The 121,437-nt window shown below is 44.0% G+C and overlaps 3 protein-coding genes across 9 annotated transcripts; all 3 read right to left on the reverse strand.

Annotated features, from left to right (window-relative positions):
• Positions 1–14,512: 14,512 nt before the first annotated feature.
• LOC144720451 (uncharacterized) lies at positions 14,513–43,884 on the reverse strand. Its single transcript, XM_078597253.1, has 43 exons — positions 43,770–43,884; positions 43,029–43,148; positions 42,586–42,702; positions 42,288–42,410; positions 41,753–41,875; positions 41,084–41,200; positions 40,774–40,896; positions 40,109–40,339; positions 39,284–39,415; positions 37,939–38,058; positions 37,435–37,551; positions 37,114–37,239; positions 36,376–36,501; positions 35,762–35,887; positions 35,288–35,470; positions 34,733–34,963; positions 34,261–34,377; positions 34,018–34,137; positions 33,549–33,704; positions 32,736–32,852; positions 32,222–32,371; positions 31,669–31,782; positions 30,962–31,243; positions 30,137–30,322; positions 29,842–29,940; positions 29,302–29,499; positions 28,408–28,506; positions 27,893–28,186; positions 27,120–27,407; positions 26,597–26,788; positions 26,045–26,143; positions 24,887–25,147; positions 24,373–24,488; positions 23,442–23,628; positions 22,413–22,589; positions 21,552–21,801; positions 21,307–21,383; positions 20,803–20,935; positions 19,356–19,526; positions 18,684–18,767; positions 17,717–17,953; positions 16,852–16,949; positions 14,513–16,406 (listed from the first exon to the last, which is right to left on the reverse strand). The coding sequence occupies exons 1-42, from the start codon at positions 43,876–43,878 to the stop codon at positions 16,877–16,879; spliced, it is 6,501 nt and encodes a 2,166-aa protein (XP_078453379.1). The 5' UTR covers positions 43,879–43,884; the 3' UTR covers positions 14,513–16,406; positions 16,852–16,876.
• A 717-nt stretch (positions 43,885–44,601) lies between these two features.
• Positions 44,602–49,474, reverse strand: LOC144720452 (oncoprotein-induced transcript 3 protein-like). The gene is made up of 6 exons (XM_078597254.1): positions 49,328–49,474; positions 48,235–48,645; positions 46,728–46,880; positions 46,202–46,321; positions 44,783–44,908; positions 44,602–44,627 (listed from the first exon to the last, which is right to left on the reverse strand). Exons 1-6 carry the CDS (start codon positions 49,407–49,409, stop codon positions 44,602–44,604), a joined length of 918 nt encoding a protein of 305 aa, XP_078453380.1. The 5' UTR covers positions 49,410–49,474.
• A 6,001-nt stretch (positions 49,475–55,475) lies between these two features.
• SVOPL (SVOP like) lies at positions 55,476–114,211 on the reverse strand. Of its 7 annotated transcripts, none has more exons than XM_078596879.1 (16): positions 113,937–114,146; positions 107,399–107,501; positions 104,891–104,994; positions 96,784–96,882; positions 92,013–92,084; positions 80,679–80,803; positions 80,231–80,294; positions 78,911–79,036; positions 77,313–77,441; positions 74,941–75,014; positions 74,588–74,790; positions 67,315–67,426; positions 66,008–66,089; positions 59,748–59,837; positions 56,645–56,758; positions 55,476–56,039 (listed from the first exon to the last, which is right to left on the reverse strand). In XM_078596879.1, the coding sequence occupies exons 2-16, from the start codon at positions 107,475–107,477 to the stop codon at positions 56,022–56,024; spliced, it is 1,491 nt and encodes a 496-aa protein (XP_078453005.1). In that variant the 5' UTR covers positions 107,478–107,501; positions 113,937–114,146; the 3' UTR covers positions 55,476–56,021. The 7 variants fall into 7 exon arrangements, with proteins under 7 accessions (XP_078453005.1, XP_078453004.1, XP_078453003.1 ...); XM_078596878.1 differs by having other exon boundaries at positions 55,898–56,039; positions 114,111–114,211; XM_078596877.1 differs by having other exon boundaries at positions 55,898–56,039; positions 104,891–104,997; positions 114,111–114,211.
• Between the last annotated feature and the right edge of the window lie 7,226 nt (positions 114,212–121,437).

Genomic DNA, 121,437 nt, shown 5'->3' on the forward strand with positions numbered 1-121,437 from the left:
CATGGTCTACTTCTGCTTCCAGCACTTGTTGTGAATGTCAATTTTCCTTATCATGAGCAACGTATGTCATTGGTAAAAATACAACTTTTTGTCATCTTCAATGAATCATCTGTATTTAATTACTAGAGATGGAAATAGATTTTCTGAAAATGTCGTATACGACAGAATCGAAATTTGAAATGTATTCCTCTATTAATATGTCAAAATACAACTGCAAATGAAATACAAAAATTGGGTTTAATAATTGAACCCATGAGCATGTTATGTTTGCTTAACAGACCACATTAGATTTTTTTACAAGATGTATTAAGTTAATTTGAGACAATTAATTATTCAAATCAAAATTACAACTGATATAATTATAACTGTGTTCTGTTTTCCTTTGATCTCGAAGCATGTCTTAAAAGTAATATATTCCCTGGCCTACACCACAGCATGCACATGAAGAGCCCATTGTGAATCCACTCCTGGATAAGGGCCTCCCCACGCTGTGCAGATCATTGAAATTATCTGAGCAGACTTTGCCACGCTGGTCAGTAGGGGTCGGCAAAGGTGGGGAGCATGGATGTTAGGAATATAGAAGTACAAAACAATTGATTGTGCTGCCCTGCGCTCTGCTTGCCAATAACGCAGCCCTGCTCTAAGTATATAATTACTAGCTAAATAAAAACACTGCACAGACAGGAATGTAAGATACATGGCTTACCCAGCAAGAGCTTCGGGAAGTTGGACGTCTCGATGTTGTGGTAATAGACGATGGAGGCCAAGCCAGCGATGAACCCCATCATGGGTGGCATGTAGAGGTGGAGGTGGCTCGTTGGCAGGAAGCTGCAATAAAATCCAGAAGAGTGCAATATCGGGTTTGTGCATGTGGTGGTGGTGGTGTGTGTGTTTCGGTAACGAGGCTTACTCACGTGAGGCATTCATTTGGCTTTAATCAGAATCAGAAAGGGTTTTATTCGCCATGAAAGTTTGCACAAACAAGGAATTTACTATGGCAGGAAGGTGCATACATTCAACATGTAGGAATCTTAAAACTTAAATAAGTGGTATACAGTCTAACTATACTAAAATTACAAAGTCTAACTAATACTCAGGGGCTAAAGTATGTAAAATTTTGAAAAAGTATACAATATAAAATGTAAACTAGCCGTAATATACAATCCTAAAATACAAAAATACAAATAGGGTAACATAATTTGGTGATCAAGGGAAATGTCCCAAGTTCAATATGTTTTCATTCGACGGGTACGAATGAACATGCAACTTCTGACTGCAGAAAATGTGGCAATCTGTGCAGCGTGAGTGTTTCTGAATAGCTTGTAAAAAGCTAATTAAATCCTAATGACACTGAGAAAGAAGACAGCGCACCAGTGATGCTTTCATAACCAAAATATTGCACAGACTGCCAGCATCAATTTTTGTTAAGTAATCAGTTTTGAAAACTGTGAAGGCAAATAAAAAAAATGATTCAATTAATTTGAAGTATCATTTCCAAAAATAATACTGTAACGTAATCCATCCACTCATTAGAGCCTTGGCATATAACAGGTGCTTGTTGGCACCTACTCCAACAGGCATCATGTGTGTGTGTAGAAAACAGTGCGTAAACACCAGCACTGAGGAGACAAAGGTCACCTCACCACCGAGTGTGGTGCTGTAGACACCATGCTGGCGTGCACTGTGCTGGCCTTAACTGGTGCTCGCTCACAGGGCATGGCTCAATATCCTATGTTGGCGAAGCCGAAGATCTCTTCGCGTGGATATAGTGGTTCAGTGGTTATCCCTTTCAATTGCGCACGTGAGTTTCATACCCGGCCACGGTTAACATAAGTGGTCAATAGTATACTTTCAGAACCTGTCTGTTCTTGGGCATCCATCCTGTGGATTAATTCAGTTCTAGATTTGAAGCTTTCGTGACTGCAAGGATTCATATTCTTGGGTTGTTTCGGTAAAGTCACGTAGGTAAAACATTAAAATTAATAAAAGTAAAAAAAAATAAAAATCACGACGATTAATTCAGCCTTAAATGCCAAGTGTGACCATCAGCACAGGGGGAGACAAAGGTGGCTGTGCGTGGTGTTGGCCACCTTTACTCTTGTGTGCGTCAGACCAGCTGATATGGGTGTCTCGCGAACAGCACTTACAGTCGATTTGGCTGTCGGGGGTGTGTGAGTCTTTGTTTTGCCTGAATTGGTGGCAGACTTTTGTTAACAACACGCAGGAGGTGGAGCAATGATGGAAGAGGTCGTCAGGTGGTTCAAAGATAAATCTGGCAGCAGGTGGCACATATTGTATATTCGGTATCATTACAATCCATACGGCGTTCTGTATGTATGCTGAACTTCTTTCACATCGTGCATAGCCAGCCGTGCTAATCCGAGGTGTCTGCTCGTGTTCTATTAGTGAGCATTCAATCCACTGCTGGATGAAGGCCTCTCAATAGCTTTACTTCGCAACGGGGGTTATTTGACCATACTTCACCATGCTGGTCAGTGCGGGTCGTTGCAGGGCAGGCAGAAAGCAAGCGTAGACGGAGCATAGGGCAGTACCCTGGATTCTGCCGCACTGCCCTCTGTTGACAGCACAACCCCGGCAACAGCCTACAACTGTCCGACCGAATCGCGTGGGGGATGTGATTGATCGCGTCCCATCTCAGAAGCCAACCAAGTAGGTTTGGACACTCTTTGGATGGGTGACCACCAGGAAAAAGGACACCGCTCCTCTTATGTATGTTGAACTTCTTTTGTACCGTACGTAGACAACCGTGCTGATTGAAGGTGCGGGGAAGGACAACAAATTAAACACAAAAAGTGGTTTTAAAGAAATTAGTTTGCAATCTAGACTGAAAAGTGCATTGCTCCAGTGGCTTGCTAATATCGGAAGGAAGAGCGTTCCAGACGGCCGCAGAAGCGTATCTGAATGCGCGCGATGCAGTGACGTCTTAGTTCGATGGCCAGTCAAAATCCGCTGCGAGGATGACCGGAATTCGCGTGATGGTGTATGCACCTTGGCGAGATCAGCGAGGTATTGTGCTTGATTTGTGGCAAAGCATTTTGTGTGCAACGAGTGCGACCTTGTAACTTATTCGTTCGGCAAAACCGTAAGCCGATGCAGCTCGGCGAGCACTGGACAAACACGGTCGGATCTCGCAGTACCTGTCGAGGAAACGCTGCTCACCTGTCCGAGACCATGCCCTCGGCAATCTCGCAGAAGCCCACAAAGAAGAGGGTGAACGTGAGGACCCAGCGCAGGCTGTGCCCCGGGAAGTGTAGCCACGTGCTGTGGTGGATCTGCACCTTGGAGCTCTGGCTGCCCCAGCCTGCACCGCAGTCAATGGACAACAACAACAAAGAGCGTAGTCCAGCACTGTCACATGAGCCAGTGTCGCAATGGGAAATGCAACTTAATCCCAAAACATATTCTTGGTTCTTTCGGTAAAATCACGTAGAAGGGAAATAATAAAATAATAAAAATATAAAACAATTACATTCTCACGACGTTGCGACTGCAACACAAGCAATCATCATCTGGTGTGAAATCCACAGCAAGAAAATGTATTATTTTATTATTTCCCTTCTATGTGACTTTACCGAAATAACCAAGAATATGAATCCCTGCAGTCACGAAAGCTTTAAATCAAAACTTAATCCCAAAACCTTTACACATGTAGACACTCATCTGAAGCAGTTTTACCTGTGACTCCCATTATCTGTGGACCAAATCAGACCCCAAAGAATATATCCGCAGATTCAATCTTTCCATTACATTATCCTCGTTTTTCTCCCAGAACATACACATTTACACAGACTCACACTGAGGTCATGAACCGGGTATGATCATGGCACACACAATAAATCTTGCGCTTAGGAGACAAGTGTTGGTGAATCACGCAGGTATTTGAGTCTCTCCCACACGCTGCTGTCAGGTGGCTAGAAAATGGCAGTACGGCAATTGTGATCATGAACCCGTCTGTGTGAGCCTTTGAGCGTTATCCTCTAGCGTGTATTGGACTTCTTTGGGTCCACAGGTTTCTTCTCACATACAAAATAGTCTTGAGACCTCGATAAATAAATGGCATCAGTTTTATTTTTAATGAATGGACATTTAGTCCTTGGGTCACATCAGTAGTCAGTGTTACCTCAAGTGGCAAAACTAGTGGTACTGATGTCTTTATGTGACCAATTAAAGTGAATAACTAAAATGCGATTGCTAATTAACATGTTTTATTGGTCCATATCAAGAAATTAAATGTATATTCATGAAACATTAGTTCCTCAAGCGGTAGCGATAAACAAAACCTGCACAGTTGGGCCTCTAAACTAACAGTAGGCATGTAGTGTTATATACATTGATTTATTACAAAGGATGCTTACACTCGCAAAACAGGAATCGAATTGTGCACATGAGAATCGTTTGCATATCGACTAAATATCATGTGTTGATTTGACATCTGCAGCCACTAGCGGTGTTGCATTCACCTACGTATTTTAACAACATCATCACCCTAAATCATGACAATAATTACCCAACAGATCACTTTGTAATAAAAGCATGACTCATTTTGCTTGTTGGTTGCTCATAAAATTCTGTCATTTAATTTGATTAAAAAAAATTGGAGCAGAAATGTGTGCACGAGATACTGTATTAACTTAATGCACACATAAAAAAAACGTTTTTATTTAATTGTACATTTATAATAATGCTTTACTCAATAAAGCTCAATATGACAGTAGCATGACAGTGACTCAGTGTCCTCTGGCCCCTGCTCTGAGTGCACTGAAACTGACACGCACAAATTCGCAAAGGCATTCGAGCACTGCTAATATTTTCCCGAGCAAATCTTTCACCGGCCAATGGGCCTTCGGTCTGACGGGTTTTTCCACAGATGGCCCTGAGATTCCCGCAAGATTAGTCTTCTCTGTCACAACAGTCACGCACCAGGACAATGCCAATGAATACTCACCGAATGCTTGTGCCTGTGCCCAATGGGGATGTGCAACTTACTGATATTTGCAGAGTCGTTTAAGCACCAGGACATTGCCAATGAATACTCACCGAATGTTTGTGATTGTGCCCAATGGGGATGTGCAACATACTGATATTTGCAGAGTCGTTCAGCGTTGCCAAAACAATGTCCTATTACCGATTCTACAGTGTATCTTAGAAATGACATCAGCAGACATACTATATCTCCCATATAATTGTAGGCACATTGGGAGACCCTGGCATTGTCTTTATTGGGGAAAATATGACACAGTGCAAAAGCTGAATAAGAAATGCTGACTTGCATTTAGCTGTGTATACAAACTGCACATTAACGTCACGGGCCAGGCATTGTAATTTATATGCATACATTACCCCCCTGGCCTTCGTTCCTGAGTGACGACATCACATTTGTCCCTCTATTTAAGAACGAAACAGGAGGATTTCTCCACAAACCTGGCTGTCGTCTGGTGATATTAGTGTAATTACTGGCGAAACGTTGTACTCAGATTGTAAATGCTGTGGTTTTACTCTCAAACACACCGGTGTGCTGTACTAGTAACGAGTTGCCATGTTTTGTTTCGCGTGACAAACCTTACTAATTGGCTGTGTCGGGTGGTGGCAGGTTTAACGACACATTTATATTAACGCGATTTAACCCAAAAAACCTCTATAATGGTTAATATCGGCTCGCTAAAGCCTACGTGTTAAACAGGGAGTCCCAGTTTAATTCTATCCTGTAACGACAGCGTATGATTGTTCATTCAAGAATGGGCTGTGATGTTCAGTGGTGTCTGAAATGTCTGTCTTTACATTTTAAATCGTTTGTAAAGATGTATTCTATATAGATAGACAATATCGATATAACATGACATTCTATAAATGAACTAAATAAGTCTTCCTGAAAATAACAAGAGTTTTTTTTGTTCAAGGAAACGAACACACTAAGGGCCACTCCACACCTGAATTAGCCCGTCAATTCTAAGACCCACTGTAACAAGGTGAAGCAGAGTGGCAGATCGCAGTGCCTGGCGTGGTATGAACACCATCGGTGATGTCATCTCTTGCCTATGAAGAGGATGGGGCACGTGATGAAGAGCAGGAAGACGTGAGGCACCAGGTTGAGAGCATCCACAAAGCAGGCATTTTTGAGGACGCCCTTTTCCACGCTGTAAGCGGAGCTGTTGTCACTTCCGCAGAAGGAAAGAGGCATCCTTCACCCCAGGCAGCTTCAAATGGCAGGTGCTGCCAATTTCTCCTAAAGTTCACCTGTTTATTGATGCAAAATAGTTGCTGTACCTGTATCGGTAATTAAAAAAACACACACACACACAGCGGGAATTTTAAGAATTTCGAGCTGGCAAATAAAAAGTACATATCTAGTACCAATGACGTGTATTATTGTAGTTTTTATTCAATAAACTTCAGACACGCCTTTGGGTTTTAGCACCACCTTGCTACCATGGCTACTGTGTATTTAGTTCAATGGATGGATGATAAATGGCATACAATGCCCACTCTCCAGCTTTGCCTTTTCCAAACATGCACCGGCATAGTCTCTGGTGTTTCCTCAATATCCATTGCTTTGTGATTCGCAGATTGCAGTCCGTTGGTCTTTTGCAAACTGTGATCTCAAAACAAAAAAAAACGTGCATTTTGTAAAGAGGGTTTTTTTTATGTATGCGGATGTTTGTGTATTCATTATTATCCACGTACTACTCTTGGTTTTCAAGTTCTAAACCACGTTTCTAAAAAGGAAACATCTTTACATGACTCAATATCAGTAGGGTCATGGTTTATATTGCATTGCATTGACTTGCGGGACTTATATAAGCCCTGTTCCATACCATTTGACGAGGTAACATATCCCTTGCCGTAATTATGTTCTCGGGGACATTGAGAGATTACTGCTCTTGAAAACTAAGCTGCTTCGCCGCAGTTGTGCAGACTTTTATTAACGCTTTGAGATGTGGCAATGGAGGGAAGGTGGCGGTGACAGGAGTTCGAACAAACGACGTTAACACAAGCACCATTCACGATGACGAGCTGGAGTATTATGCAATCGCTGATGTAATTTATCACACGAAAAAGACATGACCGTTTGGCACCAGTACACATTGACGCACAGGACGACATTTACTCATTGCCAACCCTTAAGCACTCGCTCATTAACATATGTGGCTACTCGCAATGAACGAAACACGTGCCGCTTAAATACATGCGCTCCGACCCAGCCTCGTATCTCTACGCACTCTCTCGCCCTCTTCCAATGGCACTCACAGAGGCTGACCGACAAAGTTCACTCAACTCTCAGTGGACACTCACGACAACGGTTTACCTTCAAATTCACAACGGGCGACGGGGAAAATAAGAGCGGCTGACGTTCAACCGCCCAATAGTTTTGCCGACTGCGGGGCCCGCATGCGAAAGAGGGAAGCCGAGGGGTGAGCCAGTCGCCACTGCTCGGGTTATTTTTAGGAAAAGAGAGAGTGGAGTGGTGGTGGGGGGGTGGTGATGGCACTGGGAACTGAGAAGGGATGGGCGAGTTGGGGCTCGGGTGATTATTTGGGCTTGGTGTGAGTAATGGGGCGAGTGAGGATGTTCAAGTCAGGAGGTACACACCACCCACCCCGCCCCTGTTCAGCTGCTTGGAGTTTTAATTTTCATTTCAGCGCAGCTGCTCAAGAGGATCACGGCGAATCACAGAGAAGGGAGGGCATTGCACAGGATACAAGTCATCCCCGCAGGAAACGCAACGGATTAAATAAGCGTTATCCTCCAATCTAACCAACCACACTTCCCGCACTTTAACGGGCACGCTGTGTTCACCGTCAATCTGCTCGGTTTACATTCGGGGACTTGCACTGCAGTTTACTCGATGCGCCACATTCATTTCATCGCCGGGATGTTTAAGCACAGCGTACGTGGCAGCAGAATATGCGATGAAGAGTGGCATTCGGGTGTTTTGTTAATCACTGACCATACACATCCAGCGCATGTGTGCTCCCTATGGTCACTGAGATACAGGGGTCAATGTGACCTCATGTATAGTCTTACACCTACACCGCTCGACTCACTGTGAATTAAATACTATTTACGCTGAATTAAGCCATTTGCTTTGGCGAGCTTTAAAAAATACGAACCCTTTGTAAAATATGTTTGACAAAGGGGTTATCTTCTTGGTTCTTTCGGTAAAGTCACGTAGAAGGGAAGTAATAAACTAATAAAAATAAAACATAAAATAATTCTCACGACGTTTCGGCTACAACGCAAGCAGCCGTATTCAGGTGAAGAATGAGACACTACCAAGCTAGGAGCTTATATATAAGCTGGGTTGGAGGTGGAAGAACGCCTTAACAAAAAGAATGTGCATATGAAGAGGAGGGTTTATGTTATGAGATGTCTTTTACCAGTGGCAAAATATAGTAGTAGGTTTTTACCCTTTTAAACTGGTACAAAACTGACACCTTTATTCAAGGCATCATGTTTGCAATAACCACAACACAAGTAGTCAAAAAAGCAAACAAAAAGAAGCAACTCTGATAATGATAATAATATGCACTGTCCTTGAAGTTGATTGGTCCACACCCGAGACGGCTTTCTTTTAAAGGGTAAAAACCTACTACTATATTTTGCCACTGGTAAAAGAGATCTCATAGTGTAAATGCTTACCCCGAGCTCTCAATACTCTGATATTGCACTGTGTTTGAGTTGTACGCCTTCTGGTGTCATCTGGTCCAACACCAATGGGGACTAGGCTCTAAAGAAAGCCGTCTCGGGTGTGGACCAATCAACTTCAAGGACACTGCATATTATTATCATTATCAGAGTTGCTTCTTTTTGTTTGCTTTTTTGACTACTTGTGTTGTGGTTATTGCAAACATGATGCCTTGAATAAAGGTGTCAGTTTTGTACCAGTTTAAAAGGGTAAAAACCTACTACTAAAGGATTTATGTCTTTTGACATTTCCCAGGAGCAGCAGTAAAGGTTCCAGTTTATTTCCCATGAAAATGTGCAACGCCTATTTACCAAGCTCGGGCACACTAAATCACCACAATGAGATCATGCATGATACAAACTTGTGACTTCCACATTTTATTTGTTTTTTTGTGATTTACACTAAACCGATATGCGTTAACTTCCATGAAAACATAATCACACATTTTCTTCTGCCAACTCTAAATTTGATGTTGAACATCACTTGCCATATGGAAAAATATTCATCATATGATGCCAATGGCATACACTGTACCAAATCCATGAATCCACCACTAACAATATCAATCTGCTCACCTTAAGTAAACCAATTATTCTTAATCTTTACTCCAGCCTTGCACTCCTTTGGTTCTCAATCGTTAAACAATGTATAATGTTATATTCTTTTTATCTTTCGGTAAAGATAGGTTCAAATAAAATAAAAACTACGACGTTTCGATCGCAACACAAGCGCTCGTCATCAGGAAAAGGCAAACTGTTAATAAAAGTTTGAAATGGGCATAGCCCAAATGTCAGCAGCATGAGCAGGGCAGGTAATGTTAATGTAAGTGGTGGGCAGCGACCGTGATGGTGGTTGGTTTTCCACCAATTATAGGGCTGCCAGGAAAAAATTTGCATGTTAATGTAAGATCGGTGAGCGGCCTCCACTGCGAGCGTGCTGAGGTGGCTATGTTGAAACAACGAAGTTGTACTTACGTGCCCGTGCTTAATTTGTGCTTCAATGATTTACCTTCTAAAAAAAACTGGTATGTCTCCCACCCCCAGAAAGGTAATCTTGTACCCCAGGTTAAGGACCACTGCTTGAAATTATTACCAGTACTGTAACCAGTTTTACCTCTATGCTCAAGAGACAATTTATCTTATTGGGTTCTCAATTGATGAATGGATTGTTTGGCTGGTTCCACCAGTGCGTATCTCGAGACAGCATCACGTGATGTATTCCTAAACCATGATGCTCCTTGGCTGATAAAGAAAAGTGTAAATATTTGCAGGGTGTGGATGCCAAGGATGTAAATATATTACACATACTAGAAATGTTCATTCATTTTTCAGAAATTATTTATTGCTGTTGTGGATGCATTAAATATTTGAAATGCATTAAACACACAATTATCAATAATATTTGGTAAACTAAGACCTCAGCAAGGCTTGGGGCATGTTACCAACTCTTGTGATTTTTTTATGATTTGGATAGTACAGACAGAACCGGCCCTAGACCTTTGGGGGCCCTAAGAAAAATTTGGTTGGAGGCCCCTTTGATGTATGATTTTTTTCACCCACTAGCTAGCAGTGACTCTAGGGGGCCCTCTGCTGGCCACGGGACCCTTTGCAATTGCAAGGGTCGCTTAGTGGCTGGACCGGCTCTGAGTACAGATACAGGCCTTGAAGGTCTCCTCACACCAAATTGGTCATGGGGGATTATTGTTTAAACTATTACACTATTTTAAAACTAAACTAACTTGTTATTTAATCAGGTAAGGCCCACTGAGCTATACAGCTCGTTTTCAGAAGCGAACTGGCCACAAATGATCGCTCAACGAAGTGGCTTATATGGAACTGTATAGCAGCCAAATAATCTAAACACATGTTTCTAAATAGAGAGGTAAAATACCGGAGGACTTGGAGAAAAATCCACGCGACCACGGCGTCAGGGTCAGGATCAAACCCATGATCTCCTGCATATCAGGTGAGAAAGTTAAAATCTCGCCACCATGCCAATTATACTTCACCACACTGGTTTGTGCTGTTTGGTGAAGAGAGGCCCCATTTCACTCATCGTTAATGCTGATGCCTCATTCACCAACTCTATCCTTAATGTCATTTCCACTACACACCCGTCTATCTGTGATCAGTGCAGACACTCATTTATTTAGAACTGCGTTTTGTGTTTAGTTTGTTGTCCTTCCCCCGCACCTACGATTAGCATGGCTGACTATGTGCAGTGCGAAAGAAGTTCAACATATGGTACATACATACGAACTCACCAGTTCTACTCGTTATACACGTTGATAGTTTCCACTATTCAGATTACTGTACCAAATAATCGTAACCTTATCGTGGTGGTGGGGTTTGTGTGTTCCAATGACCCTCAGAGTTATGTCGCCTAGAGTCTTGTACTCCTGGTAGGGTCTCCCTTGCCAAACATGTCTAGGGGGAGATTCCAGACAAATAACGGTCCAAACAAAAGCCCCTCATGAATGGTTCTGAAATATCAAAATCAGAGAACCTCTCTGATTTCTGAGAACTTCTGGCAGAAGACCCAGTGCAGAAAGACTTCAACTTCTCGTACACTCCATGGGAGGTTATGTACATTGAGTCCGAGTGGATGATGTTCAGCACCTCGATTGTCAATGCAGCTCTGAAAAGCTGTGGCCTGAAGGCAGTTGGTGCCTGTCATGGCGGCAACCCTAGGACCTGCTGGTGGACACCGGTGGTGAGGGAATCTGTCAATTTGAAGAAGGAGGTTTTCCGAGCTATGCTCGGAAAAAGGTCTCCCGACTCAATTGAGAGGTACCGGCTTGCCAAGGGGGCAGCAGTGGTAGCAGTTGCTGAAGCGAAAGCCCAGGCATGTGAGGAGTTTGGAGAGGGACGACCAGGCAGCCTCAGAGATATTCTGGTAAACCATCTGACGCCTTAGGAGGGGTCAACAGGACGTCGCCCAGGCTGTTCCCAGTAAGGGTGGCGTAACATTGAACTCAACTCAGGAGATAGTCGAGAGATGGAACGAACGCTTTGAGGAGCTACTCAACCCGGTGGATATGCCCTCCACTCAGGAGGCAGCCCTGGAAACAGCGGGGGGGGGGGGGGGTCCATCATGGCTGCTGAAGTCGCTGCGGTAGTCGAGGGCCTTCGTAGCGGAAAAGCTGCTGGGGTAGTTGAGATTCACCCAGAGTTGTTGAAAGTTCTGGACAGTGTAGGAGTGTCGTGGTTAACACGCCTCTTCAATGTTGCATGAAAGGCGGGTACAGTACCTCTAGATTGGCAAACTGGAAACCAGAGGGTGTGCTCCAACTACAGAGGGACCACACTCCTCAGCATCCCAGGTAAAGACTATGCCAGAGTGCTGGAGAGGAGGCTGCGCCCGGTGGTTGAGCCTCAGATTCAGGATAAATAATGTGGATTCTGTCAGGGCCGTTGAACAATGGACCAGCTCTTTTCCCTCTCACAGATATTTGAGGGGTCATGGGAGTATGCCTCTCCAGTCTACCTCTGCTTTGTAGGCATATGACCATGTTCCCCAGAATGTCTTGTCGGAGGTGCCGCTTTTGTGTGCTATCCAGTCCCTCTATTCAGTCCCTCCATATTCTTGGTGTCAAATCAAAGTCGTTCACTGTGGGTGTTGGACTCTGCTAAGGGTGCGTCTTGTCTCCACTCCTGTTTGTGATTTTCATGGACAGGATATCAAGGCGCAGCCGAAGTATGGAGAGTACCCCGTGTTGGGGCATGGAGGTGGCGTATCTGCTTTTTGCAGTCTGTGATCTCCAGCATGCACTTGAACGGTTTGATGCGGAGTGTAAAGCGGCTCGGATGAAGATCAGCACCTCCAAAGCTGAGGTCATAATTCACTCCCAGGAGATGGTGGAGTCTGCTCTCCAGGTGAGGGGGGAATAGCTGTCCTTAGTGGAGGAGTTTAAGTAGCTCGGGGTGATGGTAAGTGGGAACAGGAGATTGGCCAGTGGATCGTTGCGGTGTCTGCAGTGATATGGGTGCTGTACCATTCCGTGGTAGTGAAGCGGGAGCTGAGTTGTCGAATAAAGCTCTTGGTTAACAGGTCGAGCTTAGGGTGATGACCGAAAGAATAAGATTGTGGGTACAAAGGGCCAAAATGAGGTTTCTCCGCAGGGTTGCCAGACTCACTCTTCGTGATCGGGTGAGGAGCTCGGTTATCCGGGAGAGCGCCAGAGTCAAACTGCTGCTCCTCCGGATCGAGAGGAGCCAGATAAGGTGGTTCGGGCACCTGGTAAGGATGCCCCCCGGTAGACTGCCCTTCGAACTCTACCGGGCATGTCTCACTGGGCGAAGACCCCAAGGCCTGCCCAAGACACGCTGATGGGACTATGTCGCTCAGCTGGCCTGGGATCCTGGGAATTCAGCAGTAAGAGTTAAGAGTCCATCGCCAGGGAAAGGGAAGTCTGGACCGCCCTACTCAACATGCTACCGCTGCGACCCTCACCAGGACACGCGGATTGAGGAACAAACGAACTAACAGATTACTGCACCCCACCACTTACATTGCTCTCATGTCAATGTACAATTACTAGTAGACATTTATAAATCGTTATTGTTGCCAGAGGATTTCATCACATGTTATATAATGGCGATGAGAATTGCCTATCAAGAGCTCTGTGTACATTTGCTCAACCTCAAGTTTAGCCCCGAGCGTGTTGCTGATCAACGCACCAATGAGCAACTTGACGCGAAATGTACAAATCCCAGTGAACAAAAACAGGCGTTCACAACTCTTTTGTGTTGCCCTAGGCGTTGTGTTTCAACTTGTGCGATGCCGAATCTCTTTCGTGTCAATCATAATGGGCAATTAAACTGTCGTATATAGAGTGGTTAGAATACACTTTGTTGGAAGTGGAGCGGTGGTGTAATGGTTAGTGCACTGTTGTATGCGCTCAATAACCTGAGTTCGATTCTTACACATGGCTGACATCAGTGGCGAGTGATACTAGTTTTGGACTCCCCAGCCCCTTTACCAACCCGCAATGACTCGCATGGTGAAGTGTGGTCAACAACCATACTTCACATGGGGAGGCGTTCATTCAAGTGAATTAGGGGGATACATTTATATACATTTTAGATAGGGTAGTGAGGCCACCTTCTTATTGCAATGCCTTGTGAGAAGGAATATTCGCATAGTTAATTGCAAATATTTTATCACATATAGCACGAGTTTTTTTTTTATATATAAAATATTTTTATTCCACATCCTCACATCATACATTGCAACATCCTGAAATTCTGGACGGCATTACCAGTTGCATTGACGGTATCAGGCACATCGGACTCGTCAGAGCAGGCGGGGGAGGGGGTTGGCCAGGTTATTGCCGTTCAGGGCTTAGGTACTTAAGACTGTTCTAAGGTTTAGGAATGGACGCCATAATACGTGTGTATTCTTATTCCTGGTCTTAGCGCGAGCTTTCAAATCATGTTGCCATTAACAAATACTAAGGAAGGCAATGATGAATCATGAATACAATGAGTCATTACAAAAATAGTCAATTAAAGAAAATGACAATTATTTCCTCAGGAAAGCCTTAATTAAGTCTCAATACACTTTTTCAGGAGAGTCCTGCAATGGGATGGTTGGCAAATAGCATTCATGAGTGTGGCTTTAATGTGGGGGAAAAAACAGAGTCCCTGGCAAGTTCTGGAGGTCCCTTATTCAAGTAGTTACCAGGCTAAACATTGCATAGCTTTCAAAATTTGACATGATCAGGTGCATTTTAGAGTTATTTGAAGCAAAATAGGCACAATGCAGAAATGTGTGACGATCATTATTGATACCCATCACAAGGTTACAAGTAGGTACACATTCCTATATTTATTTTAAATACATTTTAAAGAACATTACAGACATGGTGCATCCATAGGAGAAAGGCTTTAGACAAGATGTAAACATTGATGTTTAATCCATTGAGTGCTGCATTATAGGATTTCAATAAACGAAAGACACAGAACCCATAGAAAACATACATGTATCCGGTAAACAACAAAGAATGAACAACACTTAAATTTCATGGACAGTTTGATAGTGTAAGTACCCTCGATTACAGAGTAATCGTAACTACCGCACATACTTCATATTATTGGTGAATCATGTTCACACATTACACACTACCTTCCAGAGTTTTGTACAGACACACGTGAGAATTTGCGATAATTACATTATTTTGTCCATTTATTTAAAGTGCTTCCAAATAACATCCCAGATCCCAAGGTCCAACAAAAGGTTTAGAATTACATTTCAGAAACAACGTAGAGTCTAGTTGAGTATATACATTAGCTGGAAAAGTTGGGGGGAGCACAGTGGGAGACCTGGTGACTTGAGTGTGAATCCCAACCGCAACTAACATCAGCAAGTGATATTTGAACCGTCCTTGGTTTCCCTTCACCATGCTGTACTGACCAGTATGGTGAAGTATGGTCAAACAACCCCCATGACTGACAGCATGGGAAAGCCTTGTTTATCCAGCAGTGGATTAGGAAATCGCTGCAAATTATGTTTTGACTGGAAAAGTTCCTTTTGTTCACAAATATTTGTTTTAAACCATATTTACATATTTCCAGAGGTTGTCCAAGAGGTATAATTAATAGACAAAGGCTTGTTTCGTAATTGTAAAAAAAAACAGCTGAATGGTATGAGACGTGAACGCCAATTTCAAATGTTGGATATGTGTTTCATTTTCAGCATGTGATTTTGTGCAACATGCGACAATAACGTAAATGGATTAGGTAAACACGAATTCTGGTAAAATGCTTACATAATGCTGTTACGTGCTTGTGTAGGTGTAAAATAATTGGACAATGACAATCGGAATAACTGTGAAGTTAAGGAGCCACGTTAGAGACACGCCATTCCACATTTGAGTGATTCGGAGTTTCCAGAAGCAGCCACCAGGTAGCACTGCACGTCCGAATGGTACTCAAAGTTGCTTTCCATCCGTAATGACGCCAGTTATTTTTCAACGACAAATGTGCATGGGAACCCATGTAGGAAGAGCGATAGATGGGGTATATGAAAAAGACGAATTCCGACCACAAAGTAAATATTTGTTGCATTTATAACATTACCCATGCAAAATGAGGGCAAGTACATGCTGCTTGCCCTTGAAATTTGGTTGATTAAACCAATAATTTACTCTATATAAATTCTAATTAATTGATTTCTAGGAATCTGTATGGGAGTTTATTCAATGAAGATTTGACATTTTATAATAAAACTATATATATTTGACTATTATGTTTTGCATCTTGGTGGATTATAATAATTGAGATCCTGACAATACCATCATCTTTCCTTTTTTTGTATAACATCATATCAAAAGTATCACTATAATCAGTGCCAGGACTAATGCCAATGTTATAATTAATAAAACATAACTGCACTTGATATTGTTAGTTTCCATCAAAAGATGATTTAGTGCACACCCAAATAAGCAGTACATTTGGATAACTATCGTTTGTGTAAAAAGTATTCAACCAACCAGCGTGGTGAGGTATGTGAAACACCGCCATGATCAACACAACATGTTGAGGTCTTCATCCAGGAGTGGATTGACAAAGGCATGTAACCTACTATTAATATTATTTATTATGAAGATAAGTGTATGCTGTGAACCACGTGCTGAAGGCTATAGAATGATCAGTGTTGTGAAGGTGGGTGATTTCTTCCAGCGCCACAATGTTCAGGTTTTCTAAAAAAAAACATGAAAAAGATTAATTAAAATACGATTTTTTTCGTGTAAAAATTCCACAAGTAGGATTCACACGTGCATCACAATTTTTAGTGATAAGCGTGCACCATTATTATTTCTTAAGTTATATCATGATTTATTACACTGTTTATGTCCTTTATTAAAATAATATATTCTGATGCAAAGCCCTCCTTTGTCTTTCTGGTTGTACCGCACATTGTCCAACGTTTCTGAAGCTCCCACCACATGGAGCGAAACGTCGGGCGTCATGCCGAACAAACGCACGAGACAACCAGGAAATACATCGGATAGCCCATACAGCCTCTCCTTCGAAAACCTAAGCAAATATCACTCTGATGCAAATTGAAGTTAATTTGAATATTTAAAAAATGTGCACGTGCAGTTTTAAATGAATGCATCAAAACATAGCGTGAATGAGACTCACTCTGTCGCTGTAGCAGGTCCAGGGCTTATTTGGTTGGGTAGTCTGGTGAGATGTATGGAGGGAGATCGCCTTCAGAAGACTGCTGATTTTGCAGAGTCCTGCATATGGCACAGAGAGGAGTTCATGCCATGAAGGACACGATAAAAAAATGGGTTCACCACTGGGAGAGGTCAAGCAAGTCCAGTGGCATCCATAAGATTCCCCGCTTCAAGAAATGATGGATTTTGTACATGTTTGTCTGCTAGGACTACACACAGAACCACTCATTATAATTGGGATCTGTGACGTTTTATAATAGCTGTAAAGGATTCCTCTGTTTAAAATGGGCTGAGAAGCCACCTGGCATGGCATTTTGACATTCACATCAAATATACAAGATTCCTTTACATTATATGTTTAAGCGTATAGCGACATATGTGTCTGTAAGTTTACAGTTTAATAAATAGGTTACAATTCTAAAGCTTATAACACCATATGAATCACTTAAACGTCATTCAAAAGTCAAACATTTTCAAAGGAATATTATATTCAAGACCACAGCCTCGAATGTAAAATGACAAAACAATACAGGATGATATTCATAGGTTTTTTTCGGTAAAGTCACGTAGGTAAAAAATTAAAATTAATAAAATAAAAATAATAATAATTTTATATTTATTTTATTTTTATTAATTTTAATTTTAATTTTTTACCTACGTGACTTTACCGAAAAAAACCTATGAATATGAATCCTTGCAGTCACGAAAGCTTCAAATCTAGAATAAATACAGGATGACTGAACACTGAGTAATAAAGATGGGTTCTCTGTGTATTGTACGGAAGATATGGAGATGCAGAGTTTGTCCTGGGTGCTCTGTGAACTCACGGCTCAGCGGTCCTGGTGGGGCGCTGCTGCACGATGGAGTAGAGGGATTCCTCTTGAGGCTGGCCGAGTACGTAGGTGACGCCAACAGGTCCCTGCTGGACGTCTTTGGGCTGCTGGTTCACCACGTTCGATTTCATGCTGGTGACGTTGGGGGCTGACGGAAGCACTTCGTGGGGCTGCTGGACCACGTAGGTTTGGGGCCTCATGGTGTTGGGCGGCGTATGTGCGCCCGGCAAGCTGCCCATGAGAAACGGACGCAGAGAAAACCTCACAATTAGGCACGCATTGATTTTGTAAATGTTGTAGTTGTAATACGATATGTCTGGCTTGTATTGTTTTTTGTTTGGTGTCTCGCTTGTGCAGGCATGTTCACACCATTGGCATGAATATAAAAAGATGTATATATAATTAGCATTTTGTATGCATACATCGCATTACCTATTCCCACATGCACAATTTTAATGCACGTATCATGAGTGCAAGAATCGGTTTGAATCGATGAATCAATGCGTCATTACATGCCTACTCACAATAAACAAAACAAAATTACAAAAATAATTATTTGTGACTATACTAATGCTCAATCTACCAAATATATATATTTTTCAAAAATGAAAATAGATGTTTAATATAATCTAATAGCTATTCAGACTGCAACAATTTAAGAAAAATGTGCAATAATAATTTGTAAACATTGCGAGTGCAGCTGTAAATAAAATTATCTAATGCACACGATAGTTAACTTGGAAGTATGACGAGTGGGATGCATATTCTTAGGTTTTTTCGGTAAAGTCACGTAGGTAAAAAACATTAAAAAGTAAAATAAAAAATGTTTTTTACCTACGTGACTTTACCGAAAAAACCTAAGAATATGAATCCTTGCAGTCACGAAAGCTTCAAATCTAGAGTGGGATGCAGTGTCCGAGGGGTACACGTGGCTTTCATTGCTGCCTGGTGCTGTACTCACAACTCTCCCCCCATTAGGGCCGACTTGTCTCCTCCGTACGCCCCCTCCAGACGGTTGGTGCCATCAGTGATGATACGGTTAAACCTGCCGAGCAAAAGTGTCGTGAAGAATATTAAACAAAGCAGTGAGCAGCATTTGCCATTTACCAGTGTCACTCCGCAGACCATTGTTTGATGGTCTCGCATTGGCACGGGTCAAAATACACAACCACCCCCTGCCAACTGCCTTCACCATTGTCTCCAAGGACTGACCACTGTCTATTTGTACCCTCTCATCTCTACTCCCTTTCATATGTCCTCTGCTCCAACAGCAAGGGCCTTCATCAAACCCCTCAGGCTACCTTCAGTGAAGGGGAGGGTGGTGCTGCTCTTGTGCTCTCTCTCAGCCCTCTCCTCTTTGATAATAGGTATGGGAGAGGAATACGAGAAGGCAGCCGCACAAGGCATTGGCTTTACATAGTTGTTATCAGAGCATTTGAAAAAGAGCTTCATAGCTCATCGGATTCCTTATTCTGATTTACTCATCAGTAACTGACCCGAGCACTATCAAAGCCTACAGAAATCAACTTTATACTAAAACCTAATAGCTGTACAGCATCGTTAGATGTGGTCAGATTTACACACATGATGAAGCCACAACACAGTGTAGAGCGAAGCTTTGCATGGGACTCACATGAACGCCTTGTTGGGATCGCCGGCGACTGGTTTGCTCAGGTCCTGGGGGTGCAGCTCGTTGACTTGCGCTGGGACGGGCCCCTCGTGGTACAGGGTGCTCCCTTGGCTCACCTTGCTGCCGAAGTGCGGGTTGTAGGTCTTCAGAGAGGGCAGGGTCTTCTCCCGGCGCCTGCAGAGGTAACATAGGCTGGCTGCTCACGCACAATTCTGCACTCAACTCTGGAAAGACTCGCAGCTGCGGCTGGAGTGGTTTTCTTCTTCTATGAAATCTAAAGTAGCGAAGAGATTTAGCCTACGTAGGTTTTATTCTGCCACTCGTAACCATAGTGTGGACTCCTGGATTGGCTGCGCTTTGAGCTTTTCTTCTTTCATGCTTACTCGACGCACCACGTACGGGCATCTTCATCGACTGCGGCATCCTCACCTCAACACCTGAAAGATGCCCGCAAGTAGTGCGCGACAAGAGCTTCGGAGAAGATAAGTCCAGCACCGTGGCCAAACCCGTCAGGGCACACCATTGTCACAGAGATGTGTGGATGTGTGCGTTTGTGTGTGTTATGCTTTTAAGTGTGGTATGCGCTTAGTCTGCTGTGGATGTAGCGGCACATCAGGCACTTGCTGCTGTACAGGAGGGCCTTCCCTATGCTGGCGTTGCCTAAATTTAAGCACCTGGTGCGTTGTGCCAAAATCAGCGCTGAGAATGCAAAGGTCGCCATATGTGTATGATTTCCGGCTACCACCACCCATATGCATAGCAAAGTGGGCAATATAACCCTCTCATATATCATGTCCACGGCAGTGGACTGCTAGTATATATACAAAAAACTGCTGTGAAATAATCAAAAATGTTCACATTCTAGAGTTCGTTTGAGTCCAGTTATTTGCTTTAACTTTTAATAATTCATGCACGAAATGAAACAAAAAAACTAAACGATTTTATTTTAACAGGTAAAGCCAACGGAGCTATTTGCCACACATGATAGCTCATCGAAGTGGCTTATATTGTCATGTGGGATGTTCAAGTAGCAGCCAAATAATCACAACGCATGTTTCTAAATGTGGAGGGCATAACCAGAGGACCCGCACCTTGGATCAAACCCATGAACTCCTGCATACCAGGCGTGGGATCTAACATCTCGCCACCGCAACCTCTCCAGATGGTTACAAATAAGTAAATAAGTATTTCTAGATTTGAAGCTTTCGTGACTGCAATGATTCATATTCTTAGTTTTTTTCGGTAAAGTCACGTAGGTAAATAATAAAAATTAATAAAAGTAAAATAAAAATTAAATAAAAATCACGACGTTTCGGAGGCAACACAAGCTTCCGTCTTCAGGTGGAACCGTCACAGCACGATAGCTGTATCAAGTGACTTTACCGAAAAAACCTAAGAAATAGTAAATAAGTAGTCGTGTCGCGGTGTGAGATGGTGCATAGCTGCTCACCGATTGCAGAAGCAGCAGACCAGCAGCAAGGCGAGCAGCAGCAAGGCGAGGAGGATCGCGAGGATCGTGGTGAGGGCGATCATGCCGCCCGAGTGCGGCATGAAGTTCGTGTCGATGGCATCGTACGCGGACGCTTAACAACAAGTAGAAAATAACGTCAAAAGTTATTTCGTGCTGAAAACGAGCATTTAGGCAGTGCTCATTTACTCTTTACAGACCTGCACCAGTAGTGGAAATGCCACATTTCTATGGCGGGGCCATTCTAGCCATAAGACAACCACTGTTGACTTCCTCAACAAAGGAGTAGTCATTAAAAACAAAGAAAAGAAAACCAAATGGCGTTAAACATTATAATAATTTATGGCACATTTTTTTTTTAAACAACTATTTTATTTGATACAATTTGAATGTTAACTGGCTATTTCTTCGTGTGTTTTATATATATGTGTAAAATTATATACGTCAAATATACTATAGAGGCCAGAATGTTCAAGGGGTTGTTACCTGCTCGGGTGTGTATGGGTGCAGACCAGTTGCTCTGGGATATCGGCTCATTTAGATTCATGAGGACATATTGGGTGCTGAAATCACAGAAAAAGGGAGAGGCATTTAAGATTACACACGGCAAACCTATCCAGAAACAATCTACCGCTTGATCACACGGTACAAGTGCGCTGCTGACATTGTAAACGGAAACCCATTTCATCACGCTGTTGACGGGCACAGCGACGGTTGACCCGGGCATGCACCTGTAGTTGATGTTGTCGCGCAGTTGCCCATTGCAGAAGGTGTTGGTTGGACACGCCTCTTCCGTTCCGACGCGGAAGGCGTCGATGCCGGCCATGTCCACGATGGCTTCCCGCTTTCGCCGGGCGTTGGTGCCACGGCAATCGTTCAGGGTCAGATTGGCGGCCACGTACGGACGCAAGCTGCCCTTGTCCGTTTCGAGGTACGTCTGGTTGATCCAGTCCGAAGGAGGCTTGTAACTCTCGCTAGCCTCTGTGTGGGACGAACAGGCGAAAAAATAAACGATCAGTTCATTTCTCACTGAATATTTTCCCAGTCACCGGTAGACTGGAGTAGATTTGAATAAGTGGTCAGAGTTCATAGCGAACGGTTCTAACTGCGGTTTGCCGAGTGTAGACACCTGGATGAAATTAAATCATGTATTCACTAACGCTGCGAACAATAATACTAACGTCATAGAAAATTAGTGCTGCTATCAGAAACAGGACTCTCCCGAAATATAATCTCGAGATTCAGATGAGGCATAGTTTATTTAACATAATTTTGAAAAAAATATTTATGGAAATTTCCCTTCGATAGAGTAAATGCTGTTTCAGTCCCTGAATTATTTGAAATTTGGTATTTCAAAGTCTCTTTTTTTTTATTATAAAGTGCAGTTTAGTGTTAAGTTGACAGTATCATTTATAATTTCCGAATGAATAACAATGTATCTTGATGTATAAGACCTTGTTTTAGCTGCATCCAGCCCAGCTGCTCGCAACAAATTCCCCAAACAGATTCGGCGACCACGGCACTGGGTCACGCATCAGCTTCAGGTGGCTGCGACCGTGAATTCTCCCCCACACCAGCGGACAAACACTCACTTGCGCTCTCGGCGATTATCACGACGATGAAGGCGTCCTCCAGCTTCTTTTTGGCCACCAGCGTAATGTTCTTGAAGTAATCACAGCGCGGCAGCTGCATGATGATGGAATGCTGACGCACGGCCGCCACCACGTTGCTGAGGATAACGGGCTCCAGCCGCAGCTCTGACCCCGAAGCTGTCGTCGACAAAGTCAATTTCTGTCATTTGTGGAGTTTATTTTTCTTGTGGACCAAATTTGTGACAATTGGGCAGCGTCAATCAAATTACAGCCCCTTGTCAATCCTGTTGCTGGAGGAAGGTCTGCCCATGCTGTGTGGGTCGTGGGGAGTTGTTTGATCATACTTCACCATGCTGGTCAGTTCAGGTTGGTGAATGAGGTGGGTGGTGGGGAGTGAGGCCAGGACCGGTGTAGAGGATAGCGGTCGCCACACATATTAGCTGTGTTTAGGATTTAATTCAGGTAATGGTCTTTATAGCAGTGGACTATTTACTGCACCAATAATCTACCCTCTTGGGTTATGTTATGGAAACATAATGGTATATTCTTGTAAAATAGTAAACTGGGGTTTTTGATATCCACATCACAACTGACAACACTACATAATCATTAGGCATGTGTTTAAATGCAAGATGTGAGACTCTTATGATAAGTACCCTTGGTCGTAAATGTATTAGCTACTGCACCCACTCAATGGTCCAGTTGTTTCCCATTGTATTACACAGGAAGGAGTTAAGAGTTTTCGAGTGGAGAGTGGCTCTCCGTTGCTCCCTCTAGTGGAGGCCATTCCACCGGTAGTCGGATGAGCACCAAAAAGCTTCGCTGTACCTTTTACTTTTACCACACACATATCGAGTCCACGTATGTATCGTGAGAGTAAAAACCCATTTTAGGCACCGAATCGATCAGTGCATCTTTGCACGTCCATCATAGAGAACCGCCAATTAAACTCTGCCAATTTTAATATTCGGGCTCGAATGAGCCGTGGAGTGTGCAGGGGGGGGGTGCTCCGTCCGTTTGAGCACTGACCGTCCAGGACGTCACTCTTGTTCTTCGCGGGTTTGCTGTAGGAGAATGTATTCGGGAATCCTGTCCCATTGTCGTCCACTGGAACTACGCTGATGTTGTAAGCCACGCCGTCGAGCAGGCCCGAGAGCGTGATGAAGTTGCTCGCGGTCACGCTCTCCCGAACGTCACTGAACGATTCCACTCGGACCTTGAGGAAAGAAACGCAACACATGTGGCATTATAATTTTGCTTCTCAACCTTCCAGGTTGCTTGGAGGACCAGAGGTTGTAGCAGGAGCAGCTCTGTGCCTCCAAAATCTTGACCGACAAGTAGCAGCCAAATGATCATTTGGCCCTTGAACATCGTTGTGACATTCGAGGAGCGCAATTTACACCTAACGGCCTTCTCTTAAAAATGATTTCAACTTACCAGGAGTATGTACAATTTGTAAAATTAAGACAAAAGCTCACAGTAATTACAGATTACTCGATCAAGCGAGTAGATTTGGTTCATTATATAAAAAAAAAATTCCTGTCACGTTTGTAAAATAACAGACTAATCATGTCAGAGAAAACAACAGAACATCAATGTCATCAAGCGAACACAGGACTTCATGAGGGGAAAAAAACTTTACTAATCTCTCAATGATATTGATAAAAAAAAATTACTTTCTCTACAAGGGGGTGCAATTGTTTTATACGGAGGCACTGGTATAACAAGTGCAGGGGCAGGACATATTTATGGAGTCCCTAGCTGCTCATAATGTTTTCCCGATTTTTATGACCAAGCACGAACATAAAAAGAAACGGTGATAGATTTGCCTTATACAATTAACCGAGTTTCGCGCATTACTCATGGAATCCTAGTGCCGTCAGAAAACCCAAGTGGTGACCACTTCAGCTGAAGGTAAGGAGTCAGCCCTGGCAGATTTGGCGGGTGCAGGAGGATCTACCTTGTAAGTCAAGTTATTTCCACTCCTTTCAGGCTTGTCCCAAGCAAGGAAGATTGCATCAATTTCACTCTCAATTTTATTCAAGTTCCTTATTCTGGATGGCAGATTCAGAGGATCTGCAATGAAATACATACGTACACAACAATGTAACACCAGCAACAACATTTTTAAATCAAGTATACATTTATATTCTTTGGGTCTTTCGGTAAGGTCACGTAAATAGAGCAATAAAATAATACAAATTAAAATAAAGTGAATAAAAAATATAACAAATATAAAAAAAATATCACGACGTTTCGATCGCAACACAAGCAATCGTCATCAAAGGGGGGAAGATTGCATCTCCTGATGACGATTGCTTGTGTTGCGATCGAAATGTCATAATATTTTTATTCTTTTTTTCACTTTATTTTATTTTTCCTGCAGTCACGAAAGCTTTAGGTCAAGTATACATTTCTCATGGCCGCCAAGGTTCGACGTGCCCTTTTATGTGAGCAACAGGAGCGGAACTGACCGGGCTGGGTTGTCAAATGCAGCGTGCGAGAGGGTTTCGGGCCCGCGGCGGTGATGGGGGTGACGATAATTGTGTAGTTGGTGCCGGGCAGCAGGTCCTGAAGGTTGAGATCGGAGGATGACCGTGTGAAATTAGTCCTCTCCTTGGTGAGGTCATCGATAACCTGCACCTGCCAGGACGTGATGTTATCGGCCTGGTTCTTGTAGTCCCAGTCGATGAACGCATTCGTCGGCGAGCTTGTCTCTTGCACCAGTTGAATTTCTGCAAAAAAAACAAAGTGGAGCAGAAACAATGATTAATTTGGAGCCATTGCAGCGCTGAATGAATAACCTTTACATGTAGGAGACAATCTTGTTCATTCAGAAACTCGTAGGTTTTATTAGACATGTGACAATGCATCACTAAATCAATTCAATATAAATTCTTTCACTCATGACACGTAAATAAAATCGTGCGCGTGAGAATTGCTTTTTCACGATGTATGCATATTGTGCAAATTACGCGCTGTTGCATTTAGGATTGTGAATCAAAGCATGATCCCGAATGATGGAATTTAACCGGATTTCTAAGAGGTGGATTGTTACATGCACGCATGTTCTGAATGGACAAGCGGCTACATCTTCTTGGTTCTTTCGGTAAAGTCACGTAGAAGGGAAAATAAAACACAATTATTTTATTGTGTTTTATTTTTTATTATTTTATTACTTCCCTTCTACGTGACTTTACCGAAAGAACCAAGAAAATGAATCCCTGCAGTCACGAAAGCTTTAAATCGAAGTGGCTACATATCAATGCTTTTGACACACTGGTTTATCCATTGTTGTACGCCGCTTGACACTGCGATATTAAAATTATTCATTGCTTAATTTGATAATTTTGTATTCTTCGTCGCGCATTTTGCTCATGATCCTCAACACCTATTGCACCGTATGCTGTTCATCTTCATTGCCCACCCTAATAGAAACTCCTTCGTGGGACGTTAAATCGCAAGCATTGTCAAAGCCAATGATATTTGATGCGTACATTTTATATATACGAGTTAATACAGCTCCTGTGTTGTCCATCCACTGCTGTACGAGGACCTCATCATAGATAGTACAGCACAACGATGGATAATGCAGCACTGCCCTCATGGCATGGCCACGTAGCATGACTCACCGCTGTCTGTTGTAAAAGGCATTGGGTCGCTTGAATACACGTAGCCGCCTTTTGTCACTGCTGTGACGTACGCAATGTAATTGGTGGATGGCACGAGACCTGTTTAAAAAAAAAATTAGTAGTGTTATATCCTGCACGCACCGTTGTACATCCATGCTCTAACGAGCAACCGACTCTGTGTTCAAGAGACAAGCTCGAATACATACACACACAGCCGTTTATCGACTGGGTCTACCTGAACAATCTGCATTGGTAAATCATAAAAACAATCCGTAAAACATGAATGGCCACCATCGTCGTTTGCTATTTATACCGCTCCTCCCAAGCAGTACATCTCGAGGAGCCAAGACGTAACATGAAAGTCAAATACAACACACTGCTCGTGAAACACAATTTTCCATGCCAGAATTAAGCCGTCACTTCCTAGGCACTGAAGACAGCCCCTGTTCTACCGCCCACGTTACAACTTCGTTACACTACTTTATTTTTATTTTAGTGGCTCTTGCTAGCGGAGTGCCCTCGCCCATTTGCGTTCATTTGCGTCCACCTCACCGACGAGAGGCAGGGAGGTGCTGTTGTCGGGGAGGATGACGGCCGCGATGGGGGTGCTGGAACCCGCGGGAAACACGCTCACGTTGTAGAACACCACGGGGTCCAAGCTGTTGTTCGCCGGTGCCGCCCACAGAAGGATCGCCGCGTACATCGTCACGTTCGACACCTGCACGTCGGACACCTTCTGTGCGGCTGCACGAAGGACATGCGTGCGCACACACACACACTTTTGCAACCCGCGCGGCTTCAATCTGTATAAATGCTGGTAAAGGTGCGGTCGTGCAATTGCTTTCTCATGCCATTACTGGCGGAAGAGAAAACACAAATATTAGCTGGAGCGAGCCCCTCAACAAAATGTGTCGGCCTACTTTTCCAACACTGTGCCAGACGAGACGCGATATTGTTTAAACCCAGTATAATCCCAGAGTATAACTTTATTTGTAACATTCCATCATGAAATGAATACATTTGCACAAATCGTGGCCATACAAATTGTTATGTAGATGACAAAAAAAAAACCTACGTTGAGTGGTAAAGTACATGGGGCCGGTGTTCTTCTGTGGGCCCAGTGCCTTCTGGCACTGCAGATAAGCCGAGTAGGTGTTTCCGGGCGTGAGACCACTGAGCAGGATCTCGCCGACCGTCCCGTTGAGGGGCACCACCGTCTCGGGCAGGTTGCTCGAGTTGAGGTTGGTGTAGTGAAGCGAGTAGACGGGGTCGACGCCATCCGTCACGATGGGCGGAGACCACGCGATGAGCGCCGTCGTGGGGCTCTGGCGGCTCACGGCGACAACGCTGGGCAGCGGCAGCACTGGGCCGGGCGGGAGAGAGAGGGAGGGACGCAATTTAGCATGTGACGGAGGGAACTATCTCATTACCTATCTTGACACTGTTTCTGCACCGAAGATGATGTCATACATCGAAGGTCGCGTCATTAACCGAAGACCCATCTTGTTGCCTAAAACGCAACACATTCTTCAACAATGCTGCTCAAAAGAGGAACAAAAATACATCTATTTAGGCAATGTTTCAGGGCAATGGACCTTCATAGTAAGAGCTTGAGTGAATATTATTTAGAGACTGCACTATACAACTATGGGCACTGATAGAAATGTAATTTGTAAGAAAGTTCCAAGACGAGCGGTGTTGACTTATGAACAATTACTCATTCGTTGATACTTTAGCAACAAACCCTTAGAAAGTCACACAAACGTGCGCACAAATTGCATTATTTTCATTCGGAGTAAAACGGCCGAGCGTTTCTGACACCACGCGAGTAGGGAGCGGTTGTTGTACCGGGCTCGGGCACGGTGCGGAAGGAGTAGGGCGTGGAGTTGCTGCTGCGCGTCTCATAGATGAACTCGACGATGCTGACGTTGTACACCACCCCGGGTTTCAGGCCCAAGAGGTCGACTGTCGTCCCGTTGGTGTGCGCGCTCATCAGCGTCCCGACCGACGTGTTGTCGGCGATCTGCGTGTAGTACACCGTGGAGAACTTTCCCGGAACGTTGGGAGTCAAGGACTGCCAGGACACGATGGCCGAGGTCTCGGTGATGTTGCTCACCGACACTGCGCGCACGTTCGCCGCCCCTGCAGAGAGAAAGACACGGGCCATAGAGCGTGGCTCGATACAACAAATTCGTTCACGCTGTTTCGCCAAACTGAACGTTTACAAAAAAAAAGGTGTCAGTTTTGTTGCCAGATAGAAGGGTAAAAAAACCAATGATCAACTTTTACACAATCCACACTTGCTTTCCGTTGTACTCTTCCGGTTGCACGAGACCGCACCGCTCGCCAACGTGGTTGCTTACCAATGCTGGTGGTGAAATCAATGGCTGGGCTTGAGGCCAACCCATCTTTACTTGTGTTCACGATGAGCACAGCCTTGCAGTTGGACAACGAAGGGAAGTCTGCAGACAACAAATTGACGGGATTAACAGATGGGTGTGAACAGGGTTATCGCATGCACTTTGCCCTGTTATGTGCAACAGTTTGCTTGAATGTGAAAGATTTTTACAACATTCGGTGTGAGTGCACACATCTGGAACAATGAACTCCCATCGGGGGTTACCACATTCAACACATGTTGAAGATATTTTAATCCATCAGCAAGCTTCAGCAAGCTGTCTCCATCTACTGCTGTCGCTGGCAGGTTTGTAAGATGGCCACATTGTGTAACATAATTTCTCACTCATCACGGGGAAAAGCGGCCTCAATTACTTGAGGATATCAACCTGTTGTGGTATGTAGGCACATCTCAGTTCACCCCCTGGGCAATTTTATGAATTATGAAAATACAGGGTCACAATTCGATAAAAAAAGATAGATTATTTTACATCTCATTTTTACCATCCCGTTTGTATTGTTTCTTGTCTTCGTTTGTTTCGTTCGCACAATATAGCTCACTCCATTAGCTTAAATGTAAGATTAGCAAATAACAGGAATATATCTTCAATTAATGAATTTCACACAAACAATCGATGAACTGATACACCATTGCATGCCGAGCAATGAGCATTGTGTGCAGCTGTGAGCTAACAGCAACTCGCTGCTGTGTTCAGAATCAGAATCCGAATATGTATTTATACTGGAGGAATCCGATCTGCTCCAAAGCTCTTTTTCACAGATGTTCCCGAACTATCAAAGCAACCGCTGCGACCGATGCGCTCGCGGAGCCCTCGTTGGGGGTGAGCGGGGTGACTTACTTGTCAGCGTGCCGTTGCGATCGCTGGCCGACAGATGCACCGTGCGGATGACCTGGTCGCCAGTGGCTGTGCTGCAGTTCCCGACGAGGTCGAATCCGGTGACTTTGAGAGGAGCCGGGGCGTTGGAGTCCCACGAGAAGGTCCCCCCATTCGGGTTGATGCTCACCGCGGAGAAGTTGCCGATGGCAGATGCCGGGTCTGTGAGGATTGGTGGTGGGGATGGGGGAAATAAACCAACGAAACATCATGAGTTCCGATGAGTGAGGTGGATTTCAGTTTTCTGACGATGTTTTCTCTCTCTGTGTGTTGTTGAAACTTGTCGTTTTGCAGCTGAGCACTCATTGTTCCGTTGGATTTTCTCGTTATTTACAGATTTTATTTCGTGTTGGTGGATTTAAAAAAAAACATAACATTTCGTTGAAGGTTACCATGTGTGTTTTCCAAGTTCTGTTGTATATCTCCCTGATGTGTTTTCACTGTGTACCAAAACACTGAAAGTCAGAATGAAGTTGAACATGACCTAAGGATGTTGTACTGTACCTGGCCGTGTCATGAACGAGATTCCGTCGTTTATCGTGCAACTATTGTCGGAAGTCACCAGCCTGAAGCAGACGCGGTAACTTGAACCCGGTTTCAAATCTGCAAAACGGAAAACAGGTCAGAATTTACAAAACATTGTATGCACAAAAACATTCACTTCGGCATTTTCTTTCCAGTACTTGGAAACACGACACCTCGGTGTGAATCACAACCCCCAGAAAAGCATCGGACGAAGAATCCAAGGACGGCCGATAAGTGGCAGGATAAGGCACAAAGCGAAGGCGAGCATGCTTACTGGTGAGCGGGAGTTTGGTGGATGTTCGCTGGACGGGCATGCTGTTCACTTCGAGCGAGTTGTAGGGCTCCGTGTAGTAGACGGCCTTGAATTCAGCTGGTGTCTCCTGAGTGGGGCTCCACTGCAGCTCCACGGAGGAGGCGGTGAGCGCCACCGCCTGCAGCCCCGTCTGAAACTTGAGGCAGTCTGGAGACGCAGAGAGCACACGGAAGGGAAACAGAGGCACGAACTTTACATTGTCCCCGCAAGGGCTGTGCCAGTCGACCCTTTTCACCTCTCTGTCAACCCACTGATGGATGAAAGCCTTCTCGTGCAGTCCCGTCACGGTTGGGGGGAGTGGGGGGAGTGTTTAAGCATGCGCTTGGCCATGCTGGTCAGTGCAGGTGGGTGAAGGGGTGCCCCAGGACCGGTCCTTATATCACTCACTACTGATGATAGCCGTGGTCCGGAAATCCAACTCAGGTCACCGGGTTCACAGTGCAATGCGTGAACAAGCGTGGCCAAACAAACCCTACATGACCGACGCGGCATGGGGAGGCCTTCATCCAGCAGTGGATTGACAAAGGCCAGGAAATTGCTCTTATTATACTACGTGGAGCACGGGTCCTAGGTTGACTCAAGCGAGTACCTGGTGTGAAGTGTAAACATCGCCACTGGGAAGACAAAGGTGACTGAGAGTGGTGCTGGCCACCCACCCCCTTCGTGTGCCGTTCCGGCCTTCATTAGGTGCTCGCAAACAGCACTTGCCCCAAAAGTCCGTCGAGGCAAAACAGGGAATCTTTGCCTTTGTTACATGGAGCCCTTTCGAGTGGTCATGCCCCTTACCGGAGTAGCAGAGGGTGGTCACGAAGCAGCTGCTGCCTTTGCTCTGGCCCGTGTAGACAACGGGCAGAATGTCGATGACGTACTCCGTGAAGGGCTCCAGGTTGTCCACCACGCGGCTCGTCAGCTGGTAGGGCACGTAGCTGGTTACCACGGTCTGGCCGCTCGTGAGCCCCTGGCGGAAGAGGAGCCCCTTAACAGGCGCCCCGCGCGAGTTGAGGGCCCACGTGACGGTCACCGAGCGGCAGTTGACGGTGCACTCCAACCTCAACACCTGGGTCACCTCTGTGAACACAGCAGGAGCGGCAGTGGCGAGGCAAAACAAGTTAATGAATGAATGGCTCGATGGAGATCGATGTCCTTGCAGTTTGGAGGTTTCGCGATGTTATTGAGGTTCAAACAATGCTGCAGGTAAGGTTTTTGGGTCTTTGAGTAATATATATATTCTCCAATGTTGACACAATAGGATTGTTAATACAACAAGAAACTAAAAACCTTACTTAAATGTATTGGTCATTAATCTGTAATTAAGTTTATGAAGATGGTGGACTATTGTTGTTGCTGTGAATATGGAATTTCGAGCTTCACAGAGTTGTATTTCGTAAAAAAAAATATCGTATGTAATAAAACATTTTTAATGCATAAATCTCCTGGTTACATGGCACGTCTAGAGCGCTGGGTTCAAGTGAGCGTGCGGTGAGATGCGTCACCTTCTTCACAGTAGGTGCCCGTGTAGCCGGTCACACAGGAGCAGCTGAAGCCATTGTCGTTCTCTGTGCACTTCGCGTTGTGCTGGCAGGGGTTGCTTGCACAGTTGTTCCCGACTGGAGAGATGGAAACAATGCAGATTAATTGCCCAGTCATGTCGTAAGCATGCGTCGACCAATGTTAATGTATGTACGAATGTAGAACTTATTTTGCACCGTACGTAGCCAGCCACGATAATCGAAGGTGTAGGGGGAAGGGCAACAAACTAAACACAAAGAACAGTTTCTAAAGAAATTAGTTTTCAATCTATATTTAAAAGTGCATAGCTCCAGTGGCTTCTTAACATCGGAAGGAAGAGCGTTCCAGACGGTCGCAGAAGTGGATCTGAAAGTGCGCGATGGCTCGCCAAAAGCCGCTGTGATGGTTTATGATCTACTTGGCGAGATCAGCAAAAGTAGTTTGACAAAGTTGTGAGCAGGTTTTACATTTATTGATGATGATGATGATGATGAATGCATTCATAGCTTATGATGTAGGTGAGCCACCCTTCTCTACCTTTCATGAACTGAACCTTGACGTATCCATTGTTCTGACGGTCGGATATGAATCTGTTGCAAATGAAGTCGCTGACGTTGGCTTTTGTGAGAGTGAAGTTGTCCGGAATGTTGTCTGAGACGGTTTGCTTGTACGTTTCTTGCAGGGATCCTGCGAGGCAGTGAAACGACCATGAATACACACAGCTGCGACAGACGCGGCTCGGTAGCACAAGGCTGATACATAGTGCTTCATTAGTAACGATGATGGTCTGATCACATCTGAAACAATTTCATCTGTTCTCCAGACTACAACATTATATGATCTCACCCTGACTAAATGCACAAAAATTACAATGGAGATATCATCGCTTGTGGCCCTGTTGGTTGTTACATTTTACACTGCAGTTACAGATGTAATTCATGTGGTCGGTCATGTTGTGGATAAGCAGAATAATTACACTGTTAGGCGATGATTATATTTGGTTTAGCACAGATTGTTAATCAAGACACGGCTACTGCTGTTGCAACTTTACCTGTCTTTCCAGAAATCTGCAGGACCTGGTCATTGAGGTTAATTTGTGTCGTCTTGAAAATGTCAAAGAAGTCTTCTTTAGTCTCAGTGCTGAAATTGACAAACTTGTAGGAGATGCCTGGGGGGAAAGAGACAAACATCTCAATTAAGGTCAAAAAAGCCCGATGCCGTTAATTGCCACCTCATTGTGTCTTTGTTTTTTTGTAACCAAAGTTCCTGAGCACAGGCCCAAAGGCCTAAAAAGCTAAGCGGCCAGCAAAAAGCATAAATTATGAAGGTGCAATCTATGCGAGTAAATTCGTTTCTTGAATGAAGCAAGGGTATAACAACGTTATAGAACAGGTAATGGGCAGGAATTATAAAGTGGAGCAGCATGAGAAAAGAATCAGAAAGAGAATTAAAAACTAAACTATAGACTATTTTTTCTTTTACCATATATAGCCCTTTTTCAGAAGCGACCTGGCCACAAATGATAGCTCAACGAAGTGGCTTATCACATGGACATTTATAGCAGCCAAACACTCGAAACACATGTTTCTAAATGTGCATGTAAAAATCCACGCGACCACGGGGAGAACATGCAAACTCCAAATATACAGACGTCAGGGTCAGGATCGAACCCACGACCTCCTGTATACCTGCCGAGGCTTTTAACACCTCGCCACCGTGGCACCCTGTTGTGACCTGCAGCGTGGTGGTTGAACACAGAATGGAGAAGTCTAAACCGTCAGTGTGTTGGGCCGAGTCCTCAAAAATGGATGGAGGAAACAACAACAACGGTCCAAGGGTCGCCGAAGACGTGATCTCATCGTACCCGAGTAGTTGGTGAGGTTGAAAAACCAGGCCACGTTCTCCTCAGGCCGGTATTCACCGGGCCATCGCGGGGACCGCAAGAAGCCCGACGATCGGTTACAGAACGTGACCGTGTAGTTCTTCTCGTTCAGGATCTCCGTGAAAGGGCAGATGTCCTCTGTGGATAAACCCGTGAGAAAATGTTACTTAATGAGGACGCAGACAAATGCGGGGTCTCCTTGTTATGGATGTTGAACTTATTTTGCACCGTACGTAGTCAACATATACGGATGTATCTTGAACTTCTTTGGCACCATATGTAGCCTATGACCCGTGCACTTTTGGTAGCTTGAAAAAAACCCACTATATCAGCTCTCCTCAGATTGACGAGAAAATTTGCTTCACAATGGACTGTTTCTATCCGCTTGAGCTATCTACTCTCAGAAAGCCACACTTTCTTAGAAAATATTTGATGTTTTGCATTCACTTACCCACACACACGTTGTTGGAGAAGACGTAACCGGGAGGGCAGATGCATTTGAATCCACCATCCAAATCCATGCAGGTTGTGGATGCGGGGCAGGTGCAAGGGTTTAGGCATTCGTTCACATCTGTCACGCGCACAACAAACACGGAGGCAATGTTCAGGCTTCAGAGCCCACTTCCTTTTACATGTACTGACTTGCTGACCACAGGTAAATTGAGGTTGTGAAAACAATCGTAGCAATACCCACCATAGCATTTTTTCCCAGTGCCCACCCATCCACTGGGGCAGACGCAGCGTGGGGACTGAGGGTTGCTGATGTCGCAGATGGCGTTGGGGTCGCAGCTGTTTTTGCAGGGGTTGATAACTGGAGAGGGAGAGAGGGAAAATAGCACAGACAGAGAGGCAGATTGAAATGTCAGTCTTCTTCTTTCGTATGGCTGATGTCGATGCAGAGCACCTCCAATTAGCAAGTTTGGCTTCGTACGGTGTGAAATAAGTTCCACATACATACAGAGCAACAACTACAATTTGCATAGTTGCATGTTGTACAGTCCGTTCTGGACAATCGCAGTCGCACATTGGAGAGTTTCAAATTTTTCCTTTTGTACATCAGGTATCCGCATCTGCCAATGTCACAGTGAGGCAAATCAACTTGACCAACGGCACCGAGAGGAACCTACGGTCGTGAATGTGGCATGCTCGAGCGGGCAGCGACTCACTGTACTCAAACTCGATGTTGAAGCCGGTGCGGGGCTCATTGGCGTCCGAGTGGAACTGGACCCAGGTGCTGGTGCTGCTGCAGTTGAGGGAGTAGAAGACGAAGGAGCTGAGGTCAATCTTCTCCCCCGTGAGCCTGCCCTGGCGCAACTGCGGTGGATCCATGCCGCAGCCGTAGTCCACGTAGTCGTCCGTCTTCTCCAACGACATGTTCCAAATTTTGAAGCTCAATCCTGTGGTGGGCATATGCGAAAATAATTACAATCACAATGTACGGCCCAATGTCAATTCCCTTCCAGGTGAAAAAACTTTCCACGCCAATATAGTCGTGTTGGTCATTAGGGTTGTTTGACCGTGCTTCGTCAGGCTGGTCAATGCAGGGTGGTGAAGAGGGGGAGACCCAGAACTGGTTCAGATATCAATAGTTTTAGCTGTGGCTGGGAATCAAACTCAGGTCACGAGATTCACAGTGTAGAGTAAAAGCTAGCAGCACACTTTCACAAACGCTATAATTGGGAAAAAAATGCTTTGAAAATGTTTGTTTAAGCCTCACTCACCATTGAAAGCAACGGAGTCATTGTTGAACTGTGCACTGTCGAAGAACCAGTATGAGTTGCTGTTGAGGGAGTAGTTTCCAGGGTATTTTGGGCTCGTGATGTAGCCCGTAAAGCAGGGGCATGCATGCTTCGCAGGCACTTCGAGACTGTTTGTGGCAAGGTCCTGGGAAGGGCAGTAGCAGCCTAGGATGGGAAGAGCGATACACAGCACGTGAAAAAAACTGCTGGGCCATTTCACCATTTTGGACGTACATTTCAGATATTTTAATAGATGCGGGTAATCAAAAGTGTAAACGTGACATGGCTTTTTAGTTTGGCAAAGTATTTCAATTAATTGCAACTGCAATTCAGAGCAAAATAATTTATCCACCTTTCTTGATTAGGGAGACATGTATATAAGACTTATTAAGATGAAACGACTTTTCCATGTATGCTGACATGGTCGTGGTGGATTCAGTTTCACGTGTGACATACCATTGCAAGTGATGCCATCCCCTTTGAAGTATGGTTTGCAGTCACACTTGAAGGACCCACGTGTGTTGGTACAGATGGCGTTCTGATTACAGTTGTTCAGCGTTGGGTTCTGGCACTCATCAATGTCTGTGGAAACATGGACAACATGTGCCCATCATGAGCATCGCCTAGAAAATCACCCAGGGAAGCCCGAGTTTTTTGGCAATGACCACAAAAAACGTTCTTACTTACAGTGATCAATGCATTGTATGTTCCACTCAAAGGGTTATTTTCATCCAAAAAATAAAAAATAAACAGATTTTCATTTATAGGCGATTAAATGACACGGCATCTCAAAAAGCACCTGACATCAAAACCTAAAAAACCCACAATCAGATCATTTTTGGCGGAGAAAACACAACAACTCCATTTACATTTTCTCCAAAAAGAAAACATTAAGTAACTGGGTGGGGGACAAAAGTAAACAAACTTACCGTGGAAACCATGAACTAAACATTCATCAAAAACTGCGGCTGGGCAAGCGCTTGCTTGCCCCAGCAATGGTTACGTTCACACCGCAGCTTGTGCCGCAGGTGTCGGGTTTGCAGACGCGAGCGCGAAGCTCCGGCACTCACCGAGGCACATGTAGCCGTTGAGCCCGACGCTCAGGTAACCGGGGCGGCATCCGCAGCGGTAGCTGCCCACATTGTTGAAGCAGATATGCTGGCAGCCCCCGTTGTCGCGAAGGCACTCATCCACATCTGTGTTTGGGGGGGGGGGGGTACACGGGCATGGGCGAGAAGTGATTGCAACTTTGTTGCTGTCGTCACCGATTGCAGTCTCTCATAGCCAGGACCAGTAACAGGAGCAGCTCAGGATACAAACAGCAGGGGCACGCCTCCGACATCAAACACACATTCTACCCAAAGACAGGTTCATGGCCACAAGTTCTATCCATCTCAGCCAATCCCACTCTCTCTCTCTTCACCTCAATACAGCTAGAGTTTCTGAGCAATAACTAGGGAAGGATAGTTGAGATGGCTTTCCCTGGCCTTCTTCAACAGTGTTTTTTCAGGAGACACCATGAGCAGATACATTTTGATGTATACATGCAGGTTAGGGTGTGTTGTACATCCAATGACACATCAACTATTGGCTTCGTGTGAAACAGGACAAGAACACAGTCAAGAGAAACATTCACAGAAGTGTTGAGCCGATGTAAAATGACCCATAAACACAATTAATGCCCGATGATGTGGTTTCATTGCATAGACAAGTGTCAGTGACATTATTCACACATTCACACTCTTAATATCCTCCGCCAGCTGCTGCTGCTGCTGCTGCTGCTTGAATAGTGCAGAGGAGGCATTCACCTTGGCACGCGCCCTTCACGTCCTGGTAGCCAGGCGTGCACTGGCAGCTGTAGGAGCCGATTGCATTCACGCATTTCGAGTTCGGTGGGCAAGAGAAGAGGTTGACGCTGCTGCATTCGTTGAGGTCTGCAATGAGAGAGAGAGAGAAGCACATTCAGAGGCCAGGTCAGCAGCGTCGTCTCGCTGACCGCTTCCCATTGCCAGTATTATCACGTCGAATTTGAAAGCTATGCACGCATACCGCAGCGTCTTGGAAAAACAAAGTTGAATTACGATGCCATGTGCAGTAATTCCAAATCGCCGTTGTATTGGTATCCTCACCGGTGCATGTGTTGTTCAGGTAGATGTAGCCTGCGGCACACTGGCAGGTGTAGCTGCCGAACGTGTTGAGGCATACGGTGTTCGCTGGGCAAGGCTTTCTTACGCATTCATCCACGTCTGCACACGGCCACCAACGCCGCAGCGCAACAACAAAACGTGAGCAATGGCGGCAGAAAATCATCGATTCCTATGCTCACGATGCATGCAACAAAGGGTGATGGTGGTCGCAGATGACTTAAAATGCATAGAATATCATGCCCATGGCACGTGGCTGATGAATGTGGCTAGATAATGCAGAAAACAAAGCTGCACAAATGGGATATGGGAGGGGTGGGGGAACAAGCAAATTGACACAGAAACAAAACAAGACAACAATTTATAAACTCTTAATTTTAATCACACTCCCAAATACTGAAAATTAATTTGATTCATATTTTTGTGGGGGGGGTGGAGGTGGGGGTTGGTTAGCTTCTTTGCCTTCCTCTGGTGTGTGGGTGGATTTACCCTGGCAGGTGCCTCCAACTGTGTTGAATCCTGCGATGCAGATGCAACTGTAGGAGCCGACATTGTTGCTGCACACCTGGTTAGCTCCGCACCTGTTCAGAGTCAGGCACTCATCCACGTCTGAGGAGATTCAAATAGGGGCAAGGGGACACACGCACACTCTGTATGGGCCCACACTCTGTGGCTATTTAAATCCTTTATATTAAGTTCACTTGCTTGCTTGCGTGCTTACGACCGTGCACATTTTTCGGTCGTTTTTTAACCCACTTCCCGTGATCCAATCGAGCTGACATTTTGCACACAGACTCGTTGTGCGTGACAATTTATTTTCCTGAATTTTTTTTCCAAAATTTTCCACTTTTTAGGAAATTTTTTTTTTCATATTTAATTTTAAATACCAATGTGATAAAAATGAAACTCTTACTCAAGAAACACTGAAATGAATAATAAAATAAAACCGATGCCACGCATATAAAGGATTTATAGTGAAAAACTTTGTTTTTACGGGTTAATTTTTATACAGACTCGGCCTGCATTGGCCTCAGATTGACATGTACAAACAAAGTGTCCATGCTCAGTATCTGCTTAAGCAGAGCGCTCCCTCTCGTGGCGTGAGCAAGGAATTGCAGGGCTGCACCTTCAACAATTTAACTTTCACAGGTTGGCCTCACTGGGCCTTAGAGACTCATATCAGGGGGCTGCTGCTCTGGAATGTTTGTCAAAATCATTTCCAAGCGTTTTAGCAATGAACGCAAATGTAGTGTGCTCAGAGTAAGCCCAGTAAATGTCCACGTACAGACAGCCTGCAAATTATACTTGCTGTACTACCTCCAACATGGACGTTATTGGCTTGCAGATAAGGGGTTTACACACATTATCTCGATCTAACATTTAAATCCTGCTGCCAAAACACTCGGCAGTAATTTACCCGATTACGATTCGCATTTATTGGGAACTTAAATGACCCAGCATTTCAAAGCACCTTATGTGCCCACCTGTGATTTCTCTTTTTTAACCTAGGGGACCCCCAATGACAGCTGCCCCTGTGCAGCACTAGGTGATGCTACATGGGCCTGATACCCAATGGGCTGAAACACCTTTATATTTAGCGGGCGGCAGAGCTTGGTCAATTATTGGCACCGGCTCACCACCTGGCTGCCTTGTCTTTGGTTTCTCGGCGATTGTGATATACAATTTGCATAAACGACGCCATTAAAAAGTATCATCATAAAATGTGGATAATGGGAGCCATATATAGCAGCTCCCTCGAATTGCTACGGATAAGAGCGAGTGACTGAAGTGACTGTAGTGATGTCAGTGCCTTCACGGCAGCTGGACCGCATACCCGTGCAGACGGTGCCATTTCCTGTGTAGCCAGCCTTGCACTGGCACGTGTAGGCCGATGTCCCCAGCGTGCTGATGCACACCGCGTTTTCACTGCAGAGTTTCTGGCCAGGTACTGTGCACTGGTTGACCGCTGCAAGACATGTGCGCATGAAGATGAAAAGTTAAATTTAATTGACACATTTAAAATATATACCGGCTGCATTGTCTTTGGGACCTCCCTTGCCAGTATCAAAATATAAGAATAGGTTTTACCCTATTCTTATGCATTGTCTTTCATTAGCCAATGAACATTCTCCATTAGATACTGTAAACCCTGAAAATATCACATTTATAATAAAATAATGATAATTTGCAGACCTTTGTTAATCCACCACTGGATGAAGGTCGACCCGTGCCTTTTAGTCACGGGGATTTTTTTTTTGACCATACTTCACCACGCTGGTCTTTGTGGGTTTGGTGAAGGGGAGCCCAGGACAGGTTCACACATCACTCGCTACCGATGTTACTCGTGGTCGGGAATCAAACTCGGGTTTGCCAGGTTCATAGCGCAATTCGGGAACTGCTGTGGTACTGTTACACCTAAAATAATGTAAGCGACTTCACGGCTTGCATTCATATGCGTGCCAGCTTCCAATTTTACAAACATTTTACCTAGAATACGCGGCTGTCAAGGAGCAATTATTTGTTCAAAACAGCGCGCGTTGCAAACTCTTCTACAAGAAAAATGCATTCAAGCACTATGTTGCTTTACATACGTAAACCCTTCGATTTTATAACTTGGGTGAGGTCGAATTTTACAATCATCTTCAAAATGAAAGCTTGCCTGTTGTGAAGCGAAACTTGAAGCCTGTGCAGTTGATATCGCGGTCGGACGTGAAGTGCATGTAGGCCGGCGTGCCGGGGATAAACGCTAGCGAGATCGTCTCGCCTGCCGTCTTGTTGCCTGAAAGCGACTGTTTGATCGTGGTCTGATCAAGGTAGTTGCTTCCGAGGCCCAAATCAAGATAGTCCTGGTTTTTCTGGGTGCAGAACTTTTCCACAGTCAGCGTCACACCTGTGTTTTCCCCGCGGACGGAAGAAGAAATCAACGTGGGTGTGAACTCATTGCTATGAATAATCAAGTGGCAAAATGAGCCGTAAAAATAAACTCAAGCTTATTAATATCCTGCCCATAGGGGAGAACAAAAACATGGGCATAAATAAAGTGGGGCCAGGCTGCACAATATGTCACGTTATATACATTCTTTCTCTGTTATGGCAGAAAAGAGCATGCTATTCTTGTGAATTAACCTGATTTTCATTGCATTAGTTCATGAATGAAGCACCTTATGCATGACGCAAAAAGACACAGCTTGGTGTGGAGTCCAAAGGGATTATCCCAGAAAAATATGGTCAACTCCACCACGACAGCGATCGCTATGCACGTCAGCTTACATTAGGTCCTAGTGTGGATACACGGTGACCAGTGTATAGATGCGAACCGCCTACCACTGATGCCGCTGCTCGCGCTGTAGTTGAAGTTCCAGTGCGCGTCCGCGTTGTTGCTGTAGTTGAGGTAAGCGATGTAGCCATTGGGATAATTGCACACTCCATTGACAGGACAATACGGACCTGCAAATGAAAACACAACTATAAAAAACAAGAAAAATCTTGCCAAATGGAGAATAGGTAAACGAAGTAAAAGCAGTGACGTGCAAATTACACGTACAAAATACAATGAACCGAAAAATGGTTCTAAGAGATCAATGTGAAATGTAACTTTTGTTGTAGCTTCAGTGGGTTAGTGCTTGCTACTGACCTTCACAAATGTTTCCATTGAGCTGGTAATCTATGGGGCAGTTGCACTGGAAGCCACCTGCGGTGTTGATGCACGACGCTGGGGCTGCGCAGGGATTCGCTAGGCATTCGTTGATGTCTGTTGAAGCGGTGCACAAACGTAACATCATGTTTGTTTTGAGTGTTTCATATATATCAAGAAAAATCAAAGAGAGCGGCAGGCAATACATATATTATGGTACATATTACATATTACAGAAGGAAGAACCATTGCCAAAAATGTTAGAATATTATTCATGTATCTGTTGCAAGGCAGTGCTAAATGACAAATGTTGTTTTTATTCGTACATATACAAAACAAAGTATGCGACTCATATACATATACATTTAGGAACAATCAGTTTCACGTAAATTGACTTCGGTATGTTGAACTTCTTTCGCACCGCATGTAGCCAACCCGTGCCAATCGGAGGTGCGGAAAGGAGAGAAAATTAACAACAATTAAGGAAATTTGTAAGACAAAATGTTTTGACCACTTACACTGCTACATGCTGTGTGCCTGATTTACATTCTGACAAAATGGCACACAACTCATCGCTTGCCAATTTGCCCCATTATTGGTGACACGAACATTCGTCAACAAGCCGCAATTGGGGCCCTGTCTGCTTGCTGCGTTACGTGGCCTCCTCACCTTGGCAGACGCCCGATACGCTCGTGAAGCCATTGTTGCACAGACAGGTGTAGAAGCCAGGAGTGTTTTGGCAGATCGAGTTGGATCCACAGGGGGATGGGATTATCAGGCACTCGTTCACATCTGCAAACAAAGCAACACGAAATGTGAGCCAAAAAAAATGCGTGAGGTCCTTCCTGGCCAAACGAGTGAACCCACAGACGAGCGATCAAACGTCGTTCCCAAGATTCCCGACACCTCATGAGGAATTCGAAAACAAAGAATAGTGATACCTACAACTACCTAAAGTCACAGTGAGAAGAGCACATGAATGAAAAAAAAATCACACAATTACATTTTAAAACTACTCAGCCACTTCATGAGGCCTCCTTTGCCAGTACCAAAATATACTAATCGGGTTTTTCCCCTTTTCTCTGGCAAAAGGTGTCAGTTTTGTTGCCAGAGAAAAGGGGAAAAACCCTATTCATATATTCAGCCACTGTTGGTGTCTGCAGACGTGAATGTCAATAAAATAAAAATAGGCTCCATCACCAACCTCTGCAGGTGTTGTTGGCTGCGGTGTAACCGGAGGGGCAGTTGCAGCGATAAGATCCGGGGAGGTTTTCGCACGTTCCGATGGGGCACATAGGACTGGCAGTGTTGGCGCACTCGTTGATGTCTACAAAGCGTAATGAATGCAGTAAAAAGCATCAAACGTTGCATGCTCAACAACCGCAAATCTGTTTTACGAGCAGAGAGTGAAGCCCCCCCCCCCCCCCCCGTTAAGTCAAAGTTGAATTGTATTCAAATGTTACGGAAAGCACAAGTGGATTGTGGGCTGACGGTGATCTTACCGAGGCACATTGTTCCATTTGAGGAGTATCCGGGTTGGCACTGGCAGGTGAATGACCCGATGAGGTCAGTGCAGATTGCGTTGGGGCCACAGGCACTCGTCAAACATTCATTAATGTCTGAAAAACAAACGGAGAGTAAATCTTTGTTCATGTATTCTCTGGTATAATGACAGTCAAGTTAATTTATCTTCACCGATATATGGTATATGTTGATAATTATGTTGAATGTACACATTGCTGCATTGTTGAGTGCTTTGGTCAAGCATGTGTAATGGTTCATGTACATTTATGACGGCACAAAAAAAATCGGAAATTCAGCAACGCATGTTCCAATTGTAAACAGTCGGTTGCAATTCGAATTACTCATTTTATACGTGGTTAAGGACACAGCGAATTCAATTAGAATTCAGAAGAGTGTTATGTACACATGTTGTATTTCATACTTTCACAGATCCTTGCAGAGTTCAGCTGAAAGCCTCTTAAGCAGTTGCAGACGTAAGATCCATCGATGTTCGAGCATGATCCACTACTTCCACATGGATTGTTCAGGCATTCATTTATGTCTAAGATAAACACAAACACACAGACATCAACAAAAAATACTGAAAACTAGTTTTGATTGAAACAAACCCAAGTGTTGACCCAAGCAACTTTACTGAGAATGGAATCATTTTCCTAAGTCACAAAAGCGATGGTTCACAATGTAAGCCCTTTTTGTCCATGAACAATTTTGCTCTCTGCAACAAATAACAGAATCTCATACAATTTGAATTTATATAGCATCTGAATGCGACTACTTCTGTACGCTGTACAGAAACAGTGGGTATACTTGTTTCAGTGAGGGGCAGTCCATCAAAGGCAGAATGGAAAAAAGGTTGTGATCCTGGACTTCAAGGGGAAATTAACAGCACTGATGGCTAAAGGAAAGGAGTTCCAGAATGTGGGAGCAGCAGAGGAGAATGAGCGATGTCTCACTGACTGAAGGTTGACCGAGGGCCTCAGCAGAAAGCTTTTGTTGCTGGAGCAGAGTGTGTGTATGTGTCGAGAGGTACAATGAGATAAGACAGGAGAGATGGAGAGGGGCGAGGATCTTAAAAGACGGATGCGTTCATGGGTGCGGGTGAGACGTTTGTGTTTTGTGGAAACTGTGGGGCGGCTCGGAGCGCGTTGGAAGGACTGCTTACCGACACACGTCTTGGTGGTGGTGTTCATGGTGTAGCCCGACCAGCAGGTGCAGGCGAAGCTGCCCTCTGTATTCTGACAGTTCTGCGAGCAGTTCGCTTTGTTCACCATGCACTCGTTTATGTCTTTAGTTGGAGGAATAAATAATTGAAAATATTAATAGTGATGATGATCGTGATGGAAACACATTTGCAGCAAAACCCGTATTATGCATAGGTAGCCGCTTACTTTTGATTCTATTGATATACGGTAGTGGACATTATGGAACACAAGTCCAGATCCAGGAGGTAGTTTGGGGTGAGTTGATGCCACTCAGTTCGCAAGGGAGTTCGACCAGTTTTAACCAAAAACAATTACAATACATACCTTCCGAGCCTGCTGCATACATAATTAGGTATATAAACACATACACAAGATACATGCACAAATACACCCATTTGAGCGAACACAATTCTTAACTTTTTTCATCACCAGCTATACACAGCATCACATTTTACTGTAACACAGAACAGATGGTGGAAGCAAGCTTGACTGGAAATGCGTTTTCACCGAGCCTTGTGTAATGAGCATACAACATAAGCCAGACCTTTTCCATTTCATGGGTCCCGCATTCAACGTTAATCAATCGACATTTGTTCCCTACGCGCATTGGCAAATACACGTACTACCTGGTACGATGGTCGCCACTTTTAAGGTACAAAACAATTCAAGACATATCTCGGCATTGAATGATAGCTCACAAAACCAGAAGATGGGAAGACTACATGCTAATGTATTGTCTTGACAAAACATGGGCTTGTCTCGGAAAACTTGCAGGTTGGTTCTGCAGTAAGACTACTTCAAAAAGATGACTACGGATCCTGGAAAAAACATGGACAGACGGCAACCATACCAGGTACCTGCTCTGCTCATAACAAAATGATGTTTTTGAAACGCGTAGAGGAAACATGAAGTCAAGGTCGACTTTGCGTCACCAAGTCAGATTTGGAGGACCCTGCCGCAGGGCTTCGCTTACCAAAGCAGGACGCATGATTGACGGGGTCCAGCGTGTACCCAACCGGGCAGGCGCAGTGGTAGCCGCCCTGATCATTCACGCAGATGTCGCTACAGTTTCCATTTCTGTTCAAGCACTCGTTGATGTCTGTCGGTAGTGGAGAGGGGGGGGGTGCCGCAGTAGCAAGATATTAACTACCTCGCTTGGTATACAGGAGGTAGTGGATTCGATCCCGAGCCTGACGCCTGTAAATTTGGAATTTGCACGTTCTCCCCATGGTCGCGTGAATTTTTCTCCAGGTCCTCGAGTTTTCCCCTCCACATCTAGAAACCTGCGTTGAGTAACCAGCTGCTATAAATTTTCACGTGATAAACCACTTCGTTGAGCTATAATTTATTACCAAGTCGCTTCTGAAAAAGAGCTATACAGCTCAGTGGGCTTTACTGGTAAAAAAAAAAAACCATGTTTTTAGAAGGGGCTTCGATTAACGGTCAGAGCTTAGGCCGGATCCTAAGTTCTCTATGTGTAGCTGTGCTCAGTGAGTGGATAGGTGCTGCCGGGCACATTGTGTGCCACCCCGCCCGTCTACCCTTCTCAATGTCACTCCCGTGTATTTGCAGCCCTTTGGCTGCTGTCATATAAGTGATGGTTTGGATTTAGCGATGCTGGTTTTTACAACAGTGAATGTCACAGTAGCTTATACAGACGTCTGATATTTTAAGATGACGGCAAAGAGTGAGCTTCATTAGCTATGCAGGTAGAATTGCATATGCAGATAGGTAATATATATATATATGCATATATGCTGAATAATGATAACTTTTACAAATTTCACGTACATAAAAGTTACAATTGTAATATATAGCCTGTTGTAAATCCACTGCCGTATGAATGCCTACCCACGTCGTGGACACCACGGTGGCTAGGAGATGTTAACTGCCTCGCCTGGTATACAGGACGGTCGCGGGTTCGATCCCGACCATGGCACCTGTATATTTGGAGTTTGCACGTTCTCCCTTTGGTCGCTTGTATTTTTCACTGGGTCCTCTGGTTTTTCCCCTCCACATTTAGAAATGCGTTTCGAGTATTTAACTGCTATAAAAACAATCCACACGATGATCCACTTCATTGAGCTATAATTTGTGACCAAGTCACTTCTGAAAAGGAGCTATTTAGCTCAGTGGACCTTACCTGCTAAATATTTTTTTTTAGTGTTGGCTGCCAGAGCTGTTCATAAATGACATACTAATGTCACCAGTTTCACCGCGCGGTATGCCAAATCACCGGGCCACTGCTCGGCCGACTTCATTATTGTATGAACAGCATAGGCACAAACCGTGCCATGTAAAAAAAGGAAGTGCTTTCGTTATGAGTAATATTTTTTACTCTAAATTTCTACCAACACAAACTCATAAAACAGGCTACTTGTGCAGTGCCTACCTTGGCAGTTGTATCCATTGCCTGTGAAGCCTGCATTGCAAGCACATGTGAAAGACCCAATGGTGTTGACGCAATGCGCTGACATTTGGCACTGCTGCGGTAAGAGACACTCGTTGACATCTGAAAAAGAAAAACCAACAACGCTGCACTGAATACCAACTAATTATTCAACAGAGCCTGCTTTAAAAAATATACAAAACCTTATTGAAATGCATTGAAGCTACACTCAAATCAGAACACGGCTGGTTAAATGGAACAATGAGTTATCAAGTGAAGCAGGTTTATGGTCTCAGTCCTGTGACCAAGGGCGAAACAAAAACAATACATTGCATAAAAAAAAATGTCGTCACTTGACTTGGCTAAATTCTAGCTCACAGAATTAAGAGTAACATTAGTTTCACTGATATTAACGAACTTATCTCTGTATCAAAGCATGCGGGAACGCGTGCATAAGAGGTTATAAGAGGTTACTTAAAAGTGATCTCGTAAGTAGCTCTGGGATATCTGCTCGTGGCATTTTGCTGACCTTCACATTTTCCTGTTGTTGGATTTTTGGCAAACCCAGGCTTGCACTGGCAGTAGAATCCGGAGTTGTTGAGCGTGTTGTAAACGATGTCCACACACGTGGACGTGAGTGGGTCGCAATCGGTTTTCTCCAAGCACTCGTTTCTGTCGCCCTCTGTGCGTGCAAAACAACAGACACACAGTTACGCCTCACCCTGTATTACGAAGCGTTACATTAAATCCTTTACTTACTCCAGCAAAAATACCCAACGCAAATGGTTCATTGACAATTTTAACCCTCCCATGATGTTAAAGGGTGTGTAATATAAACAACAGCCTAACATTGCAGTAGGAATGTATATTTGACATTTGAAATAAAAAAAAATCCATATATATTATTTGTCCCAGACTCCTGAATAAGTACCCCCTGTAAACCACAAACAGCCTGGGGCTAATCACGCAATGTTCGCACCAAGAATGTGTTCCTCCCCATTACATTGTTGTTGGATGTGAGCATACCGCCTATTATCTCCGGGGTGGGGGGAGTAATTAAATTCAAGTTTTTAATGAGGCAAATAATAGTTGGCACGTAACACCATTTCTGCAAGTTGGCTTAGAAAATGGATCTTGAATACGTGTGAGCAAGGCTGCGAGTGTTATGCACATGATGGGTTATCTCCAGGTTATTTGGCTGAAATTGGCCAAATATCTCAAACGGAAGTCTGGAGACTCATTGAGGCTTTGCTGGATAACTGAATGATTTAAGAAAACAAATACAACATTAAATAACACTACTTCACCACTGTAGATCAATAAAACAAATTGGAGGTGGAATTGATGAACACTTGCATTTGACAGAAACATATACACGTAAAGCCATGCCAAACACTAATAGCAATTATATTATACAAAGTTTTAGCAGAAACTACTGTTTGTTATGTTTGAGAGCTCGTATTAGAGCTGAAACACATGCAGTACAATGGACAGGCAAGGACCACACCCAATTGTTTTGATTTGACACTGGAGCTGTCTTGAGACAAGGTGTAGAAGCCATGAAAAAAAACATCTATGGCACTGCCCTAAAAAATAAAGATAAATTTCAATTGTGCACTGTATATAATTCAGTCAGGACTTACAATGAACCCCTTGCAAGGAAAAAATACAATTATCTGGCTTCATTTTAATTTGCAACACCCGGGATGGAGCCAATGTACTTTTATGGAAACAATTTCTTTAGCAGTGATGCTTCCGATAGAATTACTGTAAAAAAAAACGAACTGGCAGAGAACTGAACATTAAAAAATTGCGTAGAAGACACAAAACGCAACAGATCACTTCAAGGGATCTCAGAAGTAGCTCTTCGATGTTTGCTTCAACAACCAATTATCTAACACGGAGCGTGGTACTGATTTGCCAGAGATCCGAATGGATCTCATGACATGGGATATTGAGCACGATAACATTTTTACGGGGCGGAAAAGATGATCTTTGTTAGGTTCGAACAAAAAAACAACCACGACGAAGTTTACCTGTGCAGTAGGCTGCGTCCAGAGGCGTGGTGGGAAGCTTGTAAACGTAAAAGGTCTCGACCGTGTTGGGAATTTGACAGAGGCGGATGGAGACGTACAGCTGCGTGTCGCAGTCTGGAGTGGCAGTGGCCACGTTGTAGGAGGGCACGCACGCTTGCACCTCGTCTGTGGTGTTGATGACGGTCGGCGGAGTGCCCGTCAGCCACACGGGTCGCCGAGTGCCACAGCGAAACAATCCTGGGAAGGATTGGATCAGTTGGACGCCCGCCCCGTACACGTAGCGTATCCACTCGCTGTTAAGGGTGTTGTCGTTGTTGAACGGTGCGGTGGTGGTGTTGGGAATAATGTTGTAGTCTGTGTTCTTCCTCCATGTCGTATTGGTTTTGACGTAGTGTGCCACAGAGCATGGGTCTGTGGGCGCAAAAGACACACGCGGAATGTGGAAATTCGGTCAATAGTTTCAAAAAATGTTTTTGTTTGACAGAAGTATGCGATCATCCACTATTATGAACAGTGATACGATGTTTTTTGCATTCATATAGTTTGTGAAACGGCTCACAAATTGATAATTAACACCCCAATGGCACAATACAATAAAATCCTACAACCAGATTTGCCCTCAACAACACAGCAAACTTCAAATCGAGGGAGCCTCTTTAAGTTACATATTCCTGCTTAAGATAAACTATTTACTGAAGCTGCTGTATCATAAAAACACACGGCTCAAGTTCAATGTTTTAGAAAACAGCAGCTTTCTTTTGGATGCATTAGCTTTGGACCCGAGATTTATGGTTTAAAAAAATGCACACTAAAAACCACACAACCAAACTATTGGTGTCAAGAGGTGATTAGCAGATGAATTTTGTTTGACAGGACTTGAAATTAACTTGAGAAGAGTACACATTAAACATGTGATAAAGTATTTACATTTGTTATACCTGTACTCAAAACAAGCATTGCGATATTAATTCAAAGGTTATTTGTATTTGGTAAAGTTAACATGAAAATTGTCACTCACTTTAAAGCATAAAAAAAATACCTGTACGAAAATTGTAAAAACCCATATAAAAGTAAACCATTGCACATAGCTTACCTATGTTTGCGGAGCGCGATTCAAGTGGAAATGAAATTAACCACAAGCAAATAAGGCTTCCACCCAAAATAAATCTCTGCATTCTTGTTGCGGCTCCTCAAGTCTCGAAGCAGCAGCAGCCGTGGACGTGTTGAGGATTGTGAGCTGAGGTGCCGAATGCAGAGCTTACTATGGTTAGCCTTTCCCCTCCTTGCCCTTATAACGATGCCTCGCCTTCCGATGTCGTACACCGAAGCACGCGCACACGCACGCACACCGCCCACTGACTCGCACGCAGTACGTCACGAAGCGGGCCGAAGTACGCGAAAGGCACTCAGAATAGAATCTCATGCGTGCACGTTTAATGAGATCAACAAAAGCAGACTCTGGGTATCCATAAACAAACATGCATTCAATGCAGCAGAGTAGCAATGCGTTAGACATTTTTTTTTTATCGGTGATGATAAAGTGTCCGCACGAGGAACAAAATTCAAAAGTAACTTGGGATGTTCCATCACAATGATTTTATTTACTTTTTGCAAGTCCGAACATTTGACATCCAAGTGTGCAAATGATGAAACACTCAAAATAACACAAACGTAAATTAACAGCAATTTGTGGATTCCATTCTGTAACGACACATTTAGAGTCTCACACGCAAACACACTTCACATTTACAATAAGTAAACATTCGAAGCAGACATGAAAGTGTTTGTTGGTGGGAGTGATCTCACAGCATAAGACTAGATATTCTTCATTAGTGCTTGTGATCTTGACGTTATGTAATGCTGATAAAAAATGGACACATTCATATTCAACAATTACAATATTTTCAAAATGAGAAAGGTTTAGAAGAAATTATGATATAATGGTAAAGCTTGTTAAATGTAATTAACAGAATAATAGTACATGTTAACATTTACTTCCCCATCATCTTAAAATTGTAATAAATAACGTGGTGGTCACGTTAACTCGTGAATGACGGCAATTAAGACAGTTCGATTTGCATGGATGACCGGAATGTATAACCTATGACCTTTCTGCCACCCCTATCATCCCTCCATTACTCATATCCGTGTCTATGACGAGTCACCACCGAATAAAACGTAGATTTGTAAAAAAAATTCCATGCAAGAGTTTAAAGTTCGAGGAGTTATTGGGCTCGATTACCTTGTAAATACGTTATCGTGAAATAAATCTAAAAAATGTAACCTCCGAAGGAGCTTCTTTTACACAAATGTGGTCAACGTGTACACTTTTCACAAACATTGGTTTATGACTTTGATAGTGATTATTCATATTCTTGGATCTTTCAGTAAGTTCACGTAGAAGGGAAATAATAATAAAATAATAAAAATAAAACATAATAAAATTATCACGTTTCGGCCACAACACAAGCAGCTGTCCTCAGGTGAAGAACAGAGCTGTCGGAAAGACAGCGTCCTAATGAGCGTCCTCATTAGGACGCTATCTTCCCGACAGCTCTGTTCACCTGAGGACGGCTGCTTGTGTTGTGGCCGAAACGTCGTGAGAATTTTATTATTGTATTATTTCCCTTCTACGTGACTTTACCGAAAGATCCAAGAATAGGAATCCCTGCAGTCATACAAGCTTTACATCGAATAGTGATTATTCAGTTCTTTCAGACAAAAGGCACTTCAGAATTCTGACAATTAGAAACATATGAAAGGTAAATCGTGTGCAAACGCCCGACAGTAGGAAATATAACTTTTACAACAACAAAAACACACATAAGTTAAGTGTGGTGAACACAAGTTAATTAACATTTCATCTGCTTTACATGACACCAACACCGAATAATGCGATTTTACAACCCACTTAACAAAGACTAATTGAAACACACTCCTGTTAATAAACTTCACAAATTACACAGCTGGCTCTATGTACATTCTTTTTAAACAAACGTATATTGTGCAAATTTCTTAGGCCATCGATGATGATAAAACAACCTCCTCTGCATGCACCCATTTTTAGAACGACTGATAAAGCTGAGTTAAAATAAGTATAACCCGTAAAAACAAAGTTTTTCACTATAAATCCTTTATATGCGTGGCAGCGAACTTAATATAAAGGATTTAAAAATATATTCGCCTGTGGAGGACACGGGGATCGATCCCGCGACCTTTGGCATGGGAAGCGAGGGCGCTACCAACTGCGCTACTCCGCCACGGTCTGTGGAGGGGTTACGCTCTGGGCTCTTACACTGTGACGTTCAGCCAAAGCCATGAATGAGTTCTATTTGAATATATGTAAAATACATTTTTTTTGCCTAAAAAGTGTTACATTTTGGGAATTTTTTTTCACGAACATTAATTGTCTCGCACAACGAGTCTGTGTGGAAAATGTCAGCTCGATTGGATCACGGGAACTGGGTTAAAAAACGACCGAAAGATTTGCACGGTCGTAAGCAAGCAAGCACGCAAGCAAGCAAGCAAACTTAATATAAAGGATTTAAAAAAGCATTCGCTTAAGCCGCTCCCAAGTGCGCATTTTAGTTGATCAAGACATATTTCAAGAAGCTACAATTTCATTCTATTCTAATGGTGGGTCAAAATGTGTATCGCCACCTAACTACAGTATCTGGAATTACGTTACCAATACGTCGTACAAATGCAGTAGATATCATCTCCACGCTCAGAGATATGGTGCCGGCGTAAAAAACACACACGGCAATATTGTTTTTCAACGGTTTTATTTAACTTCACTCCTGTTTGTCGTGGTCAAATCTTGTAATGGAAAGTTAGACTACTTCATGTTGTCCAATCAATTCCAAATTTTGCACACGTACTCAGATCCGGAGACAATGCATGCCTGTATCAAAATCGACACCAATTCATTAGATAATTGGCAGGTACCGCGTGTCTCAGGCGCGCCTGCTCAGTGTGAACGAGTTACGGGCACTATCCCTCCACACAAAAAAAGAGTAGTACATTGAAGATTAATTTATAAAATAAACAATGATTTCACGTAAGCATTGATATGGGAGCAGGCGCCGCATCATTCACGTACTTCTCGAGGGTGAGCTAAACGAAGTTGTGAATAAAACCATTTAAAAAATAATTAAGTGAGTTTATTATTATTAAAAAGTACGTAACATTGGGCAGTTTTGGCTCACACTGCGCTGTGAACCGGACAACAATGGCTCAATTTCCAGCCATGGCTACCATCATTTGTTGAGTGAAATTTGAACCTGTGAAGTCAAACAACTACCATATCGCAGCATGGCGGGGGGCTTTCATCCAGCAGTAGACTGACAAAGGCCTTTCTATTATTGAAACTGGTATGAGTTGACCTTTGTCCAAATCACTAGGATGCCCGATGGGCCTGGAAAGTTCCTGGGCGGGTGATTGAGTTTGTCACAGAGTGCATAAAAAAAACTGTTGCATCGTACTATCTACAACTTCAAAATCCATTCTACCTTTCCTTCACCAACCCGCACTGGCCAGCGTGGTGAAGTATCATCAAACAATCCGCCTGGCTTGGGGAAAGCCAGTCGTGGATTGTGGAGTTACGAAATGGCTGCCCATGTAACTCGTTCACTCGTGCGTTGTTTCTCCACTCCAGGTCCTGGGGACCAAACCACCACAACGCCCTCCCCGGAGGAGACCGTTCCAAGATTTCCAACCATCGTATCAGGCGCATACAGTGTGCTTGTGGCTCTACGTATGAATGGAAAAAGATTACTTTTCAAAAGTGCTGTACGTGTACATTATTCATTGTGTGGGGTTTATTGTAAATCCCTCATACTAGTAGTAGTGGCTCTGGAAATGAGCTCATGAGACATCCATACAAGTATTTTATTTAAAAAAAAATATATACTCGATTGTCATCCTCTCTCACCAATGCCCAGTATGATTATGATGTCAATTCTTGACTTAAAGCTTTCGTGACTGCAGGAATTCATATTTTTTGGGTCTTTCGGTAAAGTCACGTAGATAGGTTCAAAGAAAATAACAAACTACGACGTTTCGATCGCAACACAAGCGTTCGTCAACAGGAAGATGCAAGATCGCCCTGCGGTGGCGATGTTAACATGCAAATTTTTACTTGGCAGCCCTTTGATTGGTGGAAAACCCACCACCGTCGCGTTAGCTGCCCACCACTTACATTCACATTGGCGACTTACATTTGGGCTACGCCCATTTCAAACCTTTATAAACAGTTTGGCTTTAGAAGCTAACCCCCTCTTCCTGATGACGAATGCTTTTGTTGCGATCGAAACGTCGTAGTTTTTTTTTACCGAAAGACCCAAAGAATATCGTGTCAATGTTTCAATTAATGTACTGCTGTCACTCTCCGCACCTCCGATTAGCTCGGTTGGCTACGTAAAGTTCAAAAGAAGTTCAATATACATACATACGAGGAAAGGAACCATCCAAATTTTACCATCATGAAAGGGTACAATAACCCACTGTTAAGTAACAATTGTGCATATACATGCATTAGAATAATTGTTTATGTAAATTCCATTTGTTCAGTGCATAACTATGGAGATATGTTTCATCTTAAATAGTGAATACATTTACTTTAGTGAATTAACAACTTTAAATAATAAAACTCAGAAAAATAGTAATGAATTGTTCCAATGCGTGTAACTAGAGCTGCAATGAGTAGTCAATTAAGTAAATTAAACTAAGCATTTGAATCGATTACTATCTTTGTAATAAATTACTCTGGTCCCCTTAAAAATTGCGCCCACACAGATATCCTGCATTCCGAAGGCAGGAAACCCCCTTCAAGCCACGCCCATCACCACTCGTCCAACGACAAGTATGCAAACAAAGGTGAGGCTTTCATTTTCCCGATTTGCTATCCCATTAGTCGAGTAATAGAACCAATAATTGATAGAAAGCGATTACTTAAATAATCGGAGAGTCCCAGGGTCCTCATAACGACAACTCTTGCGTGCCAAAGCGTTTTGAGATGGCTGGCTCCACGGGTTACATCTCCACCACACCATGCCCCCCCGACCCCATCCCGTTCCTCCACAGCAGGAGGGAAGCAGTCATCACAAAATAAATTTGCTTCACGAACAAGCTTTAAAGTATACTTAAATTGGGCAACATTTTTGTTTTATTAAAGCCCTATAGGTAGCCAGGTGACTGAGGCAAAATTGTTCAGCCAGCACTGCTGAGAAGCTGGGTTTGCATCCAGGTTTCAGCCATCCACGATGAAAGCCGTTTCTCAAGTGTCCTGAACTGTTGGTCTGAATTCGGTCACCAATGGCTACACACACAAAAAATGATGACATTTTGGTTTTCATTCTAACTGTCATAAATTCTGGCATTGACGATTAAATAAGAAATGTGACTATCCTGATTTGAAGCTTTCGTGACTGTAGGAATCCATACTCTTTGGTTCTTTCAGTAAAGTCATGTAGGTAGAAAATAAAATAAGACATTTCGGGCGCAACACAAACGGACGCTTGTGTTGCACCCGAAATGTGATTTATTTTATCTTATACCTACGTGACTTTACCGAAAGAACCAAAGAGTATAGAAATGTGACTGTCATGCAACAAACTCTGTGGCAGAGTGGGTCCTCGATGAGGAACACCATTGGTTAAACATCCTGTTTCTACATTGATCCTGTGGCATTGGAGCTTGTGCTGAGGATGACCTGGGAAAAAATCGTGTCACACTTCAGATGGGGCTTGGTAATGCAATTTGGTGAAGCAGACGGTTTGGTGACAAGTCAGCACCGTCATAAGGGGCCATCCATTTAGTACGTACGCAAAAATCTGTCAAAACTTGACCCCTCCCTCACCTGTACGCACGCATACTTTTTACACCTTCCCCCACCTGCGTACATACGCTTGACGTACGCTTGACGCACCCCCCCCCCCCCCCCAGAATCCTATAGAACCCCCCGATATTTAATCCACGCAGAAACGATCAAGGATTAATAATATTAACGTGTCGAAGCAAACAGATAATCCACCGCTGGACTATCTAACTCACCTTAAGGCCAATGTAGAGAAATTATTATCGAGGCTTCACCCCCCTCTCCCCCCGTTTCCTATACGTACGTACATTGTCAGTAGACCCCCCATACGCAAGCGTACACATTTAGGTTAACCCCCCCTCCCCCCTCCATGCATACGTACTAAACGGATGGCCCTTAAGGCAGTTGTGGTGATCTGGGCCAAGGCCACATTCCCAATTCACAAACCAGGCTGGCTCAACTCGCTTTGTGAAAACACAGCTTAACTATGCTCATGGATCAATGCCAGGTTAATAGTTTAAAGGCAAGTGCTGGCGACCAAGCGTGCATTAAAAAAACCTTCCACGAACGTAAATTTAATATCCCATGTGTGCCCATACACAACGGCAATTAGCATAGGCTAAACCACGAGGAACAGGGCAGTACTACTCTTCTTTAACTTATTAGCAACAGCATTTACGTATCCACACGAGCTGCAGATCATGATTTTTTATCCAGTTCCCAAGACGTCCAAGCCATACTGCACCATCGCCAATTCCGTCGTTCCGTTTTAGAGAGAGGATATAACACCGCCGAATGTGCAGAGCACCATATACCACTGTACCCGACGCGCATGGATACGCGTCACTTTTAGTGTTAAATGTCTGCGTTGCAGCCATGAGGGTGCGAGGTCTTCCATTCCGAGTTTAGCAGCGTCCACGGCACGTCTCCGTGGCGAGGAGTCCAGCGGCAGTGGCGACGAAAGTGCGGTTTAAGCGAAGCTGGTTTGCTGTGACAAGACAGAAGCCTCCATGAAGATGCACAAACAGAGTGCACTGTTGTAAGCAAAACATTTCACTCACATTCAGTGGCGGCTCCTGCAAAATCTCTCAGGGGGGGCAAATGTCTGGATGATTGATAAGGTCCACCCATGCAATGGATAAATTAACAGCTTAAGCATGTAAAGGCAACTTCACTTCTTTAATATTAATGAAAAATAAAGTGACTCTTACAATACATCTTGTTTGTTTATATACTCACTATTAAAAAAACCACTCAAGTTTATTTACATTTACAAGTACTCAAAAATTGTAAATGTTGTGGTTTCACGCTTCAACACACCGGTGGGCTAAAGTAGTGAACTATTTGTCTTTTGTCAACGTGACACTTTTTTGCTGATTGGCCGTGTCGGGTGGTGGAGGGTTACGACAAATTTATAAATAACGCAATCTGACCCAAAAACGTTGATTATGAATAATATTGGTCGCGAAAGCCTACCGTGTTAAACAATTCTAATTCTTAGGTTGCTGAATTCCTAGGTGCAGTGCGCTAACTACTGCAATGCCGCTCCCCGTATGATGAACAACACACAAAACATTCACGATGAGAACGCACCTTCATTTCTCGACCCATTGTCTCAATCGGGAGGGTGAACGCCAAGACAGAACATATGACGCACACGCTCCCGAACAGACACAGAGCCAGGGGCAGAGAAATATCAAGGATCACCTGTAGGACACAAAACCTCATTAGTGAATATTTAATTCATGGCTCACTTAGTGCTACTGATTTCTTTACATGGCTATCAGCGTGAACTACGTGCTAAACTACCGTGTAGGTTCTCGCCATTGTGCCGTTCAGCATTCTTAATGTCTTCCTTGGTTCTACCGCATGTTGCACCGCATGTTGTTCGACGTTTTGATCCGCATGCTGGAAGAATCTTGAGAAACTAAATTATTCAGTGCAATAAAATGAATTCAGTTCATAAAGAAGCTCCCAATATACGGAGTGAAACCTAGGACATCATTCCAAACGGCACGCGGTCCTGCCTGAAAGCACCTCAAGAGCGCTAATTGTGATTATCTATTCACCGCTACCATTTAAAAATGAAGCATTTTATTCAACCCATGTGTATTTCTCAATATTTGTTTCACCATTAAATATGTATATATTCAGTGTTGTTTTGCCTTGACAATACTTTTGCCATTTACAAAGCTACACATCATCATACTGTGTGCAATATTATTTATGCAGGAATCGACGGAACTCAAAATATCTAAAATGTTGATTATTGTGGCCATTTTTTATCAGCACTACCTTAAAAAATGGTATTACTCTCATCGGTAACAAAATGGTCACAAGACATTAACTTTTAATTTAAAGAGTAAGTCATAGCATTCCAAACATTGTATTCAGTTATTTGTGTTAAGGTTAATTTCAGGGCAGTCCAAGGCAACACCTCGTACAAGCACGCCAAGACTGCACTAATTATGTCACGGTAAAAATAGTTAAGGTTTTGCGTCACGCAATTCAGTTTAACATAAACGAAATGACGAGCATATACCACATAGAAGTACATGTGCGTAGCCATTTCCGACAATCGAATACAAATGTTTGAGTAAATTATCAGTGTGATGGCAGCCCATGGCTGCCAGGTGGGTTGATACGGTAAACCTCTAGCAAGCTCGTCACTGGTTCATCACCTGTGGACGCGGACAAAATATCAGAGGTGGGACAAAGTCATTGTTATGCAAGTCCAAGTCGAGTCGCAAGTCATCAAATTCATGACTCGAGTCTGACTCGAGTCCAAGTCACATGACTCGAGTCCACATCTCAGAGGTGGGACAAAGTCATTGTTATGCAAGTCCAAGTCGAGTCGCAAGTCATCAAATTCATGACTCGAGTCTGACTCGAGTCCAAGTCACATGACTCGAGTCCACACCTCTGCAAAATATCACATGTACGTGTCCAGATTTCATTGCGTCACCTTTCCATGAGCTTTTGCTTTGGAGATATTCCCACTCGAGCCTCCATTGCCAGCATTTTGTCCCATCGGTTAGAGTACCTCACGGTAATGTTTTAAAAAGCCGAGGATTTCTAATGCTTTGTTTCCATTGCCACAGGCAGCTAGGCTTGGTTGCCTAAGAGCAGCCCAGCTGTGTTCCAATATAAGAGCAAAAAGTTCAGTGGGCCTCACCTGGTGAAATAAAGTTACTATGTTTAATATTAGCAGCACGGCATAAGCCCGTGCGTCACCAAACTTTGACCCTTCTTGCTTCGTGCGCTTGGTCCACTCCACCCCACCCCTGTATTCTATGGTTGCCACCTCTGAGGTATAGAAAAACTGGGACATGTCATGGAAAGAACATCTCACGATACCAGAAAAGGGGACGACCACATGTAAATGTGTTGTCTTGGGCGGTGTGTGCTTACGCAAATTTATTTTAACATCCTAGGAAGAGTTAGAGACTGTTCAGGATGGCAGATACCTCAAAATGTGGATAATCCTGGGAACACCAGGGACTGCTGGCAACCGACTATCCACATGAGGCTTGAGAAGCAACCTTTATAAAAAATGTGTATTAGCTAATGTTTAATGAAGGTTTACATTAGGCCCTATTATTTGAATAACATTTCTGCCATACTATTTGTAAAAATGGACCTGAAGTCAGACTAAGTGACCTATGAACCTGGAGATCATGGGCTGTGCAAATCATTTCTGCATTGACACGTGATCAGTTCCGAGCGCAGCCCAAAGCATGCAGCTCTCTCTTCGAAAGGCGAGCCTCCCAAGGCCCCAAATTGGTGTTTGGGTTGGCCTGGTGGGGTTGCCATGAGAGACCAGCCAGCACCCTGTTCTAGTGGTGATGTAAATGTGGTATAAGGGCACGGGACTCGCAATTGTTTCCTAATACAAATGACGTGATCAGAATTGCCTAGGGGGCCCACTGCACCTATTTTCAATATCTCAGATGTTGTGATTAATGGTGGTGATCACGGCACAGGAGTTGCTGCCGATTCTGCTGGTAGCAGGTGTAAAAGCTGCAAGATAACGAATACATTATGATGTGAGTGGAGGCACAGAGTATGTTCCAGTGATGCCTTTTGTATACTGTTTTACTTTGACCTAGCACACAAGGTGTAGTTAATCAGTTTTTTTTTTAAAGGATGTTAACACATAAAGGAACGTCTTCATGTGTACGAAATGGCTTTTACATTTAGCGTCGTGGTCAAACTTATTATTTTCCGCTGCTTAATCTATGTACCCACCAAAGTAAGATTTTAGCATTGAACACACTCCAGGACAAATTTACAGTGCGTGTTGTTTGGCGTGACGTCTTACATTTCACTCTATGTGCTGGGGAGTTGCTTGGGATGCCATGTTCAACAACAACGCCTGCAACAACCCAACAATAAAACCCCAGAGAGCGACTCTAAAAACTGTCTTGGGCTCTGCCAATGTACAATTCCAAGCTGTGCAAAAATAACGATTCAAAAGTGGAAAAACTAAAAAAGGAAACAAATTTTGCATTAAGCTCAGTTGTCGTTTGTGCATCACCTAACCGTTGCTATAATCAAACATGAAAGGTGACCGTGAAAAATCTCTGATCTTGAGTCACGGCTATAGCGAGCGAGAGCGCCAGTCGTGAGCAACCAGCCCTGCCCTGGGGCTGTCTGTGTACAAGGGTGGGGCAAGGAGCGCCACTCCGCTGCGTACCTGTGCCACGAACGGCGCGATCATGGCCCCGATGCGCGCCGTGGAGCTGCACGAGCCAAGGCCGAGGGAGCGGATGTTCGTCGGGTAAACCTTGACCCACAAGAGGGCAGGAGGGGATGGGAGAAACAGGGAGAGGCGAGGGATGAGAAACGAAGCTATATATATAAACTCACAGTTTTCTTCGTAGACAACATTACTCTGTGACATGAACCTTATCGATATAAACAGATCTGGTCTGTGGTTTCCCCACTGACGAAGCTGTGGAGACATTCTCAGGCATTCCCTTGACAAAAAATTTGATTTGATAAAAAGAAGTGTTTTTACAACTTGTGAATAGTTATGCTATATAACAGTGCTAGAATGTTTTATATATTTTTTGCCTGTAATTTGAATTTAGACTTTACAAGCGCTGCTGGATGAAAGCCTTCCCCCATGCCTTCTTGGTCATGGCGGTTGTTTGACATCTTCACCATTCTGGTCACTGTAGGTGGGAGAAAAGGGTGTGGAAGGACCAGGTTCAGATAACATTTACCAGTGGATGTTGGTCCTGGTCAGGAATGAAACTCTGGTCACTGGGTTAAAAGTGTTCTGTGTTAACCAATGCGCCATCACTCCCTCGCAATTGATTTTTCCCTCACGTATATAATTTAATTGTAATATTATTTTGTATTTGTTCAAATAGTCAGCTTTACTTCAGCTATGAAGATGATCTAAGTTGAGTCCATGGTACCCACATTAAAAACTATTTGACACACATTGAAATATCAAATATACAGTTTTGCGATTATTTTTGAATTACTAATACTTTTGACAGTCACGTGATGTGTGTAGACTGTCTACTAAAAGAATGTACAACATTTACGTCAATCAACGTCATGAAGGGAGGCAAAGTGAAGGCGCTCAAGGGCTTTTCTCGCTGTACATGCACACGTCCCCTGGCAATAACTGATCATGTGTCGCTCTGCAGGTTTCCCTCGCTGATGCGGGCTCTGGTTTGTGTGCTTTTGAGTCAATCTACTGCTGGATGGAAGGTCCCCCTATACTGTGTCGTCGCTCACGGGAGGTGTCTGTTTGACGATCACTCGGCACTGACGCGTGCTACGCGTCACCGTGTTCGTATTTCATCACGCTAAGCACTGCGCCACCTTTTGCTTTTTCTCAGGAGAGTATTTTTGTTCTATCTTTGTTTGGCATTTACATATCTCTTTTTATTTAGCATGCTTTTTGTGGTTTCATATAACTTTGTTTTTTTCTGTCCTATACTGTCAGAACACTGTCCGTTACAACGTAAAAATATAGCTCCCAGATCAGATGCAATAATCGTGGATATTATCAAAGAAGTAGGACCAGCTGCTGGATCAAAGTTGGCAGAATTATTACTAAATGCTCATGCAGAAATGAAATACGTAAAAGCATGCAACGATGCATGAGTTATTCATCGATTGAAAAAGGGAGACAAAACTGAATTGAAGAATTACAGATCTATTAGCCTCTTACCTCACAGAAATAAACAGTTCACGAAGATCAAAGAGAAATGAATTCGCACCAACGATTAGCACGGTTGACTACGTACGGTGAGAAAGAAGTTCAACATAGATACGTACGAATATACTGGACTAATTAGAGGCCAACCAATCATGCGAATAATCTGGATGTAGAAAAAGTGACCGATTAGTTTTCTAATCAGAGTCTTTAAAACACTAGTGCATATCAAAGGCCATTATACCAATCTATTGTAGAATATGAAAAGGTATTTCATTCAGTGGAAGCTAATGCTATCATCCAAGGCCTTCACGAAAACTATCTGGAAACGAACAATATTATTTATAAAGACGGAATGGCTATAGTGAAATTACATGAACAAAATACAAATCATAAGTCAAGCAAAGGTGTACACTCTCACGAAGGATGTCCACAACCTTATAAGACATTTTCCAAACTTTGGATTGCAAAAATACATGCCTCAGATTGCATTATCTCAGATGTTATTATGACATCGTCATTGTAAAACCAATGAAGATGAACTACAGGCAAAGATTCAAGAACGTATCAAAGAAGGCTGCAAAGGTAGGCCGATAACATCGCTTAACAAAATAAAATAACAGTTTGAGGGATACAGTTGTAAAACACAACATCCAGTATAGATATCAGAATATTTATTTATACAGGGGAGCTGTTATTGATGACAGACCAAGATAAAATTGTGACATGAGCATGCAAGAGTGCATTTGTAATTTGACATTTAAAAGCAACATACCAATGTGCCAAAAAGTCCTTTGACTCGGTGCATAATACCTCTGTTAAAACACGGTATGGGAATATGGAATAATTACAATGAGAAATGAAACTAAGCTGTAAAGCACGCAAACACAAGAATGGACAGATACACGATGGGGATTGCGATGAGGGAATAAAAGAGGAACACGTAGATTAGAGAACATGTACAAAATCCTAGATTTGAAGCTTTCGTGACTGCAAGGATTCATAATCTTAGTTCTTTCGGTAAAGTCACGTAGGTAAAAAATGAAATTAAAATTAATAAAAAAAATCTGTATCAGATTTTTTGCTGTGACAGTTTCACCTGAAGACGGAAGCTTGTGTTGCCTCCGAAACGTCGTGATTTTTTTTATTAATTTTAATTTCATTTTTTACCTACGTGACTTTACCGAAAGAACTAAGAGTATGTACAAAATCATAGATGGTCATCGTGACTATTTATAAAAGTGGGCTTGGATAGGACAGGACGCGGGAAGGGTTGATGGCCGATGATCGAGACTGGTGATAGAGTGGCAGCCAGGAGGAGGAACCGCGCCTGAGAATATGAACGCAGTGGATATGGAGTAACGAAATTAGCTCACATGCGAGAGATGGATTCTGGCATCATGAAACCATGGTGGAGTGGCGAAGATGCGGGAGGTCCTTCATGGGGAAGTGGATCAGAGGTCGCAAACGGGTTTTGATTCCTTACCCGTACCCGGCCGCACCAGGGTCGCAAACGGGTACCCGTACCCGGCCGTACCCGTACCCTACCCATACCCGGCCGGGTACGGCCGGGTACGGGTAGGGTACGGGTATCGGGTACCTGATTGCGACCTCTGGGATGAAGCCATGTTGCAGGCGCGGGTGGGTTGATTCTAGCAACTTGAATTGTGAGAAGGGACAAGATGTTGGGAAATGAGTGACAAACGGTTACTCACCAGTGACTCACGGCCTACCCGTACCCGTACCCGGCCGCACCAGGGTCGCAAATGGGTACCCGTACCCGTACCCGGCCGGGTACGGGTAGCTGGGTATCGGGTAGGGTACGGGTATCGGGTACCCGGTTGCGACCTCTGAAGTGGATACAAGGCTGGTGATGATGCCGAGGAGAAATGTGTGCACACGCTTCAATATCCTTCAAAACACGACACATCTGTCTTGCTCTACAGTATTACCTAACCGTTTGGTTTAAAACATCTCTATTTGAAATTGCATTAAGATTAATATTGCACCGACTGCTCCACACCTGCTCCACACCCTGATGACAAGTAGGGGATGGTCACATTCCCTTCGGTGCATTTGAACCGATCACATCAATTAAAGCCAAAAACTCAGCGCGGGATTTGTTTTTCTTTAGGTAAGCCTCTACGCGCAAGTGTACATTCACAAGGCGTGGTCAAAGGACACGCACCCTCTCACGAGTCACGACTTGACACCAGTCTTGCCCTTTGGGTATGCGATGACTCTTTAGTACGTCGACATTTGCCGTAGCCAATCTCACAGGCTATTCGGGGCACGGTTAACAACCGCTGAACCAACAGGGAAGAGCTCAAGTTCGTCTCAACCACTCCCGTGTTCTTAATTCGAAATAAATGTGTATATATATAAATGCAGACCTCCGTTTTGTGTCTCCACATACACAACATATAGTTTGACTCCAGTGGCCCATTGGCTTTCCAAACTAATATTTGTAAAAACTATTATTTTATTCGCCAACCGATTAGCATGGTTGGCTACGTACGGTGCAAAAGAGGTTAAACATTTCTACATTATTCAGCAAGATCTGTTTAGGCAAGCAAACTTTAGCTGGCTTTGACCTGCCGAGTCTCGTCATCAGAGTGAAGCTTGTTAAACATGCTGCCAATAGAGGAGATTAATATATTTACAGTGGGGGGGGGGGGGTGTCAAAGTGAGGTGCTGCTTGTGTATATTTGTATAAACGAATATACAATGTGTACAAAGCCATTATGAGACACTTGAGTAGGATTAATTGTGGCAAATGAATTATTAAATAAACAGACAAAACTCTGCGCCTTTCATGTTGCAGGCATCGGACAAATTTGACCATAGCAGCAAGCAGCCAATCTAGCAAGATTTGTTTATCAGGTTTGGACACCTTTACCCTACACCCACCAATTACCTGACACACATCACTATAACTCGCCATTTGCAACAGTCAACATACACACATCACTTACCCGACAACTACACTCGGCAAACCTTAACACGTAACACTCCCCTGAGGTTTACCCGACTCTCACCACTCATCTGACAACCACTCACACTCACCAGAGACACTCACAATTCACCAGTGAATGACAAATTAAGCATCACATATATCATATCCTTTTGTATATCATCGCCTTCCTCGATCCGAGCGTTGGTCGCAAGATGGAGTATCTTATGCCACAAGGCTCTTTGTCCTAGCAGTCTGGGTTGACTTCAGGCATGTACTGTGTGCAGCCACATATCCTCTAGAGCAGTGTTCCTCAAACTTTTTTACTCCACAGCACTCTCTAGGATGCTGGATCTTGGCGGCACACCAAAGCTAAATACATCACTATGTGCCCCGGATAGCTGGGTGAGAATGCGTTGTAGCTGAGAGATAATTCACAACCCCTTGATTATTACCTACTATAATCACCCAAAAATGTCTGTCCGTCCTGCACGTGACATCACTCCACATGAGGCCCCCACCCCCCGCGTGACGTCACTCCAAATGAGGCCCACCACCCCCCCTCATTAATATTCATGAGTGGGTGGATCCACAATAACCATGAGGGGGTGACGTCACTCCACATGCCGCACCCCTCCCCTCATTAATAATCATGAGCTGAACAATTTTTCAATTTAATATTTCAGATTTACTGCAATACACACCCATCCTTGGACGGGCAAAAATGATAGTACTATAGTGAGTCACTTCAGAGACACTAATAGTAGGAGGCATACACGTTTATTCGACACTTTCCACAGTATAGGGGATAACTATATACGGGTCAGGACAGCCGACACACTGCCTGACCCAACACCGACGAGGAGGACGAAGACTTTGTGGACGGTGGGCTCCATTTCCAAACTGCAGAAGCCCCGACCCAGCATCGGGGCCTACCTTTTATCCTCCCCAGCGTGGCCTGGCTCCGCCCTCGGCCACGCCTCCTTCAGGAACTTACCAGAAGGTTCTGGGCTCTGCCCCACGTTGTCACCTTTACCTTACATCCGTGCTTGTCACGTGCCCTACTGGCAGACCGGCCGCTGTATCCTCAAATGCCCTTCACTGCCAGCAATCGGCGCTGCACGCTCCAGTGGCACACTTCACCTGCCCTGCTGATAGACCGGGCTACTACACCCACGATCCCGCTCTCTACCAGTAACCAGCGCTACGCGCCGTAGTGACCCATTCTATGTCACTAGACTTATGTCATTGAGACCGAAGAAATCAAGTGGCACCAAATCTGTGACAAGAATTTCCCAATTACTTGAGTGTATTCGGATCTGTGTGTCACTGTGTCAGGTGGGGCATGGGGGCTTGTGGTTCTTTCCTTTTCTGTTATTCCGGTTGTGAAGTACTGCTCTAGAGGGGCTCTACAGTGTTCCCTTTCGTGGAAGCCCTTCCGCCAGCAGTGGTACGAGCAAAAAATAGCAGGGCAGCACCTTTACCATCATACACAATAAAAAATGCTTTGTTAAATCAGATACCATGTCCCCTGGTTTCTTTCAATCAGAACGAGCTCTCAATCGACCTTCGATGATAAAACTTCCTAATGTATGGGGCAGTGAGCCCAATTTTCCCCTTCATTAGACCTTATTGCATTGAACTCGGGCTGCTGTTCACAACATTTATTTTCCCCTGTCCATCAGGTGATCAGCGCTTTTTATCGGGGCTCGGGATAAGTTATAATTATCGTAAAACAAAAAAAACTTCTCATGTAAATGCTGTGACTGACTTACAGATGGACAGTGTTGGGGAAAATGAGTGCTAAAGCCCGCGATAATCTGACCTCGACTGTGTAGATGTAGATGATGTTAAAGTTGGTAGAGGCCACAGCACGAAGAAAGAAGAGCAATACCGTAAGTCCCACCCTGCAATGAAACATAAATAGAAAATGCAAACTCTGCTTTTCTACTTTGATCATCGTATGCACACAGAGCACTGTAAAATTAAATATTCGAAACATTACAGAAAGGGGCTTATACAGTATTAACGTATTTCAAGTAATCATCTAATTGTTACATAATAAAGCAGTGTGTACGAGGAAAACATAGCAGCCGAAGCTTCATTCATGAAAATATATTGATTAGAATTTGTAACGCAGCACTCTGCAGTGATGTTGGATGAAAAGGAATGCAAGTGATGTTGCAGTAAGGTTGCAAGAGCACCTCAAACTCTAAATGTAAGGTCTATTTTCACTAAGTTGCAGGCTAGAAGCGCAAGCGTGCATCTCCAAAATAATACCTTTGAAAAGCTATTTGCTTTTGGGTTTAAGAATGCATGTGGTTAAGGTGAGGGACAGCAGCAGCAAATTCCATGAGCAGCACAAACACTGCATCAATACAACCCTTTATGTACTATACATGCAGTTGTATATGCGATTAAACAAGCTTATTATTACATCCGATAGTGACAGCAGTTAAAGAAGGGGTAGTACCAAGCGTACAGATATTCACCTTTTATCCATGCACACACACAATAATGAGCCCCTTGAGGTAAATTAATTAAGATACAAAATACACAAACAAACCTTTTACCTGTCACGAACAGCAAGCAGAGCCTATTATTAAGCCACAGGAGTATCCAAAGAGATGAAAGGCGAGCTGAGAATTACAACTTCGGCATTGTTTTATTTTCCACACATTCACTAACGTGCTGATGTGGCAGCGCCAGGCACCTGCTGGGGAACAGGTGAGGGCAATATATGGCCGTGGGCAATTTTAGGGTAATCGTTGCCAGTAATTGTTACTAGCAACGCATTCACCATCAGCAAAAACTTCCTGATTCTTCAAGCCAAAAACCAAAATCTTCACATGGCACAAGCCACAAGTGCTCATGTGGGGTGGCCACGTGAGGTTGTCACGCGGCTGTTTCGCTCGTGCCAGTTGGTTCTGGAGTTTTGAGTGAATTTAGAAATCCGTGGAAGCTCTGCGAGAGTAATTGTCTGGCTCTGCTGCCAGGGGCAAGTACCAGATATTTTCAGCTTCAAATGTAGTTCAAGTATATTGAAATGTTACAAATGTATCTGCGTCACTATCAAGCCACACTTGACACTGTCCAGAAGTCTCAATAATGAGGAGGTGGAGGAAGCATCACCGCGTGGTGCAGATGTTGAGGAGGTAGTATAAGAGTCCACACAGGGCCATCGAGAGGGCCATGCTCCTCCGTCGGCCCAGAGTGTCGATGGTCAGTGTCGTGAATGGGATCGCTGCAGAAAGACAAACAATCATGATCAAACATGATCCATCGACTTCTGATGAAGATCTCCTCAAACTGTCGTTATCCCTCAAGGAGTCGTCATGGAACCGTCCATCTAGCTCCTTCACGAGCCAATTGTATCGCTTCATCTCTGCAGTGGTCGTGCTCTCTGGTGTTTTCCCTCCTTTAGCTGCCACTCAATCATGAGTCTCGGCCACCGACCATTAAGCCTTACGGTGAAGTATCCTGCCCAAGCCCACATATATTTATTAACAATCGATATAATCTATATCTATAACTTGTCTGTCTTCTAATACATGATGCATTTATATTTCTGTTTCTCAACGTAATTCCTCTTAATTACTCCCCCTGTAAATAATCAAACGCAAGATAAATTGCCATGATTCAGGAGCACGATTTTGTTGTAAGAATAAATTATTTTGTCTCATTTGTACCGACTAGTTTGCAGTGTTTGTTTCTCTTGTTCTGCCCTGTTTGGTCTGCCTCTTTTGTATTATTTTCCTCAAGGTAATACTTGTGTAAGGACAGTACCGGTGCCTGGTGGCCGTGGTTAATAATTGACGCGACGGGCACCGTAAGAATAGCACGTGACCGAAGTGGTCGTAAATAACAATTGAGACAGTGACAGAGAGGCCCAGACAAGGTGAGAGAGAGAGAGAGTTCGAGAAAAGAGGCGTGACCGGGTCCAGGAGTGGGATAAAAGCTGGCATGGAGCAGGGCTCTGGGCTGCAGCAGTGGAGGGATCAAGAAACCGTCGTCGTCTTGGAGTGGGTCGTCTTCATCATCTTGGATCGGGCACCTTACAGTCTGGTCTCCATGACTGCTATGCATCCACTCCTATGTTGTCAGCCAACTCCATAGGGAGCGTCGCGTAGAGTCACAGAAATTACCCAGCGGTCTTTAGTCAACTCGCGGTTACCCGTTAAAATTTTCAGTGAGTCGGCAGACTTTATTCAACACATTCTTGCGGAGGGAGCTGGTAGGAACGTTGGGTTGCTCGGTCAATGGCCAGGGCAACGGCGGCGTGGTGTATTCTGCAAATATGCCCGACTGTGAGGGCGGGCACAAGCCGGCGTGATTAGGTTAAACGTTGAGTTTTATAAGGGCACCACGGGGTGACCAGTCACTCCCCTCCCGACTCAGCCCCAGCCCTCCCACCCCCCACCCGGCCCCACCCTCCCCGCCCAGCCCCTCCCTGCACGACGGACGGACACAATAACCCCCTGTGGGCTTGTGTAACCAGGAGGTTCCTACCAGTATAAATATATACATAACTGAACAAGACGGTGTCTCTGAGAGCTACATTACACTTGCATATCATTGTTTTGAATAGTAAATGCTTGATTCATATGCGCATAATTTGATGCATAAATCTGAAGTCCAAAAGTATTTTTTAATTTGTAAAGCGCCGCATAGTATTCGCTCACTGTCAAAGAGACAGAACGACTTCAGGGGCACGAGGAACCACAGACAAGCAGGAAGGCAGCTACCAGTCAGTGAGCAGGCATCAAATCCCCCCCCCCCCTCCAAGCTCTGTGGTCCTCTATATATTGAGGTATTATCGGCCAATGAATGAGTGAATAATAGAATACGTTTTGATTGCAACACAAGCAATCGTGTGAATGAATGCAAGCTCGGAGAGAAACAGACAGAGAGAGACACATACAGAGAGAGAGAGACACACAGAAAGAGAGACACACATGGGGGAGAAACACACAGAGACACACGTGTCTCTCGTCACTGCGCCGTGCTTCCCTTGTAGTAAACCACTCGCTTTTAGTGGACTACAAGACGCGCGGGACTCCGAGGAATGAGCCGCACACGGCTCTAGTGAGAAAATAATTTCGCGGATATCTTGAGATTAACCTCCGTGGATTACAGAATCTGCGATGTGGTCCCTCCCCCATATCAAAGTTGATCACTGCTGTAGTATTTAATTCAGCCCAACATTTACGTACATTTATGATTCCAAGTGAAAGTTGACAATGTTGCAGCAACATTAATCTATGCATCCACAAGTTTGCCAACTTTTATCATCTTCAAACAAACAAAAAATGTCCCAAAGTAAATGTTAAAGACAAGTCTGGCTTGGAAGCGGGTGGATCGTTTTACAAGAAAGAAACAATAATTTATATCATGCCCAAAGCAAAATGATACTATATATTTATATAAATACCATAAACGCACATAAGATGCAAAGTAAGTCATGTAAATAGGCACATAGGAATTTTATGAGTAACTAATTAAAATCTATTCCTTAGTTCACGAGCACCAGAATCAGCCCCAATCTATCCACTGCTGGATGAAGGATCTTTCAAAGCTGATGCTATCCATAGCTGTTCTCTGATGCCACAATCCATCTCATTCCTGCATGTGTGCGGATCTCATCTCCCCATCTCGGCGGTAGACATCCCATTTCTCCGTGTAATTCCTAGAATGTTTCTCTCCACACTTCTTTGTGCACTTTTCATCTTATCTTGAATTATATTTTGCACTCAATTCACCAAACCCATACTGACCAACATGGTAAAGTACAGTCAATTAACTCCATGACCTGTACAATGTGGGGAGTTCTTAATCCAGTAGTGGACTGACATAAGGGCCGCCCAAGTACATATCACAACATAAATCATACAACTCTTAAATCATTGTTCTTAACTTACATTAATGACATAAACACTATAAATATGGATCTGTGATAAATAATGGCACCAACTGCCATAATTTGCCACAAAGGGGTGGTGCCTATGCCAAGCTTGGTGCACTTTTGTGGCTGCGTGGAATCATTCAGGCTTGTGGACAGGTCACGAAACTGACCCAGAAGGTGCCATGGCTCAAGAGGCCAGGGTGACGGAGGCAAATTCTCAACCATGCTCAGTCACCAATAACAAATGCATCGTAACGCAGATGCACACACCTCACATTCATGCATACCTCAGCCCTGACGATGCAGTATCATAATGAAGAACAGGGCGTTGTTCTGTGTTATAAATGCATGCACGCTATAAACGCCATAAGAAACACGCCTTGCTACGACTGTCTGCGAGTGTAACTTTTTTGTATAAAAGAAGCTGTTGTCTTAAATATACTCTTAAGACAGCCGTGAGATACAGAAAGTGACTTTCATAGACACCTCGTCAAAGTCACACGTAACATACGTAACCTTTAATCGGCGTTAGGTGTGCTCGTATTAAGTCACGACCCGCTGAAAGACAAGCCCTCTGATTAGTGCTATCACCATCATGCATCATCATACAAGACTGGCTGAAGACCTGCCCAATCCGCCACCATCTCTCATTGTCCTGCGACAACACAATCCATCTTAGCATCTGCACATGAGCTGCTATCGTCCCAGATTTGAAGCTTTCGTGACTGCAAGGATTCATACTCTTAGTTTTTTCGGTAAAGTCACGTAGGTAAAAAATGAAATTAAAATTAATAAAAATAAAATAATAAAAATCACGACGTTTCGGAGGCAACACAAGTCTCCGTCATCAGGTGGGACCGTCACAGCCAGATTTGCTGTATCAAGTGAGGCAGGGATTCATTTTTATTTCATTTTTTTACCTACGTGACTTTACCGAAAAAACTAAGAGTATGCTATCGTCCCCTCCATCTCCATGGCCGACGTACTCTCAAGTGCGTTCCCTCCTTTGGCTGCCACTCCGTCGTTAGCCTTGCCCAACTGCCATCATCCCCCTTCTTGTGTTTAGTTTGTTGTCCTTCCCCTGCACCTCCACTTAGCACAGTTGGCTATGTACGGTAAGAAAGAAGTTCACCATACGTATACACAGAGCCACTTACATTTCTTGACACGTAAATATGATGCGTTATCTGTGTTTATTTTATAATCCGCGCTATTTACTTTGTTTCTATATAATTTCATTTATCTCTCCATTCGTCTTTATACACTTTTCACCTGTTGCTCTATTGTCCTTGTCAAAGACCAGCTTCTTGACGCATCTCATATCAGGTAATCTGCACCGTTTAAACACTTTCCTTCAAGGCACGTTTCATGCTATTTATTATTAAGTTCCGTTTTTTCCAAAATCACTCCATCCTGCTGTCGTGTGGCTCGATTTAAATTCGTTTATCCTTGAGTCACCTTCAATGATTGCCCCAGGTAAACAATTTCTGTGTTCTAGTTGTGTCCCTCTGAAAGATACCTTCAGTCGTTAAGAAAAGTTGGAGTGCATGATTAGTGTTTTGCTCGTATTTATTCTAAGCCCCACTGTGCAAGCTGTCTTGATTAGGTTCTCACAATCACTCCCTCACCAACCCCTCCCCATGATTCATGCCAGCTGTCATAAGCTCCCGATGGGTCTCTTGTGAGAGGTGTTAACACGTTTTGAGATTAACGCCATGAAGAGTACGCCCTGAATCAATGTAATAATGTAGTTTCCAATAATCCCCATCAACACAATTACATTTGGTACATTTTAGACAAATTAATTGCGAAACCTCACCTCTGCAGTCCTTAAATGGAGTAAGGGCGCATGCGAATTTAACCACGAAATTGGCTAAAATTGGACACGTTCTGGTGCTAGAATAAATGAAACCCACTCAGGAGACCCTTGTTTGCTGTCAGTGTAGATTCATTCTTGACGTGCTCACAAATAAAAAACATCAGGTCGGAATGTATAGGTCGTTGTTTTTATTTTAATATTGGAACACTCCGTGCTCTTGTTCTGCATTCTAAAAATGCTACTCGGCAAATATTTTTTACTTGTCATTATGACGTTCTTTGTGTTAAAAGAGAGTTTGTCTTCAGATTTGACACTTAACAAAAATAAATGTACCTTTATTTATTAATAATGTTTTTAGAGCTGGGACATTTATTCAAGTAAGGTGATGAAGGAACTAAAAATTATAATCGACTAATCCATTCTGGTCGATTGCTCGGGCTCCTTTGAAGATGGCGGCGCCGTAGACACCCTGCCTCCTGAAGGCAGGAAAATCCCGACAAGCCACGTCCAGCACGACACGGCTGAAGATGCCAATGACGTCACCAAGCTGGGCTCATCACCCCCCCCCCCCCCGTTCACTGCACACCGATTATAATCAGTAGAGTAATCAGCTCTACTCTTTTGTAATTAGACAGTGAGGGTTGCTAGATTTTCAAATATTGGATTGGGACATGATAAAAAAAAACAGGTTGTCATGCCTCTGAGCAAGTTATATGCTACTGGTTATTGTCACTGAGTTGCTGAAGGCAGGCCAAAATACGTAAATGCAGAGCAATCATTAATCAAGAGCACTAATTAATAGCACAGAATATAAGTACGAACATGTTTTTTGAGTTGGGTAAGGGAGGTACAGAAACTTGGGAGTAAAAAAATTGGACGAAAACCCAAAGTAGAAAAGTGTGGTGAAAGAAGAGACATGTTGCTCCAAACAAAATGGTAGTTCACAATACGGATAAGAGAAAACAATCCGGTAAAATGAATCATTGGTATGTGCAGAGGCATCATTCATGGGAACAACGATTGTGGTAGCAGCAGTAAGAGATTAATGAGCAACCGAATGAACGTCATGAACGTCAATGATGACTGATTGACGTGAATCAGTAAGTGCAAGATCATTCATCAACCAAAATGGTATATGTTGGTTTATATTGAGCAGTCTGGTTGGAACTCAGAGCTCTGCTGTAGATGTGACGGCAGTAATACAACCTCGACTCAACTTGTGTTTCGTGTGCAGCAGTAGAATATATTAATGTGAAGAGGGCGATGGCACGGATAGGCAGCCTAACCTTCTTCAATGTCTATTTAGCTAAAATTTGTTTGGTTACACACAAAATACCAACGATGAGCAATTAGCGTTAACCGGGTGAACGAACATGTTTACATTACTGCCAGGCGACCTGTATTATTGTACATGTACTTGTGTACGTGTGCAGCTCATTTTGACAATCTACTACTGGATGAGGGATTCCCCATCTTCTGGAGACCGTGAGGGGTTATATGACCATACTTTCTAGATTTGAAGCTTTCTTGACTGCAAGGAATCATATTCTTAGGTTTTTTCGGTAAAGTCACGTAGGTAAAACATCAAAATTAATGAAAATAAAATAAAATAAAACAAAAATCACAACGTTTCGGAGGCAACACAAGTCACCGTCATCAGGTCGGCTGTGACGGTCCCACCTGATGACGGAGACTTGTGTTGCCTCCGAAACGTCGTGATTTTTGTTTTATTTTATTTTATTTTCATTAATTTTGATGTTTTACCTACGTGACTTTACCGAAAAAACCTAAGAATATGACCATACTTCACCACACTGATGAGTGCGGGTTTGTAAGAGCGGTAGCGGGAGTAGAGAACAACACTCGACTGTGCTGCACTGTCCTCTACTGCCCAAGAAATCTACTCCACCTATTTCTTTTTAGGCATCATGGTCACCCATCCAAGCACTAACCAGGCTCATACCTGCTTAGCTTCTGGGATATGATTGGATCGGGCGCATTCCACGTGATTTGGCGTTACTGTACGGGGATACAAAATGGAATGGTCCTTGTCCTGTATCTTGACGTTAAAAGCACAAATGCAACTGGCAATCCAACCAGGTGGCCGAGTGGCTCTCAATCGGGAGGTTGCGATTTCAAATCATGGTTGGGGGTTGACTCGGCCTATTATCCTTTCAGGGTCAAAAATGAAAGACCACTTTGTGGGGCAGTCAATAGTGGTTCTCCTATGCATGCTCACCCTTGCCATGGGAATGAGGAATTTCCACCACTGGCGTATGATTATGAGCAGGAAATCTCCGTTGACTTTGACACAAAATATATCATACAGCATTCCTTCGTTATTCACGAACTTGCTACCTACGATTTTGGCTATCCGTGAATCACATCTGGAGCTCTATACGACTCCATCGAGAGAGAGAGAAAGTGATGAGATAAAATTATGAGAATGTGATGCGAGAAAATGAGATAAAGTGATGAGAGATAATGTGATGAGAGATAAAGTGATGTTATTATGATAATTTTAATGTATTTAATCGCTTATTTATGTATTTATTTAAGAAAAATCATAAAAAAGCTTTTCGTAGGCCAATATCATTATCCGCGAAATTTGCTATTAATGAGCATCTCTAGAACGTATCCCTCACAAAAAACGAGAGAATGCTGGAGTACATTACATCTCATACCCAGGAACTCGCCGAAGCTGCTCAGGAGCAGTGTCTTGTAGTCCTCGGATTTAAACTGCTTGCAGAAGCATGGCGACTCCTGCTCAGAGAAAGTGATATGCTCCTCGATCGCCGTTCCACTGTCATCCCCGCACATCTGGTTCCTCTCCAGCAGCTCGGAGCTCACGAGGATCAGACCGTAGTAAGTCAGCGTGGTTCCAAACCTGGGCAAAAAAAAAACACTTATGTTATGGACCGTCGTGTATTATGAGCCGCCGTGTTTAACGCGCGGTAAAATTCAGGGTTTGAATGCTTTTCGCAAAATGTAATTTGATCATGAAGAGCAACATTTGGTGGAGATGAAAAGCTTGTACCATATGGGCCATGTTTGCAGTGTAGTCCTCAAGTACTGCCTATCAAGCAAGTCCCATATGTTCCCCCTTCTCTCCTGTGTGAAAAGTCAGACACAATGAAAACACGGTTCAATCTTTTTAGCCTCACCATCAGCGGGAAACTTGGAATTTCACGCAAGCAAAAAACTGTTTACTTATTTTTAAAAGTGGGCAAGTTCAGTTGGTACTTCTCTATAACGTGCACAGGGTGATACCCCTTAGAGGAAAACATTTTAATGTAATTCTTGGGTTTATTCAAAAAGAATACGACAATTTAAACACAATTATTCAACAGTAATCTTCTTCTTCTTTAGTGCTGCCTAACGGCGTGTGCGACTTCACGATGATATTGGTCCCGGTCTAGCACGGCGTGTAGAGTTTGTGCTGTTGTTAATTGTAGCCATGTTTTGATGTTACTGAGCAATGTCGTTTTTGGCCGTCCTGGTCGTTTTTTCCCTTCGATTTTTCCTTCCAAGATTTGCTTTAATAGCTGGTATTTGTGGTCGTTTCGGGCAATGTGGCCTAGGTAGTAACACTTCCTGCTAATGATGGTCTTCAGCAGTTGCCTGTCAGTGCCCATATCTTGCAGAACTTGTGTATTGGTGGTTTTGGTTGTCCATGGGATTTTCAGCATTCTTCGATACAGCCACATTTAGAAAGCTTCGAGCCTTTTTGTTGCTGTTGTTGTCAGTGTCCACGTCTCTACTCCGTACAGTAATAATGATACCTTAGAGCCTTTTGTCAATGCACTGCTGGATGAAGGCCTCCCCATGACAGGGGAGCAATGGGGGTTATTTGTCCATAATCCAGTGTAGGACCGGTTCAGATATAATTCACCACTCATGTCAGCCGTGGATGATTAAATGTATTCCATTCTCAATGATTGATAATAACTTTGTCATCATCAAAACGAAGATAGCTTTTTATCCAACATAACATCTGGTAAACTAGCAGTATTTACTCTTCATTGACCAATTTGGAATGTTGCCTATCCATGACAAGTAATATGAAATGCTCATGCTGAGCAGATTGACTCGCTACAGATAAGATTAACTTTAGTAAATGTGACTGGAGGAAGCGTGGTATTGATAACCTTTGACTGGTTTGTCTTTGAGGTGAAAGTGACGAGGTTCATACCCCAGTGTTTTCACATCAGTAGTGATTGATGTGAACTTTCCATATTCTGGGCAGCTGAAAGCCTGTTACTCTCTGCTTGTGATAAATAATTATATTATCAGCGCCGAAGTAAATCATACTATGAGCAGAAGAGAACAAGTAATGGATGAAAAGATGATAAGGTCAACGTGTCAGAATGGTTTTCAAGAATAAAAAAATGCATACACTCAATAACAGAGGTCGCAAACGGGTTTTGATTCCTTACCCGTACCCGTACCCAGCCGCACCAGGGTCGCAAACGGGTACCCGTACCCGGCCGTACCCGTACCCTACCCGGCCGGGTACGGGTAGGGTACCTGATTGCGACCTCTGGGATGAAGCCATGTTGCAGGCGCGGGTGGGTTGATTCTAGGAACTTGAATTGTGAGAAGAAACAAGACGTTGGGAAATGAGTGACAAACAGTTACTCACCAGTGACTCACGGTCTACCCATACCCGTACCCGGCTGGGTACGGGTAGCCGGGTATCGGATAGGGTACGGGTATCGGGTACCCGGTTGCGACCTCTGCTCAATAATCAGTAAGACATCTTGCTGCCCTGAGAGTGCGTACATGGCATGGATCACGATAGAACTGACACTAATAATAACGCAACTTCACTTCTTTGGACCCGTCCTATTGTGGAGATGATATGTATTTGAAAATGAACAGTCTCACGTTTTGTCAGGCATTTGAGCTCAAACAGCCCTTGGCAAAACGACACTGGAGTGACAACAAAAAAATAGAGAAGTCAGTCATTATTATTGTCTTCATCTTCTTCTTCTATCCAATGTGTTCACCAGACGAAACGTCACCTCTCCACAAATCGTGATGAATGTCAGCTTCTTTGGGTGTGGTGCTCCAGTCCCCATGATGTCACCTTCTAGGTCACCGAATATTACCCCCCCATGAAAAAGAGTAATCTTGTATCAACTCATACAACTATTATCACACTCACACACTACCATCACAACGCTCTGCCCTTGCTTGCTGCATGTCTGCACAATCAACCATCCATTTTTGCACGTGAATATGATCACCATCTTGTGGCATTTTCAAGATGAGACATTTTGTGGCATGATAATGACTTTGAAAAAAAACGATTCAGTCAACTGGTAGAATAAAAATGTAATGAAAGGGCAGATTAGGCAGATAGTTTTCAAAATGCAAGGAGGTAATTAAATTTTAATTGTAGCTTACTGCTGGAGGTTCCACCAATGTGCCCTGGGGTAGAGTGGTCTTGTTCATCTTTGCGATCTTTGCAAGAGTCATAAGGGCCTTGTCCGGTTTTGCAGCAGACACCAGGTATCGTGCAGACTCTGGGATAAACTGACAAAAAAAATACAAATAAACCACAGGCGTACACCCAACAAACCGGTTGTAATTGAAAGCAATTTTTATCAAACATGTGCACACTCCCAACCATAAAAAAACACTTAAGTGCTTTTAAAATATATTAATTAAAAATGAACACATGAAAGAACGATGTTTATACCATGACATCACAGTGTTACCCCGACTTCTTATGGGTCCTTATGAATTGTTATATATTTGAGGTTGTTTATCTGACCTATCTATAAAACACAACACTAATAATGTTTGATGTGTAGCTCATGGTTAAAAAGTAGATATCAGAATAATGTTACTGCCCATTTTTCATCCACTGCTTGATGACCGCCTACCCAATCCTCTCGGTCATGGTGGATGTTTGACCGCAGGTCACAAAGCTGTTTGGTTCAGGTTGGGGTCAAGGAGTGGGGGTGGAGGCCAGAACCTGGTTCAGATAACACATTCCTGCGGAGGGAGCTGGTAGGAACGTTGGGTTGCTCGGTCAATGGCCAGGGTGAACGGCGGCATGGTGTATTCCGCAAATATGCCCGACTGTGAGGGTGGGCACAAGCCGGCGTGAGTGGGTTAAACGTTGAGTTTTATAAGGGCACCACGGGGTGACCAGCCCCTCCCCACCCAGCCCCACCCCTCCCACACCCCACCCAGCCCCACCCTCCCCACCCAGCCCCTCCCTGCACGACGGACGGACACAATAATCCCCTGTGGGCTGGTTTAACCAGGAGGTTCCTACCAGTATCACTCCCCATCGATGTTAGACATGGCCATGTGGTCGAGTTCACAGCGTAGTGTGCAAATCATTGTGTTGCTGCTGCACCTCATAAAAAATATATTAATCACATTAATTTGTATGACAATTAAAAATATATATATTTACCAGCGGTTAGCCAGTAAAAAACACCCATAAAATGTAATTGTTTACTCATATATGATACAATTTAATGTGACCTCAATAAAGACTTGGAGTAACTCTACCAGATGTCTAAAAGTTAATAGTTGTGATATTTCAAAAAGGAAACATCTCCACAGCAAAGCCTTGACCTTATATAAAATGTGAACTAATGTCACTATTCATGGAACATTCACAAGTGGACGTGGCTGATACAAAGGCTGTGATGGGGCCATGCTTGCACAACCAATGCAGTACCGCCAAATAATGTTCTTCAATACCAAGGTTACCCACATCTCAGTGTGCATGTGCCACACATGATTGTCATCTTTGGTGTACAAAACACGGGGACATATCATGGAAAGGAGAGAATATCTGCATTAAACGCATTGTCTGGTATGGTGTATTATTTGACAAACGATAACACCAGTACTTTGAATTTACCGAGAAGACATAATTCCGAGGACAGCAGCTACACTAAAGAGAGGACAATCCGAGGAAAACCTGGACAGGTGGCTACCATATCGCCGCTGCCGTATAACGAGCACGTCCCGATGAGCACCTTAAAGGCAATGAGAAGGATGAAGCTGGGGATGGTGGAGATGCGGATGAGCCAGGCCCAGCCCAGGGTAGGCAGGATAAGATATGCCAGCACCACCTCCAGCAGGGAGCCCAGCACCCAGAACACCTGATCACGCACACAGTTGCGTTTGTCAATTTAACACGTAGGCTTTTGCGACCAATATCATCCATAATAGAGGGCCCGCATAATGCGCATGCATAATGTGCATTGACTCAAGAGCACAGAAGTTTGGTCACCACATCTACGCCTCTATATAAGGAATGAAACAGGTGGACCTCTCCACAAATCTGGCTGTCGCCTGATGAAGCTAGTTGTAATTACTGGCAAAACGTCGCACTCCGATTGTAAATGTTGTGGCTTGGTCTCTCCAACACACCGGCGTGCTATACTAGTGACGAATTGGCATGCTCTGCTTCCGTGACAACCCTTACTAGTTGGCTGTGTCAGGTAGTGGCGGGTTTAATGAAACATTTATATATTTACGCAATCTAACCTACAAAAACCTCTATTATAGTTGTGTTTGTGTCTATGTGTTAACTCATGTGGCCCATAGTCGATGCTGGTTAAAAACCCAAGAGGATAAATATCAACCCTCTAGTTTCAATCTGCAAACATCCGACTTCCACATCTATCAACAATATTTACATGGAAAAAAATAAGACGTGGAAGTCAGCATGCATGTGCTGCTCACACACCAATGATCCGTGTTTTTTCAGGTGGCATTAAACATGAATTAAGAAGACAGCACAACACATGAGTCCTCACAGACTGTCAATATTTCACACGTATTTACACACCCGTATTTGACAGAAGATTCCCAGAAAATATCTGTGTAGGACACGCTTTTAGTATTCTAGCATCACCACCCCATATTTTATAAGAATTTAAAGATCTGCATTTTTATTGAGAGCTTGAAAACTTCAGCAACTCAAAGCACCTTGCATCGTATCTCATCTATACCACTTGTCAGTGCCCTGCTGCAGTCAAACCATGGGGGTGCCCAGTGGCAGCTCTCCCTGTGCAACGCAGGGTTTAGACAGTACTGGTCATCAGTCTTTCAATGTTTTGTCATTTTTTCTATTGTTTCGAAGTTTTACATATGGCAGACGTATTATAATTGGGGTTATGCTTGCGATAATACATAATAATGACATTGTTTTAATGTACTTAACTATTCCATTTAAATTTAAATAGTTCAAGTACAATCAGAATATTATATTCAACAATGACAACTTCTCAACTGCACAGGCAGCTGTAAAGCAGTGGACCTTAAACATGCACACGTATGCCATGATTGACCTGGCTCATTGGAAGAACTTTTCCTCTGGCAGTGGATGGCATGAACTCAGACATCAGCACAAACCTGCAGACACAGGGCAAGACCACAGATGCACGGTTAAAGCCTCTTTCTGTATTGTGGCTCATCTCTGTTATCTGTTAAAACCGCTTACGATATATCAGCAATGCATGGGCAGTAAATGGATATTATCACAAAGGGAATGTAAAATCCTTTACGTAGTTATTTAGTGTTGTGATGCTAGCCTCTTGGTGTTTTAGCCCTTTGCGGTTAAAAATCGATCTGAGAAATGTGATTTATAATCGACTGCAGTAAATGTATGGTATTTAATGAGGCATTGTATTAAGCAATGCCAATGACCGCTCATGACGAGTACAAAGTAAGACATTTTAACAATTGTGTGCAGAATTTTTTCTCGAGAGTGCGTTCACAGAACCGTGCCTCACTCACCCCTGGGATTGGCCACCGATGCCACAGCCCATGAGGAAGCGGAGAAAGACAAACCAGCCATAGGTTGGGGAGAAGGACGATATTCCAGACCAATAGCTGCCCCATATGGTCACCAGCAGTAGCACCTACAAAGACAAAGATCCCCCGTATAGCCTTTAACAGACTGTTGGGGCAAGTGCTATTCGTGAGCACCTATGAAGGCCGGCACGGTACACGGGGGGGTGGGTTGCAAGCACCACGCCCGACCGCCTTTGTCTCTCCAGTGGCAATAATTTTACACCCCTAGGGGAGGCCCTGGACGGGTTAAGATAATACTGGTAGGAACGAAGTGGACCAGATCACCAATAGATTAATGTGTCCGTCCGTCCGTCCGTCCGTCCGTCTGTCCGTCTGTCCGACAAGATGGCCGCCCGCTCCCCCTGCGATCTGTGAACTAAACAAGATGGCCGTCGCTTCCGGCGCCTCACGGCGAAACTTTAAACTTCGCTTCAAAATTATTTTACTGAAACGCAGCACGTTTTTTTAACAGAGACAAGAAACATTTATTAACACAGAGACGAGATACATTTAATCGCCTTATTTGTGCACGAAAAGCACGGCGCGAGGCCTAGTGCGGCAGGCTTCGCGAGGCCTAGTGCGGCAGGCTTATTAACACAGAGACGAGATACATTTAATCGCCTTATTTGTGCACGAAAAGCGCGGCTTCGCGAGGCTTAATGCAGAGGCTTCGCGAGGCCTAGTGCAGAAGGCTTCGCTAAGTCTACTGCTGAGAAGGCTTCGCGAGGCCTAGTGCGGCAGGCTTCGCGAGGCCTAGTGCGGCAGGCTTCGCGAGGCCTAGTGCGGCAGGCTTATTAACACAGAGACGAGATACATTTAATCGCCTTATTTGTGCACGAAAAGTGCGGCTTCGCGAGGCCTACTGCAGAGGCTTCGCGAGGCCTAGTGCAGAAGGCTTCGCTAAGTCTACTGCAGAGAAGGCTTCGCGAGGCCTAGTGCAGCAGGCTTTGCGAGGCCTAGTGCGGCAGGCTTCGCGAGGCCTAGTGCGGCAGGCTTTGCGAGGCCTACTGCAGAAAAGGCATCGCGAGGCCTACTGCAGAGAAGGCTTTGCGATGCCTACTGCAGGGAAGGCTTCGCGAGGCCTACTGCAGAGGCTTCGCGAGGCCTAGTGCAGAAGGCTTTGCTAAGTCTACTGCAGAGAAGGCTTCGCGAGGCCTAGTGCAGCAGGCTTCGCGAGGCCTAGTGCGGGAGGCTTCGCGAGGCCTAGTGCAGAAGGTGGTGGTCAATTAATCTCAGATGTAATCGTTTGGAAATGAAAGACTACGAGTCTTTAAATCTCACAGCGTTTCTTGTCAAAACAAACACTTTTAATTAACGTTACACTAGAATACAGTAATTTTTTCTTTAACTCCTCTATACCCGGTCAATATCCCTGTACCGGTACTAAGTATTATTCCTACCAGCCCACCCCGCAGGGTCCTATTCATCATTGGTGTTGGCCGTGAGCGGGAATCGAACTCTGGAGTGCCGGGTTCATAGAGCAGAGCGTTAACCACCACACTTCATACACATGGACACAAGCACGAAGTAGCATATCACCACCATCATTATCACAATCATTAGCCACTGTTTAGCCGGTGCATGGGCAAAGGCCCCCTACTACTCCGTCGCCATTCCTCGTGCCCGCAGTAACACAAAGCGTCTCACTCCTGTATGTAAACTGATCTCATGGCTCCATCTCCATGGTGATAGTCAACTCGGGTGTGTCCCCTGGTTTGGCTGCCATTCCATCACTAGTCTCATCTGTCGGCGATCACACCGTCTCTATTGGTGTGTCCTGGCCAAGCCCACTCACTTACTTACTTTCCTCAACAGTCAACGTGATTTTTCTGATTTGTGATTTTTTTTTCCTGATCCACAGGTTCCTATTCCGGTCTCTAACCTGTTCGCGAGCACCTCCGATTATCACAGCTGGCTACGGACGGTGTGAAAGAAGTTCAACATACATCCATCTCAAGTGTCATTTGAAGCATGCATCTATCCATGCTGATTTTGCACACGTTTTAGCTTTTGTTATATTTTATTTCTAAGTGCCCACATGTTGTTTTACAATCCATGTGATAGAGAGCAACATACACGGATAAAAAAAAATTTGCTTCTTCAAGTGGTTTTATAAAAAAAAAATCCCCAAAGCACTCCAACATGCTCTTGGTCAGCTCTGGTTTGTATTATAGTCAGTCATCGACTTACGAACACCCGACTTACGAAACCACAACACTTACAAACCATTTTTCCATGAAATATTAAAACATTTTGCAAACTGAATCGCGGAACTATTTTATTCAGTGGAGCGATCCTCACGCTAGGAGGTTTTGTGGGTGTGTGCTCGAGCATGTGTATATGCGTGTAAGTTTGTATGAAAGTGAGTGTGGGGGAGCGGTAGTGTAGCAGTTAGCGATAGTGCGCTGTACTACCAACCTGGCTACCCGAGTTCAATTTCCGCTCACGACCAACACCAGTGACGATTATCTGACTGGATCCTGGGCCTCCCCTAGGTCGACTCAGCCTCAAATGAGTGCCTGGCGCATTGTGTAAATATCGCTAATGGGGAGACAACGGCAGTTGGGGGTGGTGCTGGCCACTCACCCCCTCATGTGCCGTGCCGGCCTTCACAGGGGTGCTTGCTAACAGTACTTGCCCCAACAGCCTGTTAAGGCGACACAGGGGATCGTTGGTGTGTCTGTGTGTGTGCGTGAGTGTGGCAGAACAACCCCCTACCTCATCGTGGTGCCAGACGGGCAACGTTGTCGTAGGCAGTGCCGTGGAGGGAGGGCCAATTCCGATTGGCCTTTCCCCTCAGGGCATCTGTGACCATCACAGCGGCTAAATGGGGGCTCTGGACGAGTGCGAGGGGCTGGTAACCCCTCCACCTTCAATAAATTACCACTAAACCACGACTAAAATATCTAATTAATAAGCTTGTGCCGGAGGCCCCGGGGGTACAGGCGTCTATGACGTCTCCTGGCCAAACCCCATTTGGCGGAGCCAGGAGATTGCATCTTTACTCTCAGGTCTCCTCCAGAAACAACAAAAAGCCACTACGGATGGCCACGTTGAATGTTCGAATGCTTACTGCGGAGGAGAGGCTGCCACTCCTCTGTCGGGAAGTGGACCGGTACCGCCTGGATCTCTGTGGCATTCAGGTCCGGTGGACCGGTGGACTGGCTCTGGCTCCTGCCACCATGAGGGGTGGACAGTCCTCTACTCGGGGCAGGAGACTGCTAAACAACAGGGTGTGGCTCTTCTGAACAAAATAATGAAGGGGGCGTGGCAGCATGGCAGTGAGGTGTGGGAAGCTGTAGGCCCCAGGCTACTTTGGGCTCGCCTTCCCATCAACCGGAGGCGATGAGTGGTGGTCGTGGTTACTTATGCCCCCACCGATGACGAACATCCGTGGAGGAGGGATGCAGGCAAGGCCCATGAGTCAGATGCCTTCTATGACCTGTCACAGGTGCATGGCTAACGTGGCCCCTCGGGATCGAGTCATCTTGTTGGGTGACTTCAATGCCCGAGTTGGTCATGATGCTGGCACCTGGTCTGGAATGATTGAAAGGCATGGGCCAGATCAGCTCAATAACGGTAGGAGGATGCTAGATTTTTGTGCAGCCCATGGGCTTGTAATTACCAACATGCTGTTCTGGCATCAGCGCATCCACACAACATCATGGATGCATGCCGGGTCCAAGCAAGAACATCTGCTGGACTACATAGTGACGGACCAGCGGATGCGAGCCCATGTCCTTGACACCAGGACCAACCGTGGAGCTGATCTGCCCTCTGACCATCGACTAGTAAGATGTGCCTGCCATTCTTCCACTCCGGTGGTGGGTGTACACACCCAGGACCCCATTCCAACCTAAGGTGGCCTGGTCTCCGTTAGGTGATGAAAGTTGCAAGCGAGAATTTAATCATCGCTTGCGGCTGGGGTTGGCATCGTCCCCCACTCCTCCTGATGTCGAGGGTAAATGGGCGAGGTTTGGACTGTGACTCATGCAGCTGCAATGGCTGCTTTGGGTACGCGGTCCAGACCTCCCCAGAGACCCCGGCTGACAGAGGTGGTGTTCAGGATGGTTGAGAAAAAGCGACAGGCTCACTCTAATCGTCTACAGCATCCCACGTCAGAGAATGAGGAGGCGTACCGCAGCCGTCGCTCGAAGGTTCGGAGAGCTGTGAGGTGCTGCAAGGATGGGTGGTGGTTGCGGGTTGATGAGGAGATGGATTCTGCCTCAGTGGCCCGCGATCACAAATCCCTATCTAACTCCATAAAAAAAGTAACCCACAGCGCCACAAATATTACCATCATTAGTGGAAAAAACGGTGATCCAATCTCCAACCCCCAGGAACAGGTTTGCAGATTTGCTGAGCATTTCTGTGAGGTCCTGGGGGAGGGGAAATCCCTCAGCCAGGAAAACAACGTGCCACAAAGTGGGGAGGACCCTGCCGAGGCTGCGGTGCCTAAAATATTGGAGGAAGAAGTCACCCCCTGTGAGTGGCTGGCTGAGGTGCCATCTGTTGAAGAAGTACTGAAGGTGATCCAGAGTCTGAGACCAGGAAAGGCACCAGGCAGAGATGATCTCCCAAGCGAAATGCTGAGGTAGGGTGCGTTTGTGCACAGACTACCCTACATGACATCATAACAGTTAGGACCACTGGACGGGTTCCGCAGGATTGTAAAGATGCCCTGGTGGTACCCCTCTTTAAGAAGGGGGACCGCACAGACTGTAATAACTACAGGGGCATCTCACTCCTCAGTGTGCCGGGAAAGGTTCTGGCAAGGATTATTCAACATCGCCTTGCTAGGCACGCTGAGGAGAGGCTTACAGAGCCCCAATGGGGTTTCAGGAAAGGGCGGTCCTGCACAGATGCTATATTTTCTGTCCATCTGCTACAACAGAGGTGTAGGGAATTCCAACAAGACCTACATCTCTGCTTTATTGACCTAGTCAAGGCCTATGATACCATCAGTAGGCCTCGGTTCTGGGTTGTTCTTCGTGCTTTTGGAGTCCCTGACACTCTGCTCACGATCATTAAGGACCTTCATGATGGTGAGCGGGCCCGAGTAAAACTACGTGGGAGGCTGATCGATGCCCGGGTGTGGTCAAGGGATGGCTCCCCATTGGTCAACCACGTTATGTATGCCAATGATTTGGCAATTGCTGCTCATTCAGAGGAGGAGTTGGAGACACTGCTGCTGAAACTGGAGCGTGCCACTAAGAGGTGGGGCCTTACCATCAGCCCCACCAAAACTAAGCACCTGCCTGGGTATTTTGTACCATCGGAAACTCCACCTCCACAAATCCCAATTGGTGATAGGGCAGTTGTGGAGAAAGTGGAGAGTTTCCCATACTTTGCCAGTGTCCTCATGACCGGCTCCAGTTTAACAGCAGAGGTCTCACTCCGAATCAGTCGAGTGGCATTATCTTTTCATCGGTTGCGTAACGCTGTGTGGAAACTACCTGGTCTATTGCTCCGCACGAAGCTTCAGGTTTTCTCAGCCACGGTCATTCCCTGCCTTCTCTACGCTTGCGAAACGTGGACACCCCTAATGGAACATCTTCGCCGGTTAGAAATATGTAGGCTGGCCTGGCTACGATCCATCCTGGGTTTAACCAGTTAGAAGCTCACAAATCCTTGAAAGATCTGGGCAAAGTCCCATCGGTGAGCTCCTCCGGCAGGCAAGGCTGCGTTGGCTGGGTCATGTAGCCTACATGCCCAGCCACCGCATGCCTAAACAGCTTTGGTTCGGCCGGATCGAGGGGGTTGAACAGGTGCGGCACGGGCTAGAGAAGAGATGGAGTGATGTGGTACAGGAGGACGTGGAGCTGAGTGGACTTGCCGATGACTGGTACCAGCGGTGTCAAGATCGGCCTCTGTGGAGGCTTGTGAAGGACGCTACTGGGCAGTTGGAGGCAGTCGCCCTCCAACAACGGAGGGCGGAGGAGCGACGCTCAAAACAACGAGCGGAGCGCCGGGTGGCTAAAGCACAGCAAGTTGGCACAGTAGGCGGCACAGGTGGTGCATCAGCCAGTCGTCTCAGTCAGTCGACCTGTGGCATCTGGGTCTGGCCCGTGACCTCGTGCCAGCGGGCGTTCGACACTTCACGTAGCCTCAAGGTGCACATAGCCTGGCACAAGCGTCATGGTGACGTCACCGCCACTTAGTAGCGAATGGCGGTTGTTGTGCGTGAGTGCTTTCGTGTGTGTGTGCAATTGTGATGACTCATTGCATCCCTTCCAACAAGCAAGCCAACATAGAACTCAAGGTAAGTGAAAATAAACAGATTTTTAAAAATATTTATGCTACTTTATGTTTTATTTACTATACAGTATCTTTTTTTGTGTTAGATGCAACATTATAATATTTCTTCTTATTTATGAGTTTAACAATGCTTTCCATAACACTGACCGTATGGGCATTTAAATAGTGCATTATTGTGTTCCGACTTATGAACTGTTCGACTTATGAACAGGTCTCAGGAGCGAATTGTGTTCATAAGTCGATGACTGTCTGATGAGGCTTATGTTAAATATGCCGTCATCATTTCAATATTCACATTGATATCGCTTTTCCCTGAAAGCATTGCCTTTAGCAGAGCAAACGTTATCATATTGGCCTATACTGATCACGTTTTAATTTTCAATGTTAAAAGCTGAACAAAAGGGTCACAAAACCTTGCTCTTTATCTTCAAACACTGACGTTTTCTAAATAAAACGCAGCATTTGGAAACGTTTATTTTATAGTCTTTGCATAACCCAATCTGTATTGCTTAGCTTTCAATAACCTGCAAAACGCAGGTGCTCAGTTTTCCCAGGCTATTAAGTGCTATTTCCAACCATGGGAAGGGTGCAGTGAAAATGTTGACAACCAGCAAACTGTTTCAGGTCCTAGCACGCAAACGCCACTTTGCTGGAGCTGTGCTCATGATTGAGTGGTGAGATGATGCAAGAACGCCCCAAAATTCTGATTTATGAATCCTTCCATAAAACAGCCACTCCTCTTACAAAAGCACCTAAGGGTTTTTTCTCCTCTTGCTGGCCGCAGCTGAAAGCCCGCACAAAACTTTGGAGCTGCCGATTTTTTTTAATGAAAAGGGCATACAAATATTTCATTTTCAGGCTCAGACCAAAAAAAAGCTGTCTCGAGAGCTTGTCACGGTCACGGGAGACGCACGTTCGCCGAAAGAAGTGAAGCAAATGTCAGCGCATGAGACCGCGTGCTCGAGAGAGGAGTAACTGACACGTCCGTGAAAATATGAGACAAGCCAGGGCATCAGGATAAGTGTCCAGCCTAAGGGCATATGTCAATCCGCATTATACAGTATTTTGTAAAGCATTAGGGCACGATGGGACATATGGATCAGAGCTGCAGACCGATGTCGCGTGATGTAGCATGTTACGCTGTTGCATCCAGTGTAAGACCAGAGCGGTGTGTCGGGCAATTGAGAGGTGTGGATGCGAGTGTCGGTTTATTTAGCCAATGACAGGCCATGCAGTTTTGTGACAAGTACAAAAGGTTGAGAAGAAAACACTTAGCGGAAACTTTCTTCGTGCATTTGAATGACCATTTTTCTTCTTTCATATGGCTGATATAGTAGACGCAGAGCAGCAACTACAATTTCAAATGCAGGTGGTCAAGCCAGATAACCGCGTCAGGAGCAGCGGAGGGTACAGCTGTGATGTCTCCTTTGTATTTGTGGATAGGGCATTGCGTCAATAAATGTTGTATGGTTTATTCTGGATGACCAGTTGCCCACTGGAGAGTCATTAATTTTGTATTTGTGCATCAGATATCCGCATCTGCGATGGTTTGTGCGGATGCAGTTGAGGGTGGACAATAAGATTCATGGAAGATCAAACCCAGGGATCTTCTGTGTTGGGATTACTCTTTTTTGATAATACAGGTTCAGTTGTAATTTTGATTGTTTGTGATTTTTTTTCTCTAAATTAATCATGTCATGAGCTTCAGTGTCTATTTCCAAGTTTCGTAGTATTGTGCATCACCCCAATGTGATAGAGAAAGCTAAGGAAGGAGCCATCGCAGAGCTACTCATGAGATCCCTTCAAATGTCACACACTCGGGGTACACTTTAACAAATGCCCTGCTACAAAAAAAGTTTAAAAAATAGCAAGACTCGAACAAATATAAATTAAAACTTAAGAGTTTCATCTTCTTGGTCATTTCGGTAAAGTCACGTAAAAGGGAAATAATAAAATAATAAAAATAAAACATAATAAAATTCTCACGACGTTTCGGCCACAACGCAAGCAGCTGTCCTCAGGTGAAGAACAGGTCTGTCGGAAAGACGCTGTCTTTATTTTTATTATTTTATTATTTCCCTTTTACGTGACTTTACCGAAAGAACCAAGAAGATGGATCCCTGCAGTCACGAAAGCTTCAAATAGAAATTTAAAATATGTAGCTAAATGACATTAAAAAATACCTTAATATTATGGGAACGTCACTACATTTGCGATACTTAAGAACCCGATGTTAATTACCTTTGGCTGAAACACGGATTCAAACCCAAAATCCCAATTAAAGGCTCAGCACTATGACTCCTGAGCCATACGGCCACCTCCAAAGTTTGGGAGTGTTCTTTGAGCATTCATAATCAACGTTTTTGGGTTAAGATCGCGTTATTTATAAATGTGTTGTAACCCTCCACCACCCGAGCATGCTTTGCCTTACGAACAGCTGGCATGAAATAAAATTTGTAAAACATTAAACAATCCAATCGTAACAGAAAAATTGTGCAGGCCAGACAACCACTTTTCAAACAACACACAAAAAGGTGCAAAAAGCTCACGGCCTTTGTGCTTCATACAAAAACCAACAATGCACTTCCACAGGATGGGAAACTGTTCCATTAAATTGAGTGAAATTATTTTAAGCCCAAATAAACGTAAATTTGTCACAAGACTTCAAATTATATTTGAGGTGTCGATTTACGGGGCAAAATTGATGTTAAGAAGTAGGCATATATTTAGCCTTATACAGTTGTTAAACATTACACAGTATAAAATATGATTTTATAATATATTTGTTTGTCATGTTCAAAAGATCAGGCTACAGAAGTTATCTGCAATAATGTGACAGACAATACATTTTCATTCATATTGTTTAATGTCACGTTGCTTTTTTAGGTGTACGTGTAATGCTTTTTTTGTTGTATGTGATTTTATCCAGACAAGAGAGTCTTACACGTCAAATGGTTTCTGAGAACTTTGAAAAAAATATTTTAAAATTGGGACCGGTGACACAAAAGCTACATGATAAGCTTAGATACACGCTGGATGAGCCATGTACCTCATATACTACAGAGTCTCATGCAATGTAATTGCGCAAAATGCTCCCCCCCAGGTATGAGATGGTTTAATGTTAATCAAAACAATCCTTCAGGTTTAGTAAATAGCAGGTGAGATCATTGTTAAAACATCTCAAGGATAGAAAGTAAATGGCAAACTCAAAATATAACTAATCAGATGCAGTACAAGACTAGCAAACGTCATAGTCAAACATGACATTTGACTAGCGTACCATGTGACAGAGACTATTGAAAGACACATACATAAAAATAAGAAAAGATAAAATAACTATTTTAAAATGTTAACAAGCAGGAAACTAATCTTGATTTGAAGCTTTCGTGACTGCAGGAATCCATACTCTTTGGTTCTTTCGGTAAAGTCACGTACAGTGTAGGTAGAAATAAAATAAAACAAATCACGACGTTTTGATCGCAACACAAGCAATCTTCATCAGGTGGAATAACCACATCAAGAAAATGCTGAAGTAGGCGAGAGAGCTAGGAAACTATGTTCTGAAAATATATTTGACTGGTTATGATGAAATAAATATATAATGGCATGCACAGACATGATTTAAAATCGCTGTACTAAAAAAATGCCCAATACCTGATTTTTTAATCAAATTTCAAAATGACTTTTTTTCTCCTGCAAGTAGTTCAACAATCGCACATTATCTGGTCAACATAAAAATCAGGAACCCACGCAACCCATTAATTTAAATCAAGTTGCGTTAAAAATAACTTCGAAATTCAACTTTTCCTTGGGGACATAACTGAGGGAGAATAAAGGTGCACACGCCACATGTGACTCTCCACATTGCACACACGAGTTGTTGCCAGTGTCAAATTCAGCCATTCCCATGCGTCAAATGTGAAGACTTTCTCACGCAACTTTATCAGGTCAGTGCAAATGTCACTTTATTGCTTTTTTTTGGCTCAATACAACCAATTGTTTTGCTGCCACATCACTCTTTGACTTGGGTCATACTGGCCATAATAAAAATTTGGTGCAGATGTAAACATGTGTAGTGACTGACTCAGAGACACTAGGAGTAGGATGCACTCTATTTATTAGCAGCCTTCACAGTTCACAAGAGGTAACCACAGCTCCCAGTCAGGACAGCTGGCAGACTGTCTGACTGACGACGCCGAGATGGTGACGACGTTGATGGCGGCGAAGACTCCAGCAGCACGGCGGGATCCCACTCCAGGCAACAGCCCAGAGTCTTCGCTCGGGGTCCCCTTTTATCCTCCCAGCGTGGCCTCGCTCCGCACCGGCCACGCCCCCCTTCTAGAACCTACTAGCGGGTTCCCGGGATTCCCTCACGTGCCCCCTCTGTAACCTGTCCCCTACATCCCTCTCTCTGGCTTATCACGTGACCTGCTATCAGACAGGGCTGCTGCAACTGCAGATCCCCTTCTCTGCCAGCAACCCACGCTATGCTACGTGGTGATCCATTCCATGTCACTACACATGTAATAACAGTTACCAATGCTTATTACTTCAATACACTCAATTGCTTGGCTGCCAAATCGCTGTATGACTTTGATCAAATTGGTAAAGATTAAAACATGGTGCCAATGTAATAATTAATAAACAACCACCAATGTTAAACACGAGTGATGGCACTCTTATAAACTACTAGGTGGCCCAAAAGTTAGTTTACTGAGAAATAAACAGATTATTATTTTCTCGGTAAACTAACTTTTGGGTCACCCCTGTATGTGCACAGTGATTGTGGCTTATCGAGCTTTGCATGAACACTTAAAACCTTACCAACAAACAGAACAATGGCTGCTGTCAAGTCCGCTTTGGTTACACACTGAAACAGACAAGAGGGACTTGCACCATAACCATTTGTTTCTTTAACAGTCGGTTTACATTTTGGAAAAATCTGCCGCGATTTCCCCGGTGGCTGATTCAAGAGGCAGCAAGTCAGTGACTTATGTGGGAAGTAATGTTCAAACCAACCTTCCAACGGCCGTAGCGATCAGCCAGAAAACCGCACGGTCCACTTGACAGCATGAATCCGAAAAACACCATCTACAGAAAAAGCACTCGAATCAAATTTTGCCCCTTGTCACCTTCAGTCACGAGCAATTAACAGCACAACCATTGGCCAACGTTACAATAACCGGAAATTATCCACGTCTACGATCTACAATAAAGTATGGCTAACTCCCACCCTCCTTCAAGACATCTGGTCAGCTGTGGAAGAGTTGGTCAAATTACTTCTAGAGGGGCTCTCTAGGGCTCCCTCTAATGGGGGCCCTTCAGCCAGCAGTGGCATGGGTGAGCAATTGTGGGGCTGCACTTTTGACCTTTACCTGCAACGGCCACCAATGACAATAGCCACAAACGTTCACGGTGTTGCCTTTTCAATATTTGAATTTGTCGGAAATGATCAGGATAGCGTTTAAGCCATCAATAGTCAATATTATGCAATGAAATACAGTTAATTATATACTGGCAAAATAAATCATCTTCTGTAAGTAGAGTGGAAGACGTGACTGGGTTGAGGCAAACATCAGTTTTGGGCTGATGTAATATGAATCATAAAAGCAATGCTGAGTGCTCAACTGCAGATGAGACTCGTGGCTACCATCAAGGCCACATTTTCATGTCTGGGTTATTTTTGGCACGGTTCACACCAGTTGAACACAAGGCAGGTTAATGGCTCGAATAGGTCAAATGTCAGTGTAGAGTTGGCCTGCTGAAACATATGGTGCTGAAAAGCATTGCTCTGACTACATTTTAATTTGGGTTTATTTTGTACATCGTGAAAAATACCCTTATCCATTCATTATTGTACCGACTAACATTTAAATGTCGACTATGAAGCAAGGAAACAATAGTTCAATAACCTATAGAGTGCATTTTAACAAATGAATAGAGGATTTGTTACATAGCAACGGATTGAAAATTAAACTGTAAGATTATGAGATCTCTTTTACCAGTGGCAAAATATAGTAGTAGGTTTTTACCCTTTTAAACTGGTACAAAACTGACACCTTTATTCAAGGCATCATGTTTGCAATAACCACAACACAAGTAGTCAAAAAAGCAAACAAAAAGAAGCAACTCTGATAATGATAATAATATGCACTCTCCTTGAAGTTGATTGGTCCACACCCGAGACGGCTTTCTTTAGAGCCTAGTCCCCATTGGTGTTGGACCAGATGACACCAGAAGGCGTACAACTCAAACACAGTGCAATATCAGAGTATTGAGAGCTCGGGGTAAGCATTTACACTGAGATCTCTTTTACCAGTGGCAAAATATAGTAGTAGGTTTTTACCCTTTTAAACTGGTACAAATAATAGAATCGGTTAGATAAATAACACTATATTTAAAGGATATAGAGCCTGTGTAAAAAGAGTACCACCGCCTATGATGATTTTACACTGTTGCTGATATTTATTTCTCTGTATATTATTCGGATGAATTGTTCAAGTGCATGTTGGATTGCTTAACTTATCTACCTATGTAGCATCCTTCCTTACTTTCCACCATTGCTGACCAGCTTTGGGCTGGACACCAGTGGCAAAGAGCTTCAAAGCCCATCAGGTTCTTACAGCATAAGTCAATTGTCTACATGTATATGGTTCATGACGACGGTGATTTACAAACAAAGGGAAAAAATCTGAAACGTACATGTACAAAAATGCATGGAGAGAAATAGACTTGGACATACAATGAGAGACACGAAGAAGAACATGTTAAAGACATAATTCCAATAATTAAGAAAAGCAAGTGGGCTTGGGTTGGAGATATGATGGCCGATGGTCAAGGATAATTACTGTGGGAGCTAAGGCATGGAACACCTCCGAAAGGAAGTCCACCTCGGTGTACGTGCTGGATGGATTAATACACGTAGGCTTTCGTGACCAATATTGTTCATAATCAACGATTTTTGGGTTTAGATCGCGTTATTTATAAATGTGTCGTAACCCTCCACCACCCGACACGGCCAATCAGTAAAAAAAGTGTCACGTTGACAAAAGACAAATAGTTCACTGCTTTAGCCCACCGGTGTGTTGAAGCGTGAAACCACAACATTTACAATTTGAGTACGACGTTTCGCTGGTAATTGCATCCAGCATCATCGGGCAATTCGCCAGAATGGTGAGGCTCTGCTGTCTCCCGTTCTTATATAGAGCAGCAGCAGGGTGACGTCATCATTAACTCATTAACTCATCAGGTGCAAAGATTTGAGGGGGGGGTTATTGTAATTATATACTTGATTAGTAATAAGGCTATTGTTACGATGCGAGTTGTAGATTAGTAATCATTTGGAATGTGTTCTATTGTGATTATGCTACATTAATAATCAGTTAGTGCTTGTTTCCCTTATAAGGAATTGTAATGCATCTTATTTAATAATACGCTTCCAGGCCGCACTAAGCCTGTAGCTGTCTGAGCGATTAAAGTTATTTCTGTTTCTCTCAATCTCAATGGATTCTCTAATTAGTCTTTGCCAGTAGTAACTAGTTTTACACAACACTTCAACGTTGTCAAAATCAATTGAGTGTCCCTGTTGGCAAGCATGTTCTGCCACTGCCGACAGTTGTGTTTGCGATAGTTTAATATTTCTCTGGTGTTCTTTTAGTCTTACACTAACGTTACGCCCTGTCTGTCCAATATAGCATCTGCCACATACACAATTAATCCGATATACACCTTCTGTTGATAATTTAGGTAATTCGTCTTTAGTGCACATTACTAGTTGTTGAATTTTGTGTACTGTACCAAATCTTACTGTAATGTTTTGCTTTTGCAAAACACGGGCTAATTTGTCAGTTACTCCTGAGATAAATGGTATTTTTATTGTTTTAATAATCTGATCGCTTTCAGCAGTGTTGCTTTGCGATCGTGATTTGGCATTTAGTGCTCTGTTAATTTGAGCATTATTGTAGCCATTCTGTCTTAGTGCTTCTTTAACATGTTTAATCTCTCTCACTAGACTTTCATCATCTGACACTGTTTTAGCCCGATGTATGAGCGTCTTGATTAGAGAGGATTTCTGAGCTGGGTGATGATGCGATTTCGCATTCAGATAGGCATCAGTGTGCGTTTGCTTTCTGTAAACGCTGTGTGTTATTTTACCATTTAGGCCATGCCCAAGTAAAATATCCAGGAACGGGAGTGTGTTATTCACCTCCATTTCCATGGTGAACTGAATGGCCGGGTTTTGTGCATTGAGATGATTTAGAAAATCGTTAAGTGTATCTTTACCATGTGGCCAGACAACCAAAGTGTCATCCACATATCTAAACCAAAAGGATGGTTTTAATGTGCTCGAGGCAAGTGCTCTGGTTTCAAAGTTTTCCATGTACAAATTTGCTATAGCAGGAGATAAAGGAGAGCCCATTGCTGCTCCCTCCCTTTGTTTAAAGAATTCACCTCTCCATAAGAAGTAAGTGTTATTTAAACAATGGTCAGCGAGTTTCGGAATATCTTTTGGTAAATCTGTATTCTTTACCAGTGTATCAAGTAATTTAAGCGACTCGCTCACTGGAACCTTAGTGAATAGCGAAATCACATCAAAACTCACCAAAATATCATTAGGGTTAAGTTTAATATCTTTGATCATATTCACAAGATGTTCTGAATTTCTTATGAATGATGATGTCCTACCGATGTAGGGCTGTATTTGTTTAGTTACATATTTTGCTAATTTATATGTGGCAGAGCCAATTGTACTGACTATGGGTCGTAAAGGGATGCCGATTTTATGGATCTTTGGTAGCCCATACAGCAGAAGGTGTATATCGGATTAATTGTGTATGTGGCAGATGCTATATTGGACAGACAGGGCGTAACGTTAGTGTAAGACTAAAAGAACACCAGAGAAATATTAAACTATCGCAAACACAACTGTCGGCAGTGGCAGAACATGCTTGCCAACAGGGACACTCAATTGATTTTGACAACGTTGAAGTGTTGTGTAAAACTAGTTACTACTGGCAAAGACTAATTAGAGAATCCATTGAGATTGAGAGAAACAGAAATAACTTTAATCGCTCAGACAGCTACAGGCTTAGTGCGGCCTGGAAGCGTATTATTAAATAAGATGCATTACAATTCCTTATAAGGGAAACAAGCACTAACTGATTATTAATGTAGCATAATCACAATAGAACACATTCCAAATGATTACTAATCTACAACTCGCATCGTAACAATAGCCTTATGACTAATCAAGTATATAATTACAATAACCCCCCCCCTCAAATCTTTGCACCTGATGAGTTAATGAGTTAATGATGACGTCACCCTGCTGCTGCTCTATATAAGAACGGGAGACACAGCAGAGCCTCACCATTCTGGCGAATTGCCCGATGATGCTGGATGCAATTACCAGCGAAACGTCGTACTCAAATTGTAAATGTTGTGGTTTCACGCTTCAACACACCGGTGGGCTAAAGCAGTGAACTATTTGTCTTTTGTCAACGTGACACTTTTTTACTGATTGGCCGTGTCGGGTGGTGGAGGGTTACGACACATTTATAAATAACGCGATCTAAACCCAAAAATCGTTGATTATGGATGGATTAATACATCACAGGATTGTGAAAGATGGCAACGACTGGAGGAAGCCTTCGTCCAGCAGTGGTATATAATCATGGCTGGTGACGGAGACATCAAAGGAATGCACTGTCATTTTATCAGTACACTTATAACAACCGTGTGCATATGAGCAACTTGGGTGGCAAGTCCAGTGGAGGTGCCGCACACTCACCGTGGTCACTAAAGCCACCTGCCATTGCTGCAGCCGCCACTCGCACTGGATTGTGGGGGAGATGACCGACAGCAACATGATCTCCATCGACTCGGCAATCTGCACAGGAAGTCCACGCGCCGACCGTTAACTTCAACAACGGCAATGTGGCCAGTGTACGAGTCGCGCCCAGCGTACTGCTCAGGGTTGAAGATTCGTTCACCATTTTATTAATTCAGTAAAAGTTGAACATAAGCACACCTTACATAAGCTCAGTTCTCATATAAGCAACGCATGCTTAGACAACACCCCACCCATCATCACTGAGATTTTATGAAAGTTGATATATAAGCTGTAATAATGATTATTATACAAGTGCAGCTGGCCTTGCTTGCAAGGATTGCGCTTATATCAAGCTTCCCCTGTGCCCACCGTGAGGCCATAGTTTGACTGCAGGATTGCTACCCAGTATCCACACGTTTACAGTAAGGAAGCTGGCTTGCCAACTTGATTAAACAGAGGTGTGGATTCCATTAATGTCTCACTAATGCCACAGGTGGATTACGGCTTTTTCAGATGCGACATATTGACATTCTCACGACTGTAAATCCTCGTTTCATGCGGTAGATTCTTTCCTAAAAAGTGCCACGTTCATTGGAAAATATCTGTATATACATTACAGGGCATAAATAAACAAAGCAACACAAACTTGAATCATATTTGCACTATACAATCAGCCTGCAGTCATCCCATGGTGAGACAAAAAACTGAGCTGAGGGTACGTCAAATACTGAATCATTCCGCATGTATATCCGGAATTCCAACACCGCTCAGCTACACAAGTCGAGAAAATAATTTGTCGTGAACTGCTCAGAAGCCGCATTAAAACAGGCGTGTCCCGAATTGTCCAAGAAACTCAACTTTATTTTTTTATTTTACCAGGTAAGGCCTACTGAGCTATATATTTATTTTTGAGAGGCGATCTTGGAACAAATAATAGCTCAACAAAGTGGCTCATCATATGGAAATGTATAGTAACCAAGTAATCTGAATGTATGTTTATAAACGTGGAGGTAAAAACCGAAGAAGTGTTGCAAAATAGAAGAACCGTGTTATAGCAAAAAATGCGTTGTGTCAAAACGCGTAAAGCGAGGACTTAAAGTACAGTAACCTCTGTATTTTCTCACTCCACTCTCCTTCACGTGCTATTCACATGAACACCAAAGCGTTCTAGGAAATCCACAAATGTCCACTAAATGGGAGGTCACTCCTTTTCTGCTGCTGCCCACAGTCTGAAATCTCCACCCCCTGGCCACCCGTTATGCCAACTCCCTAACACTGTTAGTGCCAGGAAATAAAAAACCTCTTCTCCTCTGACTCCCTGTCCTCATATCGATAAAGTTACATAAAATCTACCATACATACTGTTAACACCTCTTCTTCTGCCTGTGATGCACGCATACCGCTTTTTGTATCGCAGGCCATGGGGCGATTTGACCAAAACTAGTCAGTATTGCTTTGTGAAGATGAGGAGGCACAGACCAAACATAGACATATTTCTCAGTCTAGGTCTGTCAAAACTGTGCAGTGCACTGGTATTACCGTTTAACCCAATACAAGTGTTGTGTACACAAGTACCAGATCTCTGAATACATTAATTCCTGCCACCAGAATAGATATATAATCTTAGTTTTTTCAGTAAAGTCACGTAGGTAAAAAATGAAATAAAAATAAATAAAAATAAAATAATAATAATAAAATAATAATAATAATTAAATAATACTTTCCTTTATTAATTTTCATTTCATTTTTTACCAACGTGACTTTACCGAAAAAACTAAGAGTATGAATCCTTGGAGTCACGAAAGCTTCAAATCGAGAACCAGAATAGATGCCAAATTCCCCAATTGTAGCAACAACAGATGTTGCTGCACTGCTTTGTCCTGACAGCTTAGCCCAACAGGAGCCTGACACCTGTTTTAGGAATGTCGTTGCCCATCCAAGCATGATCCAGGCTCAAAGCTGCTTAGCTTAAAAAATATGACAACATTGGGTACATTCCGAGTAATTTGATGACAGGCACTATAAATCCTAAGTCTACTTAAACTGTCAATGCATTCGCTTAAAAAAACATTATGGTAGATAAAACTAATAACGTAAAATATGTGGCTCCATCCCTGCAGCTAATAAATCATTGACATAATTTAATCCACGCAGTGCCTTCCCTAAATTAACAAAACAAGTTCACAATCGCCAACAACCCTGCCTAAAAATAAAAAAAATATATCAAATAGGTGATGTTTTGGGCATAAGGCCCTTCTCTTCATAGCACACAGAGAGGCTAGAGAGACAGCAGGGATAATACGAGTTGGAAACTACTTTACACCATCAGGCCTCTTCTTGGTTCTTTCGGTAAAGTCACGTAGAAGAGAAATAATAAAATAATAAAAATAAAACATTATAAAATAATTCTCATGACGTTTCGGCCACAACACAAGCAGCCGTCCTCAGGTGAAGAACAGGTCTGTCGGAAAGAGAGCGTCTGAATGGGCACCACCAGGCTTGGCAGCGCATATTTAAGCTGGGTTGGAGGGGAGAAGGGGCGCCTTGACAAAGGAATTTGCATATCAAGAGGAATTGTGACTTTACCGAAAGAACCAAGAAGATGAATCCCTGCAGTCACGAAAGCTTAAAATCGAAACCATCAGGCTTGATGAGAATTAGTCCATGAGCCCAGACAAGATATCCGACTTGTCGGCACCACCTGAAGTAATATGACCGCTTTAGTGGTTTCAATTTCATTATGGCCAATACAAGTGAATTACGTGATAACCATCCACTACAGTGAGAACATCATCAACGGCGAAGCCTGTCGATGAGCAGCATCTCCGGCAGTGACTTAAATTGACATGGTCAGGCGACTTCTTGGTTCTTTCGCTAAAGTCACGTAGAAGGGAAATGTTAAAATAATAAAAATAAAACATCTGTGAAGGATGTCGTTCCTGACTTACAGTATCCTGGAGTCTACAAATTGAGTTGCATTTGTGGTGATTTGCTACATTGGAGAAACGAAACGTCATGTTTCTGATCGTGTCCGCGAGCACAAGTCAGATCTGAAACACGGCAGAACTGATTATTCTGCCATTGCCGATCATTGCTACAACTCGGTGGGCTCTCATGAAATTGTCTTTTCCGAGACCAAGGTTCTCTGCAAACCTCCCGGCTACCATCAAAGGTTTGTACACGAAGCCATACAAATATACAAACACAGACATAATTTCAACCGTGATGATGGGTACAAACTTAGTAATCATTGGAAAGATGTTATCAACCACACAAAAAAGACTTAATTACACTTTTTTGGACCATGTTATCTGACAGGCACTATTTTACTTTACTTTACCGAGTGTTAACATCCCCAGTGTTTAACAGTACTCTCTTCATTGTTCAGCCAGCATTGGTATAAACATGGGCATTTTCATTATTTTTTCTATCATGTGTATCAGGCCTCCCCTCCCCCTCTCTGTCCAATGTGTTGGCGTGTGCAGCAGCAACCACGTCCAAGCCGTCGTCCATCCTTTTGGCCCCGCCCCCCCTCCCCCTCCCGATGTGTTGTACTTAGCACTCCGTGCTGTCTTTGAGCCCCGCCCCCCTCCCTCCCGATACGTTCCATTCATTGGCTACCACATTCTGATGAGCTCCCCCCCCCTCTCCTCCCCCTTCAACTTGCTTATAAGGGATCACATCTTGAATCATTGCCTCACTTGATGCAGCTAATTCGGCTGTGACGGTCCCACCTGATGACGGAGACTTGTGTTGCCTCCGAAACGTCGTGATTTTTGTTTCATTTTATTTTCATTAATTTTGATGTTTTACCTACGTGACTTTACCGAAAAAACCTAAGAATATAATAAAATAATTCTCACGACGTTTCGGCCACAACGCAAGCCGCCGTCCTCAGGTGAAGAACAGGTCTGTCGGGGAGACAGCGACAGACCTGGTCTTCAATTATTTTATTATGTTTTATTTTTATTATTTTATTATTTCCCTTCTACGTGACTTTACCGAAAGAACCAAGAAGATGAATCCCTGCAGTCACGAAAGCTTTAAATAAAAAATGGTCAGGCAACTTCGCCTCTTCGGACCCACGTTGACAGGGCGGACACCTCAGTCGATTGCACCAGAGCCCTGCAGCGGCGCTACCCGCAGGACTAGAGCCGACCTTTGGGCTGGCGTCAAACACCACGGTCCTGGAGTGTGCTCAGTGTGGCAGCAGGCTGAGGGTTCGGGTCACCTGGTGGCATCTCGGAACCGCTACCCTCTGGCCAGGTGACTGACGATTTGAAATTAATGGGTAAACAAATAAATCGATCTCATCGAGACGTGCGAATAAATCGTGGCTACTAAAGTTTTGCTTCCCATACCCGGCACCGATTGTTTGCTGTGCCCAATAGATTATATGTTGCGATCGTATATTGAGGTGTAGGTTCAGACACAATCCTGGGAGGTTCCCACAACTGGGTCAGCAAGAAGAACCAAACCGGTTTATGTGAAGAGCCAGGGAATATGATCTTTTGCAACTTGTGGTGGCAGTTGGAAAAAGTGAAGCCAGTGTTTATTCCCACCAATCATAGCAATAAATATTGGATGAAATTGAATACATATTCCAGATTTATGAGGATCTAACAGCTCCATATCCCTGAGGCAAAATAAAGAAAATAATTGCAGGGCTTTAAATGAACATAAAGCAAAGTATTACAAATAAATAAATGTACCCATATACAGTACACATATACGAAACTCTGCATCACAATTTATCTCTTTATATCGACACGCCTCGTAAATAGGTCGAAGTAGTTTCCTACTCGTTTGAACTCAGGGCGGTGCCAATCGCCTGTTAACAGCCCTGGAGCTCGTGGTGGAAAATTCCAAGTTTCAGACAGAGGGCAACCATGACTGACTTTCCCAAAATATGGTACTCATTTTATTGACCCCGGAGGGTGTGAAGGGCTGTGTCACCAGCCTGGTTAATTTGTTAGCAATAATAATTATCGTAGCCCTGAGATTAAACAAAATATATCTGCAGTGGATATCCTCACGGGCACGTTCTCTCCATTGGCTGCTATTCGATCACCAGTCTCATCCATCCACTGTCCTCAATCATCACCAACGTGTCCTGCCCATGGCCACTTCCTTTAACAGCCAACATACTTCCGAAATAAATATAGTCCAACTTTACTAATTCTGGTTCACTGATAATGAAAATGATCCTTAAAATTGTTGATTGGCTCTAGTTTTCAAGATATGCTACTGGGTCAGTGTATATGACCCCTGACTTGGGAATGGTGGAGGATTAGTGAGTTATAAAGGGAAGGGATTTCAATTTAAACCAGAAATGACTCAAATGCCCCCACATCGATGCACGCCAACTTCAAAAGCACGCATTGACCAGCATGATGATGTATGGCCAAATAACCCCCGTGATGTCCACAGCGCAGGGATTCCTTAACCCAGTGTGTATCAACAAAGGGCTTTACACGTACACCAATGTCCACCACATACTGGAACTTATAAAAATATCCCCAATGAAAGAGTATCTGATATAAGCACTAGAAGCTGATAATTACGTCGCATCAAAAGATGTGACATTCTAAAAATAATTATAAACGTCTACCATTTTAATGCTACAGCAGAAAGGGCATGTTATGGATTTGAATGGCAAGTTTAATTTGATATGTGCCAGCGTATGCTGGTTTCAAAACAATCACAAGGGAGGGACCTAAATGAGCTCACAGCTGATTACTTTATATATAAAATGTATTTCAGACTTAAAGACACTAAAAAAAAACCATGTTAACATATTGACATAAAAGATGCAGCCGTGCAATTACTTGCTCACACCACTGCTAACAGGACTCCACTAAAGGTGTTATTAACCATGCAAAAAAGATTTAACAACACATTTTTGGACCATCTTATTTGACAGGCACTATTTTACTTTACCGAGTGTTAACATCCCCAGCGTTTAACAGTACTCTCCTTTGTCGTATTCGATTGTCAGCCAACACTGGTAAAAACAAAATGGGCATTTTCGTTCTCTTCCATCATGTGCACCAACAGGGGCTTGCGCACAAACACGTCCACGTCTATGTACACCTCGTGCTCTCTTTTAGCCCCCCCCCCCTCCCAATACGTTCCATTCATTGGCTACCACATTCTGATAAGCTCCCCCCTCTCCTCCCCCTTAACTTGTATTTAAGAACTTGCATCTTGGAATCCCTGCCTCACTTGATACAGCAAATCTGGCTGTGATGGTCCCACCTGATGACGGAGACTTGTGTTGCCTCCGAAACGTCGTGATTTTTATTATTTTATTTTTTATTAATTTTAATTTCATTTTTTACCTACGTGACTTTACCGAAAAAACTAAGAGTATAGCTGTATAGATAGCCACTCTGAAGGTATTTGGACTACTCTTCTACGCTCGTTAGACATCTCAGAACACTTTACCCCACCACACGCAACCTGCCGGTAAACTGTGGAGTACAAATTTATAATGCTGGGTGGACAAAGGCGATGAGATAAAAAAAAAACTGGCACCATTGTTTCACCTGCCGCGCTGGGATATCAAATCGGCGACCTCTGGAGGGCTAGTGTCAAATGTGCTATCCATGACACCATGGCGGCATGCTTGTTTATAAGTAACCGTATACATTTATCTCATTGAATGTGCTGCTGAATCTGATTATACACATACCGTATTTTTGCATGCGCCCAACAGATGCAGCATTTCGATGGGTTTAAAAAAAGACAGCTTTGAAGGAACATCTACATCTCAGGATAAAAATGATGCTTTAGATATGTATATATTAAAATATACCACAACATACACATTCCATCCGTCACTGTGTACCAGAATATTCAGCCTTGAGTCATACAAACTGAATGCCACCCCTTTTAATTAAAATAAGCACAGGTTACTAAACACCCGTGGACCTAACCAAAATGAATGTATGTACATACTGTATTAATTTATGCCAAGAAATATCTCAGAAAAACATAGCTGGTATGAAGCCTTGAGAATTAATAATTTCTGTGAATGGTGACTAAAAATGTGGTTGTATAAGCACCAAGTTAGTAAAAAAAATAAAGACCAATTAAAATCAGAGATATAAATAAATTGTGTGGACAAAAGTGCTATTTTCTTAGCTCTACTGCGTAGGTTTTTTTGGCTATGCTGTACAGCTCTCCGACGTGTTTTTTGGATCGTACTGCGTGTTATAGCATGCGCGTACAATAACAACCCGAAAGTACGTCAGACAGCCATTTGCCAAGTTATTTGAGATGTCAAACAACACTAAAGTTGGGCAAAAAACTCAACACGGTCGTCAACAAAACTGCCTTAAAAAAATGTAAATATATAAAATCGGCGATGTTCCAGGCAATGGCCGTTCTTCGTGGTACGTAAACCATGCGCCATGAAAAAGGGCCATTGACCAAAACGTGGCCGATTATGTATATATTTTTTGTATTTCTTTCTTTAAAAGACATTTTAAGATCTAATGTGACGCTCCGTATGTAAGCGTGCACTAATTAAGGCGATTTGTTTTAAACAACATCACCGAACCTGCATGTGGTTAGGTGGCTCAGGGATAATTTAGATGCCACTGCTGTGACCCTGGGTTTGAATCCACATAACCGCCATGAATAAACTGGGTTCTCAAGTGTAGCCACAGCTGATGGCCTAAGTCCAGTCACTACACCATGTACAACTTTATATGTCACTTAATTTGTAGAAAATCCGGCTCTGTGACTTAAAAATTGTGGCTCTGTGATTAATTTAAAAGAACTGTGAGAATCCACCTCCTAACCTAGACAACAAGAGGCCATTTGAATGGACCTCAAGATATAAACTTCTGCAGATTATAAGATACACTCGCCTCCCCCCCCCTTAATCCAGTAAGTAGGTCTGTGTGTATGTGTGTATGAGACCACAATTGTATAACTTTATTGACACCCACCACAAGTCGAGGGGGGTGCATCTTACTCTCCTGAGAGTCTTACGATGCGGAGAATACGGTCTTCACAAAAGCCTGGGCAGGATTTCCACAAGCAGAGCCCGGCTTACCGTGGTGCTGCCCATGATGAAGAGTAGCAAGATGTGGAAGCGGCCAAACCCCATGTGCTCCACGGCCTGCTCCACTGAGAATGTCTTTGGTTCCACATTTTGTGCTGCTGACAAAACAGTTGGAAAATTTGAGGGCATGTTTTTTTTTCAGACAGTCATCATTGCGTTAAGTCCACAGACTAAACCGTTTCCTTTATTCAAGTTCTGCCTCGCCTGGTATACAGGAGGTTGTGGGTTCGTTCCCGTACACTGACGCCTGTGTATTTGGAGTGTGCTTGTTCTTCCTGTGGTCGCGTGGATTTTTCTCCTGTTTTTACGCTTATTTAGAAACATGCGTTTACATTATTTGGCTTATATACATTTCCATATGATAAGCCACTTCGTTGAGCTATGATTTATGGCCAGCTCACCTCTGAAAAAGAGCTAATAGCTCAGTGGGATTTAACTGATAACATAAACAAAGAGATTAAAATGTACGTTTATAATCAAATATGGATAACATGGATCAGGCAGAAAAAAATATTCCTTAGTTATTTCAGCATAAGGTAAAACATTATTATGAATTTATTGATAATTTAAATGCAAAAGCATTGTAAGATAATTGTGTTGGGTGGCCATCACAAGAGATTTTCTGGAAAACTGAAAGGACTTGCCGGTGCTCCATTCCATAATTAGTTTATTTTGGGTTAGATCACGTAGGTATAGTTTTGGTTGTCTACGTATGATGCGAAAAAAGTTAACATGTAAATTATTGTACCAATAACTGTCCACCATCGACAGAGCCAATCAATTCGAGTTGTCACGTGGGCAAACATGCCAATTGATGTTGTTCATCAGCAGAATTAAAATGTTGAAAAGCAAGCAACATTTTTGACAATAATTATAGACGTTTTACATGGCAATGACATCAAAGCTGATCTCGCGTAAAGAGCGGCGCTTTTGTTAACAGCTGATGATGCTCAATGACGCGTGGTGGAGGGTCATAATAAAAAATGACATTACTAGAAAACCTCGTAGAATTTGGTTTTATGGAATGTGTGTTTCGGCTACACACTGTTTACTTAACGAGGTCTGTTTTCAAGAACATGGGAGTGATGTTTTGGCGTTATGCGCTTTAACGTTAATATGATTGTTGCAAAAATAGTGGTTAGGTGAGAGTGGTGCATGCGTCGGAAGGTACTCTGGTGTGAACGAATCAACTGTGAGAACAATTAAATCACCACGTATGTCATTTCCTGCATTTTTTGTGTTTATTTGCATGTGATAATGCAACACACACTGTCGTCAACAAGTTTACGCACAACACACACGTTGGCACATTGCCGCGTGCATCTAGATGTCCACTCGCTGCAGCCGTCAGTCATACGTACGCCTAGATGGCATATTATTAACGCTCAAGCGACAGTATTTTGGGTGGAGAGTTTATACCGATACGATCTAACTCAAAACTAAGCATGAATCTTATTGAACAATAAAGCCTACGTATAAAATCTGCCCGAGTCCATTTGGCTGCGAAAGTGCTGAAGAAGCCAATGCCACTGAATTCAATCAATCTTTTGTTAACCTCCTCCAACTGCCCAAGAGCCACCACTGTTAGCATCATACTGTGCACACTGTGATTGATCATTAGAAGCTGCACCAACTCACATAGACCAGCACGGTGAAGATCCAATAACCCCCCACGAACCGCATAGGCATGGAGTGGCCCTCATGTTCAACGCTGGATTGACTAAGATGGCTGTACACGGACACGTTCACTCGATCAGTGGTTCTCAATTCCAGTCCCTGAAACACCGCCACCCCCCCCCCCCCAGGTACAGCGTTTCATGATCACAAACTACCAAATATATGTCGTGTGCTGTGGCTTAACTGGCGTATGAATGGAAAAGATTAGTTTTCACTCAAAGGCAGACCGTGAAGGCAGCGAGGACTGGAGTTGAGACACACCGTACTAGAGTAACAGATGCTTCCTATTGCTTTAATCATAATTTAGCACTAAGCTGCAACACTGCTTAAACTCTGCTGCGCACAGGAATGACCTCCAAAGTTGCCGGCAGTTGCATTCCTGTTCCAGCAGGTGGCGTATGTGGTTATTTAACTTTTTCAATCATTTGGAATCAGCGCCACATGACCTCCAGCAGATGGAGATGCACAACCGGCTAACACCACATGGGCTAGAACGGACCACATTCAGTTGCAGAGGACCAGACAGCATTATCCTGCTCGTCGGGATATTCGATTTTTTTCTTCACATGCTGGAAGCTTCTTCAGGAAGTGAAAAGTTCAGGGAAAATCAAGTGGTACAACCCAAAGAAATTCAGTTCTTGGAAGAATCTTTCGGCACACGGAGGGGAAACGTCGGAACATCTCGGCGAACAACACGAGCTACGAACCCGAAAATACATCAGAGAGCTATAGAGCACAACCGCAAAAAAAGTCTACACAGTAATTTTTTTTTACTGCATCATTAATGAGGCGCAACAAATTGATGCTTGCATTTTACATTACCTGGCTTAGTAATCGAGCTGACATCATTGGATTCCTCCAACTCCAGGTACTGATTGGTTTTCCTCCTTCCCAAAGGCATTATTTAACGACACCAACGATGCACCTACCCCAACACACACACAAAATACATGAGGTTTCTGTGAAAACGCCTGTCAAACAAATTGGCATGCCCTTCTCACAACGGGATACAACACTCATTCAACTTACTTGCATTGATATAACATACAGTTCAGCGTATGGAAATGATGGGACACATTTCTCAAAGGTGAGCCCTTGAACATGACCAACGTGACTTGGGAAGGCCTTCATCCAGCAGTGGATTAACAAACACGTGAAAACGATTTCGTACATTTTACTGGACAATACCTTTTGGTATGTTACATGAGAATAGTCTGATTATTTATTTAGGAATGTAAAAAAAAAACCCTGCCTTCATTATTTATTTAAATGCACAATGGCAGAGGAACGCTCCTAGTAAACGGCTATATTACATACAGACCTCTCTAACCACATCCTCACCCTGGACTCGTGCTGGCAAAACCTATGAAGCAGTTTCACCAATGGGGCATATCCTGAAAGGGAAGCTTCTCGTCTCAGTGAACTCTTACCCGGTTATAATTGATGGTCAAATATCTATGCCTTGAAGAGAAAACATGGGACCGTATGGTCTTGATTTGAAGCTTTCGTGACCGCAGGAATCTATACTCTTTAGTTCTTTCGGTAAAGTCATGTAGGTATAAATAAAATAAATCACAACGTTTCGGGCACAACACAAGCGTCCGTCATCAGGTGGGAAAGCATGGTCTGCTGCTGAGGTAGACGGGTTTAAAAGGTTTGAAATTGGTGTAGCCCGAGGGTCATAAATAAAGTGGCCGGGGCTAGTGATGTTAATGTGAGAAATTAGCGTGTAACTATAAGATAGAAGGAGAGCGGCCTCCTCGACGAGGGAGTGCAACCCAACGGGTGCAATCCAAAGGACATGTGAGCATGAGAGTGCAATCCAAAGGACATGTGAGCATGAGATATCTAAGAGAAAGGCATAGAGAGAGACACAGAGTTGGAAATAACAGCTGACATCGGCAGGTAGGATGGAAACATCACAGTCAGTTAAGACTATACCTGGTTAATAACGTCCTTCCAATGATTGCTCAGTTTGTACCCATCCTCTCGGTTGAAGTTGTGTCTGTGTTAATATATTTGGATGGCTTCATGAACAAATCTCTGAAGGTAGCCAGAAGCTTTGCAGAGTACCTCCGTCTTGGAAAAATCAACTTCGTGTGAGCCCACAGCAAAGGAAATGCTCACATGTCATTTGCATTGCACTCTCATGCCTTTGGATTGCACTAATTTCTTACATTAACATCACTATCCCCGACCACTTCTTTATGACCCTCGGGCTACACCCATTTCAAACCTTTTAAAACAGTCTGCCTCAGCAGCAGACCATGCTTTCCCACCTGACGGACGCTTGTGTTGCGCCCGAAACGTCGTGATTTATTTTATACCTATGTGACTTTACCGAAAGAACCAAAGAGTATGGGGCGTATGCATGAATATGTGCGGTCCTTTATCAATCCACTGCTGGATGAAGGCCACCCCATGCCTTCAATCCATGGGGCTTATCTGACCCTAGTTAACTATGCTGGTCATCGTGGGTTGCTGAAGGCTGGGAGTGGAGGCGTAGGAGCACGACAATGGTGTCTGCTGCACTGTCCTCTGCTGCCCACCATGTAGCCAAGCAGCAGCCTTGAATGCCGGCTTTGATGCACAATGGTCACCCATCTTCTACACAATCCAGCCTCCACCCTGACTCAGGGGGTGACCCAGAACCAGTTGCGATACCTCTCCGGGGTCCGAAATGAAGCTCAGGTCTTTGGGTCCAGAGTGCAGCACGCAAACCACTGTGCCAAAACGAAATACCGTACTAAGTGGAAGAGGAAAGAAAACCCCACACAATATCACTTCTCCAGTTTCTTCCCCCAAAAAAAAATCATCTCTGCGGGGGGACTGGGACACGTTCAGGTAGTGTTTTGCAACTCCAAGCCTTGCAAACACCGCCCCTGCCATCCCACATTGTGCAGCATTCAGTGATTGCCAACGATCAGGTAAATTAACCATGTAGTGGCTTTATTTACATATATGAATGGAAAACAAAAGGTTAGAAAGGAACGTTGCATTCACTTTTTGGTGTGGGGAGGGGGGGGTTATGAGGACTGGAGACTGAGAAACACCGAGTAACGTGACCCCCTCCAGCACATTGCCGATTTTACGTAGCAGTGAATGTTTGTACAGTGGAGCATAAAGTCACTTGGAGGTTTCGCCTGTCCATAAATGAATGACACACAAAGGCAAATTGTTTACTTTCGTGGCAGAGGGGATGCTCCGCTCTAAAATTAGACCTGTGCCTGCAGCTGCCCGGCCAAAAATGGAATTGTCTTGGAAATTCTTGGGACATTTTGGGATACCAGAGCTTTCAGTACAAAGCAGAGGGTGGCGAACGTTGTCAAACATTGAAAAAGTTGTAAGAGAAGATTTTCAGTGTTTGCAATAACATGTTGGCCAAGAGAATGACAAATTCGAATTTTCACACACGTGTTTAAGGTTGAATAGCCTTGGTTTTTATCTTTGGCCCTGGTCTGCGGATGTCATCTGTTCGTGGCAATGGGTAGACAAATGGGTAGACAAATGGCATGCAATCCCCACCCCCTCTCTTCACCTCGTCCAAACGTGCTCTGCTGTGCACTCTCTGGTAATCAATGTCTCCCACTTCGTGACGCACAGATGGCAGTGAAGTGGAGGTCGCTGAGTATCTCATTCTCTGCATTCAATATTTTGTCTGCTCTCCAGGGTAGGCTATATCCTCTCAAAAACACATTTTGATTTTCCATAGTTTTTATTCTTCAGATTTTTGGGTTATTCCTCATCCTTGGATTATACAAATTCTAAACTATTTTTTCATTTTATCAGGTAAGATCCACTGAGCTATATAGCTCTTTCTCAGGCACGACCTGGCCACAAATGACAGTTCAACGAAGTGGCTTATCATGTGGAAATTTATAGCAGCCAAATACACTAAACGCATGTTTCTAAATGTGCAGAGAAAAACTGGAGGACCCGGAGAAACAAGCACGTGACCGTGTGGAGAATATGCATACTCCAAATATACAGGCATTAGGGTCGGGATCGAATCCACAATCTCCTGCATACCAGGCAAGGTAGTTAACATCTCACCACAATGGCAACTACTTTGGCTCTCGAGCTATTCACACAATGGTGAACAAATATATTTCGCCAAATCAATAGTTGTTCTTGAACGATGTTAATGTCTCGAGTGGTCTGTAGTAGTGTAATTAATATAATATTTCGGATTACAGATGCTCCTTGAAAAGGCTTTGCCCATGGATAGTTTGAAACTAGCATATACAGATGGTTGGAGTTTTTCACAAAAAAGCCATTGTGTTCCGCCTTCACGGTAGATGCAGACCAACACGTGGTACATGCTATTATACTCACAGGTTCAAATTTCAGCAAGAAAAATCACATATGAGCTGCTCAGAGCAATTGCTTCAGGTATGGCCAATTGTGCTAATGCACATTTGATTATTTTTCCAAAACATGTCATGGCTCGAAGGGAGGATTTCTGGACCATGCAGAAATGGTGTCATCGTGTATGTGAGATATTAAATTGTATGGAAAACTATATGTGCAGTATAATTTAAATAACACAAAGACAACGATTCCCCATATAGCCTTGATCAGACTGTTGTGGGAAGTGCTGTGAGCTAGCACCTATGAAGGCCAACAAAACACACGAGGAGGTGGGTGGCCAGCCTCCACGCCCAGCTGCCTTTGTTTCCAAAGTTGTGATGTTTACACATCGCACTAAGTACTCAGTTTGAGGCTGAGTCGACCTAGGGGAGGCACAGGTGGCCGTGAGCGTGACTCAAACTCGGGTGGCCGGGTTTGTAGTGCAATGAGCTAACCATTGCACTACGGTTCCCAACAACAATAATAATACAAACACCACTGCACAGACAGGTAGAATAATATACGACACGAGAAGACATTGAGAGTCGGTGGTCAAGACTAACGAAAGTGTGGCAGCTATAAGAGGGGACACATACGAAAGCACGTCCAACGCACATATGGAGTTAATGAGATCAGCTGCTGTGCAAGGTGCTGGATGGATTGTTGCATTGCGGGCCTGTGTGGGATAGCAATGGCTTGGGGAGGCCTTCATCCAACTGTGAACTGATCATACCTGATGACGATGATGATGAGGAAAGGTTACCTTCATAATGAAAAGCGGGGTACAAATGTGCCTGAAGAAGAACGTTTATAATCAATTCGTATTTACCATCCACGGCATATGTGACAGAAATATGGACACTGAAAAAGAAAGGAAAGTTTCCAATTGTGAAAAAGAAGAATATATGCATGTTTGTAATTACACTGAGAAACAGGAAGAGCAGCGCATGGATCAGACAACAAATTAAAAGCAGGCATATCATATTGACTGTTAAGGAAGCATCGTAGCTGGAAGGGATGATAGCCGATGGACAAGACTTTTGATGAGATGGCACCCAAAGGAGAGAACGTGCCTGAGATGAATACCACCATGGACATTGAGAGCTAACATGTTTGTTTGAAGGAAATAAATGGTGGCATCGCAGGACTGTGCGACATGCTAAAGGCGAGGGGAGGATGTCATCCAGAAGTGGACTGGCACCGGGTTACGTGGGTTTTCTCCAGTTTCTCCAGTTTATTCCGATGCTCAAAAATGTCATAGCCATGATAACATCTCACAAGTCTGGAAACGCCAGACAGTTCCAATATTGAGATGTGTGTCAAATGTCTTTCAAAAAGCCCAACTATAAGGTACTGCATTGATACAGTGCAAACGAATTATTTCAAAATAATGCCCAATAATGGGGTTTGAGAAATGTGACGTCACATCAAAATGCGCAACTTTAAATAAATGTTAATTAAATAGAATTGTTATAACACAATTTTTTATTTATTAATTTTCATTATTAACTATTTGAATATTTCAATTTAACCAGGGTCACATTTTATTTATTCCATGAAGGAGCATTTTGCTTCTCCATGGGAGAATGGAGAAGCATAAATTTTGTTAATTTGTTAAATGATTGTTATTAAACATTTTGATTCTAATGATTCTACCAGGGCTTTTCATTCTGTGAAATGAATGTGAATGTTATAATTGTACTCTCCATTTTGCTTCGTTCTACTACAGTTTCAAGTATTTTTTTATAGTTATAATTACTTTTGATATTTTATAATTATAAGAAAATTTCAATATAATATTCTGAACACCTGCAGTTTTAGTTAGACGTTTAATATTTTCAAGTGAATTTGATACAAAATTTCAGCTTTCCAACGCCTCTTTTTCTCCTACAACATCCGAGTGCAGCGCCACATTAAATACGCACTACAATGACAATCGTTTAAAGTGATTTGAAGCATGTTCTATTTTCAAAATGGAAATATGGTTGGGGGGGGGCAGAGCTTTGTGACGTCATATTTGAGGGGGGTCTGACTTTTTCTGACGCCGTGTGACGAGGGAGGGGAGGGGGAGTAAAAAAATCGTCCAAAATCGCGTGACGTCATTTATAGACGTCCCCCTTAATATAAAATATATAATCGGTGACGTTTCGGGCAACGGCCCTTCTCCATACAACACAATTCACGCTGGTCAGTGTGGATTGGTGAAGGCAAAGGGGGTGGGGCAGAGAGACGTCACAGTACTACAGGGAAGTATTGTACCACCATGGATTATGCCAATGCCATCCGCTCACCACACAACGCATCACCACGGCAGCTATCACCCGTCCAGGCAATATTCCGTCTGCTTGGGGGTGCTTTCTGAGCGACATGGTCATAGACTACTTGCACACGAAGTAGTTATCTCACGCCCTAAGCCTTTGCAGAAAACGAAACCGACTTTACGTGCAAATCGATGCAAGTAAACCCCCGGTGGTATTTCAACGCAGGGCCTCCATTTATACTACTAACAATTACTGCCGAATACAAACCCATCAAGTCACAGAGTCGAGATGACACGGACGAATTGCCGCAAAGTCGGGCGAGGCCGCCGGCTTTGGGTACCCCAACACCGAAAACCAAATTCAATGAATCGATTGTGACGGACGCACAGTCGCGAAACCCCACGGAGATCATCAGCGCCGCGGGATGAACTCTGCGTGAGACAAAGACGGACGGGACGGATCCCACGGGGACAGAAGACGTCTTCTGTCGAGGCTCTAGTAGCCACCCCCCCCACACACGCACATTGCCGACACAACAACAATAACTGCAGTGCTCCCCACGTAGGAGCCCTTCACAAGACTGCCGGGGCTTGAGTGGTTTTTTTTTTGCTCTACGATGAACGTGGCTTTGCAGGACCCCACGCCCGCCCGCCTTTGTCTCACCTCCAGCCAACGTCACGCGCAGGAAACACGGCACACGTGTTGTGCTCGCCACTCGTTAACGACGACAACAACAAAACACACTTCACCGATGGCTCGCTGGGAGACAATGAACGGAGGTCCGTAGCAGTGCGCTCCGCCTTGTTGCTGCTGCTGTGGGGGGGAGGGGGAGCTGCGTGCGTCGTTCTCGCGTCGTGTGAACGGACGAGAAGCCGCAGATGCCGAGCGAACGATCGACGACTACGAGCCCGCCTTCGCTTTACCTGTTGGCGAGGTGTAACAACATCAAACACACCCCACCCACCCCTCCTCCTCTTCACCCAGGGCGACTTCCTGGCGGCGTTTCGGTGGCGGTGGGGGGGTGGTGGAGGAGGAGTTCAAGCGGAGCAGCGGCACGCCACGTGGGTCGCGGTGATGCTGATGGTGCTGGTGGGCGGGGGGGAGCGGTGGCTCCGATGGTTAGCGAGCTCCAATTCGCCTTGCCACGGCTGCGACGAACCCCCCCCCACCTCCACCCCCCCCCACCTCCACGCTCCCCCCCACCTCGACTCCCCCCACCTCCACCCCCCACCTCCACCCTCCCCACCTCCACCTCCACCCCCCCACCTCCACCCCCCCACCTCCACCCCCCCCACCTCCACCCCCCCACCTCCACCCCCCACCTCCACCCCCCCACCTCCACCCCACCTCCACCCCCCCACCAACACACTCACAGGAGGAGATCGTCACAAGCTCCCACTCACTGACTCACTCCGTGCATAGATGTCAACCCGCAGGGTTCACGCCGTCTTCTTGTTGTGCAGGGAAATTGAGTTGTCAGATTCGCACCGGCGTGCAGCCGTTTCGATGCGGGGGGAGAAAATGTGTCTGTGTTTCTCCGTTGTGATGGGGCTTTGAATGATGAATGTTAAAATGTGTAAGGGGCACGGGGTAACCAATGAGGTCTGCAATAATTAGGGCACTGATAAGGGGTTGACAGGTATCCGTGCCCGTGTGTAAACATCAGTACTTGGGGAGACAAAGGCGGTCGGGCGTGGCGCTGGACACTAACACCCCCCCCCCCCCCCCACTGCGTATGCCGTGCTGGTCTTCATTCTAAGTGCTCGCTTACAGCACTTTCCCCAAACGTCTGTTAAGGAGCTATACGGGGGTTCTTTGGCTTTGTGATAAGGAGCGGTGGCGCAATGGTTAGCGCGCACTTGCGCTACGAACCCGGCGACTCCAATTCGATTCCCGCTCACGGCCAACATTGGTGACGAATGTCTCAACCGGTGTCGGGCCTCCCCTAGGTCGACTGAGCCTTAAAATAAATACCTGGTACGATGTTTACATTTCGCCACGGGGAGAAAAATTCCGCAGGGCATGGTGCTGACCACCCACCCCCTCATGTGCTGTGCCGGCCTCCATAGGTGCTCGCTAACAACACTTGTCCCAACAGTCTGTTACAGGCTATAAGGGGGATCTTTGTCTCGTATTTTTGTACTGTATATGTTTATGTTCTTATATGTGTTGTGTGCATGCGACATACTCAAACTGCGTTTGAGCGTGAATGTCCAGAGGGCTTAGGGCAGGGGTCGGCAACCTACGGCTCCGGAGCCGCATGCGGCTCTTTACGGGCTGCTTCTTGACAATATGTACGTATGTACAGTATGTACTCAGATGCATTGCGGCTCTTGAAATACTGAATTTTGTACCGAATTGGAAAGAAATGGCTCTTCTTGTTATTTTGGTTGCCGACCCCTGGCTTAGGGCATCATTAGTACCACCATTTGATCAACGCTGAGTCAACACGCCGAGATCCTGGGTTCCAGGTCAAGTTTCAACAAGCAGAGATTCAGTGGCGGCTCCTGCAAAATCTCTCAGGGGGGGCAAATGTCTGGATGATTGATAAGGATAAGGTCCACCCATGCAATGGATAAATTAACAGCTTAAGCATGTAAAGGCAACTTCACTTCTTTAATATTAATGAAAAATAAAGTGACTCTTACAATACATCTTGTTTGTTTCTATACTCACTATTAAAACAAACCACTCAGGTTTATTTTATTAAAGATTCCACTAGGTGGCGACAAATTATATTGTTGGATGAAACGTGCTTACGTATGATGACGTAAGCACGTATGATGACGTAAGCACGTTAGGGCGAGCCCTCCCGGAAGCCATAGAGAATGCATTGCAGCGCCCCCGTTCGAAAAAAAACATCTTTGAATGTAAGTCTATGGGACCACTCGGGGCGATTCTCAGCTGGAGGGAAATCGCCCAAAAAGAGGCGGTACTCCACAGAACGCAGCATGACGCTGATTGGACTATATCCAGCGGCACAGTGACGGCTAGCGTGACTCTGTGGTTGAATGACATTGGTGGTGCGTCGCCCAATCGCCCTAATGAAGAAACCGTCCCTGCAGAAATTAAAATGCTCAAGTACAAGACTGTATAGAGGGGTTGATGATAGAATTCCCCCAAATTGCACGACGTTTTATATTCGATTGGGTGAAATTGAGAACTATTTATTTATCTCATGTTATCTGTGTCAAATGGTATCTATTTGGCTCAAACTCCATCCAGCCCGATCTTGAGCTTTCTTCTTCGTTTCACTCGACGGCACACCCTTCAGATTTGTATTTATTAAAAAAAATGTCCTTCTTTACCAGAACGTCCTTCATCGAGATTTCACATAGAATGAGCACAATCCACATCTTTGGCCTTTTAGTCATGGTTCAAAGTACGTAGATTTCCACACTTCTGAACCTATTCGAGAACTTCATCACGCTTTTGTTCAAATCGAGTGATATTATCCATTGCCATGGCCACATTTCAGCACGTTCCAGTCTTACGTCTTCCTCTGCCGCATACTTGGGTCTTGCTGAGCCTCTTCAACTATTTAAATGTGTATTCTTGGTTCCTTCGGTAAAGTCACGTAGAAGGGAAAAAAATATTTAACAATACAAATTCTCACGACGTTTCGACTGCAACACAAGCAATCATCATCAGGTGTGAAATCCACAGCAAGAAAATGTGAAAAGTGTGGCGGTTTTTCCTTTGAATCAAAATGTATTTAAATGTGCTTTTTTTTAGCAACATTCTATAAAGCACACCTTGTTGGTGTTCTAAGACATTAAATTGCAGCATTGGCATTTCCTTTTTTGCCTGGTTGCACACATTTCTTTTGCAACATTTCGCAATGCACCATTCAACTGTTCGTAAAAGGGTGCCAACGTCTTATTATTCACAAAGTGGAACAAGTCATTCGAGCAAATAGATAAGGGTTGCTGGTATATTACTGGGGCGTACTGGACTAGTGTTGGTTATCTCAGCCACCCAGATTCCATATGAAGCCATGCACAACACCCCACATAACGCGTACGTATCTGAATCTGATCTGGAATTCTTCAGGGCTGACTCAGTCTGGGCAACATCGGCACTGGGGAGACGATCACTGCCCTCATAATCTGTAAAAGATGAGAAAATCCATGACAACAGAAGTGAACATTCATGACCGTAATGCAGTGGCAGCCGTGAAGATTGATGATTACACGAGGCCGCGTTCCGCAGCTCCTTGGGCTGCTTGGGCGTAGCTCTGCCTGCGGTGGCCACGTACTACAACAAGATCGACCCCCACACGTGGGCGCTCTACCCGCACCTGCACACGACGCCATTGTACGGCTGGCGCACGACGAACTTTGTGGAGTCCACGAACAGCGAGGCCCTGCCGGCTCGCGAGATGGACCCCTTCCACTTCCTCATGCACCACATGGAAGACATGATGACGACGGCCTTTGCCCACCGCAGCGACGCCGAGAAGTGGGCCGCTCAAGGGCGTGTCATTACGCTGTACGCTCAAGGACTCATCGACGCTCAGCAGGCGTTGGCCCCGAGGTACAAGGTCTACGAGAGTACCTCGACGCGTGCATACGTCAAGGATCCAGACGCCTACGCCTCTGCCAAGCGCCGAGTCGATCTCAGCTCTCGGTCGTGCACGTGCGGGTACATGAAGCAGATGGGCTTGCCGTGTCGGCACTACATTCGTGCCCTCATGGCGTTTGGGCGGATGCCCGAGCTCTACGACGCATGTGCGGTGTGTTACCAAGTCTCTGCCATCAACACGACATGGACCTCGGTTGCCGGTATCGAGCTGCCCATTGCCGAGGAGCTGCAACGCGACAACACCATGATGCCACCTCCTCGCCAGAAGAAGGCTGGCCGCCCGAAGAAGCGTCGGATTCGCAACCGTGGCGAAGGTGGCCCATTGGGCCTCACGCGGTGCTCCTTCTGTCACGCCAAGGGCCACAACAAGCGCTCTTGCCCGTCGAAGTAGTTATATATATGTAACAAACATGTTTTGTTCTTAGTGTGCAGCACCATACTTCTCGACGCAAACACTATCTACCGTTGTTCTACTGTAGTAGGTGTAGCATGCAAGCTGGCACACTGTACCAGTATACAAATGGCAAGTTCGTGTATGTTCGCGAGCTGAAAGTGTTACTGTAGTTGCAAGCTGGCACACTGTGCCAGTATGCAAACGGGAAGTTTGTGGTGCAAGGTATGGAACATGAGCCACGAGAAACATCATTTGGAACGCTCTAAATCTGTGGCGACATATGGATGAATAACGCAAGGACCTAAACGTGTACAAAATGATACATTAAATCGTACACCTTCTTCACCCAGTTTTGACATTTGACCACATTGAACATCACCCAGTTTTGTCATATCAAAAATCACCACCCTGTTTTGCCTGTCGTTTTCCAAGACCACCCAGTTTTGACATTTGGGATCCAGTTTTGTCGGCAAAAGTAAAAAACCACCCAGTTTTGACATTTTCCCGATGAGTCATAATAATACATCCTCTCTCTACTGTTGTCCCCTTCTATCACTGTTGCCTGTTGGCCACATTTTCTCAATTTATTGATGGTGGTCTCAGACAAAGTTAACACTTAACACAATGGAGTTCTTATGAGCTGGCGGTTGTGCATAATGCGTAAGGCTGTCGAGAGCCTTTGTGCATGCAATACACATTTTTATTGTTAAATGCAATGGCCACATGACCACCTCATGTGCCGTGCTACCCTTATATACTTACAGCATTTTCCCAAAGAGTCTTCATGGAGATTCTATATACATAAAAATTATATGATATAAAGTTATATGATATAATATATACGGCTAAATTGGGAAATGTGTTTTTTATCTGACATCAAAACCTTCTAGTAAGTAGGGTTGGATTAGTGTTAGCATCCTAATCAACTGGTTCTTGGCCATACACCAGAAGTTTTTTTTATGACTACTGCCTGAACCTTCTCTCGGCCAACCTAACAAGCTTGCATTCAGAGAAAGATACAGTCTTGTGATTTAACACGGAATCAGGAACAACAGAGGATGTGTGTTATGCACGCCATGTCATGTGTCCCACTTTTATCTCTTCCCTCCAGACTTCCCCATCATTTGTCCATTGCAAAGACAATGTTTGCAATCATAATGTGACATTTAACTTTCGCAAAGAGGAAAATGTAATTCTCACATGAAAAGGGGCGTATACTACAGGCATTTATGGGAGTGGTTAAATTACCATGTTTTCTCTTTCAGAGATGTCGTGTCTGATTTGGCAGAATGATACGTACATTTCTAAAATGATTTATTATTCAAGGTGGGTGTAACAAATCCATTGAAATTCGAAGACAGGAGAGAATGTGGGCTGCACTATTATGAGTTACCAAGGCCATCCTCTTGTGAATGCCATGCAACGTTGCTTTATAACTTTTCTTGCTCAATTACTGCAATCACTCACCCACTCACCCACCGACCCACTCATTCACCCACCCACTCGCTCACCCACCCACCCACTCGCTCACCCACCCACTCACCCACCCACTCACACACTCACCCACCCACCCACTCACCCACCCACCCACTCACCCACCCACAAAAAACCCGACTAACACAAAGTAAAACAAACCTCAAAAAGATCACGTGTGCATTCATGGAATTCAATTCAGAAATAAATCTGCAGGCTTATCTGTCTGATCAATGGGCAGTTGACACAAGGCAATTGCGTAATGCCTGCGCCATTTATTGCACGTACAGCCCGTAATAAACATCACGCACCGAGTCCTAACACTTCTAGATTTGAAGCTTTCGTGACTGCAAGGAATCATCTTCTTAGGTTTTTTCGGTAAAGTCACGTAGAAAGTAAAATAAAATTTTTATGATACAGCTAATCTGGCTGTGACGGTCCCACCTGATGACGGAGACTTGTGTTGCCTCCGAAACGTCGTGATTTTTGTTTTTATTTAATTTTACTTTCTACGTGACTTTACCGAAAAAACCTAAGAAGATGATTCCTAACACTTCGTGTTTCCAATGTGTTATTCACAAACTGACTGTGTGCCTGTTATCGCCTATCCTGACACCGGTGACCACAATCCTTCAGCTGCTAGTTTTAGCATTTCCAAATAACTGTTTGCTGATGGAGCAGTAATGTGATTGCTACCCACGCAACGATGAAAAAAAGCCATTAATTCCGAACTCCGACGCGTTTGCAGTGCGTTAACAAATAACAGTCGTCAAATCAGACACGGTGTATTCTTAGGTTTTTTCGGTAAAGTCACGTAGGTAAAACATCAAAATTAATGAAAATAAAATAAAAACAAAAACAAAATTCACGACGTTTCGGAGGCAACACAAGTCTCCGTCATCAGGTGGGACCGTCACAGCCGAATTTTTTTATTTTTATTTTTTTATTTATTTTATTTTATTTTCATTAATTTTGATGTTTTACCTACGTGACTTTACCGAAAAAAACCTAAGAATATGATTCCTTGCAGTCACGAAAGCTTCAAATCTAGAACAGACACGGTGTGTTGATGTGATGATATTCTCATCCGTGTGTATTCCTGAAAAGCAAACTCTAATTGTATGCAAAGTGCACCACAATTAAATTAAATACCATAAAAAATCCCAGAAGGAAGAGTTCATACAATGGTCACATCACTTGTAGAAGTCCACGAGGAAAAGACGTGAACATTCAATACGCCTATCCAGGAGTTGCTGGTTATCCGGCCACTTCAATATAGGCACACTCTCGCCAACATTTTTAGAAGGAGAATCAGAAGGTGTTGCCCTAATTAGTCCGCTGAGCTATACAGCGCTGTATCAAGGGTGACTCGACCAAAACACAGATAGAAAACTGTTATTCATAATCAACGTTTTTGGGTTTAGATCGCGTTATTTATAAATGTGTCGTAACCCTCCACCACCCGACACGGCCAATCAGTAAAAAAGTGTCACGTTGACAAAAGACAAATAGTTCACTGCTTTAGCCCACCGGTGTGTTGAAGCGGGCTAAATCAGTGAACTATTTGTCTTTTCTCAACGTGACACTTTTTTACTGATTGGCCGTGTCGGGTGGTGGAGGGTTACGACACATGTATAAATAACGCGATCTAAACCCAAAAACGTTGATTATGAATAATATTGGTCGCGAAAGCCTACGTGTTAAACTGAAAACTGTTACCTTAAAATTAAGTAAATTTGGATGCAAACAGAAATCATTCACGCCAAATTCAATCAACTTGTTATAATTGTACAACGTTC

Source organism: Lampetra planeri, chromosome 8 (assembly GCF_965212315.1).
Source record: "Lampetra planeri chromosome 8, kcLamPlan1.2.h2, whole genome shotgun sequence".
NCBI lineage: Eukaryota > Metazoa > Chordata > Hyperoartia > Petromyzontiformes > Petromyzontidae > Lampetra > Lampetra planeri.

Excerpts from the sequence above, each read along its gene's own strand:
- LOC144720451 (XM_078597253.1), bottom strand. The coding sequence starts at position 43,878 with ATGGTGAACAAAGCGAACTGCTCGCAGAACTGTCAGAATACAGAGGGC. Across the intron at positions 40,897-41,083 it reads CAATGGAAACATTTGTGAAG|GTCCGTATTGTCCTGTCAAT; the intron begins GTCAGTAGCAAG and ends TTTCATTTGCAG. Across the intron at positions 27,408-27,892 it reads CCGCACCGTGCCCGAGCCCG|TGCTGCCGCTGCCCAGCGTT; the intron begins GTACAACAACCG and ends CGCCCGGCCCAG.
- LOC144720452 (XM_078597254.1), bottom strand. The coding sequence starts at position 49,409 with ATGCAGAGATTTATTTTGGGTGGAAGCCTTATTTGCTTGTGGTTAATT. Across the intron at positions 48,646-49,327 it reads ATCGCGCTCCGCAAACATAG|ACCCATGCTCTGTGGCACAC; the intron begins GTAAGCTATGTG and ends TTGCGCCCACAG. Across the intron at positions 44,628-44,782 it reads CAATCATGCGTCCTGCTTTG|GATCCGTAGTCATCTTTTTG; the intron begins GTAAGCGAAGCC and ends TGTTTTTTCCAG.
- SVOPL (XM_078596873.1), bottom strand. The coding sequence starts at position 107,477 with ATGCCTTTGGGAAGGAGGAAAACCAATCAGTACCTGGAGTTGGAGGAA. Across the intron at positions 92,085-96,783 it reads AGGTGGCTTTAGTGACCACG|ATGGTGTTTTTCGGATTCAT; the intron begins GTGAGTGTGCGG and ends CTTTTTCTGTAG. Across the intron at positions 80,804-92,012 it reads ATCGCTACGGCCGTTGGAAG|GTGCTACTGCTGGTGACCAT; the intron begins GTTGGTTTGAAC and ends TTGTCTTTGTAG.